This window comes from Solea solea, chromosome 4, assembly GCF_958295425.1.
Source record: "Solea solea chromosome 4, fSolSol10.1, whole genome shotgun sequence".
In the NCBI taxonomy this organism is placed as follows: Eukaryota; Metazoa; Chordata; class Actinopteri; order Pleuronectiformes; family Soleidae; genus Solea; species Solea solea.
Window position 1 is genome coordinate 24,997,203 of NC_081137.1, and position 144,179 is coordinate 25,141,381.

The window sequence follows — 144,179 nt, forward strand, 5'->3', positions numbered from 1 at the left end:
TGCTGACAGTAGGTCCCTAAGGAGAAAAACAACAGTTGAAATCATTTCATTTAACCATTGTTTTGCCAGAGAAAATGATTTATAGCAAGAATAAACAATCACTTCTAGCATAAAATAACATTTTAAATTGCTTTCTATGTAGAGTGAAGTACCAGATATAGCTTTCTTAGTTCTAAACAACGTTAAAATAAATCTACAGCCATGACAGAACTGGCACAAAAGATACAATAACATTTAAAATAACAGGAACACTATTTCATCAAATTTCAAGGTTGTTGGTTTTTCAATGAGCACAGAAGCTCGACCTCGTCAACGTACACTCTTTGCATTACTATCACTGACTGAGCTACAATGACATGCTGAGATTACAGCTCCTCTTTGACAAAGGTAAACAACAAACAACAAAACAGCTGCTGACCTCTGAACTCTAGACCCCTAAGCTGAAAGGTGACCAGTCCGTTGCCAATCTCAATGATATGCACCAGAGCATTGAGGTAGTCTGAGGCGAGAATGAAGCAGTCCCCTGTGCTATAGTTGCCCCAGCGACCGAGCAGCAGGTCTCCACACAAGCTGTGCTGCAACGAGCGCGTCAGGTGCTCATAGAAAATCGAATTGAGATTGTTGTCATCTGCACCTGTAGGAACAGCAAAGACAATCACCATGGCTACTGAACCACAACACATTCAAGTCAACGGGAAACTATGACATGGTGTGAGAATATTGTGGCATTACCTGGGTTGCGGTCCAACTGAGTGGCAAGTCTGGTATTGGAATGATCGACCCGCTTGGTGCTGTAAACATGACAAACTAGTGTTAAACCTGAAGAGAGACAAACATCTGAAAGAGTTGTGAAAGGAAAAGCTCCTGAATGCATGACAAATATCACCCAAACAATTGATCGTCTACTTAATAATACAATATATTAAAAGGCAACTATGCTGCACTGATGCAAATATGCATGTATAAAAACAGGTGACATTTTGAAGCAATATTTAAGGGTGAAGTCACCAAACCTCTTAGATTTGACTGCTGATATGCTGCATTAAGTTTAACTCTTCTGTGACCAGTAAAAATGGCTGCAGTTGAGGCTCACTCCTTATTAGACAGGGTCCTAGACTTATCAAAATGCTGCTTGGGGCGCTATCAAAATGTGGTTCAAGCTCTGGAGACCCAACTGCACAGATAATTTGATCAAAAAACCTACTTGTAGTCACGCTCCCAAAACTTTACAGGTCTTGTGTACGAGGTGACAAATACAGCACTGCCTAGGACAGGATTGAGAGGGGTGGAAAACAGGGCAGAGAAGACGGCCTGGACAAAAAGCACAGCAGAGTCTGAATTCAAGTGAGTTAAGGACATATCATCAGTCAAGTGGCAAGTCTAGTCCAGGTAACTTGTTGAGTAAACACAGTATAGTGTTCATACAGTAAGAGAACAACAGCATAACAGAAATATCATGTGCAATAAGGCAATTTAACTCATGTCCATGCAACAAAAATAGGACATAATATTAAATGTTATTGTTGCATTCAAACATATTATATTTAACAGTGGAAACTTGGGTGTTATTATGGTCAACAGGAAACAAATGTAAGGATACGAGGCACAGCGAAGGGTTGAGCGAATGCATGGAAGGCTGATCCCCAGGTGATCTGCCATGGGGCGATGTAAGTCAACACAAAGCGAAGTTTGTACAGCAGGTCCCACATCTGAGAGTTAATAAAGAGAGTAAATAAAATGATATGAAGAGAACGCATCAAACTAAAAAAATTATATTTGTGACAAAATCAATCTGACATGTATCAAAGCTGATATAAAGAGTGCCCTGACCTTGCTGAAGAGAATGGACATGAAGTAGTAGTCGATGAGGAAGGTCTCTGAGAAGTGTGGATAGTCAAAGTGAAAGAAGAGTGTTGTGAAGCACAGAGTGACATACTGCTGTGATGGCACACAGAAGGAGGACCGCAGCAGCTTCATGCCTGCTACTGAGATGAAGAAAGCTCGGCTGCTGGAGGCAACAAGAGAGATGGACAGAGAAAGATGGTCAGTGTCATCAATCCACAATAACAAGTAAGTCAACCTTCATGTAAAGGTTTGATTTAAAGTAAGGTTAGATTAACTAAAGAGACACAAATCAATTTATAGTGCAAATGGTCACTTAAACATTCACACTGTAGGGTGAAAAATGTCCAGTCAATTAAACCAGATTGAAAGTTTGGATTACAGCTAGTTTGATTTATAAGCACTCAAATATATCACAAGAACATTCACGAAGAATTACATTAAAACTGCAGCTGCCACTGGGCTACATTTTAAATGAAAATGTATTCACCAATAGATAAAGTTGTAAAGACTGTAAAGACCTGGTTACCAGAGTATAACAAAACAAAAACCACTGTGAGTGCACCCCGTTTCAGCACGTCTATTAATTTTATGTTCTACAGTTCCAACCCACAAAGCCAACACAACATATCCCCAGGGAGCAGAGATGGAGAACAATATAAAATATGGATGTGAAGTAGTTTGGAGACAGAATAAGGAAAGGCTTACTAGATGTCCAGCTCTTTGTGGTTCTGGCCTACAGTGCGAGCTTCTGTCGTCAGGGAGTTAAGCACCACTGCTGGGTAAATGAAATACTTCTCCACACACTGAAGCCATGCGTACAGCTTCTCAAACCACATCAACTGAGCAGCATCTGGGAGAAAGGAAAAGAAAAACAAATAAACTTACACACTTGTTGTTGAGGACATCCACAACCGGTTTTCCCAGCTGTGAAACAAATCGGACAGAAAATGATCTAAATTGAAAGACATTTTGAAATATGAATGACATTTATATGAGCAGATCTGCTGAGAATGATTATCGCTCTTAAAATGTGATTTCTGCTATTAAGTAATAAAGTTAATTGAATGACTCTTTTTCTATCAGTGATTTCCAGAATATTAGGGTGCTTATTGCTTAAAAATAAGTACATATTTGAATCCATTCTGCACTGTGTACAGCTCCACAAGAGATGATTGAGGTTAAGCGTTTTCCTCAAGAGCACTTCAACTAGAGACCCAACTGTTTTTCATTTACTCCATGCAGCTTTTCCAGCAGGAATTCTCACATTGTACATGTACACATGCATGTTTTCTGTGTATGCGAGAAAAAGGGCAATGAGACACTCACCTCGAACCTCAAACTGACTGTACTCTCTGGAGCGGAGCACAGGGTGAGCCAGGCAGAACCATGGCAGCTGTTTGCGGAACTGGGGCAGGAGATAGTGAGTAACGAAGCCAATAACCCCGGCAAGGATGTACAAGACGAAGCTGAGAGCAGGCTGTGGATCAAGAGCAAGAAGAGGAAAATTACCATGAAAAGTCTAAATGGCCATTTGCCACTGAAATGTGGTGAGAAATAAGATCATAGACTTTGCTCCAACTAACCTGTAAAGCGATGAAAACTGTGCTGGCACTGATGGCAAAGGTAATCACAGCCATGAGGGGACACATGACGAGGTCTGAATGAAGAATCTCCTTCTACCAAGAGAAAATGAGTGGGCACAATTATACGACTTCAGAATTAATGACACTATGAAATCAAAAGGTAAAACCTTCGGCCTGTGAAGGGTTATATTTACCACAGAGTTACGGAGCTTCTCAGGAAGAGGGTCCTTGATCTCCACAGGGGGTTCATCTGCTATGCGGTTCTCTAGCTCAGGGAATAATTTAGACCGGACCAGTGACCTGATGTAAGACGTAGAAGTAATAAAGTATTACATCAAAGTCTTCATTGACTGTGTTGTGAAAGCAGTATGTTGGTAGCACAGCAGCAGTTTCTATCCTCAGTGTCTACACAAGATGAATTCAGGAGCACTTTTGAGAGTGGGCAAGTTTGATGGTACAAAGAAACAAAAAGTCAATCACCATCTAACTTCACTGTGGTTTATATATTGAATTGATGTTTAAGATTTTCTGTGCCTGATAGCATGGAAGGACATGCTTACCACAAGATGGTGGGATCACTGCTTTGGCGGCTGAGGTGGTAGGATAAGGCCAGGAGTAGGCCGCAGAACACAGAAAACAGGACTGGCACATGAGCGTCCCCCCATGGTGCCTAGTTAAAAAAATATGATATGGCATTAAATAGTGTCCATGTCCTACACAGACTCAAAGCTCTGAAACAGAAACCCTACATCCATGCACAGCAGGTCGGTTCCACTTACGTTGATAGCACCGAGGCAAAATCCATACAGCAGAGCAGCCACCAACACGCTGCGTATGAGGCTAAAGAGAGATGAAAGGGGGCTGGTGGTGGCTGAGAACAGAGACGCACAGGGACACTCAACAAGAAGATCATCACAAGTAATCATGTTTCTAAACTGACACATTTCAGATGCTTATTTCCTGACAAGGTATTTTAATCACTGCAATCCTATTGCTGTGGGAATGATCTTACCAGTTCCACCAAAAACGTGCATGTCAATCTGTTCCAGCAGACACATCATAAAAGTATTGACCTGAGGTAGCAACCCAAACAGGAAAATCACCGGGAAACACAAGGCAAAGACTGTTGGGCAAAAGAAAGACGTATTTCAATAAATGAGTGGCTGGTGGAAAGACAAAGATTAAGACAATGACTGATTTCCATTTAGCTTATTCAGTTTTATGGTCCTTATGTTGTTCACGCTAGCTCATTGTCACATGGTCATGAGGTATTGTTCATGTTACCAGAAAACAACTAAGCGTCTCTCCTATGACATGACAAAATATCTGCCATGAAAAAAACGTACATACTAACAGAATCTTAGTATGAGTGCCAACCTGGACATCTCTCACAATGCTGATGTGTAAAAACTAACCGATGAGCATGTCCCTGACACAGAGCAAGAAGTTGGCAGAGAAGAAGGTGACACCATAGAGGGAGAAGGGCTGCAGGCTTCCAGAGCGCCCAGACAGGTCAAAGATCCAGATCATCACGCAGCACAAGCAGAAGTAGACTGGTCGACTATACACAATGATCCAGTTATGGCCCTTTTCAAAAGAAGACGACAAGAAAACATAACTTCCTATGTCTTTTACACCTAAGATTTGTGTGTAGACACTCTTTAATTCCTGTTGTTCAGTTTACACAACGTTTATATTCTAACACAGGGATTGCAAAAGACCTTTTTTAGCTAAGATTCATGTGTAATATTTAAAAACCAAAATGAAGAGTACTCACGTGCATGGGAGAAGCGGCATCTGGTTGAACACTCTGAAATCAAAAAGCAAAGTAATTCATGTTTCACAGATTCCACATACTGTATAATGTCCACATGAATTTCTATTTTCCATTACAAGTATAAAAGTACCATCGACACTCCTCTCTGCAAATCTTGTCTTCTCTGCCCAGTGCAACACATTTGTAATATACAGGAGATCAGTAAATGAAACCAAGAGGTTATGTACCTTCAATAAGGAATACTGGCAGCTAGCAATGACCAGGCAGAACTGGAACACCCAGATGTCCCTGAAGAAGCCCTGTAGAAGTAGTAGGAACCCCAGGAAGGCCACGAGACTGGCCAGCACCACTGCAAATACATTCTCACCAACACGACGATTCCTGGCAACAGAATGCAGAAATCAATATTATATATATATTATAAAAATATTTAATAGAAATTAACTTGTCTATTGACAATCAAGTACAGACAAGTTATTAGTCAAGATTGACTCAATTCTCTGTTTAGGACACTATTCCTTCATTATACTATAGCTCCACATAGGAAAAACTAAATGAGAAAAATAACCACTGTAGCACAGACACAGAAACTGCAGTCAAAACCATTTTACAAATATACAGACCATGTGACCGCCTTAGGTTTACAAATGTCTTTGTGCTCCTGGTTCAAAGAAAATGACTCACTTTGCTCACAAATTGAATAATTCATTGAAATATCATAAACAATTTAATCCAGATATAACGAATTGTATGCCGTTTTTTTTCATAGATGAGACAAAGACACAAAAAGGAAAGGATATTAAACAATGCCTTATTTTGATGACAAATTTCTATTATTCTTTATATATCAGTCATTGAATAGAGTGTAAACTATAAACAATAGAGTGTAGAAAATGCTTTGTTTCTTTGTTGTAAACGTGGTGGAACAATCACCTTCCTTATCCTTATCTGATCCCACCAGGGTCTGTCTTACCTGTCCAACAAGGCCAGAAGAGCCAATCGATCATATCGAACCCGCAGCCACTTCCCAGGGAGTACCCAAAAGCGATAGTACTGTTTGGGTTTAGCTTTCTCTTCAATCATCAGCGTGTTTTCCTGGGACTCTTGTAAAGACTCATGATCTGGATCAAACTAGAAATAAGGTGGGAAATCAGTGAGGAAACTTTGTGGTACTTCAGTTTCTTGTTAAAGAGTAAGGATTAATGTGATAATAATATAATCTGCCAAAATAGTAAATCATACACTGCTAACCTCAGGCATTTCCAGAGGTACCCTGCGCACCTGCATGCCCTGTAAAACAGGTCTGGGCTGTAGCATGGACAGGACCGGTGCCCCTTCCTGGACCTCAGTGGAGGTGAAACTTGAGGACTGGGATTGCCTTTCCCTTTCACTGCAAATGTAACATATTTATGTTATGATTTTTTTTTTTTGCATTTTGGTCTTGCTTTATTACAACAAATGTAAACTTACAGTATAGTCTTAAAAGAACAAATAACTTACTGAACTGGGTCTTCATAACCGCCTCCAGCAGGACCGAATGTGTAGGACCTCTTCACGCCTGTTACACCATAGAAACAAGACTGGAATTTAACTTCAACAGGGATCCATAACATTTTACGTGAATAAAATCATCAGATCATCAGATCATCAGAACCCCCTCCCCCCAAAAAAACAGCACATGAGGAAAACACTTTGATGGAGGACAGAGAGCAAGCACATGTTCCAAAATACAGAAACTGAATCTTTCAAGCCACACTCACCACTTTCATCATAGAAGTAGTGCACTGCTCCTTCAGATGTGTCATCAAAGGTGGAGGCCTCATGGATGCCACTGCGAGGCAATAGGAGTGAGGAGGCAAACTGTAAGGCTGAGGGGAGTGTGCGTGTCCGTGAATGAGAAGAGGTGCGAGCTCGCTGGAGGTCTTGCAGGCTTCATTAACAAAACATAAAAATGTGTTAATGATATTTCTATATTACCTTTAAAATGTCAATTTGTTTGTATAAAGTCTTAAATCACTTGGTCCTGTGGAAGCTGGCATGTGCTTTAAGGGGTACTTTTAATTAACTACAGTGTTATCATTCATTTCTCTTAAAATTGCTGAGAATATTAATTTGTGGCAAATCCCTAAAATATTTTCCCTCAAACTAGGCAGCAATATTAATTAAGATGACTAATTCTATCAATAATTGCTCTGCAAATTTGCTGACTGCTTTGACTTCTGCAGACGTAAAGTTTGGATAGATTACAAGGCAAGGTTGAGGCAAAGTGTCAGCTACAGTACAGCTGGTTCTCAGGTTTGCCTCGTTTACCGACCTGGGAGGGGATCCCATAGTGGACGGGGGCGGTGTAGGGTTGCTTCCAGCATTGTGCCTCCTGCGAATGGCCTGGGTCCTCTTTACACTGCTGACTGAGTCATGTTTGCTTCCATCCTCTGGAGCCATAGCTGTACAAGGGTTATTAGTTACATTAGTACAATGGTTTACATTACAGTGTCAGTGTACACCATATACACAAACAGGAACCAATATCACTGCAACATCTGCCTTTTGACATAGTGTATGTATGTATTCTATGACAAAATGAAAATGTATATGCATAACACAAACACAAATCAAACTCCAATATCACTGCATACATTCAGGCATTGGAAATCCCACAGGGTCCATATGAACAAAGTTAAAGCTTAATGGTGCAAAACATTGATGGTCAAATGTAGTGTAAAAAGAATACACTCTTAGTTTTTGCTTCAATTAATTAGAGGTTATAGAGATTTTAATCAATACATTCACATATGCATGTCCTAATTTCATCAATTTAAGAAATGTTTGACTGTATATACATAAAAATAAAAAAAAGCAAGGCAGATTATTTCCTTTTCCTGAAATCTGCTTTCCATTATGGTCATTATCAATAAATGAGGGTTACTTTTGCATTATTGACAAAGATTAACCCTCAGAATGATAGTAATTATAAATCACACTCTTTCAAACTATTTAACTTGTTCAGTGTCAAGATCTGTGTCTGGCAGCAATTTTCATTCAATAATCATGCGACACTTTCCCTATCGTTATGAGACATAGCTGCAGTGCATAAGCATTTTTGTGCAGCGCCTTAACCAAATAACTGGGAAAAAATCTTGCTGACTCCTGCTATTCTACTGAAGGTTGAAGATTGGCCCTTATATGAGAAAGTATTCTTTTTTTTTCACTAGAGCTATGTCAAAAAAATAAAATGAGGGTCACAATTACACGTAGATTCAGCAGAATGGAGCATGTTCCACTAATAATTATCTTTTCTAGAGTGCAGTTTAATTATGAGTAAAATTAAGTGAGTCTTTCAGAGTTAATCAGCCATAAAACTAGTTAGTTTCCCCAGCCCAACATGGCCTAAGCCCCCCCAAGTTGGACTTAGCAATAACTCACAATATAAATTCCATCAATCTCAATATAGCAAAAGTTCAATGTATATGGATATAATGTTTATGCATTTCTTTGAGGAATAGCACGTGTAATCACTTTGAATGTTTCGCCTTACATGTGTGAAATCAGCCTTTTGATCGTGTGACATTTATTATCTCTCCAAAACGCACGGATAATTAAGCCACCTCACCTCCTCCCACAGCTCCTTCTTCAACCAGCTCCCCTGCCCTCCAGCCCATCTGGTTGCCCGTCCAAGAGCCGCCAAGAGAATCCAGCCGATGATGAAGAGCTCCAGGGAAGCCGTCATTATGAAAAGTGCGGGCTTCCAGATCAGACTTTGACATGGTGAGAGTTCGAGGTGCAGGAGTGGAGGTGGAGGGCATTGAAAGCAGGGTAGAGGGCTGAGCAGCAGTGTTGCTCTGGCCTCCACCTGCCCCATCCATACTTAGCACTCTTGCATGAGTCTTAGCACTAGCTGTGCTAGAAGAGCGCTGAGCAGCACGAGAATGAGAGGGGCCAGCAGTTTCAGGTAAATCCCCTTCCCCTGGAATGGGCAGCTGAGCAGCAGGGGGGAGTGGGGATGTAATGCCAGTGTTAGCAAGGTCTGGGGAGTAGCTGGAGGTAGAGGAACTTGAGTCATCATCATCTTCATCATCATCATCATCATCATCATCTGAGCTGTATCGGTGCTGGGAGCCCAGACTGGAACCAGCGCTCATGTCACTCCCATCATCCTCGTCACTAGAATCTTCAAACAGACTTTCACTGTACGCCTTGGCACCCAGTCGGTTGCGCACTGGGATGTAATCTCTGTGTTGTCTATGATTGTGGTGACGCCTGTACGAGCCACAGTCAAAACTACTGCTTCCTGCTCCGCCTCGTCTTCTTGGAGCTTTTCTCCGCCCTGGTCTGTGCCCCACACTACTGCCACTGGCCCGCAGCAGCTTCAAGTCTTTAGGGCGCACAACCTGCTGGGCTTGCAATGCAGGCTGGTCAGACAGTAAGAAAGGGGTAGAGGATATGGGCAAAGCAGGCTCAGAACACACTAAACCCAGGGCCAGCCCTGAGGGCACCGAATTGGCCTGACGCGAAGGGGGTACAGGGGGAAGTGGGATATTTCTGTCTAAATCACAAACTTCGGATTGGCCACTACTTGAAGGGGATGAGTTCTGGAGAGGAGAGGGCTGTGCAATATCAGAGGGCACAGGGGTCAAATCCTCTTCTTCGACAAGTGTCCTGTCTAGCCCCTGGCTGAGAGAAAAGTCTTTGGAAGGTGAACGCAGCAACACACTGTCTGACAGGTTGTCTGTATCACTTCCACCCTGTCCTACTGGGTCTTCTCTAGGCTCCACCATGTTTGAGCCTATTGCTTTAGCGGAGGCAGAAGACTGTCCATCTGCAGGCTGTGACTGGCTGAACGAAGGGCTTTCCAGTTGAGTGGAATCAGTTTTTTCACTGCGGTAACTGCTAACAGTGCTCAGCGTCTCACGGTCCGTGGTGGTTCCACCTGTACTAAAACAGCTGTCTGTGGATCCGGCTGCTAGTGCCACCCCACTGCGGCTGCCTGGATGCTTAGTCCCAGGTGCAAATGCCACAGGGTCAAGGCCCAAACCCAAAAGATTTTCACTCAGCTCTTCACTTAAGCTGCTCTTTATAAGAGGGCTGAGCGGGGTATCCCCCAGACTCTCAGATTCAGCAGAGGGGCCAAGGGGAGAATAAGACCCCAACCCATTGTCCTCAGGACTCCGCAGAGACAGTTGTTCTGGTAACTCCTCCACTTCCTGCAAGTGGTCTTTCTCACCTCCATCTTCTTGACTGGAGGGTGAAGGGGGGATAGACAGACATTCTCCAGGCTCGCCAAAGCCAGTAGATACTCCCACAAGACCAGAGAAATCACCTCCCAGACCAGCAGCAATGCAGGACTGGATGACACTGGGCGCTCCTGTAAGACACACCAAAAATCATCTTAAAATAACTTTATACACTGTAACATAAAAATGAAACTATACAATACAATAAACTACTTTCCTTTATCTAGAGAGTTAAGACATTTAATGTGTACTGAATTTGAATGCTTATAATCTGGACTTCTGATAGAGGCAGAGTCAGACAATAAATCAGCTCGCAGGATTTCGTTCAGCGATAAATAGCAGACTTACGAATGGTGTCCAGAGAGGTTTGTCGTAAGATTTCGCGGTGAGCTGATGTAACAATCATGTTATTGCTTCCTTGTTCCCGCATTAGCTCTTTGATATCTGGGGTAAAACAAAACAAGTCACTCACATTATTTAGAGTGCTCTGACAGACAATTAATTTAATTGTGTAAGGACATTTTACAAAAAAGACATCAGGTTGAGTTACCTACCCTTATTGCCTCCTGTATCCTCCAGCTGAGGCAAAAACTCCTAAAAGAATTAAAAGAATAAACAAACAAACTCAAAATGCAGAGTCACTTCATTAAAATGACCAAGCTCCATCAACATCATTTTGTACAGTACCACAGACCAACAATAACATCTCAAAAATTCTAACAAAGAAGTGATGGAAGGAGTAGAACTGCATGCTACTGAAAAATACAAGAAGCCTCACCGACACCTGGTTCAACCCAAACAGTGAGTGCTGGGAGCTACAGCGCACCGGAGGTGTTGAGTTGACCTTTCGAAACACAGTCATCTCTACACCAATATGACTGTCCCTATGAAAAAGTTACACAAACATTCCTCATCATTGCCCTATATTTTTACAATTATATTCACAAAAACTATGAAGAACAGGCAAAATAATTACACTGCAAAACAGGAATTTCAAAACTTTCTCCACAATTACTTAGAAAAGAGTAATTACCTGTGGTGGTTTCCATCATGGACACCTGAACCTTCATCTCCCTCTTCTGTTCTTGGGGCGTCAGCTGTGAGTGAGGCCTGCTTCTTCTCTATAATCTCCCCAAGGTCAAACATTGCATGAAGCCGGAAGTTCACTACCTTAATGGCTGTGAAAAACACTGCCACCACAGCAGAATAGACTCCTGCTATGACCAAGCTAGGAGGAAGAGCCTGATAAGGAGTGAAGAAACAATAACTGAAATCATTTACAAAAATTAGGCAATACAATTCAACTCTGGGGAATGAGGGCAGGAATTATTTTCATCATTCAGTTTGTTCAGATGAAAACACAAAGTAATTATTGGTTTCTCCTTTAGTGAATGTGCCAAAATTATGTAAAACTCCTGTTCAGCTTTCATGTCCAGTAAATTACAGCGATGATTAGAGCTGAAACGATTAATCGATTACTAAATTAAGCGACAACTATTTTGATAATCGATGAATCGGTTTGAAGCTTTATTCATGATTAAAACAAGATTTTCCATTGTTTAAACTTCTTGAATATGAATATTTTCTTCATTTCTTTGCTCTGGATAACAAAGAAATCATTAAAAGTCAATCATTTTGGTTTGTGGACAAAACAAGACATTTGAGAACATCATCATTTCCAGGTTTGACACCGAACACCGATCAACATTTTTTAAGGTTTTCTGATATTTAAGGACCAAACGATTAATCAAGAAAATAATCGACAGATTAATCGATTATGAAAATAATCGTTAGCTGCAGCTCTAGCGATGATACATCACATCAATAATTATTTATAGGGTTGTATGCCTGAAATTAGTGGTCCCATCATTCGTCATGAACTGCTGAAAAAGTGTACTTACCATATAGAGCAGAAAGGGGAAGGCCAGAAGAAATATCCAAAGGTAGAGGTGGAAGCAGTTTGAGAATGTGCTCTGATGGGGGTCCACATACCAGCCCCCTGTGAGTGAGGCCCACACACCCTGCCTCAATATCTGAAGAGCTTGGGAACCCATCTCCACCTTCAGGTTCACCCAAAAGCTGAAATACTTCCTCCAAGTCTGTAGCTCAAAAAACTGTGCAGCAGTTCGAGCCACAGTATCTTGTGTCTACGATGGCACTTCCATTGGGGACGGCAGATTAACCAAGACTGTTTCATCAAGGACAAAAGTTCTGAGTCTTGGATATGTATGCATCAGTTGAGGTCAAGAATCCTTGCATACTCTTGTCCCCTCTCTGCACCGGCGTTGCCACACTGTAGATGAATCCGTGTTGGGTTATCAGGAGAAAGACTTTTAGGCACATTGGCAACCCACTCAATGTATTTAAAAACATTCATCTGGAAGAAAGATTAAAACTGGTTAATTTCCAAAATGACTATGGCTCTATAAATGATGGTGAATATGACCAAAAAAAAAAGTTTATGTCCACGTAACAATTGTGAAAATTAGCACAGTGATTTGAAATCTGTTTCATTTAACTTCCTAAATTGAGCACTATGAAGCTAAAACACAATTTCCTGTTAGTCTTGAATACCTACAGCAAAATAATATTAAATTCTGGATGAGTGAGACATTAAAGCCGATGATAATTTCACTTTAAATGTCTACATTTGAGCAGACCAGCTACGATAGTTGGGCTTGTACAATCAAAAGGAAAGGTGAGGCTGACATGGGCTGACACTGGCACATAATACAGCGAATACGATGTATTCTGACCAAAATAGTGCAACACAGAAGCTCCACAGCACGGTTTATAAAACCCTTTAGGTGTCACAAAGGATGACATGTGTCAAAGTGTTTGAATGTCAAAGGCACACTGAATACTGTGCGAGACAGATGAAGTTTTCTGCCTGACATTAGCATGTTAACATGCATTTAGCTTAGCTCACGACCATATTGTGTGCGCTTGTGCTCGGTAGAATGTGCCGTGTTTCACCTCAGTGAATATGAAGCACACATCCAGCAGCACCAGCAGTACCAACAGCAGCACTGGCCAATTTTAAATGAGCTGACAAACGTTCAACGTCGCTAGATTGCTTCAAACTAGTCACCGGCTAGTGCTAGGCCGCATATATCAGCACTGGAGCCAGGCTAATGTTAGCTGAGTGAGTGACTAACTATCTAACTAACTAACTAACTAACTCACCAACATCCAGCCTGCAACAGCGATTTAGCTTCACCGATTGTCGCTAGGTGAGCGTTGGTTTGGTTTGTCACTGGCTAACGCTGGCTAACGCTGGCTTTGGTTAGCGTGTGAGAATTGTGCTGATAAGTTTCCATGTTCGCTTACATTTAGCATTAGCTGTGCAGCTCATAGTCTCATAGTCTCATAGTCTCATATCGTCCTTCCGCGTCCACTCGGGGCTTAAAAAAGAGAAAGAAATCTCGGAGCTTTCCTCTGCAGGATGCTAGCGGCCACGGCAGCCGCCTGTCCAAAAAAGTCTAGCTTCACTCGGCGTTGGCGTTGGCTAAATTATCACTGTTTTCAGACAAGCCCCTCATCCTCTGTGGCCCCGGAGGCTCCCGGAGGCTCCTGGACACGCAGTGGGGGCAGGTGTCCTTCTCTCATGGTGACAGAACCACTCAGGTGTCCGCGCACAAACGCTTCAGCAAGATAGCTACCATGGGAAGCTAGCGCTAGCTGACAACTAGTTGACACGCGCACGCGCACACGCACGGGCCCCGATTACGAGAGAGCGACCCATGGCACTGATTGGTCGTATGTAATGACGTCATTGTCCAAATATTACAATCAAACTCTTTGTGAAGGGTTACAGCTCATTGTTTGTTATTTTCTGTTCACTTTTCCTTTCTGTTTGGTTTTTCCCCTCAATGTTTTGTACGGTTCTATCTTTTTTAATTTTGTAATATTTTCCAGGCAAGTACAGATCTGCTGTTCTGTATATTTGTTATCAATAAAGTTTGTTTAAAAAAAAGTGGAAAAAATAGTTCTGGCACCAAAATCAAGTGAGTGACAGAAGAGTTTTTTTTTATGTAATCATAGAATATCTTCAGCAAGACAAAATAACTTTAGACCTGGGGTCTCACACTGAGCGTGTGGTCTGGTCAGGACGAGGCCAAAAACAAACATCTGTTCAGTGAAGGCGAGTGATATTATGTCAAGATCATAAAAACAATATTTCACAGAATTTCAAAATAAAAGTGCTTGTGTTGACATGGATCAATATCTTTCCAAATTGTATTTATGATGTAAAATTGATCTTTTCCACATGTGGCCAAGCGGTTGCGACTTTGAAGACCTCTGCATTGAAAGTTAGAGGTTCAGTCAGTAACATTTAGGAGAAGAACCTGATTTATATGCTGAAATGATTCTACAGCAGCCCAAGCACACGTTTCACATTTCACAGTGAAGACTGCAAAGAGAGAAGTCCAGCACTAAGTATGTATGCGTCTGATGCATAAACCACTGAAACAAGAATGAGGAAACAGCAGAGAGAGAGTGGAAAGTGGAATAATGGATTATTGTGACTGAATGTTTACATCATATCTGATGTGTACCCTGATGTGGCTGGGAAAGGTTGGGCTGAGTGTGGAAGTCTCCGTATGCCAGATTCTGCATTCTCACCATTAGATGTCACTAATTCTGACACAGCAGACCTAAAAATAGACATTAATTGGAGAACAGGCTACCCATAAAAGAACATAACTTATTTATGGATGACGTTCAGGCGTAGGTGCATAGAAACAGCTGTTTGCCACTTGTATCTTCTCCACTTCAGTGCAACAGCGTAGTTCTACAGTCACACATACAGTGTCTTGTTCAATAACTCTGGATGAGATAGATTTCTATAGATTCACGATGGTTAAAGCGAGGGTTAAACTGATTGGTCAATGTTCTCTTATGACCTTGTTTAATCTCATATGAAGTGCAGTTAACAAAAACACTTCTCATACGTGATGATGATGATGATGATGATCGCAGGCTGCTGCTGAATAAAGTTTAACTTACCTGATGTCAGTCATGTCATTATATCTTTACTTTGAATAGAAAATGTAACAAACTGTATATAACCACCAGTGTCTATAAACTCATTTCCTATAATAGGCAAATAAATAAACACACAAATATGTGCTGTTCATGGCTGGTTTTTGATGATATGCAAACCTGATGTATGAGGTATCATTCAGCAATAAACAGACCATAATCCTTTCTGTTAGTACATCAAAGCAGCTCCAGTTATGAATGATTGAAGACAACACAGAGGTGACCATGTGTCTGTTGTGGTCTGTGCTCTTTATTGTTGTGTTGTTTTCGTCACCTTGATCTTAATCTACTCCGTGGACGGTCAAATGTGACGCCAGGACGTAAGAATACCTCGACCATTTTACGCTTTCATTTGTATTATTCTTACAACAATAATAGTTTGTGGGTTTCTGCTTCATGCAAATTAAAAAAAACAAACATCTAGAGGCATATTTGCAAATCTGAGTCCAGGTTTGTCAGAGCTTTTGCAGGAATTTACATTTTTGTTCAACCTCCATAACACATGAGCTAATGTCATAGCAGAGGAAAGATCACAGGTCCAGACCTGAGGAAAAGCAATGACACAAACACCTGTGTGTAATTCTATAACTTATGTGGACTTTTGGTGAATGTTCAGAAGACACCTGTTTGCAGTGTATAACAATACACTTATAAATCTATACTCAAGTCTACACTGTGAAAGGAAACCTAGGCTTGTGTGACCAGAGGAAGGTCAGATAGATACGGCACAGTGGTTTTTATTGAATTAGACTTGTGACATCTCAGTAGTGGCATATCGTGTCCTGCAGCCACCCTCCTTGATGCCTGATGTCAACTCAGATCAGACCTCACCTACACAAGACCTGCAGTGACACCACATCTCGGTGATCCGCATGAACACCCCCCCTCCCCACCACACAGACTGAAATATAACCTCTCCAAATTCTTGTCTTTTGTGATCAACGTCACCCAGTGTCATGGAAAAAACAATAAAAATAATGATGGCTGTTTCTGTGAGGGCCTTTATTGTGACCTGTTTTATTTGAAACATGCTGGTCTGTAGTGATGTGGACTATTTCTCTATCATACAGTTCCTTATCTTCTCAGCAGGGGGTAGTCAAACGACATATCAACACTACACTGTTCTTATTTAAAGGATGGTTTCAGTCTTAAACCGTGATGCTCAGGATCCATCCCACATGTGATTAAAACAGATGATCTCCATTCACAGTGGCAGATTTTAGTGATGACAGGTAATATTACTGACATACAGTATTTCCTTTCCTGTGATTGTTTCAAAATAAAGGTCAGATTGTGCGTCCTCCTCTAATGCTTTTAATGTGAAGGTGCAAACCTGCACACATTTTATAACATGTTCCTGAGCCTGGTCTCATCATGTCAGACATATCTTGTGACATATCATAGAACATATTTAGATCACCCTAGCTCCGATGATGTCATCACAGCGCTGAGCAAGTGCTCGTCAGTCACTAACACACTACTGGAACGAGAGAGAGACAGAGAGAGAAGGGGTGGGTGGGGTGGGTGGGGTTGGCAGTGATGACGAAACTCAAGTGTAAGACACATTTTTAAAACATACTATAACCTGCAATTTATACCAAATGCTGTTTCCTCATGTAACACATGAGGATTTATCCACTTAGCAATAATGTAATTATGAATACATTGAGTAAATGGATCCAAATAGATGCTTAATTACCAGGGGACCGATCAATAGAAGCATAAGGTTTTGTGGCTGTGGAACAGTCACCTGTGTTCACATTGTATTTCTTAATTTACACAACAACATTGAGTCATGTTGGCTGAAGTTCACTGTGACACAGGTCAGTCTGCAGCAAAAGAGGAATTTACAAAAAGCAACACACAAGAAAATTGCGTACAAAGTATATAATCAAGTGTATTTCATCTCCACGATCTGTACACATATTAAGATCCATGTCACATGAACACTATACAATAGCAATGAGTGAGGAATGGTATATTTTCTGAGCACTGAGCAGCTCACGTTGAATGGCACTTTCATAAAAACAAAACAAAAAGAAAAAACAGGAAATCACAGCATGAATAAGTAACTCAACATAGAAAATGGCTTTATATTATTGGATCCATTGAATAGCAGATTCAGCACATATAAAATGCACATGGCAACAGAATAAAACAGCTTGTTCCGTCCTCGTGTTGTCAATGCAGAATCTGAACTGTAAATAATGCAAAACCAAAATAGAAGTGCAGCCATCAGAGGAAAGTGTGCTTTCTCTCTGGATTGAAGTAAAATGGAACATTTGAAGAAGAGTGGTAACAAGATACATCGAAATATCAGAGAAATATCAATACAATTCACAAACCTTCAATTAGTCATCTCATAGAATAGTCTTTTAGTAACTAATAAAAAAACAATACATGTTTGGCTGTTTTACAAGGAATATCTATGTCTCAAAGATATGTTTACATTTCACGTGTGCTTTTTGAGGTTTTGAAGGAGGGAACGATCAATAGTGAGTCAGACTGTTGACGTGGGAACATCCTCCATTCCCAAACAGCAATCCCAAACAAATCTTCCTCCAGTGTGATTCTGTGTTCCCAGGAACATCCTGTGAAGTTTGAGCTTATGTGATCTTCATGTCGTGAGCATTTTCTGAGCTTTTTTCAATCCGCTCGCCTTCATATGTACATACAAGCACTGTTTACAGGGAAACACCTGTGGAGACTGACGAGTTCACAATGACACTGATGTCTGACATGAACAACGCTTGTGATCCATGATACTATATCGTTGAATGATTGAAATTGCTGTATTTTTCAGCATGCTTCATTTATGTGAGTGGGCAGTTTTTAAAAGCACACAGCATCACACGCGTGCTGCAGAGATAAAGGCTTTCCCTTTGACTGTCGTTTGAATTGCTCATCGACCATAAAAATTCCATAATTGGTCTGCTCTGCCTCATATACCATAGTGGGGACATTGAGATCTGTTGAGACAGAGCATTACAAACAAGTACAAAGAAAACATTTAGGCAAATTTGTCTGCTGTTGTCAGCTTTTTCTCCACAGTACCATATCCATGCTATATACAAAGCCAAGATGGAAATGCTTCTTCCAGCTTGTTAGAAACATAAAAAAAAGGTATACACTGATAAAGAATCTCTGACTGATCCTCAACAGTTCATCACTGTGAAATGTCACTGATGGTTAACCTGACAGAACAGGGGAGTAAAAGCAAAGCATTCTCTCTCTCTCTCTGTCTCTCTCTCTCTCTCTCTCTCTCTGTCTCTCTGTCTCTCTCTCTCTGTCTGTGGTCGTCGTCGTCATGGTGTCAGTGCAGACCACTGACCTCTGCGTTCTCACACGTAGTATTCTTTGTCTTTGTTCTTTTTCCCCTTTGTGACGGCCTTGGCCACAGACGCTGTTGCTGTGCCTTTGTCTTTGACTACTGCACCGTTGCCCTCCACAGTGGAATCGTTGGTAAAACCATGGCTCTGGTCCGTCTGGTAGGAGCCCTCATCCCGATTGCGGTACTTGTACATGGCATAGAGGAGGATAAGAATGCAGAGAGCAGCAGCAGCTACAATACCAACCACCATCCCTGTGGTGCTACTGGACTCCCTGATCACCTCCACGGCACCGGGCTGGCTCATTTCATCTGAGACTGTGGGGTTGGCTGTGGGCACATGGGGAAAATTGGGAGGGTAAGTTAGTCCTGGTGTGTTTCGGGAGGAAGGAGGAGCAGGGGGAAGAAGCACCTGGTCACGGGTGTTCATTTTGCCTGCGGGGATATGCAGCTGGTCAGGATTGGTGGTGGGGACATAAGGTGGTAGGGGACGGGGTTTCTGGCCTCCACCCTCACCAGCGGCAGGAGGTGGAGGAAGGACTGTCCTGTCAGTGACCATGGGGGAGTTATTATTGTAAAAGTCCTCATCATCTGATTCTGTCATTTCCCCAGAGCCAAAGGCCGAGACCTCCACAGGGTCACCACAGTCCTCCTGGTCAGGGGGGCAGGAAGGATGAGGAGGGAGTATCAGGGACTCTTTGGTGGTTTCAAGTGGGGACAGGAGGGTAGGGGGAGGAGGGATGACTGGGTAACGGGTGGCGATGGATGGGGGCTCAAGGGAATCCACTGTTATAATAGGCAACACTAATTCACCTCCTAGAAAGGAAACAGAAAAGGTAGGGGATCCTAAATTAGAACAACACAGCACTAAAATGTTGGCTGAACAGTGAAGTAGAGCCACAATCTGCTCATGACATGGAATATTAATCTAACATTAGCTGGATTATCAGGGATTGAATTCATTATCATCAAACGTCATGTGTTGGTTTCTTTAAGACAAAGTTCACTGCAGTGTGTGTGTGTGTGTGTGTGTGTGTGTAATATCATAATGCAGAACCATTCAAGTGCTCACAAACACAGACACAAACATACAGGTTGAGCCATGAAAGGCAGCAGCTGAATGATGGTGAATATGGTTGTAATCATTAAATACTCAATGTGACATTTATACGTGTATTTCAGTGTGTTTGGCTCATTTCTCCTCCATCAACAATTCTGATAAGTTCATATCAATAATTGATGCACCCTTAATAAGGGCAGAGTCCACCATAAGTCACATGTGTCGCGTCCTCTTAACGACTGCAGGGCTCCAGACATGACTCAGCAAATATACAGGCTGATTTCACTGTGTTCTAATTGACATGAATGAGTGTCGCGTACAACAGCTGTGCACACGTGAAACTGTAAAAACATCAACAACAATACCGACTCTGGTGTAAAAGGAATAAAAGGTGTGGCCTAACGCGGCTGACCCACCTGTCCCCGGTTCACACTCCTCCAGGTCTTCGTCGTCACTCGGACACTCGGCCGACGCCACTAAAATATCATCAGAGTTCTGCGGCTGAAAGGAAAATAGAGAAAATGTGATTCTTCTTGTTATGTGCTGCTGACGGACTGAGGGACACTAGTAAATGTAAAACTTCTTCATTCTTCTCTCATGTGTTCATAAACAAAGTCATAGCACCACGGAAAGGATGGAAATTCTGTTATTTAAATTTAATCTATTTAAATAACATGTAACAGCAGGGCTTCAATAAGTCTAGATTGGATTTTAGATGCACAGTGACTCTGAATACGTGAGCAGAGCAGGGAATAGATGGTCCACTAATGGATTACGTGGTTAAATTGGAAATACAGACAAGGCAATTTCAAGGAAAGTGGACAAGAGCAATGTAATGAAAATGCACTCTATATTTCTCTTTGAGTGCTGATGACATCCATCTAATTGTGCAGCTCTGCTGCATTTGGCTTGAAATGAATGAGTCCAAATATGAAGGAGATTTTTGACTCAACACCGAACAACATCAATATCATAACAGTGCTCTTACTACTTATTATTATTTAAGGGATTTAACAGATTTCAGATCCAGCAATCATTTGCATTGTAGTTAGAAAATGTTTAACTCATCGACAGAATCTCTGAACATTCAACTCAACTTTGGCTTTTTATTCATCATTTGAGGACAAAAGTCCTGAGATCAACCCAAATGAAAATGTCTTGTAATAATAAGTAATAAAGCGTTCGGACTCTTCTTTATTCTATATTCTATATTCTGTACAGACCTTTGAGATGCTCTCCCTCAGGCTGGGTGAGCGCTGCCTGCGGGTGGTGGTGGTGGCCATGGTGGTGGTGGTCTCCATGATGGTGGTGGACATGTCGGACACTGCCAGCGGGGTGGCGGCCGTGGTGTCGGTGGGCAGCACAGAGAGCGAGTCCCCCACCAGACGCAGGTTCCCCTCCACCTGTATGCTGGGATCATTTTCTGCTGCCAGTTTGAGAACCTGGAGACCATTGTAATACAGCCCTGAGATCTGACCCTGGAAGGGCCGACCCCGGTCGTGACCGCCAATTTTAATGGCTGCCTGGCTGTTAAAGATGGTCAACTGTCTCCCTACAGTTAGAGACAGAGAGGAAGACAAAGGTAGAAGTGGTGCAGCAGACACACGGACGTTTGCAGGGCCTCCAACCAGGTGGCCTTTAGTAATTAGATTAGCATATTAGCAGTCATCAATGAACTTCAAACTGCATTTAGATATTAACTCTAGCGGGGCAATGTTCATTAGTGACAACTTTAGAATTTAGACTTTAAAACATGCAGGTTAAAATCACAGGAGGAGGTTTAAAGTATATTTAGACGCCTATTTAAAAGCTGGGATTGGACAGATCGTTTGGAATTAAGTCAGCAAACCGTGTTTTTTTCACAGGATATTTTTAAATCTCTTCACTCCAGAAGACATTTTTACATACACTCTGATGACTTCTTTTTATAGACACGGGCTCATTATTAAAATGGATGTCTTCTGTACTCTGATACAGAGGCTGTGCAAATTTAAACCACTATAAAAGCCAAAAACTCCTCCCCCACTGACTTCATCAGCCATTACAATAATGTCTCTCTCTCTCTCTGTGTACACATATATATATATATATATATATGTACACAGAGAGTTTTATATATATATATATGTACATATATATATATATATATATATATATATATATGTATATGCTCTGCTTTGGGTTCCCCTGGACTATTGTTTCACCTGCTTACAGGAACAACAATATCTGACAACACTATTGTCAGCACCTTCCTGATAAATAGTGCTACATGAGAGGAGGAGGAGGAGGAGGAGGAGGAGGCACTTAATTGTGATTGTGACGGTCGCTGTCGTACAAAGTGAAGACAACACAAGGTGACAAAGTTACAGGGAACAAGAACAGGGAGAATCCTTTGATTTAAGAGGGACTCACATGGTTGGTGTTAATGGTGTTAATGTAAACATCATTTTAGGATAGGAGAGTTATGACTAACATTAATCATAGAATAATTACACACAGCATCTACTTACACACAGAGGTTAAGATGGACGATAGAGGGTTAGACAAAGGTTATGTGCTTTTAGTTATTAGTTTAAAGTTAAGGTGCAGCGTTTCCACAAGGATGACAAAGAGTAAATGGTGAGATTGTTAAACCCCTTTGCTTTGACTCTTAATTCCACTCAAAAATGTGTTTTGCTCGTCAAAATTTGGAAGTGCCAATTAAAATGGAGGCCTGGAGGCCTGGAGGCGTGGTTCAGTTCATCCTTAATTGTCACCCTTGTCCTCTGGCACTGCACCTCTCATGGGGGAAAGGTTATTTGCTAGTTATTTCAAGGGTTAATTCATTAATCAGTTAATTTTACCTTTATCGAGTAGCCACTCGTCAACTACCCGACCAAGTCTGTATGGGATTCTTTGTCTAGCAATAGCCAGTCGTTCATTATCATAGTGTCCTTCAAAGAATTTGGAGAGACAAGTTAAAGGTTAAAGTCGGCAAGCTGAAAGATCACATGGTTAGAAACAGAGTTATGAAACTAACAGGTTTATTAACAAGTTATCCATTTTAACCCAGCTAGGAGTTAAAAGAAACTTGTGCTTTATCTATAATTATTAATAACTCTAATTAGAGTAATGTTTAGGCTATTTATAATGTGCTACACTAGTTAGAGCTATTTAGCTATTTTAACAAAGCAGAATATTCACTAAATACCAATGACAGTAGATTTTATGAAGTGTATAAAAACTATTAATTCAGGTAAACATACAAATTCATTCAAAAGCACAGCATTGCAATGAAAAGGATGAAGAGCATCAACTGTTGCATTTAGACCATCGTCATAAACATCCTGCACTTTAGCATTAACACATCACAACACTTTTTCTCCACAGTGTAGTTTTATAATATATAACTTTAACTGTAGTGACAGCAAACCAACCAATAATCAACAGAGCAGATGTTTTAACACAATAACTCGTTTTTTAGATACATGGAACTACGTTGTGGAATCAACAGAGTGGAACAACACAGAAGCAAGCAGAGTGCAAACAGCATGGATTATCAGTGTGTGTGGACCATCCGTGACATACTCAGAATGTCTTCTATCAAACGGCTCATACACTGGTTATAAAACGCTCATCTATAAACACGTATGTCATATGAATGATGACAAGGATGTGACAGGACATGACAGAGTGACTGGCTTTAATATAGTTTAGGATCAAAGCTGAACGTTCACTTGTATTCTTAACTGATGCAAACATCAAACGTTACGGCTCATTTCATTTAATGCAAAGAAAGAAACCGTGATTGTTTACTCGTGTGTTTCAACACTGTGGGATGTTCTCGTGTGCTCTGAGCAGCAGCTGGAGGCTCATCCTGCTTTACCAGCTGCTGCTGCTGATGCTGCTGCTGCTGCTGCTGCTGCTGCTGATTGGTTGAGAAAAGGTTTAAGCACAGACACTTGGAGTAAACTCTGTGCTTAAATATGTAGATGTTTTCATGTATCTGATTGGTTCTAATATAATATAATATGATATGTCTGTTTGCCCTTGTGTTTATGCAGAACTAATCAACATTCAGTATGGCATCCATCATCCATCCATCCCAAAATGATGATACAGTGTCTATCTGCAGTGTTTTACATAACTATATTATTACATAGTTAACTGATAATATATGACATTAAAATGAAATGAAAAAACAGTTTATTTACTCTGGTTATTCAACAAATGAAATATTAGGCTGATACTTGAATCACATCAGGGCTTCCTCAGGCGACATATGCATATACTTATACATATACACGAGAGGGCAGCCCGTGGCCAAGTGGAAAGGGAACTTGGCTTGTAACCGGAGGGTCGCTGGTAGCACTTACCATGTAGCACTAGATTTGTTTTATTCAAATGTAAAATGCGACATAAATAAAATGCATTATCATTATTATTATTATTATTATTATTGTTAATAATGATAATAAAAAGACATCATGGCTGATAACATGGATGCTCTTCACAGCTTCACAGTCAGTTTTTTTACAGCACTCAAAGATGCTTTTACAGCACAGTTCTGTCGTTCACACGTTCACACTAATTCACTCACATTTTCATACAGTGCATATATGTGCAGCACGTCTTTCATTCCCAATCATCAGAGCCGGGAATCAAACTCGCAACCTTCCAGTAGAACGACAACTCACTCTACCACTGATCCACCGTCGCCCCAACAAACATAATCACGAGATTATTATGGTGTGTGTGTGTGTGATGATTTCATGAGGATGGCCGATGATCACTGAGCAGCTGCTCCACGCTGTAAGATGCAATGATAGTGTCGTCAGTCTTACCTGGTGGATATCGCTCAATGACTGGATGGTTATCCACCTGGAGAGTGGCGTTGCCCCCGCTGCGCGTGAAGCGTACGACGTGGTACTTGCCGTCATTCACTATGACAGCAGGCTCGTCGATGGTGATGTCATCTGTCCCCACATTGAAGATGACAATGATTTTTCCTTGATCCTGGTGGAGCAAAACAAACACAGCTGTATAAGTTCTAGAATAAAGACGTTGTACTAATGTCAGCTCCAGGTTTCCTGATGTGGATCAGTCTTGACAGAGGTGTGGTCCGTGTCAGTGTGGTTAGAGCAGAGAATGAGAGCATGAGTAATTGTAACTGTAATGAACACATGAACAAAGTTAGTACAAATACACTCATGTTGTGATTATTACACATGTATTGGCCATTTGTAACATGAATGTATAGAAGCTTATATTTTCAGGGTAAATCTGGTTCATGTCTGGTTACATTGAGACATTGGTGTGAATGTGACTAATTAACATGTTTGGAAAATGAAAGCTGCACTTTTGCACTTTTGCACTTTGTCTTCATCTATTCGCGGCGCTTGTGCATTCCAACACATTTCGTCAGTGTGAAATCTTATTTAAAGGGAAGTCAAATGATTATTCAGAGGTTATTGTAACGTAACATCACATTTTAAAAAGCCCATTGTCTAAATGGTGAGAACTTCATTACCATCACAGAATGATAATGAAAAAAGATCATCATGCTGTGAAGTTTCACCATCAAGGACCAAGAGTTTGCATATTGTTATTCAGACACAGCTGGATGAATTACATCACACCTTCACACCAGAGAGGACAGAGGGAGAACATGGAATTAAATCCTGCAAACAGTTGGTGCTGCTGACTCAAAATTAATGATATTAATTAACACAATTATTATGTTATATGTCTAGCTTTTTTTTTTATTCTTTAGAAATGTCATTTAGAGAATATGACTTTTCTTTCTCATGTTGCAATGAGTCAAAGTCAAGAAATTCAAATACGTAGGAAGAAAATATGATTTGTGATCTCAGAGCTTTGTAAAAATCATTCTAGAAACCTTTTGAATTTAGAAAATGTTCTGACAAAGTTTTAAGACCTTAAATGTCCCATTGAATAAATCATTTTCAGGTCTACTGTACACAGTATGATAGAGCTGTGACTAAGCGCAGGGTCAGCAGGAAGTCACTTCAGAAGAAGTCATGAACACTTACAAACACCTGGGAGGAGTTCTCTGGGAGTAAAGGGTGCACAGCTCATGGATCTGCGAGCTCTCAGATTACCAACAGTAAGTGAGTGAGAGTTGGACTGAGCCAAGGACTAACCCTGCCCTTTGTCCTGTTTCTAAGTCTTATTGACAGGTTTTCTGGAGGGTGTCAGGTTTCTGTGAATCACCTCTGGCTTCACTGAACAGCGACCTGCTCTGGGGCGATTTGCGTGAGTGAAGTGTTTGGGATGAGGATCCGTACTCTGAGGCCATGGCCAGAAAAAGATGGATTGCCCACTTCAGGTTGATGGGTAGTCACTTCCCCGAGTGGAGGATTTAAGTATCTGGGGGTCTTGTTCACAAGTGAAGGGAGAGCAGAGCGAGAGATTGACGGGCAGATCACTGGTTCACTGTCGCTGAGGCAAAAGACAAAGCTCTCAGTCTACGTCACAAACTGTGGGAAGTGACGGAAAGTCTTGGACAGACTCAGAGTTGAGCAGCCTGGACGTCTCCGTGCTGAGGTGTTTGGCTGGAACATGGAAGCTCATCACGCAAGTGAAGAACCACAGAAGAATTCTGATATGTGAAGGTTGTTCAATGTAAGACAGAGAATGGAACGTGCAAGCGTTTGCTGCAGTCTGCAGTTTCACCACTAGATGTCACTAATCCTTGTTCAGTGGACGTTTGAACGTCTCCTTGTTCCTCTCCGTTCAGACCTGTGATCCCATCACACCCTGGATGAGTCTGCTGTGACCACACATGATAAAATACACACTGACGTCATCACAAAGAAACAGATGTTTGCTGCTGTCAGCGCGTGTGTGTGTGTGTGTGTGTGTGACAGTAAATAATATGGTGATGATAAGATTAGTGAAACAATCCTGAGGTCTGGTTTCAGTGATCAGATGTTTGATGTGTGATCAGAGTGTTTTCAGGACTCATGGAGCCGTTCACACTGGTGTTTCACATGCTGTGGGCTCTGATGGTAAAACCAGGTCTGAACAGCAGCTTATCCTGCACAAGCAATTCTACACACTTATCCATATTTTAATTACACTTCCCCAGCAGCAAGATTATGAGTATTAATTAAAAAACTACAAGCTAGTGTGGCCTCAGGTCAAATGAAGTCGATGTCCTTTGGACAAAGAATAACATCTCTGGTGCCAGGCGTTTTCTTTTCTGCTAACTCAGTGTTTGAGCTTCGAAACAGCCCAGAGCAACTTTTGACAGCTGGCAAAGCATCACTAGTGTAATAAGTTTTAGTAAACTAATCATCGGTCCTTCAAGTTCACTTTGGTTACTTAAGGCTCACATGTTTGTGTACGATGCTCACGAGGACCAGTCTCTGCTTTTAGAGCACCATCTCAGCAGCAGCAGCAGCTTAAATCATTTAAGAGAGGACGGATTGTTTTTAAAAGCACAGATTACTGCTGATGAGGGACAAAGGACCATGGAAGTGATGTTGGCACCACTGCCAAACAGAGAAGACGTGGACCAAGAGCATAACAATCTCCAAACACAAGAAGAAGAAGAAGAAGAAGAAGAAGAATGATACAAATGCAGAGGTGAGGCTGTGACATCATCCTGAGGGCTCCCAGAACGCCAGCTCCTGGATGAAAAGCAAACGTATCTCCTGAATTCATTCTTGTGTGTTTGAGCTCTCAGACTCAGCAGAGGCAGCTGGAAGCTTCATCTTCTACTATTGCATCACCTATTATTCCTAATCCCACTGGGATTGACAGTCTCCCGCATTCTCATCACATTCATCTCATATTCTCTAAATATCCAGTTAAAATTAATTTAATCTTATGTTCATCATAATCACATTTGTCATAAATTGAAAAGAGAGAGAAGCAAAGTATGAACCGTGTGAGTTCAGTGTGAATATTTATGAAGACCTTATGAAGATCATTTTATGTCAGTCAAAACTTCTCCTCTGCAGCTTTGTTTCTTCAGCCTTTCTAACCATTCTGCTCAATCTGTTGTTTTTAGTCAGTCATTAAAATCCGGAGCATTGGTTTGTTTCTTTAGTTACAGGATAATTGCTCTTTAAACCTTGTGTATGCTCTCGTGTCTTCAGATAAGTCACCACGTTTATTAGCTGCTGCTGCTTTAATGAAGCATTTTCACAGTGAAAACTAAATCTTTTAAATAAACTAAATGATCAGTCGTTGGCTAATGTCTTACTTTAAATGCTTTAATAGAAGAACATTTAATTAAGAGTGCCGTGAAAGACTTCTGACCCTGTGTGGTAGTTTTTAAGGAATATTACAAGACGTTTCTTCTGTTCTAAGACACTGAAGACAAGCACATACTGTATATAGCACATTAAGTTCATATGTCACTGTCCCTTGTGGCTGGTGTTGATCACTGCACGGCATCTCTCTGTCTTCACCTGGTTTTTTTAAATCTTTCTCATCAAAAAACCCAATGCAGTAAAATGTGAAAATGAATTTAGAGATAAATAAATGATCTTTCATTGATATAATGTGGCAGCTATTGTGTCATTCTGTCTAAAACAAGAAGCAGATGAACTAGTGATTCCTCTGTGCAGCGTCAGAGTGAGCACAGTGGACAAGGTCACTTTAACACTTTAACACTTTTACAGTTTGAATCAGATGCTTCTGGAAAACATGTTTTGTATTTGAGTCCAAACACAAACACAATGAGCTCAAGTGTCTGGAGGAAATATCATCACAACAGGCTCCATGGAAACTAAACAACTTTTCAGTTAAAGCAGAAATATTTGATTGGAATTGTGAAAAGAAAATGAATAAAAGTTCACATGAATGTTAAATGTTTATGTGGTTATATGTAGTAAGTGTATGATAATAAGCTGCTGTTTCTCTGTCTTGTAGCTGCACACTGAAAAGCCTGATTTCCCTCCTGTTGAAGAACAACAGAGGCATTCACTTCATTTAGTCCTCTCACTCTACTGTAGCTCCTTCTTAAGGTCATCATTTTAAAACTGTCACACAATCAGATTAGAAACACAAATCAAAATGAGAGCAATGCTAGTTTTTGGTTTTTATTCTCTTTCCACTTTTCTGCTGCAGACTCTTCACATCAGGAGGTGTGAGATTATTGAGTTCTACTTCTTCTTTTTTGGTTTTAATTTCTTGTTGCTTCTCACGCTGAGTGGAAACCTTTGTCCTCACCTTCACATCATCTAAGATTTAGTTTAGGTACTTAAAGTTCTTCACATTCACAGACTCATTTGAACTCATTAAATATGATTATTTTATCCTCTTGAGAAGAAGCATCTCATTTTCAAGGTAATCCCAGTTATCCATGAAATAGTTCAGTGTGAAAGAATGCAGGTGTGTGTGTGTGTGTGTGTGTGTCTGCTGTCGATGACGGGAAACATATTATAATAAACATTGTCACATTTATTGACTATATATGGTCAAATGTTTGGAAACTAATGTAAATATTCTCCTACAAGAAACCAATGATTTTTCCTTCTTCAGGTGTTTATGGATGACATTGCTCCCTCACAATAAGTTCTATATTTAAAATAAGTCCCAAACTCTTACTATGTGCAGCTGAAGATAATCTCCAAGTCCATGGGTGCTTTCCACTCGCACCAAAATGGCGTCCTTCTGCTGAGTGCTGAAGCCCACGGCGAGGCGGTCGGCTCGGGTGCTCGGCCGCTCGTTAGGGGCCCAGGTGAACGTGATGAGAGCGCCCCCTTTGCCAAAGATATACGTCGTCCCAGCTGCAGACAGACAAAGAAAAACAGTCCATGACTCTTCTAATGCCATTTGTCACCTTTAGTTTCTGAGATCTTTGAGGGCTCTGTTCACTCACAGTCAATCAAGTTCATGTTCTCACACATCAGGACAACAGGATGAGGGGGGTGGGGCATGGGTTCATAATGTGATGACGTCACAAGATTTAGTGAAATAACAAAGGAAACCATTAACATAGATTAACACTCTGTGTCAAACATCTACAGTCATATAAATATCTAGCTTTATTTTATCATTATTATGGTTCCCAGACTTCATGAAGACATAATTGTGTTCTGTGTGTTTCGTACAGCATCTCTCACAAACTCTGACTCTGGAACTTTCTTCATTTGCACTCAACAATCTTCCGTCTCCTTGAGATGAACGAGGCTTATTGGTGTTGATTTATAATTTACAAGCCGAGTTACCAAAGAAAATCTGCGCAGATTGGTGCTAAAAAAACGATGATGAGCTGTTTAATCAGACACCTCTTCATGATTCACAGCTCACACTCACATTTACATTCAATAATAATGAAAGTAAAGTCAGTTTAAACCCAGCATTTCTCATGTTGGTCACGTTGACTGCACTTTAGAAGAGAAATACTGACAATTATGTTTGAAAGTACAGCACACACATGATATTCTGGGACGTTTTAACACCTGAGAGCAGACACTTGTTGTTCCCACTGATACTTTCATTGCTCAAACCTCTTAAGAGAAGCACTTGAAACTAAATTGTAGCCTCAATTTCAAGACTGGAGTACTTGTGTGCTTGGTAAAATGGGTACTCACACAATATTGACAGGAAGCAAATGCTGCTTGGATGTTTTCTTATCAGCGAACACTTTGTGCAGAAAGCTGAAAACACTTTGCACTGACTTTGAGTTTAATTAAAAAGGCATTTTCTTACTGAGATAATCTTAATGTCTTTGATGACATTAAGATTCTCAGCATCTGGTCTGGTCACACTTTTGTTTTCTACTCCATTCTTTTAGTGAAAGACAAAGAAGAAACATTTCATGAGAACATCAGCTTTCAAATTTCAAATGATTACAGGACAAACAGCATCTGGTTTTGAGTCTGTTGATGTTGAACCTGCAGATTTTACTCAACTCATTAAAAGCAAAATATTTTCGATTTAAATGCTTTAATTGGATGTAAAGGTGAAGTTTATCAGCTAATACTAAGATTCTTAGTGCTTCTAGCCTTAGAATAAGCTTTTTACACAGTTTATATTTGAGGCATTAGAGGCTGCCATCTTGTGTCTCTTTTGTAAAAAGCTCCAAAATCTAATCCCATTACATGTTACACGTTGGTTCTGTTGAGGGCCTAAAACACTGCATTAGATTGCACTACAAACCCTTCAGGATGTATAGTGTATGTACAGTATATATGTCTCTTCCATGTGAGCGTACACGGAGGTAAATCAACATATTCTGACACACAGTTTCACACGAACACGGAATTCAAATTCACTGCAGTAAATCTGTGAATGCTCATTTAAAAACCATCTTCACATTGTTGTACACATGGACACAGTAACAGATTTAACAGTATAGGATATTTCACAGAAACAGGAACAGGAAATGTTTTTCAGCTCATGCAGCAGCGTAAAAACGGACATCCCTGCAGAACTCCATCCACCCACGTCTGCTGAGCAGGTTTACGTCATGCCAACCTCAGAGGGTCTTTGCATACTCAGGAAAAAGGAACGCGTAATACTGACTTAATGTGCTCCACTGTAATATTCATTATGAAATATGAAATAGTAACGCACTTTCAGGGAAACATGGAAAGTGTCTGGAGACAGCTGTCCCTCCTGTAACTTTAAAGCATGTCGTTGCACTTGTTCTGTGAGTGGTTGATAAACAGGTTTGTTAAGATTGTTACTGTAAACTGTGACGATGGTCTCCTCTCTCGTGGCTGATCAGTGCATCTGTGCTTGAATAACAGACCTCCCATGGAGATTCTCAACTAAAGAAAATGTGTATGTAGCACATGGCTATTATGTCAGTAAGTCTACTGTGCACAGGCATCTCAACACAATAATTAATGAATACTATAGAGATGCAGTGAAAGGATATTCACTCCAAATATTTACTACTTTCTGTTGCTATCATTGAGTGAAATTATACATTCATCAGCTTTTTACAGGCAACACAATACGTGTCAGTGAAGCTCCCAGAGTGATTGATTGGTTGTCAAGTCTTAATGGAAAAAACCCACAGTATGGCTTGTCTGTGCCAAGATGCATGCTTCCCACTCAAACACCCTGTCCTTCATTTGTGCTTTCAGCCAGCTGCTCATAGGACTTGCAAATATGCAGAGACTCATGGTGAAAATGAGCATCACTCAGTTTAGATGAGAAAAGTTTCTAACACATCGTCCTGAGCTGGCTGCAGAGAGTCCGGAGAATTATCCTTCATGATATTACTTATTATGACTTTTAAGAGGCTGCAAAATAATCATGAATCACACAAATGACAACTGGTGTCAGCTATGACCTTATAAATACACAGTGAAATGGGGAATTACTCACCATTTAAACCACAGTTTACAGTGTGTGTGTGGATGAAGATTTTCACAATAAACTTTTCTAAATGAGCTGCAAACTTGTCCTGGGACAACATGACAAAAGTCTTCAAGTGTTAATATGTCAATCCTGATGTTTTCACTTCAAAGTTATAATAAACTCAACACTTTGGAATAGTGTTGGGAAGTTCCATTCTTTTTACTGACTCGCATCTTTTACTCTCACAGTGAATTGAACAAATCTTTCTTTGAGTCATTTCGTTCATTTTTACAGTGGGTGGCGCTGTAGCCCTCTTGTGGGCGTTGTAAAAAAGACCGCGGTTCTCAAACACTTAACACTGAAGGCAACATGGTTTGCTTCAGCTGACAAATGCCACAAGCAATTCAAACCATATGAAAACATAGGAAAGCAAATACACTCCACAATAAAGTGACTTATGTCCTGTATCCTCCCTGCCATTGTTGTTTAACAGCACAATGGTGACGAGGTAGCTGTCACGTGACAAATGACCGAGAGAAAGATCCGTATGAACAAACTGTTGTGCTAACTGCTCGTCACACAGCCTGGCTGTCACGTGACAAATGAACGAGCACCTGAGGACGGACGCACGGTTGAGTGAGTCGTGAACTAATCATTTGTGTTTCCTGTCCTGCTGACTGAGCTGATGCAGCTGCCTGCCATGTGGCGAAGGAAGGTACTGCATGAAAATGAACGAATCACTCACTGACTGAGACGACTCATTACTCCCGAGTCATAAAAAAGATTAGTTCATTTTGAACGAATCGTTCACAAACAACACATCACTACTTTGGAACCAAATCAGTCACATCAATTCAATTTGAGGTACAATTTTAAATACTGCAGATGCTTCTGTCACTAACGCGTGCAGTAGTTTGTGTTCCTGTCACTAACGTGTGCAGTAGTTTGTGTTCCTGTCACTAACGCGTGCAGTAGTTTGTGTTCCTGTCACTAACGTGTGCAGTAGTTTGTGTTCCTGTCACTAACGCGTGCAGTAGTTTGTGTTCCTGTCACTAACGTGTGCAGTAGTTTGTGTTCCTGTCACTAACGCGTGCAGTAGTTTGTGTTCCTGTCACTAACGCGTGCAGTAGTTTGTGTTCCTGTCACTAACGTGTGCAGTAGTTTGTGTTCCTGTCACTAACGCGTGCAGTAGTTTGTGTTCCTGTCACTAACGCGTGCAGTAGTTTGTGTTCCTGTCACTAATGTGTGCAGTAGTTTGTGTTCCTGTCACTAACGCGTGCAGTAGTTTGTGTTCCTGTCACTAACGCGTGCAGTAGTTTGTGTTCCTGTCACTAACGCGTGCAGTAGTTTGTGTTCCTGTCACTAACGTGTGCAGTAGTTTGTGTTCCTGTCACTAACGCGTGCAGTAGTTTGTGTTCCTGTCACTAACGTGTGCAGTAGTTTGTGTTCCTGTCACTAACGCGTGCAGTAGTTTGTGTTCCTGTCACTAACGTGTGCAGTAGTTTGTGTTCCTGTCACTAACGCGTGCAGTAGTTTGTGTTCCTGTCACTAACGTGTGCAGTAGTTTGTGTTCCTGTCACTAACGCGTGCAGTAGTTTGTGTTCCTGTCACTAATGCGTGCAGTAGTTTGTGTTCCTGTCACTAACGCGTGCAGTAGTTTGTGTTCCTGTCACTAACGTGTGCAGTAGTTTGTGTTCCTGTCACTAACGTGTGCAGTAGTTTGTGTTCCTGTCACTAATGCGTGCAGTAGTTTGTGTTCCTGTCACTAACGCGTGCAGTAGTTTGTGTTCCTGTCACTAACGTGTGCAGTAGTTTGTGTTCCTGTCACTAACGTGTGCAGTAGTTTGTGTTCCTGTCACTAACGTGTGCAGTAGTTTGTGTTCCTGTCACTAACGCGTGCAGTAGTTTGTGTTCCTGTCACTAACGTGTGCAGTAGTTTGTGTTCCTGTCACTAACGCGTGCAGTAGTTTGTGTTCCTGTCACTAACGTGTGCAGTAGTTTGTGTTCCTGTCACTAACGTGTGCAGTAGTTTGTGTTCCTGTCACTAATGCGTGCAGTAGTTTGTGTTCCTGTCACTAACGTGTGCAGTAGTTTGTGTTCCTGTCGCTAACGTGTGCAGTAGTTTGTGTTCCTGTCACTAACGTGTGCAGTAGTTTGTGTTCCTGTCACTAATGCGTGCAGTAGTTTGTGTTCCTGTCACTAACGTGTGCAGTAGTTTGTGTTCCTGTCACTAACGTGTGCAGTAGTTTGTGTTCCTGTCACTAACGCGTGCAGTAGTTTGTGTTCCTGTCACTAACGTGTGCAGTAGTTTGTGTTCCTGTCACTAATGTGTGCAGTAGTTTGTGTTCCTGTCACTAACGCGTGCAGTAGTTTGTGTTCCTGTCACTAATGTGTGCAGCAGTTTGTGTTCCTGTCACTAACGTGTGCAGTAGTTTGTGTTACTGTCACTAACGTGTGCAGTAGTTTGTGTTCCTGTCACTAACGTGTGCAGTAGTTTGTGTTCCTGTCACTAACGCGTGCAGTAGTTTGTGTTCCTGTCACTAACGTGTGCAGTAGTTTGTGTTCCTGTCACTAACGCGTGCAGTAGTTTGTGTTCCTGTCACTAACGCGTGCAGTAGTTTGTGTTCCTGTCACTAACGTGTGCAGTAGTTTGTGTTCCTGTCACTAACGTGTGCAGTAGTTTGTGTTCCTGTCACTTCCTGTGGTGTTGATGATGGTGACACAGTAGAAGAGTTTCACTTATAGAATAAGGAGAACACATGAATGCAGTGAGAGAGGATTGTGGTGGTGTGTTGTGTCTGTGAGACGTTCTACAGTAAGTGATTGTGTGTCGGCTTCACAATCATCCTGAGGGTAATGTAATATGTGATAGCTCTCTCTGATTGACCTTCTGATGCCCCTGTCTCTTTGCTTTCCCCTTCTGCTTCTCCTGTTGCAGAAAACCAAACCTGATGTGACGACAGTGTCACACAAAACCAGCACTGATTTTTGTTTATATTTGTTAAATTGAGTCTTTAATACCTAATGCTTGAAGTTTATATGACTGAAGGAAACTCACTGAAGCCTTTTCTCCACTCATCTCTGTGAAAGCATTAGCTGCTCTTTGAGCACCAACATGGAGACCCTGGAGGACCAAGTGCAGCAGATTTCACTGAGTGCATCGGGAGGATGATGAGGGGTCAGCGTCAGTGCAGTCTTACATTTTACTTGAGAGGAGACGAGGTCTTTGGTACTGATGAGAGCACACTCACTCACAGTAGTCATAAAAAACTGGTTACACAAAAAAATACTGAGACAAAACCAAACTTTGTGACTCTGCAGGGTCAGAATATGAAATGTCTTCATATATACATAATTATATGATGTGACTCCACTTGGAATTTAGATATCAAAATGTCACCATTTGACCATTTTATAGAACAATATTAACTAAACACCTTCATTGGCTCCAGTTGAAGCAGATTAAACAGAGTGTAGGAAAATAAATAACGTTAATGCATCAATGTAGAATGTTGAAGTAATTATGTTGATGTATGTTTTGCTGTAGCTATGTTTCCATCAAAGTGTCAAATAAATGAGCACCGATGTCTAAACATGATGAAATACAGAGTTCTTTTGTTGCATGTTGTGAAAATAGACTTCAATCAGAATTTGAAAAAGCACCGTGTCAACTAATCATGATGGTGAATATAATAAAGATGTATTATTCTTTCTAAAGCACCAACCCATGGCTGTACTCAGGTCTTAATCAGTGCCGTATATTCCCTGGGCCACTCTTCATGGACGTATTTCAATCATTTTGTTCAAGTCAAACATCAGAAGTCTGTGTGAGGACTCGCTGCCCACTGGAACCACCACACTCACACAAAACATGCAATAGAACCTGTGTTTAAGATGAGGAGTGAGGCACTGCAGCAGGGTAGGTGGCCTATAAATAGCCTTAGCCCAGGGACCTCTACAAGTCTTTGACTGGAGCCTTGACACAAACACACAATGCTAGATTAATGCATGTCATACAGTAAATACCATAATACTATAGTTGACATGAAGCCAATCAGTCTTGACCAGTATCTGACAGAATAACAATAATAATAATATTGATAATAATGACAATAATAATATTGGTGATAATAATTATAACAATGATATTTATGATAATAATAATAGCAATAATAATAAAGAATAAGATGCGTCGCTCTGAAGCAAGCAAGCAGAACTGCCTAAAGAACTAAATAGACAATGGAGGTTATTGGAAAAGTATCAGTGTCTGCTGGGATGTGTTTTTTATGGCGTGTTTGATCACAGGCTCTGGCGTGCCTGTAAAAGCCTGGTTTGGAATGATTTGGCTTTAATAGCACGGCTGTAATTCATCACTTTGCAACAGAAAAACTGCTGTCATGAAAAAGACACTAGAAATCCATTGGGCCTCTTTTTAATAGGACATAAAAGTGAGTCTTAGGAAAGAAATTTCAAATTGCAATATATGAGGTGATGACTCTCATGTCAGTGCTTTGAAGGAGCCAATTTAAGCAGCACAGCCAATTTGGAGGAGATTGTTGAGGATAGGTCAATACTTTATCTTCCTCCACTGAACACCACGCACATTCTCAGGACATCGCTCTGCTCCATAGATCGTACTCAAGATGTACTTTCACTAAATCCTGCAGCCATGAAATGAAGCTCATCTATTTCACTCATACTATAATATAATCACCTAATGCCTGTTGTTATGTGCCACTAATCGCAGTATACAGGAGAAATCACCTTTGAATCAAATCTGGCTCCCATACAAAGAGCTATTATGGGATATAACGCAGCTTTAACACAAAGAAAACTCTCTGAGAATTGATTCATTTGCAGTGTAATGAACAGTCTTCTGAGGCCGAGAAAATAAGGCCAGCACCCGTGATAGTGATGGACTGATGAAGAGGACAAATGATGCCCAGATGCTGCAGCACATCCATGGGTGGTAAATGATCCATTATAGCACCATATGTCACAAAAGGGCCGGAACAAAACAAAAATCCTCACATGCTCAAATCTAAATCGAATCATCCTCAACCCTCGACACAAAGTGATGCATTAGTGAAGCAGCAAACAGCGAGTGGAGCCTGTTGGAGGGAAACGTCTTACCATGGCCCCCCCTGGTAAGAAAAGGCATCCTGTTGATGGCGATAGGAGCCGTGCCATGCTTATTATGGAAATGGTGGACATGGTGTGTGGTGCTGAGACTAGAAGAAACACGTGCTGTTCCAGTCTGGATGGGGAGGAGAGTAAGCAAAGTAAACCAGAAGACGAGTCTTGAACAGTAACTTAGGCCCATGCCAAGGCTAAAGTGTGACCATGTCCTCCGCTGTGCGAGCATCGGGGCAGCTGCAACCAGTCTACTCATGTGTATTAGATCTGTGTGGGACCAGGACAGACCACCTGGCCAAGCTGTAGCCTCTGGTAGTCTAACTTTCAGATGACAGGGCATCTCAGTGGTAATCTGGGCCCATGTCCCTCATAATCCCTCAGGTTTGGTTAGGGAGTCAGAAGGCGGAGCAGAAATATCCTTTCAATTTGTGCCAAAAATCGCTCGAAAAAATGTATTTCAGCAAAGTTAAAATCCAGTCATGAAATTCAAGAGCATCCAACTGAAGTATTTGTAGCTAACATTGTGTCAAGACAAAATGTCTCCTGCACTGAATCAAAACCACGAGCATTGTTCACAAAGTGAGCCGAGTGTATCCAGAGAGAAGAGATGCCTGGGATTCTGCTTGATCATGACAGTTAGACATGAAGACAAGAGTCTCCATCGCCCACAGGTAGAGCTGGAGGACAGCGGAGTGTGTCCACTAAGAAGAAGAAGAGTGTCCGTCCACCACAGCAGAAGACACCGCACAGCATTTCATCAGGATATCAACATACACGCGCAGCACTGAACGGCTGAGGCAGGAAGCTGTGCTTTTGTTCCTCTGTGCCAGAGAGAAAGAGACGAGAGGAAGAGAGAGGAGAGGAGAGGAGAGGAGAGGGAGCAAGAGAGAGGGAGAGAGAGGAGGGGAGAGGGAGCGAGAGAGAGGGAGCAAGAGAGAGGGAGCGAGAGGGAGAGAGAGGGAGAGAGAGAGGGAGCAGTATCTGCAACAGCGCAGTAAAGGAGAAAATCCACAAAATAAATAAATAAATTCTCAGCAGCTCCACATTCACTCTGTCACCACAGATCCTGTGGCAGAGATCTTTCTCTTTGTAATGAACGTATGATCGTCCTCCTGCGCTCCACCTGCTCAGTGTCATGCAGTAGAGACGACTGCTGCATCGCCCTCACTGCTGCTCCTTTCCCCCCCCCCCATCCTCTCCTGTATCCTCTTGTCCAGATCTGCTGTTCTGCCTCAGACTGACGACGGTTACCGTGACAGCTGCATCTGTCTGCCTCTGGAGGAGGAGGACAGCGGACTCTCAGGCTCAGCTCGGACGTTGCCTTGAGCTGCTGCAGCAAAGACTACGCCAGTCAAAAGGACCGTTGTCTCATTATGAATCCAGGACGGCTGGAATTCCAGGACAGCCAGGATCCGAGGAAAAATAACCTTGGCATGGAGGTGTGGTCAAATAACGCAAGATAAAGAGCTCCTCTAAAAAGACTGTGATCCAGCGAGGCACAGCGTGAGCCTCCGTGTGCGTCTGTGTGCGTCTGTGTGCATGTGAATGCGTGTGTGCGCACGTCTGATAAAAAGAATCTGAGCAAATGAGGGAGGGAGGGAGGGAGGGAGGGAGGGTGTTTGAGCGATAGCAGGAGGGAGGGAGAGACAGGAAGAGACAGCGAAAGAGAAAACAGGCGAGAACAGCGCGAGCACACAGGGAAACAGCGAGGCAAGAAAATGTGTTGTGTGAATAAACACATGACGGCTCGCAGGAAACATACTGCAGAGGGGGAGGAGCCTGATTTAGGTAAGCTGTCTCCCAACATCAGCTGCAGGAGCTACAATGGACATGAATGACACTAACACAAACAGCTGTCACAATAATATAATGCAGCTTAATGCATTAGTGTGTGTGTGTGGGCGGGAGAATACAGGCTATGGTAGGAAATCCATTTTGAAAATATAAAGACTGGAGCTTTTTCCAAGCTCACTTTTAATATTCCATAATCTCTCAGCCTGACATGCTCTCTCTCACACACACACACACACACAGATATATGTTATGTATATGCATATGTATATGTACATATATATATATATAATGTATATATATATATTAAGATGAATTTGAATATATTGACACCTGAGATGATGAGTGTGTTTTCAGAAAGAGAGACAAAGAGGGGAGGGACTGGAGGCTGAAGACACGGACCTAAATACCACAATCAGAGAGAGAGGGAGGGAGGGAGATTACAGGGGAGCGATGTGCAGAGGGAGGCAGGGAGACTGCATTTATATCAGCTAAATCACGGTCGATAGAGATATCAGCTGGGATTGCCGAGTCGGTTGAGAGGACACGCATGGAAACAGGAGGACGGGGCGACCCGTGCAGCACCACCTCTCATGGTACAACAAGTCGACGCAGGCCATTACTCAAGCAGCAGAGGGGGGTGGGGCGGGGGAAGCAGAGCTGACTGAACAAGGAGAACACAGGAGGGTTGAGTGCATAACACTCAACAACACACACACACACACACACACATTCATCTGCTGCTACTGTCAACATAAAGAAATTGAATCAAGCTGTTTCATTTTGTTCAATCTGAGTCACTGTAGAAGAACGACTTCATCATCTTCATCTTCAACAAGCTAACAGTCAGTGAGGAGATCTGCTGTATTTCTTCTGTCAAAGCTCCATCTTCACTTCAACACAGCTGATCACAGCAACCCTTCACACACAGTTATGTGCAAATAAAGCCATACGGCTGCTCGAGGCCCCACTAACCGTGCAGTCTGGGGTAAAAGCAGTTGGATTTTGGATGATTTACAACAGTGACTTGGTCTGTCAGGCTCTCTGGCATCGGCACATCTTTCAGCAGCATATCTTGATATCGTGGCGAGAGCTGTCGACAATGAAAGTCCTGCATTAATCAGTGTATGTGCTCGAGGGTTGTTTAACATGATGAAAGCCGTGCTATCTGGTCCACATGAGGAGGAGGAGGCTGCAACCTTGTGTCGTCCTTGGTTACCTAATAAGTTTGGCATCATAGCTGTTCCTGCTCACACAGACACACCTCGTGGAATAAACATCTAATATGAATTTGATGAGACTTTTTCTTCCTCTCTTGGATTTTGAAAATGGGGAAAATCTTTATCTATTATTTGTTTTAAATTTTCAGTCCAATTGATTTGTGTTTTAACATTTCTTTTAAAACCTTTTCCATAGTCTGAGAACAGTTTGGCAGATTTCTATGCATTTACATAATCCCGTTACTGCTGCATGTATGGAATAATGTATAATATACAAACAACACAAGAACATTGTGTAAACTTGCCAATGACATGATGTGAGATGATGTGAACAACAATGTGAACAACAATGTGAACAAAGACTTAAATCCACTTCAATGTGCACTGTTTGTTCTGAGAGAAGATTTTTCACAGACATGCACAGACTCGCCCCAGGAGGCAAAGTAGCAAGATTAATCATAGCACTTTCACATTAATTACTCATAATGCGAACATGGTCTAACAGGCATGGCCTGCAGTTGTGATGTTTGCTTGATTTCATTAGGCTCAAAGTGCAAACACCTAAAATAAACCTGCTTTACATGGTGCAAAGTAAAGGAGCGGATAAGAATAAGAAATATCAAAGCAGCCGCAGAACAGGGTTTTCAATTCTTTATAAAACACAAGCTTTTCTGATTTGTTTGAACAGCTGATAACAACTGTAAACTCATGACAGCTACAGGAGGTCACGTTGATTAGGACTCCATAAAAAGGTCAGTGGTTTTACAGCGGACAGATTTACTCACACACTCCGATTTAACAAGATTTATCACTTTTTTTTAACAAGTTTGGTGTCGTCATCGTACAGTTTGGGCTTTAAAATGAAAATAACTCTTAGAATGCAGTCGACTGTTAGATTGTTAGAGACCATTACACTTGGCTGAGGTTGTTCCTCTTCCCTCTAATCACTCTATTTTTAATAATGAGCCTGAAAAACATCAGCAGAACACTTTGTGACAGTTATATTAACATTAAATGTGTAAATGATTTGCTGTTGCCATGACTTCAAACTGGGATGGAGGCTTGAACCTTTTCCAACTGCTTTAGATTGAGATGAGATTGATGGATGGATTCACTTCTCTCTTTTTTAATGATTCTATACAAATGTACAGTTGGACTCAGTGTTTGTTATATTTCTGTGCAAAGGAAACAAGATACAATCATTTTCATTAGCAGTTTAAATCCTTCAATTTCATGTAAAATAAGGATTTTTCATTATATCATTTGTTATTAAATTCTGGGGTTAAGTTGACTTTTGACCCAGTGGAGAAATAATTACTGCAATATTCTAGTAAATAATGAGTTAATATACTTGTTCTATTATTGATGTCATGTATGGTATTGTGGATGAGAAATGTCAGAAATCTGCAGGTCAAACACTGATCAAGTGTCAAAGCTTTGCCACAGCTGCTTCACGCCTCCTCTCTGTAATAAGGCAACAATCTCATTATTCTACATTATTCTACCATTAAATGAAAGAGGAGAAAGCACTCAGAGAGCACAAACCTCTGACAGCATCACTGCACTCTCCCATCTTCATCAGCATCCACGTGTGGATCAACACCAACATCTCATTCTTACTTCCTCGTTAATAAAAGTCCAACTTTGAGTTCCGCTGCTCACACACACACAATCGTGACAGTTGTGTCTAACACCTGCTTCTTATTGGTCGGGTTATGGAATGATCTTTGCATGAGGTCATACTTGTGATGTAATAACACTTATTTAGCGTGTTAACAAATGTAATGTTGTGAATAACAGGTTTAAACACAATTGAAGCAGCGTTACATTATGACTCTAACTCACTGTACGATGATGTCGTTTTATTTCTTCTAATTCTTTTACAGAAACATGCAGCGGTGAATCCTCTGTGTCTGTATGAAGTCTGTGTTTAGTCTATTATGGTCTGGACACTTTGATCCACATCAACATGTTTATCAAGACAAACGTGATTATAGAGATGAGAAGTTAAAGGTTGTGTTGTTGTTGTGTTGCTCATGTTTTACCGCTGTTTCTTTGCCATTTTCATGCTTTTTTATTGGCTCCAGATTAACTTTATGAGTGAAAAGCATTAAAGTGTTTTTCTCTCACTACAACACAGTGCAGTCTATGTCAGCTTTAAGAATACGAAGCCAGTCCTGGTCCTGGTCCTGGTCCTGGTCCAGCAACACTGTGTGTGTGTGTGTGTCTTTACATATTCATGTTTGTTTTCAAGTGCACAATAGAGAAGCCCAGAATGTGTGACTGCTCTTGACAATAATTTAGTTTTTGGAGTGTCAGCAAACACTGTATTGAATTCATAATGTTGTCGCCCACAGGAAAGTAAAGAAGACCAACACACGCTTGTCCTCCTGACAGCGGTAACAATGTGAGACGTCCTGATGTGAAGTGACTCTCATGGTTTCATTTCTGTCAGTGTGAAGACGTATGATCCTCCTTCAGGCGTCAAACATAAATCAACTCAAACCTCTCTCATCCAAACAGCCTCCATCGGCCGTCATGTCACCATCACATATGTTTAGTCAATAGATCCACAATCATGGGCTTCATAATGCAAATGATGTAACTTTACATCTTACTGTAAATCATTTATGGGATGTGACGGAAGACACAAGCAGATAAAAGGTGAATCTAAACTGCGCACTGAAGACAGAAGGACCAGAGAATGACATGAAAGGATCTGCATCCACTTGAATGTTGGCGTGTAAGGGACAGGATCAGCTGACACCATCTGTTTATTATTCAGTCACACAACAATCTATCAAAATGAATTGGGAGCACAAAAGAAAATGTAAAGGTTTCCTTTTTGCTGAGCACGCAGAGACTCGTCTGCTTTGTTGTGCAATGACCAGAGAGTGAGGATAGAATAGAGAGAAAATAGAGACTCACAAACAGCCAGGAAATGGAGAGTTTGTGTGTGTGTGTGTGTGTGTGTGTGTGTGTGTGGGGGGGGGGGGGGGTAAGTAAAAGTTAACAGAGAGTGTGTTTGCATCAAATAAAAAGACCTGACATCATCATCCATCTCACACACACAATAATGACATTAGTGGTGCTGGGTGGACTGAACTGTGTAATTGTGTGTTTTTGTGTGTGTCTTTGTATTTCTGTAGTAAAGTGTTCAATCAAACATGAGCGCTAATATGAGGCCAAATGACCTCATCATTTATATAACACTTCTAATCAGGACCACGGACAGAGCTTCACACTTCCGCCATTAAACCAATGCGTGGACAGTTCGGACAGGTCACCAGGTCACTGCAGGGTCACTGCAGGGTCACTGCAGGGTCACCAGGTCACTGCAGGGACACTGCAGGGTCACTGCAGGGTGCAGAACAGTAAACTCCACACAGAGAGGGCCTGGATCAAAGCCAGATTTGAACCGGTGACCTTGTTGCTGTGAGGCAACAGTGATAACCATTAAAACACCATAATTAAGATCAAACAAACTTTAAATAGGGGTTTTGAGTCCTACAATTACACGACTTTTACTGTCATATCTGTGGAGAACGCTGCAGCTGTAAGACGCTGCCTGCTCTGCAGCTGTTTCCATAAACTAATCCGCTAATGGTCATTTTCTATGGCGCGTGAGTTTTAATAGGTTACAGAAGTGGACGGGGGAAGTGAAGGATTAGTCCAGTTTATTAGAGCACAGACAGTTTCAGCTGCTCAGACTTCAGTGACCTCAAGCATAGAAATCCAGCCTAAGTTGAATTGTATCATCAGTGATGCCACAGTGTCTTTATAATGCTCTATATCATTAAAGTATTAATCCAAGGTTTCATTTATTTGTAATAAAAAACACTTTATGGTATTAAATACTATCATGTTTCATTATGAATTCTCAATTATAGTAAATGAGCCTGGTGCTTTGCTACAACAGAGAATTACAACTGTAGTGCAGAACTTTTTAATATAAACTAAAGTCTGTTACATTGAAACTAATGAGTTCACCCACTGATGATGTCTATCACCTCTGGTATAGATTATTATTATTATTATTATTATAGAGGCAACAGTAACATTGCACAGCGTGAAGTACGACTGAAAAGTGACGAGACAAACACTTTACACAGAGGCAGAATAACACTGAGAACTGCACCTTTAAACGCAGCTAAAGGTGGAACTGAATCTCCACTATTGCTCTTATTTGATGTGTTAGATTTAACCTTATTCCTGTAGGAAGTAAATGTGCACTATTGTTGCATGTGTAAACAGAAATGATGTATTTTAAAGAAAGCTCTCACAGAGCTCAGCGACAGACCAGAAACTGTCTTTCTATAAATCCAATCTTAACTGGTTATAATGTTGATGCATGTGCATGTGACGCCTGTAAAAGTTCAAACTGAACATCAGAATAAATAAATAATAAAGTTTCAGTGACACTGAGCGTGGCACGGTTCAGAAACTGCATATGAAAAAGCAGCAGCTCAGAGGTCAGAGGTCAGAGGAGATGAGACAACAGTGTCTCAGATAACCTCTCATTTTAATCAAGGTTTCCAGAAGCTTCTGTGTGTGTGTGTGTGTGTGAGAGAGCGAGAGAGAGAGACAAAGACAAAAATGAAGCCAAAGTGAGCCTCACTCTGAATGTGAAGACCTCTGTGTGTGTGTGTGTGTGTGTGTGTGCGTGCGTATGTGTGCATGCGTGTGTGTGCGTGCGTGTGTGTGTCGCCTTTATGATGTAAACTGAATGTAACCTTTCTTCTCCCTCACAGCCCCTGCAGTGAGGACAGGGAACCCCCACACCAGCAGCCAGCATAGGCTGCACCATTCATATGGACTGAGCTGCTGCGTGGTCTGGGTTTGAAGTGAACTCCACCTCACAGAGACACAGATACACAGAGAGGACACAGACAGGACAGAGACACAGATACACAGAGAGGACACAGAGACACAGATACACAGACAGGACACAGAGAGGACAGAGACACAGATACACAGAGAGGACACAGAGACACAGAGAGGACACAGACAGGACAGAGACACAGATAGGACACAGAGAGGACAGAGAGGACACAGAGACACAGACACAGAGAGGACATAGAGACACAGTGAGACACAGAGAGACTTGTCTGTGTAGATACGAGCTAATAACTGTCATTAACGTGAACATTATTCACTCGCGCGTGTAGATACGAGCTAATAACTGTCATTAACGTGAACATTATTCACTCGCGCGTGTAGATACGAGCTAATAACTGTCATTAACGTGAACATTATTCACTCGCACGTGTAGATACGAGCTAATAACTGTCATTAACGTGAACATTATTCACTCGCGCGTGTAGATACGAGCTAATAACTGTCATTAACGTGAACATTATTCACTCGCATGTGTAGATACGAGCTAATAACTGTCATTAACGTGAACATTATTCACTCGCGCGTGTAGATACAAGCTAATAACTGTCATCAACGTGAACATTATTCACTCGCGCGTGTAGATACGAGCTAATAACTGTCATTAACGTGAACATTATTCACTCGCGCGTGTAGATACAAGCTAATAACTGTCATCAACGTGAACATTATTCACTCGCGCGTGTAGATACGAGCTAATAACTGTCATTAACGTGAACATTATTCACTCGCGCGTGTAGATACGAGCTAATAACTGTCATCAACGTGAACATTATTCACTCGCGTGTGTAGATACGAGCTAATAACTGTCATTAACGTGAACATTATTCACTCGCGCGTGTAGATACGAGCTAATAACTGTCATTAACGTGAACATTATTCACTCGCGCGTGTAGATACGAGCTAATAACTGTCATTAACGTGAACATTATTCACTTGCATGTGTAGATAATCCACAGCACTCTCGGCCAAACCTCAGACCTCACTTAAACCATTTACTGCTGTAATTACACGTGCTCCTGTTCCTTCACCTGCTGGCATATTATGATTGCTGCTACTTCAACTGCTAGTAAAGAATCAATTGTAAAAGCGCATTATTAAAATAAATAGCTTTTACATGATTATTATTTCTAAACATTCTCTTTAAGAAATTGCCTGTAATTATACAAACAGGTCCACTGTGTTCATGCTGCAGACGCAGCTTCTGGATCAGCTCTTATCTTTGTCTCGAGCTGCCGATGGTGTTTAAAATCAGTCATCGTGCCAAAGCTCGTCCCAGCTGATTTACAGCCGTCCTCGCAGGTTTTTAAAGGGAATATTTCAGTTTTATTTCCTTGTGATGGTGGAAAAGAGGCTTTCCTTTCAGTCAACATCTGACACACACAGGGATGAAGCTGGATTTATGACTCTTCTTTTTTACACAACTTTTGTTTGAGAACAAAACTGAAGTTGCATGATATATTTGTTCCCTCTTTTCATACAAGGTTCTTTTGTATCATCTACAAATGCCTTTGCTTATGATGCATGGATGGATTCACTGCTAAATGGATGGAGATGGAGAGATATTTGTCGACAGATGATCAGGAAATACAAGGACTTACAAACAACAACAAAAACCTAACCCTGGTAAAACTGCGTCATAAACCAGTTACTGAGTTCTCAAATGTTCATTCATATAATCTCTGCAAGGAAAGTGTGAGTATTGTTCTCAAACTTTTCTAGGACATCTCTGAGCCAGTAGCCTCAAATGCAGAATCTTATTATGAAAATGCTTTTGCTTGCACTTTTTTTTGCACAACACAGGAGCCTCTCAAGGTTTTTGTGAGTTTCAGCTCTGTTGTTTCACGTTAGCTTCAGCATTCGCTGCTCTGCATTAAACACACAGACAATTACTGAAGAAACAGCCCCACAAGGTATTTCATCATAATATATGTCAGCATTATTGTTCACATCAAACTGAGCAGAGAATGAGCAGGTGAATCTGTTCCACCACAGAAGAGAATGACCTGAACTGTGCAGCTGTTTAAATATAATAAATCTATCTATCTATCTATCTATCTATCTATGACAGTCACATGACAGTAGACATTCATATAAAGAATGCAGATGTGTGTTGTGGTTATTATGGTTAATGTTGGGGATAAAGTTGTGTTTAAGCTGAAGTTGATGCAGTGTGAACACTTGCACGCACGCATGCACACACACACACACACACACACACACACACACACACACACACAGGTCATCTCTTGACACTGTATTCTTAATTCTTAGAGAAGTTCTATCACACAAACAAGAACAGAGAGCGTGAACTTATGAATAAAACCATCCAAACTGATGAAAGGCATGAAAGTTCCACTCACACACACACACACACGATGTCAGATAGCTTCCTGTAGCATGCAGCCTCACACACTAACTGTGTTTTAAATCCCTGGTGGACACAGTGAGTGAAGTGTGCATTATAGGGTTCTGGATATTTCTCCTAACTGTGTTAGTCGCTGTGACATTGGCAGCAGATTGAACTCCCTCTCCAGCAGTCAGTGTTTGCTGGGTGAGTCATGAGAGACCATGACTAATCATGAAATAACCTGTCGCATATCTGAGTGAAACTGGCAGAGTGGCTTCTACTTCCCATTCTGTTAAACGTAGCTTAGCACGAACCGTGTCTGTTTGCATGCTAATGAGCTATCAGCCTGCTACGTGACCAGAGGTCAAAGAAGCACGGTGTGGTAGCTGCGAGAACATGAACCACGCATGAGAACATGAACCACGCATGAGAACATGAACCAGGCATGAGAACATGAACCACGCATGAGAACATGAACCACGCATGAGAACATGAACCACGCATGAGAACATGAACCAGGCATGAGAACATGAACCACGCATGAGAACATGAACCAGGCATGAGAACATGAACCAGGCATGAGAACATGAACCACGCATGAGAACATGAACCAGGCATTAGAACATGAACCACGCATGAGAACATGAACCACGCATGAGAACATGAACCAGGCATGAGAACATGAACCACGCATGAGAACATGAACCAGGCATGAGAACATGAACCAGAACATGAACCACGCATGAGAACATGAACCAGGCATGAGAACATGAACCAGGCATGAGAACATGAACCACGCATGAGAACAACCAGACATGAGAACATGAACCAGGCATGAGAACATGAACCAGGCATGAGAACATGAACCAGAATTATTAAAGAGAATATAATGTGATGTGTGTTTCATGAACATTGACATCATGTGTGTGAATAGTGAAGCAAAGGAATCACTAACATACTGAGGTGTTTTTACTCTCTCATTGAATGAGATCAGTAACAGAACATTGCTGTCAAAACTGTTTCACTGTCACTGTGTTAGTAATAGGTGTTGTAAAAAGCCTCTAATTGCATCTTTGTAGAGGTCTCATCAAAATCATGTATTCATCTACCCTCAGGTGTTGTAACAGTATGTTACATTAAAGAGATAAAAATAGAACCTGAAAAAAGATGAAATCCCTTTGAGCCTGTTGGTGTTTAGGTTTGAAAATCACCACCGTCACTACAACTGCTGAGAAAAGTGTGCTGGTAGAGATGTTAGAGACACAAAGTCCAGAATGTAAGAATTAGTCACATCTAAAGGTAACAATGCAACTCCTCTGCTCAATCCTCCAATTTCCACATGCATCAAGAAACTACGGTGGCGTAGTCACCGTAGTTTCACAAAGAATGACACTCTTTTTGTATTTGTGAATTAATGCTCAGAGAGAAAAACAACTCATCTCACTCTGATATCACCAACAATTAATAATCACATATTATTATGGTGTCATTTAATATGAGAGAAACACAGACTGAACAAATACACATTCAAAGAATAGCGAAAGCACTGAGAAAGTTCCATCATTGTGTAACAAACAAACTCTGATGTGGAGGTAACAAGTGTGACCGAAGAGTTGGTAAATAAAAATGTGTCTTCAGACTAGATTGAAAAACCGTCTGATATCAAACTCTAACAGGTTTCACAGTCATGGACGAGCGGGTGAAAAGCGGCGTAACCCCGGGTTTCAGTCGTGACCACGAGATAGAAAAGAGATTTGTTGTCAGATCAAAGAGGAGCTGAGTTCCAGTAAATAAGCTCTGGGATTTTAACTCAGACCACAATGATGTGCTCACTCTGTTTAATTCCACTCATTATATGAATAAATGCAAATATAAAATAGTAATATCAAATAGGATGAATCAGCGGTTGAGTGATATCACGTAAAACAATTTTCTAAAGGGTTATGAAAAATAATTGAGTGTGATGGAGTCGTCTGCTGGATCTGATGTGAACAAAGCTTCAGCGCTCCAGTGATTTTTCAGCGTCAGTTGCTCATTGTTTTCTTCTTTGTGCTTGAAACACGATAAGAGGATCAGCTGATGTGTATCTGCTGCTGGACACTGAGACATGTTTTAATTGCTCTCAAAGGTGTTCAGAAATCCTGATACAGCTGTATGATCACAACTAGAACCAGCCTGAGACCGCGACACAGTCACATGATCAAAACCAGATTCCAATAATCCTGCACAGCAAAGTCAGCTGTGAGAGTGCGACAGTTCCTCACTTTCAGACCTTTTCATAATAACAGCAGCTCTCTGTCTGACTAAATGACCATGGCACGTGTTGTTCAATTCTCTATGCAGCAGATAATGTAAGATATTGTGAAGGAGGCGGAGCCTATCTGTCCACGTGACTGTGGAGGAACAGTCGGGGTCAGACTCACCGGTCAAAGATCGTTGTAATAAACTCTAACAATTGACATGACTGTTTCTAAAGACTCGTTTTCCCAAAGCTTTAATTAATAGAACAATAAGTACGAGCTGCACTGGATTTGAGTTTTTCGTGGGTGGAAATGTGAAATGAAGAAGTCGCTGTGGGAAGAACACCTGCCTCCACCTCTGCAACATTTCCTGTTCAGTTAAAGTCTGCTGCATTTGCATTTAATGGATTTAAGACTGCGAGGAAATGAAGCCACAGTAGAAAAGAAAGAGCAATGTTTCAATATTTCTCTGTATATTCACGTCAGTCTCTACATATTGATAACACGTTAATAGTAATTTGTACGTCAGATTAAACCTCTGAACTCACGTCTGCCTGATCCCAGCTTCTCCAGATACAATCCACAGACTTTATAAAGTCCAGTGCTAAGAGGTTAAAGTGTGTTTGGGGTCAAGTCGCCATGTTATGAACTGTGATATGTTTTCTTAAGCCTCGGTCCCAGGGCACGAGATTAAGTCTGAACCCTTATCCTGGATTATCCTCGGGACCCTTTGGGACACGCTCCTAATCCTGGACGGCTTCACCTGACGTGAAGGTCAAGAGAAAAAAGTGCGTGTTTTACGTTTGGTTAAATATTAAAGTTTATTTTAGAACACTGTCGTTCATCCATTAATCAAATACTATCTTCAAACACTTTCTCATGTGGGTAATGGAATAGAGACATTTAAACTCAAGGTTGCATTTACAGTATATCACATCCATCCATTCATCTGCTTTATCCTCCAGGTCTCACTCCTGTTCTGCCTAATCTGCATTTACTATGCCCAAAGTTTATATAAAGCCTCTGCTTATGAAGCTTAGACATCACATGTTAAATATAACTTCTGCAAACCTTAGCCAGCTCCAAGAGAGTCTGAGAGACTGAGAGACTGAGAATCTGAGTCTGAGAGACTGAGAGTCAGAGAATCTAGTCTGAGAGACTGAGTCTGAGAGACTCAGAGTCTGAGTCTGAGAGTCTGAGTCAGAGAGACTGAGAGTCAGTGTCTGAGAGTCTGAGTCTGAGAGTCTGAGAGTCTGAATCTGAGAGTATGAGAGTCTGAGAGACTGAGTCTGAGAGACTGAGAGTCTGAGAATATAGTCTGAGAGTCTGAGTCTGTCCTCCTGCCTTTGTTATGTGGGAAAGAAACAATTCCTGGGATATGTTCAGTCATAAATGAATGGAAAGTATGTTCTACTCTGCACTGTGGCTACATAATGACATGTCAGGAGAACATCACTCTCTCACACACGCACGTGTAATGAATGTGCCAGAACAATCATGAGGTTAACTGATAATTAAACTGTCCATATGTTTACAGACAGAAGTGGTGAAAATTGAGCACAGAGCATCGTCATCATCATCATCATCATCATCATCATCATGTGTCGGTGACTTTGGTGATGAAAGGGTGACCTGGAGGTAAATTAGCACAGATGTCTGTAGCATACTTACTTACATAATTGCATGAATATAAATGTAGTGAGGCATTTCAGCAGTTTAACAAGCTTCTTCATTTGAATGAGCTGATCACGTGAACCATCAAACACCAGTAAAGCAGCACTTTTCATTTCTACACTCACTAACATGCTGCTTCTGCAGCGGCTCATTCACACAGACTGAAGAAGAAGAAGAAGAAGAAGGTGGATTAGGTGAACTATAAGCAGCAGCAGACCATTATCCTGTGTATACATGTGTTTGTATTTTCCCAGCATTCTCATCACATTTCCACTTTGATGATGACGCTAATGTGAAGCATGAGGCTTATTTTTGATATATTGGTTTGACCTGATGTCAGTCGTGATGTCAGTCGTGATGTCAGTCGTGTCGTTTTCCACCCACTGGATCAAGAGTTCTCCCTTCACAAAAACGAGTGTTTCAATTCTGAATTGTCTTGAAAATTCTTCAATAATCCCGAGCATATAGAGCTGCCTGTGTAATTACACTGCACACACACTGCACACACACTGCACACACACTGCACACAGTGTGCTGAAGCAGTGATTTTGCAGAACACTTGTCCATTTCAGGAGTGTTTATAGTAAAGGCAAGAAAATAGAAAATCGAATGATTGTGATACTGTACATGTGTGTTGGATTTCCTTCACACAGCTGCATGTGACGTTGCTGTAAATGCATTCATGTCTTTGTCACATGCGATAAAAAAACAAACCTTGTAAAAGAAAGCTTTGGCCTCAGGCAGCCATTTGAAATTCTGTGGAGTGCATCCGACGATTTGCCAAGATTTTTATTTTCTGTGTTCTGGGTTTTCTAGAGGCGGGTCTAATACAATGATGTCATATTAATACAATGATGTCATATTAATACGATGATGTCAGAGAAGCGACAGGAGGCTCCTGAAGTTCTCCAGAGGACAAACAACCATTTGGTGTGAAGAAGATTTGATCTGTTCTACTGGAACAATCATCAAAACCAACATACTGAGCTCTCATGTTATATTTCTGACACTAAAAATGTGCTGGAGTTCTTATTTTTAAACGATTTTCCTTTTCCTGACCATCATCTGTGAATAACTGGGCCAGATCAGCGCTCAGCAGCATCACTATCTTCTTCTTCTTCTTCTTCTTCTTCTTCTTTCTCTCAGTGTTGCAGTGTTATATATATGTATACACTCAGTCCTGGGAGTTGCAGGTTGAACAGTGCAGACTAAAGAATGAACTATTGATTTCCAGGTTAGATGTGTGTGTGTGTGTGTGTGTGTGTGTGTGTCAGCAGCAGCAGCAGCAGCAGCAGCAGCAGCAGCAGCAGCAGCAAAAAGGCGTCCACACACAACAAAGACGTTTGTTTACTTTTTCCCGACAAATTCACTATGAATAATTAGACTGCGACTGAAAGTGGAATGAAAATGTTAAGTAAATGCTTTGTGAGATTGATTCTCTCTAACATAACAACATTACTGTTATCAGCAGATGAACCTAAAATCAACCCCCTGCAGAGTTCCATTTCAATAATGATTACCACTAAGGCACAATTGTTGCAGTTATTCTAAATGACTCTGAAGCAAAGACGCTTAGTAACTCGCCACGACCACTGGAGCAACAAGCTTCATGTTAATCTCTGGCTATTATCAGTATGAAAAGAGTTTTCTTTCTTATCTGTGTGTCCATTTATCAAAGTCTTTAAAAATGTGTCATAAAAACGTTATAAATAACTATTTCAACACTGACGTTGCGACGCCGTGACTCTCAGAAGATTGGATCCGTGTCTCCAACCTTTGGTTTTTATAATTAAATGCATAAGAAAGTCTCCAGATTATTTAAATGTTTTCCTCGACTCTTCTACAACACAAAGCAGATATTTTAGGTTTCAGGAGTAATAATAGTTGTGACTATGTCACTGGCAGAACATCCAGTAAATAATGAGTCTGACTTCCTGTTCCTCAGTGAATTCATGTTAATGTACATTTCTAAATGGCCAGTATATGTATTATCATAGACTTGGACTCACGGTCATTGCAGAACGGTCCTCCGTACGTGGTCATGGTGCAGTCACAGGAGAAGCCCTCCCACAGCTGCAGACACACTCCCTGGTGATGGCAGGATTCCTCTGTGCAGGTGGTGCTGGGACCTGCAGGAAACCACAGGACAGTCACAGACATCAATCTTTAGTGAGACTGACGTCACTCATCCATCTGAATTATGTGTGATAGACAAAGAAAGAGCTGCTGTGTGAACGAGTGAACGGACAATCTGCAGTGGAAACTTACACACCATAATAAAACATTACACTTTCAACTGTCGAGCTTCATTTTTGTGAATGTGATTGAGCTGAAACATCCGTTTGTTTAAGTGTGTCATCGCTTGAAAATAAAAATGGGCGCTTTGTTTTTCTACAGCAGCCCAGAGAGGACAAAGCAGACTGACCTCACAAATGAAGAACTGAAAACCATTCAAACTTTAACTCAGTTTGAAGATGCTTTTACTTTCAGTGACAAATGACACATCAACTCGTTCATATTACAGGAGGAGACTAAATTTACACTTTATTTAGCCCGAGCAGAACCTTCTGTTCTACAACTCAACACAAACAGCTGGATTTAGTTTTGACCGCACAATGAAATGATGACATATTAGCATGGATCAGAGTGTAAGCACAACATTTAGTAAACATTTGTTTCCTTCTCACCTCCACAGCCACGTTCCACCTCTCCCACCTTGTAGAGGGCATCTGCCAGCAGGTCAGGGAGTCTTCCATTCAAGTCTACAGAGGCCAGACAGCCTCTGTATCCTTCCCGGGAGGCGATTAACCTCGGCAGGCTGCTGTACATGCTCTTCCCAAGACCACCGACGTACAGCTCCCCTGTGACAGACAGCAGCTTTCAATGGCAGTGACCATTCTAACAGTGTTGTTTTACATGCATTCATTCATTCATTCATTCAGACAGACACTCAGCAGTGTTACTGTGTCAGGTTTCCCTCTGTGGTTACTAAGTTTCCTCTTATGCACCAGTTTTCTCTTCACAGTGAAATGACTATAATCACAACATCTGCATAAAGGTCATAGTTCACAGTGATGATGTTCTTCTATGCGTTACCTTTTAAATCCAGGTTGCGGGCTCCGTTGGTGTGTTGGGTGACAGTGCGGGAGTCGATCTTCAGGATGTGCATGTTGTTGCTGTCCCTCGAGATCACCACGCTGTGCCACTGGTTGTCATTCAGTGGTTTGTCAGAGTTTCCCTTCATGAGGGACGGCCCATTGCCCAGGTCAAAGACATAGTGAATGTACCTGAGGGGAGGAGAGGGGAGGAGAGGGGAGGAGAATGATGGTAACATATTTCTTATCTCAGGTTATTGATTCATACTATCCATGAATCCCATGATGAATAATTCAAACTCATCATCTGTTATTGTGATTATAGATAAACAGAGATTTGGAAGAATGGTTCAAATACACAGCAAATATAAATATTTGTAAAATAAACTAGAGCACACTTTACAAAGAGCAACATGTGTTTGTTTTTAAGCTTAAATATCCTCCAAGAATGTAATATTAGATTTGAGAGTGTCAAAGTCAAAGACGGACAGAAACAGCTGCTACATTTCACAGATTGACTGGAAACAATGACACAAGTGTTGGAAGTCGTGTGTGTGTGTGTGTGTTGTGTGTTGGAGCGTCTGCTAATGTGTGAGACCATGTTCCTGCTTTGTCTGCACAGTTCAGTTGTGTTGTGTTGTGTTGGTGGTTGGACAGCATTTGACTACATGCTGCACTGTGTGACAAAAACTATTCTATTCCACTTCCTCCGCCCACCCTTTGACAAGCTCCACCACGATGAAGTCACTGCCGTCCCCGGTGTTGTAAAGCATCAGGCCGTCAGGACTGCTGGTCTTGAACTGGAAGAAAAGGTGCATGGAGGCGTAGGCCTGCAAGGTCGAGAAGGCCAAGTAGCTGGTCTGGGTTACAAAAGTAACAGGATTGGCCACGATGTGCCTCATGCCGAAGCGAGCGTTCAACTCGCAGTAGGAGATGTCTCCATTCTTGCACTGGTCCAGATACAGCATCCCATTGAACGACAGAGATTGCAAATGGCCGATGAAGTTGGACGGCACCACGGAGATGAAGCGCCGCTCCGTCATGATTCCTGTCTCAATGTTGTTGAACTCCAGGCGGGTGTGGGCACCGGTCATGTGACCTATGGAGCATAAACATGCAGCTTCAATTGCAAATATCTTTGACCATCTGTCTATAATGTGTCGGTGCCACAGCTCCACCATCATCAGCACCTTCCACGGTCACATTGTCCACAGAGAGCTGCAGGTTCTTCCCACGTCGCACCACCTTCACAGAGTGCCACTCATTGTCATTCAGCTTCTCGCCGATCACGAGAATCTCTGGTCCTTTGCCTACGAGGTGAAAAAGCACCGAGTGACAATCGTACCAAATCAGCTCATTACACACACACACACACACACACACACACAGAAGAAATGAGACCACTAAATTACAATAACAGCTCCTCAAATGATTTTGTCTGTATATTTGTCTTTACAGTGGCATGTTCATGGCTGTGTGTTAGTGTCTCAAACACACAGCTTCAGTTCTCAGCATTTCTGCACGATCCTTGGCATTTTTCGCTCGTTTGAAAATAGGTCACAGTGCAGAGCGTTGCCACGGCTGCACCGTCATCCCGAATCAGTGCCCATGCAACAGGGGCGACGCGGCAGTTCAAAGGAGTTCTGACATCGCTTGGGAAACTAATTGGCCATGCCTAAGATGACTTTGCCTTTAGGGGTTTGTCTGTCTAATTGAGCTCAGGGTGCAGGAGAATTACAGGGGACGTACAGAGGGCAATAAATGGAAAACATTCCCAACACTTCACTGTTTCATCCTGAGGGAAATAAGAGTGTGTCTGGAGGCTTTGTTTCTTTACAGAGCGCCGCATGACACCACCATCCACCTGCTGAATATCGACTGTGCAAACCAGACAGATCAATCACATCAAATCCTGCTCCCTCTGCATCTGATGGATTTACTTTGATGATGAAAAGCAAAGCACTCGCTGGAATCATGTCCAACATTACAACACAAACGTTAACCTTGTAAACCTCCATCATGAAAACAGAGACAGGATTTACAGGGACGCTGCCTCTGCTGGGGACTCTCTGCTCTCTCTGCTCCTTAGACAAGAGCTCCTCTCTCTAAAGGAGGAGGAGGAGGAGGAGGAGGATGGGCTGAGCAAAGTGAAGGATTTTCTTGTCTTTTATTCCCAGTATATTTACACATATTGCTCACATTTAAATCTATTTCCAGGTGTTGTGGGGCAGTGAAAGTCATAAAAGGCTTCATGTGTCTCCTGAGAACAGTCTGATAAATCACAGTTTATGATGTCACTCGAGTCAACGTGGGATTAACGGTGAAAACTATCACTGTGGAAAAGATAAGCACATTCTGTAGAGGTGGACGTATTAATAAAGCAGCTACACTTGGTAATTTAGTTTTTAATGAATTGTTATATACTGTATATGTTTGTTGTTTTCTGTGCGTTTTTTACTGGAAACCTTCTGGTTCTCATCACGTTATGAAAAACAGAAAACTGAGACTTCCATAGACTTGAGGCTCAAGGCTAAATGCACCACCTGCACCATCAGCAGTGGAGATCATGTAGATATTTACAGGCCTTAATGTTAAGTCTTTGATTTAAAATGGTCATAATTCAGTCTCTCAAGAGTAAATACAGAAGTCCACGTGGTAAAGCTGACTGTGTGCTGTGTTCCTATATGTAATATGTAAGTGTAGTGGAGTATCTCCATTCTTACAATAACAAGTATTCACTCTGAATATAAACCCTGTGAAACTCCTTCTCATCACCAGTTCAACAGATTCTGACTTAATCATGAAGTTTTCCAGAACAAATGTTTGCAGTATACCATTATTTCCCAGAATCCAAAGAAAGACTGAAGATCACTGCAGCAGCATGCATGCATTCATCCATCCATTCATTCATTCATCCATTCATTCCTCCCACGGAGGATTGAGCAGCTGCCACAGATCAGCTCTGATTCCCACACAAATCACAGGGAAATCTCACCTGACGATTCAGAATCCTTCATCCTGTTGATGATTGTCATTGTTTTTTAATGATAAGGCGCTAAATTCAGCAGGAATTGAAATGTTCTGTCCTTCATTTGATCTGTAATATCAACTTCAGAGAAACTGTGTTACATGAATGATGAGGATTGGTTGTGACACAGTTAACATTCTGTGTGGACAGAGCATGACGGTATTATGACGCCATCTGCTGGTGAAAAGGCGAAAGGTTGGTCAGGTTTCCAAACAGCTAAAGACATAAGAAAATAGATTTATTTAAAGTATCTGCATATTCTAATATTCTATTGCTATTTTTAGACTGATTTAAACATGGCTATAAAACAGCAGGTGGGTCTCTCTCACACACACACACACACACACACACACTTACCTTGATTAAAGAAAAACAATGTTGTCCATTCAATATAAAAACAGTTGTTTAGACTCCAGTTGTAAATGTGATTTCAGGTTTGATTTTAAATCCGATTTCAGGTTTGATTTTAAATCTGATTTCAGGTTTGATTTTAAATCCGATTTCAGGTTTGATCTTAAATCTGATTTCAGGTTTGATTTCTTTTGAATTAAATCTGAACCTGGTCAATAAATAAACATGAGACAACATTGCTGTGCAGGTGCAGACTGTGGGTTATTATAACAGCAGAGATAATAAATACAATCTAATAAGAAATATTCTTCTTCTGGTTTTACTTAAGAGAGTCTCAGGATGTATTTATTCAGCAGCTGTGAGGCAGCACTTGATGATAGTTCATGATTGTGATCTCAGGCTCTTCTGTATCGGTGGCTCACACTCTGGTCACAAGGCAAACTCAAATAGACAATCTGCATCATCGCTCTAGACCCTGAAGAACCAGGGGATCAGACCATCTCTTGTGTTAATGCAGAGAAGGATCTGCCTGTGGCTTTCATCTACCTTTTCATCAATCCAATTATGTTCCCTCATTTGAATTCATCAAAGTGGATTTGATGGATGCTCTGGGCTCTGCTGTCGTGAGTGTTGACATTTTATACATGAACGCAGCTCAGTTTGCATCTGATCATTTACTGAAGAGAATCTACTGTTCTCTCGGTGGTTTGGTAGCTGACAGCATGGTCTCACCCTTATCTATTGATCAGTTATCAGGTTAACCTGTAAACTAATCTCATCGCTGCCACTGCAGTGTGATTAACCACTCATGAAATCCATTTTCTTTCTCTAGACTGAGACCAATCACAGCTGCTGAAGATTATCTTCACTGACGGAGCAACATTTCATTCCATCATCACATACTGTACGTATTTATATTCCTGGTTTATCTTTGTAACGAGGCTTAAGAGCAGCGACAGGAAACAAGGAATCAGTGAATCACACAAGGGAGAAGGGATTAAAGCACAGAGCATGTTCTCTACATCATGTTACAGTAAATAATTATAGGAGACACTTACTGAGATTACAGTCTATCCTGATACAATCTGGTGAGAGAGAGAGTGAGATGGTGAGATTAAAAGAAAAAAAGAATATTTCACATCCTTCAAAGGTACATTCTGCAGACAGTTCAGTGCTTTTCAGAGCCCACTATCCGGGGACAGCCTCGAGAGTCCAAACTGCCACTTTCCCTCCCTGTGGTGAACATGTGTGTGTGTGTGTGCTGCGAGGACAACACACCACATCAAAGTTACAATCAATGAGAGCTTTGACCGGTAATGTCGAGGTATCGACGCGGCACCGGCTGATGGGTTGGACTGTTTTCTGACGGTTCTAGATCAGAACATCTAGTGTGGTGGCAATAATGAATAATTATTGAAATAAAATAAACATTTAAAATGGAATAAAAATGAGTGACCGATATGAGTGGCTACTGAGCAACACAGCTGCTTATGCCAGTTACTCTGGAATTAAGTCCAATTTACAACAAATTTTGACTTTTGGGGACAGATTATAATATTCTAGTGTGATTTGTCTGCTTGCATCGAGACATGCTGCAAACGTTACAGTGGTTTCATTTCACTGAGCTCTGAGGTCATAAGTGTTTGATATGTTTAAAGAATTCCATCCATCTCTGCTTAAAAGCCCAAACTTTGATCTTCCCTCTACAACTCAAATCTGCTGTTGGAGGAAACAATGCAGTCTCTTTACTGTGCAGACCAGACAGTCATCAATTCTCCAAGTTAAATCAGGAGGAAAAGGGCAATTTGCACAACCTGCAGCCACAATCAACCTTACACCATGAAAGGAACCACAACCTAACATTTCCTCCTAATGGCTTCTGTCAGAAATATTTAAAAAGGATTCATACACTCATCATTTCCATTTTCTGAATACTAAAACCAATTTATCAAACTCTACATATACGTATATTTATATATACATATACTTACATATACGTATATATATATATATATATATATATATATATATATATATATATATATATATATATATATATATATATATATATATATGTACATGTATACACTCTGGTGTAAGTCATGTGGCCGAGGGGTGCTCTCAAGCTGTCAACCATCACAGAGCAGTGGATACAGACAGCCAGAGACCAGTGTGTGTGTGGGTGTGTGTGTGTGTGTGTGTGTGTGTGTGTGAGGGGAGAACACTACCATGGTGTCTACCATGGTGCTAATATCTCAGCATAATGATGGCTGTGGTCTCTGACTGCCTTCTCCTTGAACTGCAGACAAGCCATTGAAGGGCTGAAAGAGCCGAGACGGTCAGATGGGACCTGACCACGGAATGAACTGAGAGAGAGAGAGAGAGAGAGACTGAATATACACACACACCTACAGTTACTCAAAAAAATAACACTGGTCTTTATAGATTATTCTGTATTTGTGGTTCAAGCTGAGGTCGCGTCCTCGTCGTCTTTGTAAAACATTTGTTTCTGGAAAACTAAAAAGTATTCAGGGGCTATATTGACTTTTACTTTAAATCTTACAGTAACACTTTTCATTGTCCTAAATGATCCTTTATTCTAAAGACACACTAACATTGTATATATATATATATATGTATGTATGTATATATACACACACACATATATATATATATATGTATATCAATAAGATAATGATGTAAAGGAGGGTTGACTCCTCCCTCCCTCATCTTACAGTTAAAAACCTGAGTGCATTGGTTTTTCTTCACAGGAGAGTTTAATGTTATGGATCTAACCATTTTTTGGGGGTTTGGGCAGTTGCCAAGCAACCAGTGCACACTGAGTCGTTTACTACATAATGGACAAGAAATAGTCAGACATTGTGTGCAGCTTTAGATTTGATGCAAGTCTGGTATTGATTTTATTTTTTAACTCACAGACAGAATAAGTCTCTCATCCACAAATGAGTTTCCACATCCAAATCACTTCTCTCTAAAGTCTTATTGATATGTCATAAAGTTTCATTTGTATTTTTCTACATTAAATAAAAGCATCAACTAAATGACACAAACACTGGACACGTTTTTAAAACTGTAAAGATTTTCCATTTCCTGACAGAACGTGAAGCTGGTAAAATTAACATTAAGAAAATAAATCTATATTATAAAGGTATTTTATAACTGAACTTCATTTTGAATCTAAAATAAAATGACAAAAAACAAGAAAACCTTTTTTTAAGCAACTGCAGATGTTGTATATGAAGATGAGAAGGAATGAGAGAGTCAGAGACAAAAGCTAATATCATGAGAAGTAGGATAATCTGCTGCAGCAGCAGCAGCAGCAGCATTACCAAGGTTCACCGTGAGCTTCACTCGACCTCCGTCCAGCTCCAAACGCAGCGTGTCTGCTGACTGCTGCGAGGTGGTGGCCATCAGCAGCCCAAAGGCCCTCTGGGACATGAAGCGCAGGGACACGTCCTCGGCCTCAGTGTGCAGCGTCCGTGGCAGCAGCACCTTCAGATACATGCTGCCGTCATAGCTCACGGTCGTGGCCTCTGTGGGTTTCAATAACACGGCGCAGAGAAAAGCAGGATGATTGTTTGAGCTAATCGCAGCTACACCATCATCTCATTTTAGATTGCAGTTTTCATCAGTCGCAGCAGATGGCAGAAACAGCCTGAAGCAAATGAAGACAGTGGAAAGATTGCAGCAGCAATCAAATTTCCCCAGGATTTATACTCATCATAGTGCAACACAAGAGGGATTTTCATATATCCCTCATGCTATTAGCTGCCAATAGAGCTGCATAATTTGGCCTGTGTGTGTGTGTGTGTGTGTGTGTGTGAGAGAGAAAACCATCTGCATAGTAAATGCTGTGCGAGGCGTCACAGTAACGACACGACGTGCGTCTTCAATGTCAAACTATTACATGACGTCGTCTGTAAACATCCACGTCTGTCACGCTCTTATTTCATCATATCAATGATACAGCGTTTGTATCGCACTGCAGTTGTTTGTCAGTTTGTGTCGATGACTTTAATGACATTTACATTTTTCACTTAAACATCCACCATGTTTATCAATAATAACCGACCAGTGTCTTAAAAACTCTATTTAAGCGTTGCGTTTTATGATGGAATCATATTTAAATTGATAAGTTGGAAACAGAACATTAATCATCTTTGCAGAAGCTAAGACAACTGTCCCCGCATCCTCATTTCTTATTTATCCATTATATTATTTGTTTATTATTATTACTACTGTTGTTTGTCCTTATTTAAGCTCTATGGACATGTTTGTTTGCTGTAATCTAAGTATCATCCTCAACAGGAACTCTCACCCTTGTCACAGCTGAGACCCAGGTAGCCGGTACCATTGCAGTAGCAAATGTGGCGGTTCCATCCTTCTCTGCAATGTCCACCATTGGCACACGTGTCCTTGGCACATCGAGTGTGAGTCTCTCTTGTGCAGAAGCTGCTGACACCTGTGGCGCTCTGAACCTCCGCCAGCCTCCACAGGTTACGGCTCTGCCCGTCAATGAAGAGGTCCCTCACACAGCCCACGTAGCCAAGGCCGAGGGAGGCTGTCCAGACCTCAGGGGGGAGCATGAGGGCCTGGCGATCCTCAGGTAAACCTCCCAGATACATGTCTCCATCGAGATCAAGGATCTCACTGCCTTCATTAGCAGTGAAGGGGATGCTCTGGCTGTTCACGGAGAGAAAGCCTGCAGGAGAAAGCATTAGCAGTGACTCAACTTGGACAGACAGAAAATAAAGACAGGTGTGTGTGGGCTGTCGGAAGTGGAAAGTGAGAACAAACTGTGAAATTCAGGAAGTGGGCACTGGCCTCGGCTCCGTCCAGAAAAAGAACGAGTGCTGCCAGTGTTTAAGAAATCTACAATCTACAGAAGCTACGACTGAACGCTGCTCTGGTAGAAATGAGGGATTGAAAGAGAAATAGTGAGTGTCATATTACACAGCTTGAGAGAAATGTATTTATAGAAACGTGAAGGAGGCATTAGGAAGGATTGGGAGTTTTTTTTCTTTTCATTCGAGGTGTGTCGCTGTATAATTGGCCACTTGTGAAATAGGTTAGCACAGATTTCAAAATGTCATACATATATTATTGCAAAGAAAATACTGTTGTAATTCAAACCTAATATGAATGTTTCCTTCCTGAATAACTATGTGCTGATGTGACTGTATCCACACTGGCATATGGACAAGCTCACCCTCCATCACTTAGACGGGAGACACAGGAACAGACGAGCACAGACGAGCACAGACGAGAACAAACGAGCACAGACAAGCACAGACGAGCACAGACAGGAACAGACGAGCACAGACAGGAACAGACGAGCACAGACAATAATCTCACCATTGCGTCCGTTCCTGTGAAAGTCCACGTGGCACCACTCGCCGTCACTGAGCCTGGTGTTAGTAGCTTTCATCTTGATGCTGCCAGATCCCATATCCATGACCAGGTACAGAAATCCATCGAGCAGCTCCATGGAGAAGAAGTCGGCCCTGAGCTTCTTGTCGGGCGGCGTTCCCTGCAGACGGCCGTGGCTGAACAGCAGCAGGCCGCTGGGCTCCGTGGTGCGGAAGTCAAAAGATATGGCGCCCGTCTTCTTGGTGTTCCACCGAGGTAACGTCAAGTAGGCAGACGGCGTGTCGAAGGTGACCGGCTCCAGGGCCTCCACGCTCTCACACCTGAATATCAGGTCACCATGGATACTGACCCTCAGGTCTTGATGTTCAGCCAGTCGGGACAGCTCCAGTCTAAACTCATTGTTCTTGTATACCACCTAATAATTGAGAGAGGAGTCACAGTGGAACAAGAAATACTTATTAGTAAATATAACATTTGACTCATTTATATGTCATGCATGTGTGTGTGTGTGTGTATATATATATTAAAATGAGTGCATACTGTGATCAATATAAGACGAGAAGGTGAAGAACGAAGAATCCTTCATTGTTATTCAAGGTTTCAAATGTCTTCTTTACACTCAGCATCTGCCTGGTTTTCATCTTCATATCACAAGATACATATGAAATAAACAGATTCAACACTAAGCATAAAACTAGAAGGAAGAAGACGAGCTGAAAAGCTGATTTCAGCTCCTGCTTCTCTGTGTTTTGCTGCAAACATCAGTAGTAGAAGAGATTCAGATCACCCACACAACAGCAAACAGTTACCTGTGTTTATGCTAAATAAATGGAAAAAGATCAAGTCCAGGCAGAGAAAGTGGGTGGCAGAGAAGCAGATTTGATCATTATTGACTAATTACAAGTTTCGTAAATACATGAGTGTTTATTTCCATGTATTCATTCCATGAAATGCTCATGACGCAGAAGCAGCTACTGATTTAATATTTAACATCCATCTCAGCAAACACTGAAATACAATATGTACGGACCTGCTCTCGTCCTGAGAGCGTCACACACGCCACGCTGTCACGTCTCTGCACTGACACACACACACACACACAGGCTGCACTGTCATGTGAGGACTCAGAGCAGAGTGTGAGCTTAGAGATAAGACTGATAAATATCCAGGTTCACACTCTTCATCAGCGTTTCCATAACCAATAATAAATCTTTAATGAGTCAAAATATTTATACTTCCTTGTCAGTGATAATGAACTTGGTGTTCACAGCGACGTTAAAGGGTTGTGTGTGTGTGTGTGTGTGTGGCTGGTCGCCCGCTGCATCTGTCAGACAGAAGCAGACACAAGAGGAACCTGTGCAGCAGTATCTCAGGCTCCCAGAATGAAAACTGCCTTCACATAAAGTCACGCTGAAAGGAGACGTGGATATAGTGGATTATTTCCTGCACCCTGGGTTCATCATCATCCTTGTCTCAATTGTATCAGTCACCGCGAGCCCACTCTTATCTGCCACATCACTCTGTGACCAGTCTGAGCCCGAGGTGACACACCGCACTGCACACAGGACTCACACCGGAGCAATATCACACTTCACGCTGCCTCACTGTGACTAATTAAGCAGTGAAATCAGATGGTGAAACTTACCATTGAGAAATGAGTTTAACATGCAATTTTTAAATGGGAAGAGAGCCACTTACAGCAGGAACAGAGCATTAGCAGCTGCACACGGGCTCAGCCTCAGCTGTGACCTCAGTGTGGCTCTTATACCCGCCCAAGGACAACACCGGGAGTGGAATCGTGCTTCAGCAATTCAGTTTCCTGCTTTAAGTGACAAGTTTCCCAAAACATGAGGATGAAACGTTTGTGATACACTGAACAAGGACTTTCTTTGGTGCAGCCACACTGAGAACAATCTGTGAAACATTGAAGTAGAGGAACATAAGGATATTTGTGCAGAATCTCCTGTGGGCACACAAACAGCAGACCAATACCATTTCAAAGCTCAATTCATCTCTCCCTTCTAGGCGTTGTGTGGCTGTGGCATTCGTCTGAAAGTGGCTATTATTTTTTATGTACCTGATGAACCTGATGGCCTTTACCCAGCAGCACTCACATCTGTTAGCACACAATGTCTACAGCGATTAGTCAGAGCCCAAGCTTTCCACATTCAATAAAACAAGACGGCTGCTGCCCCCAACACAACCACCGCTTATACAACTCCAATAAACTCTTGTGTACATATATATATACATACATATATATATATATATACACATATATATATATATATATATATATATATGACGGTTTTTGTTTTTTTATATATTATACATAAACACAATAACATTGGCGTCCACCCACATGTGCCATGCTGTCTCTATAGAAGCAGACGTGAGTGTGCAGCCTTGTTTAAAGTGGTTAAATCAAACCCTGTGTTCAGGTCAGTGTGAACGTAATGTGAGACCTCTGATGAGGACCAAACACCCAAACTCTGATTGACTCGCTTGAAAGAGATCTCTGTGGTGGTTCATCACTGGTGTGAACTCCATCCGCTCCTTTCATTGGAAGCTCCAGCCTCAGTTCAAGTGAGGAGCAGAGAGAAGCGGGAGGAGCAACAGACAGGAATGACTCCTCCATGAGACTCATGTATAAATAGTATAGTGTTCTATTAACAGATGATATCACTGTACAAACTGCAATGCAACTTAAATGACTTAAAACTGCTTTATCTTTGTACAGTAGTCTCCACTATTGTCAAATATGTCATGAGCAGTGTTGTGCTAGTTATTGAAAAATAGTAACTAGTTACTTTGTAAAAAAGTAACTAGTTACTTAAACCAAAAAGTTGTGTGTGTGCTCGATGCTGTGACTCTCGTTAGCTGCTACCTTAGCGGCTACCTTAGCTGCTACCTTAGCTGCTACCTTAGCTGCTAACTTTGTGGAAGCCTGCCGCTCCTCCAGGTGCTTCAGCAGGTTGCTGTTGCTGTTGTTCGCCGTAGAAAGTGTTATTGAGCCGGGACACAGTCTACGAGTTACCGACATGCTGTTTTTTGCTCTCAAGTGAAAATAACGTGAATATTTAATGAGAAACTTCTCTTCCCTCTCGCTCGCCGTCATGTCGTCACGACCTGTCCAGTCTTCACGGCGCGTGTTTGATCACGTGTGGGCCGCTAGAGGGCGACAAGTGCTTTGTTTTTCAATTCAATGAAACTTTATTGACGCTAAAATGTTACGGGAACTGTGTTCCGCTGTTAAACCTCAGCAAAAGGAACGGAGTAACGCAGCGTTTGGTAACTGAAACGGAGTTACTGAGTTTAGAAAAACAACGCGTTACATTATTAGTTTCTGAATAAAGTAACGGCGTTACTACGCAACACTGGTCGTGAATGGTGTTTAAAGAAAACAATGACAATCTTCAAACTACTGTTTGTTATGTTGAGCTCCAACATTGAGACGCTTTGTCAGGTTGTTTCGTATCTTTGTTTCGTTCTCGGTGCTTTTGCTCACAGCTGAAGCTCCTGCAGCTGTTACTGACCATCGAGTATTCAAGTATATGAATAAATGCTCATGTATCTATACACACACTATATACTGTATGTATATATGGTTTGTGCGCACACACACACACACACACACACACACACAGGTGCCACCATGACGTCACTGTGACGTCTTTCCACCACATTAAACAACAAATGACTGACTGAAGTGTCCGTTTTAGTGAAGTCTCTTCCAAATCCTCCTTCTTAATGCACGTAGCACATCATTTGATTTTTATGAGACTGCTCACTTCATTACAAATGTGTGAGGCTGAAATTGTGCATTAACCTATAATTCACAGCTTTGCTTATACTCGTTTATTTCTAAGTACATGATCTTAACTTGCTTACTGAAGATAATCAATGTGGCAGATGCAGCCCAGAGTTTAAAGGCCTCCGAACTGTAGAAGCATTGAAGGAAACCACAGATCACACACACAGCTCTTACATACAGTATATTAGGTGCAGCGCTCTCTAAAGGATTCCAGAAGCTCTAAATGCAAATATTTCTCCTTCAAACACGACAACAGAAGAATCGACACACATTGTCAATGCACACACAATGTTTAGTATAGAGTAAGATTTAGTGCCATAAGCATTGTGTTTCTAGCTCTTTGCTGTGCCTGAAGTCGCTCTGTACTCACATTTTTCAGACAGCCCATGAAGTTGTTGCTGACGGTGGAGCCCGGTAGGTCAGCTGTGTTCAGGCTGCCCCCAATGTAGAAGAGATCATCAGAGCCAAGCATGGTGTAGTCCTCCTGAGTGTAGCCTGTGGTGGTGAGAATCCCATCCACTAAAATCGTCACCTAGGATCCACGGAAGGAGACGGAGGGGAAATAAATCAGTTCAATCATCTCTGCTGGTTTATAACCACTACTCCCAATGATATGTTGGCTCCAAGCTTCAAACATTATCCACATCACAGCAACAAAAACAGTCATTTCTGTCTAATCGGTGCAGAAAGAGAAAAATGACAGCTCCAACACAGCAGAGGGACATGCTTGTGCTAAGTCGTTACTAATTGGTGTCAAAGCTTTCACAACAACTTCAGTAAAACAGAGCTCGAGTGGAGAGTTGTCATTCATAGAATCCTTTATAAAAAAAAACACTGAGATAATCTGAACAATCCTTACATCTGTCATTTATAATCTAATCTAGAGTGGGAAAAATAAAAATAAGAACCAGCTGATAGAGAATGATGACGAGACCATGAGCTACATTTTTACAGGGTTAGTAATAAATAGAAGAGAAAAAACAAATGTCAGAGTGCATACTTGACCACACACACACACACACACACACAGTACAACACTTTGACCATCGTGCAGTCGTTTACATTGAAAACAGCAGCGTTACTGAGGATTTGATATTCAGGGATTTAATTTTTATTCTGCACCATCTGCCTGATGGGAGGAGCTAATAGTGCTGATATATTGTGATGTCGTCATGTTTTAGTAAATGCAAATAATTTAAAGTGGGAAAACTCATTTTGAAATGTATTTGGTTTGTTAAAAGCCAGACGATTAAGGACTAAAACAGTATCACTAACATAATCTCCAGGTGTCAGGTGTGCACATTAAAGTCCTGCCTAATATTGATTTATGTCAATCTGCGCTGAAGGACCTGGACAAAGGCTCTGATGTGGGTTTGAGGATCGTGCACATCAGTTTTCACATTTAAACAACAAATCATTTCCTGGAATCAGAGAATCACAAAATCTTTCTTCATAATCAGTAAATAAAAGCACACATTAGGACGATAGCTGACCTTTGAGTGCAGCTTCTCTACAGTCAGTGATCATCCTTCCAGTGAGAACAACAGATGGTGTGTTTTCTATACTGTACACTCCCATAAATACATGAATGCATCGTTAATAAAGGTCAGAAAAGGAGAAAGGAAGAGCACCAATCATGACCATGACAGCAAAAAAAAGAAAGGGAGGGAGATAGAAATAGGAGGAGTTTGAAAAGCACCGGATCTAATAAAACGTTTCCACCAGCGCTCCCTCGAGAGTTACACCTCCTCCCATCCTCGTGTCAGTGAGGAAACTTATCTGAGGACGAGGAGGCAATTTACAGAGCTGACAGCAAACTGGGGATAAAGCATTGGATTTCTGCTCTTCTGGAATCAGGGAGACGAAGTAGATGTAGAGGGAAAGTTTATATGCAGGTTAATGTTCACAATGTATGTGTGTGTGTGTGTGTGTGAGAGAGAGAGAAAATGAGCCTCGCGTTAGCAAAGAAACCAATCATTTAGATGCACATTGCATTGAAACGGGTAAATCAACTTCAGTGTGAACTGATCGTATTCTGTTTCTGAAGACTGAAGCACAAAAAGCATTTCTAAAAACATGTTAATGCTCCAGGAATGTTTATTCAGCAGCGCTTAACACTGGAGTCATCAGGTGTGTCTGATGAATATGTTCAAAGTAGATATGAGAATATTATTGTCTGTGCTTGAGCGCTTTGAGCCACACAAGAAAACCAAAGCGCAGCATTAGTATTCAGCGTGGTCAGTGGTCAGTCAGCTGATGAATGATCTATGAACGTATCGCTGCCTGTCTGTCACAGTCACTCTTACTGGAGACAGATGAACCATACAGGGAAAGTACTCGCAGAAACACACACCTGCACAAAAGGTAATTATCCTTAATTCAGGCATTGATAAGTGGAGCTTTAAGATACATCATGGTAACTGCACCTTTACTGTGAATGAGTTCAGGAACTCAGCAGCGTGTCCTTAAGTCTTGTGGCTGAGAACAGAGCGTACGGCAGTACAACAGCAGACAAATGGGACGAGTATCATCGTTATATACGGTTCAGGTGAGTCTCTGGCATCGTTTCAGATGCTTAGCACAAATGTGATGGGAGAAATGTTTCACATACACACTCAGTCAGGTCTGATAGTTTTGCTAGACCGAGAAAAAATAATGTTCTGGTGACAAAAAACAACAATCACCCACTTCAGCTTTAAGTCTAAAAATAAGAATGTGCAGCAGACGTAAGATGAATGTTGGAGAATTTCTTCCAATAAGGTAAAAATGACCTTTACTGCAGTCTTCTGGGTGCAAATGGAAAAAAAGCAAGTGGCTGATTATAAAATGATTCATTTCCAACAAAGCAATTTATTTCATGAGAAAGAGGGCAATGACCTAATATGGGTTTGTAATATCCAGCAGAGCAGAAACAGTATATATCTCCTCTGCATCATGTCTTATTCTGAGCAGGATGTGACATCACAGGCAGAGGACGCATACACACCTGACGTAGGTTGCGCGTCACTCGAACATCATGCCAGACGTTGTCATTAAACTTCCCGCTGGCCGGTTCCACCAGAGCCTCAAAAGCACCAGAGCCCAGATTGATGACGAGCCACAGAGCTCCGTTCCTCAGCGACAGGTTGACGTAGTCGGCCGACTTCCCCGTGTGAAGCAGCAGGCCGTTCCTCTGCAGCGTACGGAAGGACAGCGTGATCTCATCCAAACTGCTCTGAATGGGCGTCTGGGACAGGTTGTAGCTGAAGAATTCATTGCCTTTAAATGTGGCCACTGACTCCTCCTGCCCTGAGAGGGGAGCACAGTCATCATGTTAGAGGCATTCAGCAGGATCAACAGCAGAACTACAGCAGAACTACAGCAGAACTACAGCAGAACACTAATCAACACTGAACATCTTCTGTATCACTAATACCACATCTTTCACACTGTGTGTTTTACATTCTAATGGACATTGTAATGGTCTCCAAAGCCAGGGAGACGACCTGCAGCAGCACACAGACAGGCAGGAGGACAGACAGACAGACAGAGACAGACAGAGACAGACAGAGACAGACAGACGACCTTGCACACACTACAGTAGCTCATATACGTATTATCACATCCACACAATCTTAATGTTATTAAAATACAGTGCAACAACAACAAATATAAAGGTGTGTTAGCACCTGTCTCTCTGCCTGTCTCTCTGCCTGTTTAAATATGATTCACCCTGTGTTTCAAACACGAGTGTTCAGTAAATGTTGACTTGTGAACAGCAGCAGCAGCAGCAGCAGCAGCATCACTCGTCCTCAGGGCGTCCTGAGCAGAGATCAGCTCGTTAAGACGTTTGACTGATGCTGTGGGAGAACACTGAAGGTAACAGAGTCATACTGAGAGCTTACATGTCATGTTGATAACCCGAGGGCACAATGATCATTTAACCTAGTTTCCAAGAAAGGATAACAAAGATTATTCCACACAAGATGATTTGCATCATATCCTGTCCACACGTGTCTGACCCTGACGAGCTCGGGTCACCAACAGAAGCCCCTGTCGTCTGCAGCAAACATATTTACCAGCTTTTGAAAAAGGTAATATTGCTTTCTCTAACGTCAGACACCCAAAGTCTTGAGTAATGGCATTAGAGATCGTGACTGCAGCAGATTGTTAGCAGACTGTGTGTGTGTGTGTGGGGGGGGGGGGTTAGAACCATCAACCTTCTCCACTGACTGTGGTTATACAATCATACAATTATTACGCCAAACCTTCTGTGTTAATGGACGTCTGTCTGAACTGAAACAGCACGATCAGCAGAATACACAGCACGGTTCACCTCATGTCCTCACACTCCTCTCTAAAGTCCGGTTCAAACACAGGTGAGTCCTTGAGTAACTGCTTATGGCCAATTCTATAAAATGCACAGCTACAAAATACAGGGAGCGATAAAGCATTGTGTGAGATAGTTAGTAGCAGCAGCAGGTGTGGCCCATGTGCCTGCATCTAAAACAGATGATGTGTAAAGGTGCTGCCCAGAGCTGGGCATTAGCTGCTAGCTGCCACATCAGGGGGAAGGACATCCTCTGCAACTACGTGCTATTATCTCACTGGCCGCACCACATACAGAAGAGGGCAACATGTGTCACTCATTAATATTAACTTTTACAGCTGATTCATTTCAAAGTGGTTGAAAAGCCCGGGGCACAGATGGCAGCTGTTGACTTTGTCTCCTGCTCAGGGACAGAGAGTCAGTTATCGGCTGGTGCAGCCAAACGTAGGTCAGATGACGGTGCAGCAGTTCTTGAATTTCCTTCGGGATCAATAAAGTATCTATCTATCTATGGATCTATCTGCTCTGGAGGTGCGAGTTCTCCAGTTGGTCTATAGGAAAGTCCCGTGCCACCATGTTCAGTCCATGTGCATGTCCCAGGAGACACGAGCAGAGACTCTGTGACTGACGAACACCAACAACTGTGGTGAATATTTGAACATGTAAAGCTGCACTTGTTATTTGTGTAAATCTTTATTCCACAGTCACTAACTCATTTCTCCTCATTATTGATGCATGAACAGCAGCAGTTAGTATATTCATTTAAAGCACAGGCTTGGTCTTTAGGACTCACTAAACCTTTGCTGTGACAATAGACTTTGAATGCAGCAGTTGAGGCTGTAGTAGATGCATTGTTCTGTTCTGTTCGCCAATCACAGTAAGAGCTAAACCACAACTTTATCTTCTGGCCTTTGAAAGACTGATTAGACTTTTTGTGCAAAAACGAGTTTGTGGTAAAAATCCAGACCATAATCTATAAAGTCACAGTCACTTTTACAGTGGGTAAAACACTGATGTTATCACAGTGTAAAGTCGTCATACTGTAATAGACCTGAATACTAGCATTAATCAGTCCTCCACCGGAAAATGTACAGAACACCCAGGATCCTGACACGCTCTTTATCATCTTTATCATCGTTATCATCTTTATCATTGTTATCACCTTTATCATAGTGATCATCATGATCATCGTTATCACCTTTATCATCGTTATCACCTTTATCATCGTGATCATCGCGATCATCGTTATCATCTTTATCATCGTTATCACCTTTATCATCATGATCATCGTTATCATCTTTATCATCGTTATCATTTTTATCATCGTTAACATCATGATCATTGTTATCATCTTTATCATAGTTATCATCTTTATCATCGTTATCATCATTATTATCTTTATCATCGTGATCATCGTGGTAATAGTGGTAATCGTGATTATTGTTATCATCGTTATAATTATCGTTATCATCGTGATCATCGTTATCATCTTTATCATTGTTATCGTTATCTTTATCATCGTTATCATCTTTATCATCGTTATCTTTATCATCTTTATCATCGTTATCATCCTTATCATCTTTATCATCTTTATCATCGTTAATCATCGTTATCTTTATCATCGTTTTCATCTTTATCATCGTTATCATCCTTATCATCTTTATCATCTTTATCATCGTTAATCATCGTTATCTTTATCATCGTTATCATCTTTATCATCGTTATCATCTTTATCATCGTTATCATCGTTATCATCGTTAATCATGGCTCTGGTAGTTCAGATAAAACTGAAGAATCAGAGAGAGCTAGTATTTACAGCCTATTTTAACATTTAGTTGGGAAACAGATTCTGCTAATGAATGTAGATTCTGTAGATTCTTTTAAGAAAACAAGACTAAAAATACTGCGCGGCGACAACAACACGCAAACAAATATGCACTAACAGATTTTTGTCAAAATATACCCAAGAAAATACTTTGAGAGAACAGATGAAGGAGCATTTTAGTGTTCAATGTGGAGAATGAGGACTTGAGCAGTGTGTTGCTGCCAGCAGGTCATCAAAGCCAATTCTCTGTTTAGAGGAAAAACTGATTACCATGGAGACAGGTTGGATATGTTTATCTGAATCTCACAATATGGGGTAGAAAAGCAAAAGCATATATGTATTATATATACACACAGACTGTCGCCCTTTTATGCAGCCAGAACATCCATTTCCTGTAATGTAAAGCTCTTTACCTACATAACCTGAATCCATGAATGTTTTTCTTCTGTGCCTCTAAATTGCAGGACTGTAGCTTTGCTATGATTTGGATGTTATTAATGATCACTCTGGAGTGTGTGCTCCAGCAAAACCCTGCTAGGGACAAATATCTGCAGGTTATTTGAAGTATGGTTGTATAGGTGTTGACACATTATGAACTCTGACTTCAGCAAACACACGCTGTGAATCAGTGCTGGACAGCTGATGAAGCCTGTGATCAGAAGGTGTTTTGTGACTCTTGTCGAGGTTCAGCCTCTGTGTCTCAATCCAAATGTTCTGTGTGGACTTTGGTGCGGGGGAGTTCTTTATTAAACATGTTTATCTTCTGTCGTAATGTGTCAATACCTAAAATGACATCACTGTAAAAGCTGTGCTTATGTGGACATTTAACTACCAATGCATATCATTTAAAGAGATCTACACACACGCCAATAATTACATTTTTAAGATTTCTCTTATTGGTATTACTTTGTGTGCTGACATAGGAGACACCTTCAGAGCTCAGTTCCTTTATTCTTCATTACTGACACCTTTTTACCTCCTTTGAAAACAAACTGAAGAGACGCTATGAGCATATTAAATGAATTACCTTGGCGAAAAACTGCAGAGGTCAAAGGTGATGTTCCAGTAGTTCAGTCAGTGGTCAGGACAAGGGTTTGACGGACAAAAATTGAATGAGTAGTGAGCATAACATGACAGGAAGCAAAAAACAAAGAAAAGAGGCAAGTATATGAGAAAAGAGGAGAGGAAAGATTAGTGCAGCACATTTAACTGGAATGATTTCAGGGGAGGGGGAATGTTGTGATCAGGTGGCTGGCAAGAATAAAGCAAACCAATAGACCCCATACCTTGGCGGTTTAACATCAGGTGCGCCAGACCTTGAGGGAAAGAACAGAAAAAGGATACGAAAACAGGAAGTTCATAAAGAGGTTTGGGAGAACAAAAGCATTGTCACAATGTTGGACTGCAGTTTGTGACAGACATCCTGGGGAAGGGTCGGATGTCAAAGTTCAAACTCAAATATAAAGGGGAAATCAAACTAAAAACAGACAGACATCTCAAGGGAGAAGGAGGAAGGCAAGGAGAGAAAAAAACATCTTGATTGGTGCAACCCTTTAAGGTCGTTGCTCACACAGATGCTTTTTTCTAAATGGAACACATACTGTATGTTTTCTTGATGCAGACAATGTTTGAGATGTATTTAGATATTCTTGAAGCTGAAGTGATCTCTCTCGCTCTCTCTCGCTCTCGACAGGCTTAATCTCACATCTTCACTTATTGATACACGGTTATTTTGTATGTAAAGGCTCAATGAGCCTATTTCAGTGTGTGTTTTATGGAAGGACACAAGTGCCTTTAAGACGTTTTGAGAGTACAACGGTAGGACACGCAAACATCCTGCAGCAGGTCAGTCACACCTGACATTTGAATGCAGCTGAAACAGAAAGCTGCACTCTATTCAAAATAAACCACATCCCACCTCCAAGGTGACGAGATGAGTCCAATGCAGAGGTGGCAACAGTACAACATGCATAATATAGTCAAACTGAAGGTAACATGGCACATTATACAGCTGCCTGTCAACAGAGGTTATAGAATTCACATGATCAGTTAAGTGTATAAAAGTATATAAACTGGTCTGCCTGTGCACAGTGAGCAGAGTCTGAGGCGTGACCGGCCATGATCAGCCATCATGAGCCATGATCAGCCATGATCAGCCATGATCAGCCGTGATCAGCCGTGATGAGCCATGATCAGCTGACCAGCCATGATCAGCCATGATCAGCTGACCAGCAGCCATGATGAGCCATGATCAGAGACACAGAAACACTCCCCGATAAACCTGCTGAGAACGACGTGGTATTCCGCGCCTCACACCTGATGCCAGACAGGAGAGGATGACACGACGCCTCTGCTGAGAACATGCACCACACACACAGTCATTGACTGCTGCTGTCATCAGGGCTTCAGCATGAAAGATTCTCACACAGTGAGTCCCAGTGCAGTCATTAGGTAAAGCCTTATGAGGAGGAAATCTCCTCAAGTCAAAGGTGGTTCCGGCTGCGACTCTTGATGTGGAAAGGACATGAGAACTCCTGGGATGGTCTTTGCCTGCCCATCACCTGGGTTAATGTGATAGTGTGTCATCACAAACTTAGACGAGTTCACCTGTAATCGTGTCCACACACCAGACAGACAGCTCCTGTATTACCAACTTATATCCATGCTGCCTCTCAGGTGATCTCATGCTCACTCCATGTACTAATGTGGAGGTTAGAAGCACATTATAGGGACGTCAGCTAGGCCAGGTTTTGGGTTCCGGCTTCATAGACTGAATATAAAAATAGATCTGTCGTCTTCTCGTATGAAAAGTCAGGGAAGAAGGATGGAAGTCGCACTGCTGTCAAAACTCTGATCCTACTTCTGACCTGACTGAGCCAATCTCTGCTGACATCGGACAAAAAGAGTCCATCACAAGACGCCTGACCGTCACAGGACGCCTGTCCATCACAGGACGCCTGTCCATCACAGGACGTCTGTCCATCACAGGACGCCTGACCGTCACAGGACGCCTGTCCATCACAGGACGCCTGTCCATCACAGGACATCTGTCCATCACAGGACGCCTGACCGTCACAGGACGCCTGTCCATCACAGGACATCTGTCATGTATTCTCACATTCACACCCATGGTTAATCTACTGTGTCCATTGAACGTAATCTGCATGTTTTTGGACACACAGGGAGAACATGCAGACTCCAAACAGAAACAGGATTCAAACCAGTCACCTTCTTGCCGTGAGGCAACAATTCTAGTCAGTGCCACCACGTGGCTCTGGACAGGTGTGTGGAACGTTTCCCATTATAACTAAAAACCAGAACCAGACCCAAAGCCAGAATGGCTCGGTCTAATCTTTCACTCTGCTGCTTTGACCTGAAGAATTTGAAGCTGTAATGACCTCACACAGGAGGAACTGACCTGTGACCTGTGACCTGTGACCCTGACTGAGGGAAACAATTAGAAGTTCATGTTGAGCATGTGGTTGAAAATAAGTGATGATGTGTTCGTACTGGACCTTCCATCCAAACACACGCTGAGTGTCATCACAGACACAAGCCTGGATCTAATACACATGCATGTCCTCGTTCTGCTTTTAAGACAACAATGTTCCCACTGCTGTGATAGAAAATCATTCTATTACAAATGTATTCTTAATCACCAAACTGTGTTTTTATTGACATTACATTACCTTGAGTAATTGAGTACAACCTGCCGGGGGTGGAGCTGAACTTGAGACCATGAAGTCTTTGGCACGCAGGGTACCGGTCTTAACCACTGAGCCACTCCACCCCGAGAGGATTTTAACCTTTTTCTTTTAACCTTTTTAAATCAGTCAAAGTGCTTTTAAAAAGGAACTGTATTAGGATGTTACTAAATAATAAGTGGCACAAATGATCATGTGACAATAATCGTGTTTATACCAAGTGAACATTAGGAAAAGCTGAGTTTATTATTATTATTAGGTTAATGAATTGTGAGAGAAACACAGAGCGCTCAGTCACTGACTGTCATTAACAGAGATTTAGTGAGAAAACACCGTTGCATGAAGATTAAGCCGTATTTGCCGTATTAGTTTTTCCAGGAAAAGTCCAGTATCATGGAGGCTGCTGTAATGAGGGATTAGACCGAGGTCAACACTGAAACCCTTTGTCAGTCATCTCTCTGTGTCTTATCTTCCATGTGAGCTGTTATCTCTTGTCCACAGACACCAGAGGATGCTGCACTCTTGTGGCACTGGAGCGTGGCCTACCGTGGCCTCTGTCCGCACAGACGTCCAGTGGATGAACACGACTCACCCGCCTTAAAGCACTGTGTCAAACCCACAGCTGAGAACAAATATAGCATACGGGTTAACATCTTAGCCAACTGTGAAGGGAGTGGGCGATTTTTCTAATGCATACATTTGTCTATTTACGTCAAAGCAGGAACAAAGACATGAAACATGTGGTGAGCTCTGGGAACTGTCTCCATGTCGAGCTTTAATCCAATCAAATGTATGATATGCTCATATTTCATAATGATGATGTCTTTTTGCTGTGAGCAGATCCACAGCGTCTTTGCTCACATTAAAGAAAGATTAAAGCTCGTTTTTGGAAAATGTGCAAAAATGACATCTATTAACATTTCACAGTCACCTCGTCCTACTTTGTTTTATAGCTGAGAGAATACAGCATGTACTGTATGTGTGAGCCATCATTACATGATCTCTTCACTAGGGCTGAACAAGGAATTTAGGACTTTAGACATTACTGTTGAGTATCTTGAAGTAAAGTCGTCATCCTTGCATTATAATATAAAGAGGTTAATATATCAAGAATTTCAACCCAATTAGAATTAAATACCATGACCTAAGAGTTCCTGAAAGTTGTTTCATTTTTATTTATGTATTTATTTTACAAGCAAATGTTTGAAACGTCTGAAAGAACAACTATTTAAAAGAAAATTGGAATCAACGACATTAAGAATTGATGAGCAGAATGAGAATCGGAACAGGAAGTAGCTCAATTACACAGTAATTACAAACTTTAAGATGAACTTAAAACATTTTGCAGATCAAAACATGATTGTTTCTTCATATTCAGCCCGACTCCACACACAGTTACTTATATTCTCCATGACAATGAAGATGCTCCATGAGGAAACACGAAGTGTAATAAGATCTTATCTTACACATTGTGAGATAATAATAATAATAATAATAATAATAATAACGTGTGAGCGTGTGTTTTGCAGGACTTGTGTGAGCAGGTGTGCACAGCTCTGTAAGAGTGATTTCTAATGTGCAGCCTGTGCTCATGTGGTGAGCCTGTTGGCCGCCCTTCCACACTAACAGCCGTCCTTAGAGGGGAGACGGACGCCTCACCCTGGTGCCAACTAAACAAACGCTCATGTTCAGTGTGTGCACCTTGTTAGAAACCAATCCTGTGTCTTTGTGCTCAGTGAAAATGTTACCCGTCATTTTCTGCTTGAGATTTGTTCCACCGGTGAAAAAACAAGATCATACGTTATTACAAATATATGTATAATGCAGATGTTATTACAATTTCATGAACGCCACTGTCTCAGTATTCTGTTGTTAGACCAGAAGATTTACATCAATACGCCACACACTGACCGATCAAAAATGGAGCAAATCTTCACAATAAGCAGAAGATTTTAGGAGAAAATGTTCACTGAAGAAAAGGGAAAATATAGATGTTATCAATATTTAAAGGACATGTCCCTGTACAGTCACTGTACACAGTACTGTGTGTTTTCTGGATCACCCTGCACTGCAGACCTCTCTCCAGTCACCTTGAGCAAACTGATTATACAAACAATGAGCATTCAGCACATTAAGCACTTGCTGCGTGACCTTGTGACCACTGGAAGAATATCTCTCTTTAGCTTAATTTGTTGGATGTCAGAACTGCAGTCCAAACTGACAATAGCAACCTGATAATAACCAACACAATCTCTCACACTGAGGCTGTGCTAACGAGAGCATCACAGAAAACAAATGATGCTTCTCATTATCCTCACTGTATAATGCATGGTCTTACCTTCTACCTCTCTCTGGACAGCTGCAGGAGAAAAAGGGAAAGATCACTCACTAGATTTACTTTTAAAAACACAACAGATGATTTTCTAACATCTGCTTTAGTTCTGTTAGTCTGTACAGAAGGAACAAAGGCTGTTTTCATGACTTTAGCATGTAAGAATATTTAAAAACAACAGCTGTTATACTCTGTGAAACCATGTTCATGCTCATGTTTGAAAACTCTGGATCTCTTTTTCTTCTTCTTACTATTTTCCTTTAACTGGAAACTTAAAACCACGTCAAGCAAAAACAATATTACTACAATATTTTAAGTTCAGTATAGAAGACTGTTACAGTATAGAACACTGTTACAGTATAGAACACTGTTACAGTATAGAACACTGTAACAGTATAGAACACTGTTACAGTATAGAACACTGTAACAGTATAGAACACTGTTACAGTATATCACACTGTAACAGTATAGAACACTGTTACAGTATAGAACACTGTAACAGTATAGAACACTGTTACATTATAGAACACTGTTACAGTATAGAACACTGTTACATTATAGAACACTGTAACAGTATAGAACACTGTTACAGTATATCACACTGTAACAGTATAGAACACTGTTACAGTATAGAACACTGTAACAGTATAGAACACTGTTACATTATAGAACACTGTTACAGTATAGAACACTGTTACAGTATAGAACACTGTTACAGTATATCACACTGTAACAGTATAGAACACTGTTACAGTATAGAACACTGTAACAGTATAGAACACTGTTACAGTATAGAACACTGTTACAGTATATCACACTGTAACAGTATATAAAACTGTAACAGTATAGAACACTGTAACAGTATAGAACACTGTAACAGTATAGAACACTGTTACAGTATAGAACACTGTTACAGTATATCACACTGTAACAGTATATAAAACTGTAACAGTATAGAACACTGTAAAATAAAAAATGTCCCAAAACAAACACAAATTGATAGCAATGCTAAAAATACATGGCGTGAGAAACAGAGGGGATGGTTGTCTCACCTTCATGGCAGTACCTTCCCTTGAAGCTGGTACTGATGCAGTCACACAGGATCTCTCCTTGGCTGACGGAGCACAGGCCGTTGTTGTTGCAGGGAGAGTGGGTTTCACATATGTACTCCAGGTCACTGTGAACAGCCTGACCGTCCAGCAGAAGAGGCAGAGCCTCCCCCAGTTTCAAATTGGCTATCAGGCCGTGGAATGGCGGCTCATATTTGACAGTGCTTGACGTCAGGGCAGAGAGACGCACATCAGGTGGGATCCCGCCTACGTAGAGGTCACTGACAACAACCATCTCTTTTCTCTTAGACTTCACCTCGGCCACCTTCTCCTCGTTGTCCACCATCAGCTTGGTCTCTCTGAAATTACGAGAAAGGAGGATTCTGTGCCAGCGCTGGTCGTCGATGCGTGTCTCTGTGTGCAGGGAGGCTGGTTCAGCACAGTGGATGGTGAAGCGCATCTGGACCCTGCCTTCGGAAATGAGCAGCTCCAGAAAGTCGCAGTTCCCTCCGTCGTCCAGATAGAGCACCAGGGCTTTGCTGGTGTTGGTTTTCAGAATAAAGCTGAGCTCACCTGTCGTCGTAGCATCCCACTGGCCATAACGTGTCCACTGACCAGGAACCCCCTCATATTCCAACGCTATTCCTGTTAGCACCAACTTGGCTAACAACAGTAACCAGGAAGCCTTGTTTTTACAGCTGCCCATGATGATTAGCATCTGTAACCACTCACTCACTCACTGTGCTCTCTAATTCAAAGCTACAAGTTCAGCTGTGACAAAATCTAGTGTCTGCACTTATTTTTAAGATGAGCTGAAATGTCCCACATGCAGTTAAAGAGATTCTTTAGCCTTGAACATGGATCCTGTTTATCCTGATTCTTTTTGTCATCTCTCCATGCTCGACACGTGACGGACTGTACACGAAAAACAAGGTACATTGCAAAACACTTTGCATCTACTTTGGATCAGCGAAGAAAGAGAACAAACAACACTGTGAGCTTCCTCGTCTTCGCCATCCACTGTCTTGGCCTCCCTCCATCCAGTGCTGTTTCTGTCAGTACTCCATGGGTTTGCTAGGCCTGCCGCCGAGGTGCAGCTGCCATTCTCCTCAGCCTGTCATCACCCTAAGACATAAAAGAAGAGCAGTCAATGAAAACAATCAACAGCACAGATGGAAACATGGAGTTCCCTCAGTCCCACAACGTCAACAAACATCATGGTAAAGGTAAAGATTTAACCTTTATTAATCCCCTTAGGGAAATTGTTTCTCTGCATTTGACCCATCCTAGAATTAGGAGCAGTAAAGATAAAGCTAAAGGTAAAGATAAAGATAAAGGTAAAGATAAAGGTAAAGATAAAGATAAAGATAAAGATAAAGGTAAAGATAAAGATAAAGGTAAAGGTAAAGATAAAGATAAAGGTAAAGGTAAAGATAAAGATAAAGCTAAAGGTAAAGCTAAAGATAAAGCTAAAGCTAAAGGTAAAGCTAAAGGTAAGATAAAGGTAAAGGTAAAGATAAAGATAAAGGTAAAGATAAAGATAAAGCTAAAGGTAAAGGTAAAGGTAAAGCTAAAGATAAAGCTAAAGCTAAAGGTAAGATAAAGGTAAAGATAAAGGTAAAGATAAAGGTAAGATAAAGGTAAAGGTAAAGATAAAGATAAAGGTAAAGGTAAAGATAAAGATAAAGGTAAAGATAAAGATAAAGGTAAAGATAAAGATAAAGATAAAGGTAAAGATAAAGATAAAGGTAAAGGTAAAGATAAAGATAAAGGTAAAGATAAAGATAAAGGTAAAGATCATGGCTACAGTGGAGAAAATCAGGCCCTCGATGCTGAAGCATGTGAACACGAGCGTCTCACTTCACGTCTCAACATTCACACAGAGAGGAAAACACCAGAAACACCAGCGCTGCTTTCCAAGGCACTGTTGGTAAAAGTGTGTTTCATAAGCACTGATGTTTTGCTGCAATGCATGGCCTCACTAACTTCAGTGATGCTGAGCCCCTTAAGCCCTCTGCACTCTCTGGGCTCAAGCTAAGACGTTACAGGCAAACAACACAAACACAGGCAGCAACAAACCCATGAACACAGCAAACCCATGAACACAACAAACCCACGAACACAACAAACCCACGAACACAGCAAACCCACGAACACAACAAACCCACGAACACAACAAACCCATGAACACAGCAAACCCACGAACACAACAAACCCACGAACACAACAAACCCACGAACACAACAAACCCATGAACACAACAAACCCACGAACACAACAAACCCATGAACACAACAAACCCACGAACACAACAAACCCACGAACACCACAAACACAACAAACCCACGAACACAACAAACCCATGAACACAGCAAACCCACGAACACAACAAACCCACGAACACAACAAACCCACGAACACAGCAAACCCACGAACACAACAAACCCACGAACACAACAAACCCACGAACACAACAAACCCACGAACACAACAAACCCACGAACACAACAAACCCACGAACACAACAAACCCACGAACACAACAAACCCACGAACACAACAAACCCACGAACACAGCAAATCAATACTTTGTGATAACAAAAGAGGCGTTGCCTCCGAGGCCTAAGGACACAAATAATGTAACTTGTCTTTGAGTGAACTGAGGACAGAGATGCTTTTATCAGGTGTGGTGGCGCTGACACTGACACTGACACTGAGAATGAGCCTGAAACAGACGTTTGCTGTCACTGAAAACAGCACTGACACTGTGGACAATTAACAAAAGGCTCAACTAAGAAAACCACACATGTTTAAGACTATTCTGCATCAAAGTGCACACAGACAATGATCCACTGATCCCGTCATTAATAACTCCATACATGTTATTTAGGGATTTGTGTGTTTGAAATGCTTTGTTCTGGCATCAGTTTACCATAATACTCCCATAATACTCCCATAATATTCCCATAATACTCCCATAATACTCCCATAATACTCCCATATACCCTCAAACACACACTGCTGGTTTTCTCTGTGGAAAGTGAAAACAAAGCTATTTACAAACTTCCAGACCACAAATGTGAAATAAAGCACAGATTGTATCAGGTAAGTCCGATGTTAAGCTCCTATATTCTGCTGTTCCTGGGGCAGGAAGAAGAAGAAGAAGAAGAAGAAGAAGACAGCTCACACAGCATCACTGTGAACTACATGTTAGTTCCTCAGATAACCAAACTCTCCCTTTGACTCACTGATATTAAGCTTGGAGCAGCAGCTGCTGTCCCGTCATCTGGTGCAATTAAGTCTGGAGAAACTGCAAATATTCAAAGAGACACAATCTGTATTTAAAGGATGAAAATGTATTTATCTTTTCATTATTATCAGCAATTTCCCCACAGAGAACCAACAGGCATTAATGAATGTATCCTCCACAGTGGCAGCCTGGTGTTTTTCCTGCCTCTGTGCCAAAGAAGTCACTGCAGTCCAAACCCCTATTAAAAGCACATAAAAGGCTAACACCGTTGTGTGATCCAATTAAGTGATCAAAAGCACAATCAGCAGCTACGATCCATTACAACCAATTTACATAACACTGTAGATTTCAAGGATACCTACTGTACATGCTGCACACCAAACACCACTGTTTTAACATTCACAAAATGCACCAAAGTCACCCGAGAAATGACTGCAGATACTGAAGAAGCTAACACTGATTACACCACAATAAATATTAGTATGAACAAACTTGTCAAGTAAAAGCTCTGAATGACAGAAAGAGCGGATTCAGCATAATCTGAATGTTCTTAATGTTCTTAATGTTCTTAATGTTCTCGCTCATTCTCAGACTTTTCATCATCCAAGAGACTTATTATATGAAGGTGAGTCTCCAGAGTCACGGCTGCTCTCCTGCTGATGATGGGCTGCTACAGTTGGGTTTATTTGCTAAAGGTAGACATCGCAAGAAAGAGTGCATTACATCAAATTCACAGTTCTCATCAGCGTCTCCCTGAAGTATCAAAAAGCTCCAGGCTGGGAGAAAACCCTTCAAGTGATATCCTGGAAGGTCATCAAATCTGACACTCTCCTCACTGGATGATTTGCAATTTACTGGGGCCACGCTTGGTTTGTGAAATGCTTCCAACAGCTTCCTGCAGTAGGAAGCTATATACAGTATATATATATATACAGTATATATATACACTGTATATATATATATATATACATACACACCTTATGAGTTATCACCAGCACTTATGACTATAATAAACTTTCAGACTCACCATTAACGACCATCACTTCTTCTTTATTAACTCTTGATGATACCTTGATCATGATGTACATAATCCACCCACCATGGATTATTTTGAGTTGTGGAGGTAAAGTACAGCAGAAGTCTTTTATCACATCGCCTTTCCATACACAAGGAACCAGCATGATGGGAGCCCCGAGCCCCGAGCCCCGAGTCCCGAGCCCCGAGCCCCGAGTCCTGAGCGGGACAAACAACTAAAACACTATGTCTTGTGATGCATCGTGATATACGTAGAATCCCATCAAATCTTTGACCCGACAATCAAATCAAATCCGATTATGAGGCCAGTGAAGCAGCTGAAGCAGCTGAAGCAGCTGAAGCCATGGCGATGTGTCCCTTTGGAAAATGACTCCTTTCTCGTGCCTGTGCTGGAAAATGTTCAGATCCACATGTTGAAGAAGAAAGTGAAACATTTGTTAACTTCTGCCCACATGCAGCTCCACTGCAGTTTAGCTCTGTGTGACATCGCCGACAGTCCCACTGGAAGAATGAGCAGCATTTCATTTAACACCTGTGCGTCGCAGCTGTGTGTTGAAAGGAACGCCAGACACGCACATACAGCATTGGTCAATGGCTCAGGAGGTGGAGGTGGAGGTGGAGGTGGAGGTGGAGGTGGAGCGCTCTCCACATACCATACACAATCAATAGATCTCTTCTGAGGAACATCTCCACCATCTGTAATTACTGCAGCACTGTGGGGCTGAGAGACCATGACACAGACTTAACAATGCTGGAATTGTGACAGTGAACAGTGGAGGATAGTTGGGCGACACTCTCCCGTGGAATTAACAGGTAAATGTCACCTGTCAAAAACAAGGATCTGACGATTGCACGTGTACGAACGTTCAAAATGTCACGTATGATTTCATGAAGAAAAAGAATGCTCGTAAATGATGTTTGAATCTGAATCCAACTTCTTCTCTTCCTTCATTTCTACATTTGACCAAAGTAAGCTCTAGAATTATACATGATATGAATCCAGCATCTGTTTAGTTCTGTTCTTTTCTCTCTTCACTTTTCCTATTCGAGAACTGGTGAAGGTAAAACTATGAAAGCCATTTCAATAGACCGAGAGGCACAAACGAAAATATGCTGCACTCGATATGCATTCCCAGTCTAGTAGAGGTATGTATGGTATGGGACTGCTGACATGTCACCACATCTCTGTAGTGTGAGTGATGCTAGAAGCAGCAGGGTATCACTCGTTGAAGGAAGAAACATCGAAAGAATTATCTGTGCCAAAGTAATCCCAGCAAATAACATTGATTCTCTGACGCTGTGAAGGATCTCATTGACATATTTGTCCACTAACACTGATCTCAATGAATGAACATTTATCACCTCAGGCTTCTTCATAAGGACGTTGGTTTGGTGCTCAGGCATCAGCTGAAGCAGCTGTAGACAACAGAGAGAAGAGGAACTGTGAGAGACACGGTTTCTTTTCTTTATGACGTGCTGTAAACACGGGTACATGACTCTGACTCTACCGTCATCCATGTTCTTACATGACTGTGCTCAGCAGCACTAGAATCTCACTGCGTCTGCATGTGAGCCTCATATTCTCAAGTTAATCCTATTATCATGGTTCAAAAGTCAAGGTTATCATATTGTAATTTACTATAAAACATGTGAAGAAAGATTTAAAATTCAATTAAAACAGCAAAATGAGACGAGATGATGAAAGGTGTAATTATACTTCAAAGTAAAATTAAGTCCACTGCATGTGAGCAAGAACGGTTTTACTGTACTTTTTATCTTATAACAATTTACAATATACTTGAAAAATAAATAAATGAATGAAATAATAATATTAAACTGAGAATAATCATTATTATTTTTATCATTATTATTCTGTGTCAGGTGTTTAAAACCTTTAAAAACGACTCAAATTAAGAACCAGGAGTACATTCTGAATTAAACATCACACACACACACACACACACGCGCGCATGCGCACGCACACACCCGCACGCACACACGCACGCGATCATCTGCTGAATCAGTTTCAACCACTGCACGTCAAGAGAGAAAAGAACAGTGATGATGATGATGATGATGATGATGATGAGACACAGAATCATCGAGTAACCAGTTTAAAGATGGAACCTAATTTGGCCTGAAATGGAACAAAGACTTGACCCAAATACAAATACGTTTGTTTTCTTTCATGAGATGAAAGTTTCCTCTGCTTCCTCAGAACAAGTCAGATTCATTCAGACTGTGAAACATGAATGAATGTGTTTATTGTAGATTTGATTTCTTAAAATAACTTGGAGACAAAGTCAATAATCTTCAGAGCACAAAGAAGTGGATCATGAACAGTTCAGAGTAAACGGTCAGCACCAAGTCTACAGTCTTCACTCTTCATCAACGTTTTCACAAACTGCAGGAACCCTGGGAAAATGGTTGGTTTGGCATCACATGACCAGAGGAAATGTGTCCAACTATTCACTAATATTAAGGTGAAGGGGAACTGTCTCTCTCTGGCAGTTGTTTGTTTTAATGAATGCAGAGTCAACTCTAGAATGCTTGTTTTTTTCTCACGCCTGTCTCCTCACCAACGCATTTCTTTTTTATAAAGAACTGAAGCATTTATTGCAGCAGCTCGAGGATGTTTCCATACACAAGGAAAACACTGTCACTGGTCATCGTCCTGTAGACAGTGAGTGATGCGTTGTCACCTTTCAGCACCTGTGTGGTGAACAGCGGCATGTGCGTCTTCTCTTCTGACAACCAGGCTCATATTTGTAATGTTTTAATGACAAAGAATGCAACATTAGTATTTTAATCAATTAATCAATAATTCAATCATTATTTGTACATTGAGACGAGCGTGCGCACAGGCGTCCGCTGCGTCCGCTTGATCGTTTGATTTCCACAAACACTACACAGTGTGTGTGTGTGTGTGTGCGCTCATTAACAGTCACGCGTGGTCTTCGTGTCACGTATTTGAGGCGTAGTTCACGCAGGTGTGTGTGCAGCGGCGTCTGCATGACGCCCGTCTGTCCATTGAAAGTGAATGGAAATGCGCGCACGTTAGAGGTTTGATGTCAACACATAGGCGCTGTACACGTGTGCCCCTGATACACACACACACACACACACACACACACACAGGCCAAGAATCATTTTAAATAGAAAAGAAAAAGCTTGTCGTGTATAATCATAAATAAAGTTGAAAACAAGTTGAAACATGGATTGTGCAGCACATGAATAGAACATGCATGTCTAAGATGAGAAGGTAACTCTGGAGCTGCAGCACTGTTACAAGGACAGCGCCCGCCCTCCACCCTGCAGACACAGGCTGCTCAGCTGTGTGGGATCGCTCCAACAAGCTGCTCCCTCAGTCTGGCCCAGCTATAGGGTCTTACACCGTTTGCTGGGTGTCTGTAGAAGCTGCTTCACTGAGCTGTTGTTGGCAGCTTTTGTGCTGGAATAAATTCTGCCTAGTGTTGGCCATGCAAGCGACTCCTCTGTGGATCTGTAGCAGCCTGGAAAGAAGCTTCTCCTTTCATCAACTTAATACTGGAAGCTTCTTATTTACCCAAAAGAAAACTATGCAACAGCTGAAGTCATATTTCTAAAGTATAATATGGCAAAATGTTCTCTGTAATCTGTGTTACATGTGAAATGCTTAAGATCACATCAGCATACATTTTATTATTTAGAATCTATCTTCATCCACAAAGTAAAACATTCAATTCTTTGACTAATCCGTCCGTGCCAGACCTCCATCTGCTTTTTAGAGCTCAAACATCATAAAGATCCACCAGCTTGTCTCATTCTGACGTTTTCTGCCAACACAAACTTTTAACTCGACTTGGAGGACACGATATCCTCTGCACTTTAGTCTGTGGATCATTTTCTTTCTTGTGCAACTTTAAAAATCAAACACATTTGCATTGAAAGTAGGTCTAAAGATGGAAAAGTCATCAAACTGTGGGGAATTAAAAGTGTGTGGCATAAAGTGAGTCCACAGGTCACCGGTGTGTGCAGCTGATGGAGTGCTGCAGGGTTAACTGCTTTTTTAGGTTAGCATCTCACTGACTCTACACTGTAAAACCTTTGGAAAGACTTCTGAGGTTTTATAGACACAATTATTAGATCTTATCACTAATGGCTTCACTCAGTAAATTAAACATGGATATCTCACTAATTCTTTACACTTAGTCACAGTTTCACCTCATCAATGATTTAAGAAAAACATCTAACCATTACTTTCATTTCCTTGATTAATAGATTAGTTGTTATATTCATAAATCTATGAAACATCTGTTTAAATCTGCTCTGAGACGCTGATACCTGGATATTCTCTTGGTCTTAACTCTGACCTCAGTCCTTCTCTTGGTCTTAACTCTGACCTCAACTCTGACCTCAGTCCTTCTCTTGGTCTTAACTCTGACCTCAGTCCTTCTCTTGGTCTTAACTCTGACCTCAGTCCTTCTCTTGGTCTTAACTCTGACCTCAGTCCTTCTCTTGGTCTTAACTCTGACCTCAGTCTTTCTCTTGGTCTTAACTCTGACCTCAGTCCTTCTCTTGGTCTTAACTCTGACCTCAGTCCTTCTCTTGGTCTTAACTCTGACCTCAGTCCTTCTCTTGGTCTTAACTCTGACCTCAGTCCTTCTCTTGGTCTTAACTCTGACCTCAGTCCTTCTCTTGGTCTTAACTCTGACCTCAGTCCTTCTCTTGGTCTTAACTCTGACCTCAGTCTTTCTCTTGGTCTTAACTCTGACCTCAGTCCTTCTCTTGGTCTTAACTCTGACCTCAGTCCTTCTCTTGGTCTTAACTCTGACCTCAGTCCTTCTCTTGGTCTTAACTCTGACCTCAGTCTTTCTCTTGGTCTTAACTCTGACCTCAGTCCTTCTCTTGGTCTTAACTCTGACCTCAGTCCTTCTCTTGGTCTTAACTCTGACCTCAGTCCTTCTCTTGGTCTTAACTCTGACCTCAGTCCTTCTCTTGGTCTTAACTCTGACCTCCTCTCTTTCAAAGCATTTACACTAAAGGTTTATTATTTATGACAAAAGCTCCACAAAGCAGATGACTCCATTACAACAGTCCATTACCTTCAATAGAAATGTGTTCATGGAAGTAAATTACTTTCATATATTCATATATTTTAACATTGAATCTTTAAACGTCAAAACTCTGTTCACTGTATAAAGTTTGTTGATCATGTGATATCTGCTTTTTACATTTGTGTTTTTATTGATGATAGCTCTTTATACATACACAAATATTAATATATCCAAATACACAAATATAAAAAGAGAGTTTCCTGACGGATTCTCTGTCATTTATGTATATATATATATATATATATTTGCTATAATTACGTTCTTTAAATATTGCATTTGGGACAGCTACCACTTGGCAAACTGTAATTTTCTACAAAGACTTTGAGAGTTATTCATGTTTTCATTGTGTGTGTGTGTGTGTGTGTGTGTGTGTGTGTGTGTGTGTGTGTGTGTGTTATCTGCAGCTCATCTTCTCATGACAAAGACAGTGTGGCTACATAAAACTATGTTTGTCCCCTCCACTGCTTCCTGTCCCATTCAGGATTGATTTAAGATTTTATAGTTTGTTTTGTTTTAAATGGTCTCTGATCTGAGAGTGAATGGTGGTTTGTCTCTATCTGTGTGTGTGTGGCCCTGTGATGGACTGGCCAACTGTCCAGGGTGTACCCCGCCTATCACCCGATGTAGCTCAGATTGGCACAGCACCCCCCGCGACCCTCTGGTGGAGGATAAAGCGGTAGATGATGGATGGATTGATGGTCTCTGATCTGGTTAATCTCTCGACTCCTCCCAACATGTTTCCCTGGGATGTTCCCACATGAAGGTGACTGAGCGTTCTCTGTGGCTGCCTCCAGTTTAATGTCAGAGCAGCTCAGACCCTGAGAACTTTGAAATCTCTCTTAAACGCACAAAAAAGACAAACTGCTGCTTCTCTCTATTACTATATCATATATTCCAATATTTATTTGTAGTAAGCTGGTTGTTGATGTGCATGTACATCACTTTATTCAGTGGATTTTGTTTTAAAGGCAGTGAACCCTCATCCAGAAGATCAGATAAAGAAATAAAGAAATAAATCTAACACCCAGGCAGATGCAAATAAGAGATCACCCAGAGGCCAAGAGCAGCATCGGCAAGAGCAGAGAACATTAAAACAACTGAACACTCAGGATCATCAACGGCTTTTGCTATTGCAACATATGGATGTGAATTATGAGCGATGACCAAACAAGAGGAGGAGGAGGAGGTCGATGCATTCCAGATGTGTTCAGACACAAAGCACAGAAGAAACACCTGGATGCTCGAGAAAGTCAACTCCATGACGACCTTTGGCCGAGAGAAGAGACGTGATATCACTGTCCTCATCGAGGCCCACTGACTCACACAGATAAATGACAACATGATTGTCTTCTTAAATTCATATATCAATTAAAAAACAACATCACAGCAATAAGCATTTGCTGTATGTTGTGATTTTCTCTTCACAGATGTTTCGCATACATGGAAGAATTTACGCTCCAGCTGTGAGATTAAGAGATATAATCAGCATCAGCAGAACCATGAGCCCTGCCATCAGGCATATACATTACAGAGCCTTCGTCATCATCCTCACCCTCATCATCCACTTGATCCTCTCTCAACGTTTACTCACATTATTCTGCTGATTTATGGGCTGCATCACTTTAACGTCTGTGGTGAAGAAGATCTGGGTGCAGCAATGATTGTGTGTGTGTGAGACGCTCTCACTGCACCTGTACATGTAACGGTGACAGATATGAACGTATGAACTGTAACACTGACAGATATGAACGTATGCGGCCTCTGTAACAGTGACAGATGTGAACGTATGAACTGTAACAGTGACAGATATGAACGTATGCAGCCTCTGTAACAGTGACAGATATGAGCGTATGAACTGTAACAGTGACAGATATGAACGTATGAACTGTAACAGTGACAGATATGAACGTATGCAGCCTCTGTAACAGTGACAGATATGAGCGTATGAACTGTAACAGTGACAGATGTGAACGTATGAACTGTAACAGTGACAGATATGAACGTATGAACTGTAACAGTGACAGATATGAACGTATGCGACCTCTGTAACAGTGACAGATATGAACGTATGAACTGTAACAGTGAGTGCATGCATGACCAACACAAGTATCCACAGAACAGCTGACATTTTCATATATCTAAGTACACAGTCGTAGCTACAAGCATAAACACGCTATGCACAGCGCCCTCATTAAAGGAATGTAAATGTGCTGCAGACGCGAGAGTGAGTCTGTGTTTACCTGCAGTTCACTGTGTCATCGTTACACAACTCTGGGCTTCTTTTCTACAGTACGAGTCATACCACAAGACGACACAACAACAGGACAACACAACAACAAGACAATACAACAACAACAGGACAACAAGACAACACAACAACAGGACAACAAGACAACACGACAACAGGACAACACAACAACAAGACAATACAACAACAACAGGACAACAAGACAACACAACAACAACAGGACAACAAGACAACACAACAACAAAAGGACAACAAGACAACACAACAACAGGACAACAAGACAACACGACAACAGGACAACACAACAACAGGACAACAGGACAACAAGATAACAGGACAACAGGACAACAAGACAACAGGACAACAAATTCCATCAGTGATGTGAAAGCAGCATTGAGTGGTTACAGTGATGTAAAATGAACACATTACCTCTGTTAAGCAAAGACCTGGAGACTGAAGCTAAAACAAGAGCTGCACTGATTGCGACGCGATATTTAAGGTTGTGCTGATGAATGAAAGATGCCAATTAAGCAACTTGTGAGATGTTTAAAAGGTAAACAAGGTTCCACTCTGATGAGCTGGAGGATGGTGTTTAATTTCATTTTAATATTGGGAGTACGTCCTCCTTCACATGTTTGCTCTCTGCCTGCTCGTGACTTCCTCACCTGCAGTTTATCCTTTCCTGTCTAACGTCTATGACCACGTTCATTTCTCTGTGTCATGTGTAAGCATTCATTGGAAGTTGCCACGACGACACAGTGATCTTCTTTCATGTGATTTTCACTTTTACTGTCATTATTCTCACAAAGAGAAAGGTCTTAGTGTTGCAGTGACAACAAACATAAACTGTGCTAAACCTAAATATTGACAGATTTCTTTCTAGTCAGGGATTTAACATTAGCACATACATCAGAGTTGTTTCCTCATCAAGACTCTGAATATGCAAATGTCTGAGAACAAACCACTGAGATAACAATCCATGTGATTTTGACAACACTCACTTGAATTGCCTCTGAAGGTTTAGTCCTCTGGATGGATGAGTGTGAGCCATCGTTAACACAGGACACTGCTAATGATGGCTATGTTTGCCCTTGAAATGTCAGCTCATAAGCAGCTCTTCTCTTCCATGACTTCCATGACTTCCATGACGCCGTCAGATGTCATCCTGAGCAGGACGAGTGGGAGCAAGCCAGCGTTCTTTTCACACTCATTCAGACGCTGCACTGACTTCCATTCATCATTTCATTCAAAGTCGTAACCCTCACTCTAACATAAGTGGTTCAGGTCTAACCCCAAACCACGATGGACATCTTCCTCCTAATTTAAAGTTCAGTCACAGAAATGAGGTTCTGCCTAATTAAGACCAGGCTTTGGACCTAATGAGGACTAGAAGACATAAAAACGTCAGTGCTCACACACACACACACACACACACACACACACACACACACACGCTGCTCGGCAGCTGCTATGCAACACAAAAGCCTGGGTCAATGTTGGGTAACAGCTTCTTGGCCAGGATCACAGAGCTCTGCTAAGACCCTGAATGCTGACATTGACACAGCAGAGCGTCCTCGTACAGGTGAGACACGTGAGACACACGAGACACGCGAGACACCGTCATAGATGAAGCAGCCGCGGGCGAGACTGCCGATGCATACTCTAACAAATGAACATGAATCTGTTCCTCATGACAAAGAGGTGAGATAGATGCCCCAGTGTTTACCGCACCGTCCACGAGTGACAGGCCCAGACTCAGTGTGATGGACGGACAGTCAGGCAGATGTTGAAAATCTCTTGATTTAAGCCCCGACATGCCACTCACTGATCAACTGCATCCACGTAAATCTGCCTTCTGCTGTAAAGTGACATGATGAAAGCTGGACTCTGCTCTCGTAACCTCAACCCTTAAAATGCAATTTACACCAGCTGAGCAGGATTTCTCTTCCTGTTTGTCTCTTCACAGAGTTCTGTGGATATTACCTCAACAAAGACGAACGCCGCTGTGGACGACAACAAAGATTCTGGAAGACGTGAACGGCGACGATCTGTGTCTGTACACGTTCAACTTCTTATTAACAGTGAAGCACAGTAGATGTGTTCCGGTTCAGCTGAGGTTCAGGGTGTTTCCTCTTTTTCAGCCTCGACATGTTTCTGTAAAGATGAATGCACAGTTGACTGAATGGAACAGGATTCCTCCACTCTGACATTTATTCATTATGTAATATTTGCATTTAGGGACCGTTTAAAAAGAAAGAGATGAACATCACACATTGGGGACATTACATCAATATACAGTAAATGTGATGATATTTTAGGAACGACTGTTTCTTCCACAGTCAATTAAACTCTCCAATTAGAGCTACTCTGACGTGCATTTGCTTTAGGGAGGAAGAAATCACCCAACACTCTCTGTGACAAACACAATATGACCAGTCACATCTCCAGCATGTTCTGTATCAAAGCTTTTCCATAGCTGTGCTGAGTGTTGTAATCATGCATAACTGCATAGTGTATATCCTGACAGGGTGAGATTGTGTTATATACCTCTGAGGACATTGATTATGCTGCCTGGGCACATTTTGGTTAACAGAGCGGTTTCAACTTCCTCAACCTCCCTATGCTGCCACACAGTAACCAAGATAAATGAGTTGAAATGCTTACATTGGCAATGTAATGCTACAGGAACCTGCTTCCACTGCTACTGCGTCACACGTGTTTCATTGTCACTGCTGAGTCTTACGTTAGTTCTGGTTGTGACTGGTGTACAGCAGCCTTTAAACAAGCCCACGGGCAGATGAGAGGCTGTGGCTGTGTGCTTCTACACTGTGGGAAGAATACTTGTCCTGTCGTACTCTAAACGCTAGAAATCCTTAGTAAACTGCCAGCTGCTGCTCCCCAGGTTATGTGACTTCATAACTGAAATGATCAAAGCTTTGATTTCTTTCCTTATTTTCCCTGCACAGAGAAACATCTGGATATTGTCACTTAATAATGCAGAGAGGCTCCCAGCCTTTTATCCATGAATGAAATACTAAAGAAACCTCATGTGGGTCTTCAACATGGCTCAGCTTAAGCTAAAATTGGTGCCTTTATTTTTGTCATGCACATATTTAATGAATCCCAGCTGTCACCGCCTCAGCCTGGTCGACAGCCTCCAATGTAACAACCTTTGCCAAATCCTGAGTAGCATTCTGCTAACAGAAAATTATAGACCACCTTCCGCTCCATTCTACCGACTCTGCCACCTGCAGTGAGAACTATTATTTCACCGATGTATTACAATATCAATCAAGCTGCACAAATCACTTTCCATTGTGGGACTTTGCTTTTCTGGATTTCTGGATCCATTTGCCTCGAGTGCTACGCACATTTTCACTTAGGACTATTTTATCTGCCACAGCCACAGCAGAGTTCTTCAGAAATAAAACACAAATATAGAGAAATAAATGACCCAACTTTGCCGAAGGTCTAGTGAAACAAACAATTCAACAATGACCTTTTTTTGTCTTCACCATCCACAGACATAATCCCTGTTTGGCTGTGCAGCTGGCATGAAACTGAGTCACGCGTCAGCCCTGATTAGAAGCAACAGTGGTCCGCGGGCCCCGTTCCTCTGCCAGAGCCAGGAGAGGAAAAGACCGGGGCCACCACTTTCAGTCTGTGGACGTGACCTTGATGTGGTACGATAGAGAAGAAGTGACACGATTCACAATATCTGTAACCTTCCCCTTCTCCACTTTGCACACTGAAGCTATTGAGCTGTGACACAGGCCTGCACACGTCATGTCAGCGCTGCAGTCTCCTCCTCTGTGACATCCCATCATCCATCTCTTTCTGCATATTGGTCAGAGCTTTGTGCGAGATCTCTTCATTTAACACATTAGCTCCAGTTTTATGCTGAGCAGCTGCAAACGTTAAAGTCACATAAGTGCATTACTTTAAGTTCAAATATTAAGCTGATGGTGAAGTAACACGATGTAACATGCTGCTTCATTCCATTAGGGGCCACAATACTAATACAGGACTAGGAAGCCTAATGTTGGGTTAGATGAAGCAGCAGCAGCAGCAGCAGCAGCAGAATCAGCAGCAGCAGAATCATCATCATCAGCAGCAGCAGCAGCAGCAGTGACACCATTTTCTTTCTTTAAAATGCAAACGTTGCCCAAAGCCCTAAATCTCATTGGCTGCAGAGACAGACGTCTTGTGAGTGGAGCGCGGTGGAGACGACAGTGAAGGTGGTGAGTAAAACCTTGGAAGCTGTGTATCGTGTGTCAAAATAGAGATGATAAGAAACCAAAATAAACACGAGGACTGAACTGAGCTGCAAACATAAATGAAGCATGACTGAGGGAAATAAAAAGCAGTATATAATAAATAAAAATGCCAACACTGACACACCCAGCTGATACACTGCTGTCTAAAGATGTAACAATTCAAAACGCTGTAGCCTTTGCACTAACAGTCGCCATCATCATCATCATCATCATCATTGTCTGGAACAAGTGACGACTTCCTGGTTGTCAACGCGATCCTCGTTTAGTAAACCTAATGGCTCAATAAAGAATGCAATAGCATTTAAATGAGTCTGTCAGCTGAAGCAGCTGCGATTTAAGAGAGCAGCACAACAGCAAGTGCTCATGAGAGGAAGACACAACTGAAGCAAACACACACACACACACACACACTGTCACCTGATCCAGGTGAGCTGCTCAGTGACTCCCACACCTGCACTGTGTTCACAGAGCTCAGGAAACAGCAGCAGCAGAGAGTAGCATTTACATAGCAAATGGGTTCAAAGCAGCTAATGAGAAACCACACCTCTTTATATGACATCACTGGCAGATCTGACCATTCGCGACATGAAGCAATAACACAAGAGTCACATTTGAAAACAAGAGACAAGCTTATTTTACATTCATCCACTCACAGCTCTGACCAACATTCATTCATTCATTCATTCACTCACTCACTCACTCACTCACAGCAGCTCCTCAGTGGTCCCCCTCACCTGAGCTGTGACAAATACAGCAACATGCTGCAGTTGTTAGGAAACACTTGATCACACAACTTTGCCCTGATAACAGCTGACGTGTGAGTCTGAGGCAGCAGCTGTTTCATTAAAGTGGCCAATCCTTCAGCACAGAACAAGAAATCCCTCTCAATAATACATATGGTCCCTCCAGCACCTCAGAGACCTTGATGCTGCATGACTCAAACATCACCTCAACTTTACTTTAGCCTCTCACATAAACATGTACTTCAACATGTGATGATATGCTTTCATTACAGCCTTTTCTCAGAGGGGGGGAGGGAGGGAGGACCGGTGCTGCAGCCCAACCACAGGACTTGTCTTCCGGCACACAATTACGCGACCTCATCCGCAACCGTGTTGATTTGGAACGCAGGTTACCTCTCCTCCACCCACCTGCACCCTCCTCCACCCTCCTCCACCCTCCTCCACAGAGAAACACTGAAACAAAGGAGCGCTGTTTACATGGAGACACCTCAGGAGAAGAGTCAGGAGCATCTCAGCATCACAATATCACACAAATGTGGTCCACTGACATTGAACACACACACACACACACACACACGAGAGAGCAGGGATATCTCGTGTCTTTGTGCTGCAGCGCGCGCTGTAAAGCTCATTACCGCCGTCCTTAAGGTCGCGCGCGTGTGTGTGTGTGTGTGTGGTGTCATTTACCTGAGCATCATCCAGCGATCCGACACATGGATGAATGTACACACAGCTTCCACCGCGACGGTTATTCCAGTCAGGAGCACGAACATTCAGAGGAGGAAGAGGAGGAGGAGGAGGAGAGGAAGAGTGGAGGAGGAAAAATCCTTCAAATGCAGCAGAGATGGATGCGGTGGATGAATGTGCGACCTCTGCCTTCACAGAGAATCACAGTCTTGTTCTCTTCAGATGTGGCTGTGTCAATGGAGGCAGGCAGGCAGGGAAACCCAGAGCTGCTCCGCAAAGACAAAGATGCTCTCTCTCCTGCGCCGCACCGAGCAGCGGCAGCATCAGCATCAGCAGCACATCAGCAGCAGCAGCAGCAGCAGCAGCACAGCAGCAGCAGCAGCAGCAGCAGCAGCAGCAGCAGAGGCTGAGCCGTCATCCCCCAGACACTTGATGGTAATAGTTTGGTAGGTAGCTCATATGGGTTGAGGCGCGGTCAGCTGCTGTAGACCAATCCTGGTCCCCATCGAACTAAGAGCTGCGTTGCCATGGAGGAATTAAGAGCGTGGTCTGTGGCGGACAACAAGGAACACTGTCAGGTTCATTATTTGAACAATGTTTGTCTTTAACACAGAAGATTTCTATAAAATAACCCTTAAAGTCAAGTAAGAGATTAATAATCTTGCAGCTTTATTACAGGTCAGTGTTCATCATTAACTCCACCCTGACCTGAGGCAGCCTCAGAGACTCAAAGACAACATAGTCATCATCATATTTGAATGATTTCAACGTATAATCTGAGAGTGTTCAGGTCACAGCGACGCCCACGATGTGTCACTGCATCCACATCCACGTACAGTATATTCTTTAAGTCCAGTAACAACATCAGTCACATGTGCCCTCCACAGTAAACATGCAAAGAAATGAGTGGCTTTCACTGAAGAGGAAGAGACAACGCTGAGATTAACGGGATTAAGCAGTTTCTCTGACAGAGTGTCAACGTGTGGTATTATTGTATACTGTATTCCCACTGGTCACTTTGCCTTTAAGACAGTTTAAGGACTTCTTTAGGTAAGTGGTTATATTAAGAATAAGAAGTGACACACACGTTCCTGTGGAGGGCAGCATTACACCTGTCAGTGTACAGCCTGCCAGAAGAGATTATTATTAGAAGAAGAAATGACACACGCCCAGGTTGACTTCACACCTCCACATGAACAATGATGACTAATCTCCTGACGCTGGCCTGGATCGCTTCATTCTTCTCAGTAGGTGTTGTACGACCCACACACACACGCACAGAGACACACACACACACACACACACACACACACACACACACACACACAGACACAGACACACACACGCACACAGACACACACACACACACACTACTCTGCTTTTGTCTCTGAAAAAATCACCGTGATATCGACTGTGAATCAGAACTTGACCAAAATGACATGATGATCTCGAGCTAGAACTCAAAGGGCAGCTGGTAATCTAGCCCCGCCCCCAGAGTCACATGTGTTGAAGGAGGACACAACACAACATGTGACCTACAGCAATGCTGCAAACATGGTGGCGCTATAACGAGGAGAACAACACTTTGTTTCCTGAAATATTATGGAAGGATAAACTTAACTAAACATGATCTACACACAGCATCAGAACCTAGAAACAAAATGGCTGAAACGTCATCACATCAGATCCAAGGACGAGGAGAAGTATGTTTTAAACCGGGCTCGAGTGACTTGTCTTTCTACTTGAAGATGTGGGTTCAATTCCCGGCGTCTCAGTCGACGTGCTGATGTGTCCCCGGGCAACAGACCTAACCCCACAGTGCTGCTGCGGCGCAGTTGTGATGTTGTGCTGTAATCACCAACAACTCATTAGTTCTGAGGATACAAAGAATTCATCACAGATGCAAATGAACCTTATAATCAGACGTATTTAACGTCTTTTATAAAGACGGTTTTATTCTTTTCATCCTGTGTCCTCCTGACATTTCAAACTCCACTGGTCCATTTCTTAATCGTCTCATTTCTCTTTTCCACATTTCAACGTTTAAATCACTCACAATAATCAGCTTTTAGCATGTTATCAGGCTCAAATGTGGTCTGAGGACTGGTGAGGCATTTTTAACAACTTCATCACGACGTGGTCCACTTTCCATTCATGTTCCCTTTGTTATTTCATACTCCAGAACTTTCCATCATATTCAGCCTGACACTGTAGCGCAGCAGTGCATTAAAACACAAACGTCATTTGCTGATTTGACTCAAAGTTCTGGCTGTTTTCTTCACTCGTAGATGAATTTGCAGATTTCCTGTCTTCACTGAAGAGTGACGTGTTGAGAGAGGAAGTTTATGACTGACTGATAAAAAGCACTTGAAGAGATTCTTTAAACATGTATTGGCTTTTATTTCTAAACAATATTCTGCTGACGGTCCACTTCAAGCACAATAACCTAAACCTGTTGATCTGATGCAAATGAAGAACTCTGAGCTGGATTTCTCGCCTCATCATGTAAAGACGAGGGCGTGATCTTTGTTATTATGTCTCCATATTTAACCTTCACATGACGCTCACAGAACACTCTCCAAAGACACAAATGTTGCTTTTAAATGACTTCAATCATTACTGTAAAGAAACAACTGTATCATTGTCAAATAATGACATCATCAGTCACAACAGCAAACTATTTTCAGTTTCTGGAGATTTAATTTGACCAAAACATTGTGTTTTAAATGTCAAATGTGTTGTCTTTTGAGCTGAGATTTGACGTCTTTCTTATCATTGACCGTTGACTCTGAAGCCTGAGCCTTTCCTGCGAGATCAAATCAGAGTCATGTTGAATGTGGGGATGACGTATGAATAATGAATGTTCCAAAAACGCCTTTGCCTGCAAAACTATACGAGTGTGAGCAATTGAGCAATTATAGGATATGATAGAAAATGCACTTAAATGTGGATTCTCTTCTTACGCAATAGAGGAATTTTGATCATTTTGTTTCAATTCAAAAAAATATTTACTGTAATAAATAAATGAGTTTTCTTCTATTGTAGAGATGAAATGCCCATGGATTGTTTACTGCTGCTACTTGTGGTTAGAACGTTTCTGTTTCCATATCTGTGATATTATTCATCTGGGATTCAATCTGAAGACAGTCAAATATACTATAGGTCCCAGATGCAGTAAACTTAAGTTAGTCCCAGATGCAGTAAATTTAAGTTAGTCCCAGATGCAGTAAACTTAAGTTAGTCCCAGATGCAGTAAACTTAAGTTAGTCCCAGATGCAGTAAACTTAAGTTAGTCCCAGATGCAGTAAACTTAAGTTAGTCCCAGATGCAGTAAATTTAAGTTAGCCCCAGATGCAGTAAACTTAAGTTAGTCCCAGATGCAGTAAATTTAAGTTAGTCCCAGATGCAGTAAACTTAAGTTAGTCCCAGGTGCAGTAAACTTAAGTTAGTCCCAGGTGCAGTAAACTTAAGTTAGCCCCAGATGCAGTAACTTAAGTTAGTCCCAGATGCAGTAAACCTAAGTTAGTCCCAGATGCAGTAAACTTAAGTTAGTCCCAGATGCAGTAAATTTAAGTTAGTCCCAGATGCAGTAAACTTAAGTTAGTCCCAGGTGCAGTAAACTTAAGTTAGTCCCAGGTGCAGTAAACTTAAGTTAGCCCCAGATGCAGTAACTTAAGTTAGTCCCAGATGCAGTAAACCTAAGTTAGTCCCAGATGCAGTAAACTTAAGTTAGTCCCAGATGCAGTAAACTTAAGTTAGTCCCAGATGCAGTAAATTTAAGTTAGTCCCAGATGCAGTAAACTTAAGTTAGTCCCAGATGCAGTAAACTTAAGTTAGTCCCAGATGCAGTAAATTTAAGTTAGTCCCAGATGCAGTAAACTTAAGTTAGCCCCAGATGCAGTAAATTTAAGTTAGTCCCAGATGCAGTAAACCTAAGTTAGCCCCAGATGCAGTAAACTTAAGTTAGTCCCAGATGCAGTAAACTTAAGTTAGCCCCAGATGCAGTAAATTTAAGTTAGTCCCAGATGCAGTAAACTTAAGTTAGTCCCAGATGGAGTAAACTTAAGTTAGTCCCAGATGCAGTAAACTTAAGTTAGCCCCAGATGCAGTAAATTTAAGTTAGTCCCAGATGCAGTAAACTTAAGTTAGTCCCAGATGCAGTAAACTTAAGTTAGTCCCAGATGGAGTAAACTTAAGTTAGTCCCAGATGCAGTAAACTTAAGTTAGCCCCAGATGCAGTAAATTTAAGTTAGTCCCAGATGCAGTAAACTTAAGTTAGTCCCAGATGCAGTAAACTTAAGTTAGCCCCAGATGCAGTAAACTTAAGTTAAACTAAATGAAATGAACAATAGTCAGTGACAGAACCCAAAAAACAACAAGAAAAACACTAAATACCTTGAACATGTGGAGGAGAGGAGAGAGTGAGGTGAACACAGGTGAATCACATCAGGACAATCAAGTTCAACTCACTAAGACGAAACAGGAAGGAAGTCAACAAAACACTCAATTACAAAATAAAACAACCATAAACAAAACTGGAGGGAATGAAATCTAAATAAACAAATAAACTAACCTGCGGGTGGAGGATGAAAGAAATACTTTAAATGTTTGAAAATCATCTCAAGTGTCTTTTTGCCATTTGCTGTGTCACGAGTACAATTGATCAAATATAATGAAGCACACACAACAATCACAGCAGTTTATGTTTTTCATTGACGGGAACGAGAGTCTTTCTGCATGGAGGTCACATGGGGGTTTTCCTTCCACACTCCAAAAACATGCATATGGGGATTAGGTCAATTGGTCCCTCAAAACTGACCATAGGTGTGAATGTGAGAGTGTATGGTTGTGTGTCCCTGTGACGGACCTTCCAACTGTCCAGACCCCGTGACCCCGCCTAACGCCTACATCAGCTGAGATTGGCACAGCGACCCCTGCGACCCTCCGGTGGAGGATAAAGTGGTAGATGATGGATGTTTTTCATTGATTTGTTTAATCTGTCTGTTGCTATTAAATCTCCCAACTCTGTATCTATGGTTCAAAGTTCTTCAAAATCTTCAAAATCTAAATTTAAAACGTGACTGAGATGATAGAAAAATCTTGTTAGGCAAGGTCAGTATGTTGTTATGGTATAGGCTAATTATTATACGATATCATTATTATTATTATTATTATTATTATTATCATAATAATAATAATAATAATATATTATTATTATTATTATTAATATTATTGTTGTTGTTGTTATTATTATCATTATTATAATTATAATAATATTATTAGAGTTTACCACAACAACATAATGGTCAGGGTCATAACAGACACATGCATTTCCAACAGTGCGACGTCACTGGCTGCAAACAGAATACAATTTGATTGGAAGTCAATGGGAAAATGAGACGAATATTCACTGAACATTTTCCTGAGGAGTTTCAGTTCTTCTTTTGATTTTGAGGAAATAGACAAGGATGTAAAAGTGCTCTGTCAACTTGTGTTTGAAAGAACCTCAACATGGCCGAGGCAAATCTTCAGCGCAAACACACACACACACACACACACAAAGCACTGTGGAATTCTTCAAATCCTGCTATCAGCTCATTTGTGACAACCACGTCTTAAAGAATCATTCCATATTCAACATGTCACAGGTTATAATGTGTTAAAACATGCTGAACACCAAGCAGACACCTTCTGGGAGACAATCCCAAGCACACGTCACTTTTCATGCACTCACAGTCGGCTCTATTTTTGTCAATTCGCTAAGGAATTACAAACAATCCACAGCAGCTGTGCGAGCAGAGAAATGTCTCCTGCAAGGACGTCTCTTCATCAGAGAGGGACGTCCTCAGAGGTCTTCATGTCTTCATTATGTTGACAATGCTGAAACAAAAGATGACAAAAAACATGTGGTCATATCCAGGTTCATGCTCATTTATTATGAATACATGAGCACAATGTGCACAGGAAGCTAAATCATAGGCTCCTCTGTCCTTCATTTCCTTTCATTTGGCAGCGACTTTCATCCATTCATGTCTGTCATGACGCCCTTAAACTAAATGTGTTATTATTATTATTATTATTGTGATATTATCATAATAATAATAATAACAATAATAACAATAATAATAACAAGATGTAAAAGCAACAGTTACAACATATCAACCTCACATAACAAGACTAAGACCTGGTTCTAACATGGCTGTAGACTCAGACCTGGTTGAAACATCAAAGGCCATAATCCTAATCCTACTCTGACCTGTGTGTGTGTGTGTGTGTGTGTGTGTGTGTGTGTGTGTGTGTGTGTGTGCAGCGCTGCTCTGTCTGAGGCAATGATTGATTTTAGATTTACTTCCTGGCTGAGGAATAAAAACACAGAGATACTGTTCACGGCCACAAATGCAATAAAAAATATTGAGCAACATCCGTATGATGTGAAAGCCACAGGAGTGAAGAGAGCATGTCTGTGTGGGAATCATGGGTAAATAGCTGCTTTTTCCTTTTCTCATTTGGCTGCTGCAGATATCTTTTTGAGTAAAATCCAGCAGTTAACATTCAAAACAACATTCACCAGAAACGAAGTGCAGATAAACACGACCTCATTGTAACCAGCCGAGCAACAGAAGCCTCAAACACTTCACATGCTGTGTATGTGCATACACTATATAATAATACTATGATAATAAGTATCATCAAAGTATCCTGCTCTTGTGGAGGCTGGAGATGACTCTGCAGGTTTGAGGTCATTTTACTGCAGCAGGTGGAGTTTGAAACTTATGGGATGTCTCTGTAATAGCACTGCATAATGTGAGTGTGGCTTCATCCTCAGGAAACAAGTTTACACGTGTAATTAGATTTAAGCTGAAGAACAAAACCAGAACAGGCAGCAGCATCCTGTTCTTCCCATAATGCAGTTCACTTGAGTCTCATTAGACATGTGTTTTCACAGAGATGTTCCTCGTGCTGCGTGACTCCTGTGTGTGTTAGTTAATGTGTCTCCTTGTGTTAATTAGTAAATGAGTGCAGCTGCCAGCGCCCGGTCAGTGTCAGCCGACTGTCCAGCAGGTGTCAGTGTTTCAGTATTCTTCCTGTGTGGACAGAGTTAAACTCATCAATGTCCTCTTTGACTAAACTCTCTCTGCAATGCAGATCAGATTATTCTGAAAACACGTCATTTTAACTTCACACCAGAGATAAACGTGTTCACACACACATATTTGAAATAAAGACAATTTTAATAATAATATAAAATATAATATAATATAATATAATATAATATAATATATATATATATATATAATATAATATAATATAATATAATATAATATAATATAATATAATATAAAATATAATATAATATATAATATAATATAATATAATATAATATAATATAATATAATATAATATATATATATATATAATATAATATAATATAATATAATATAATATATATATATATATATATATAATATAATATAATATAATATAATATAATATAATATAATATATATATATATATAATATAATATAATATAATATAATATAATATATATATAATATAATATAATATAATATAATATAATATTATATAATATTATATATATATATAATATAATATAATATAATATAAAATATAATATAATATAATATAATATAATATAATATAATATAATATAATATAATATAAATATATATATATATATAATATAATATAATATAATATAATATAATATAATATAATATAATATAATATAATATATATAATATAATATAATATAATATAATATAATATAATATAACAATATATAATATAATATAATATAATATAATATAATATAATATAATATAATATAATATAATATAATATAATATAATATAAATATATATATATATATATATAATATAATATAATATAATATAATATAATATAATATAATATAATATAATATAATATAATATAATATAACAATATATAATATATATATAATATATATATAATATAATATAATATAATATAATATAATATAATATAATATAATATAATATAGAATCATGGATGAGATGTAAACAAAGGCTTCCCTGCCAACACACGTGGTGTGAAGTGTGGAAGCTGTGCCAGCGCTCGTGGATGAATATCTCTTTGTCTTTTATCTGCTGAGAAATGAAGGTGAAAAGAGAAGAAAAGAAAGACAGATGATACAGAGCAACATGATATTTAGTGTTGTAGTACTCGACATCAGACTTTTTGAAGGTCTCGTCACGGAATCGACTGCATTTTTACACGGTCTTGTCTCGGTCTCGACCCCTCAAAGTCTTGGTCTTGTCTCGGTCTCGCCCCCTCAAAGTCTTGGTCTTGTCTCGGTCTCGATACACTGTGGTCTTGGTCTGGACTTGGTCATGGTTTAGGTGGTCTTGACTACAACACCCATGATATTTAGGCTGTGATACACATGATTCTCTGTGACAGCGTTCACATGCATTCAGGGCATCGTCGAGTGAAAATGTAAATGTGTAAGAATTGATTCTGGATGTTTTGATGTAGTTCTTGGCTCCAGGTGCTTTTCATCGGTATAGAAACAGAGCAGACTCCTGCATGTCATGAACTCTCTGATAAACTTTCCCTGTAAACTTCTCCTTAAGGCTCACACATCACTTTAGAAGCACACCAAATAAACAAGATAAGAACGTGTCAGACAACACAAGCATCAGAGCGTCCATTATCCTCAAAGTGGATTGACCTAATGTTCTCTTTGGAATGACATTAAAACTGACATGAATGAAAGTCTTCCAGATGAAATGATAGTGAAAACAGTCAGTGCTCAGTGTCACAGACATGTGTCATGTGTGTTGTGATGAGTGGAGGAGGAAACGCCCACAAACACTTCAGCACCCGCAGTTTGAATCAGTTGAAGCAGTTTTTTTTTAGATGGTTACAAAGACACGCGCTCATTTTTGCTCCCCACACTTTTCTTGTCAACAAAGATTCAAAGGACTGAACAATCCAGAGCATCTCGACACCAAGGCCACAATTACAATTTCAAGCAGCTTTAACCAATTTAAGTGTAAAAGAAGAAGAAGAAGAAGAAGAAGAAGAAGAAGAAGAAAACAAACACACTGTGCTGCATCCCACTGAGAACAAGTCAGCAAACACTGTGTGATTCCACTCACAGTGATGTACTCGTGTTGTCTGCCGGCTCCTGCTGACATTAACAAGATATGCCTTTCAAATATCATGGCCTTTGGGACTGGGTCACAGTTCCTATTTATAGAAGGTCAGATTCATGATAGTTTGGCTCACTATAGTCAACCCTGGAAATAGAGTGTGGTTAACCTGCTGCAGCTGATTCTGTGTGTGTGTGTGTGTGTGTGTGTGCGTGCGCCTCAGGCCGCTGAACAGATGTGATGTGATGACTTACTTACAGTAGCATCTACAGACACCAATGTTCAACATCACAATACGGAGATTTCACAGCTCATCACGTGTCCACACTGAGAGCGAGGTGATGAACCAACATTTGAGATGCTTGATGAACTGACGTGTGTTTGTCAGCGTCACCATACACACTGTGTGAAGCTCTGTTTGTTTGTGTGTGTGTGTGTGTGTGTGTGCTTATAGTGGAATAATTACATATTAAAAATAACAATTAGACAGAGTAACAATGATTCATGGCGTTCTAAGCTTTCAGATTGATGTTGTTTTTCGTCAACAAAAGAAGAAGACGGAGAAAACAAATGATGTTTCTATCTCTTAAATTTGACTGACAAATCAAGCAGATTGAAAATGAAGTAGAAACCAACAAAACATCACTATGCCGTTAATGTTTTTAAGAAAATACATTTCTGACTCTTTCCATATGTTTGATAGAGGAAATCACAGAAGTGAACCTTTAAAAGCCCCGCCCTCCTCCCTAATATACACACTCTACTCCACCCTCTGCTTCATATTCATCCCTGTGCCTATAAAGAGCTGCAGCAGTGTGTGTGGTGTGCCTGGTGCTGTCGTACACTGATCTTCTCCCACAGACTGAGCTGTGAGCCGTCAGCTGCTTCATCTCCACACAACATGTCCAAACCCTTGTCTGACCATGAGAGGAAGAAACAGATCTCAGTGCGAGGCCTCGCCGGCGTGGAGAACGTTACAGAGCTGAAGCAAAACTTCAACAGACATCTCCACTTCACGTTGGTCAAGGACAGAAATGTAGCCACAGTCAGGGATTACTACTTTGCTCTGGCCAACACTGTGAGGGAGCACCTGATCGGCAGGTGGATCAGGACCCAGCAGCACTACTATGAGAAAGACCCCAAAGTAAGTTCAACTCACCGCGGATTTATTTATCATGAATATCAAGGTACGACTCTAACACCTGTCCATAATTCATATATAAAGAAAGTGCTCATAAATACTGATGTTTTCATTATCATGTCGTGCTGTAACTTTAAATATGATGCAAAGTATTGAACTGAACGACCTCCAGACTTGTGCTTTCTTTTTTTATTTCAGTTTGACTCATGTGACATACAGAAGTAGATCCAGTAGATCTCAACGCACTTACAGTACACGTGTAGAATAACCTCTGATTATTTTCAGCATTATGACGACTTATAGTTCAGGCTCTGTATAAACACCTACTTTAGGTGCATTTATGTCATTAAGTTGACTTGTACAGTCATGTTGTGGCGTGTGGGATGTGAGAGTTATGAGTCCTGACATTTAAACTTCAGCCGGGCTCCTCTGCACGCTGCTGCGATGCTGCACTTCCATCAGTGTGTTGAAACATTAAACCTCTCCATGACTCTGTGGCCGTCCTTTCTGACCATAAGGCACATAGCCTTTACTGGTGTCATACGATCTCAGGCCTCCAAGGTCATCTGAGCTCATCTCAGCAACTGCAGCGGTATAAACAGCTACAGTCTGAACCTGGAAAGAACAATAGAAAGCTGGCATCAGTGGATTATTGCTCATAAATGTCATGCAACATTCTATCTAATCTCAATACATTCTGATCCAATCACATTTATTTATATGAACAATAATAAAATAAAAGCATTAATAACCAAAACAAGGAATCACATTTGTGTCCTTGTGCATTCATCCCTGTTGTTGACCAGCGTGTATCAGTGTGTCTGACTGAAAGGTCAAAGGTGAACTCCTCAAAGGTCTCAACAGAAACACGTCATTATTGATCAAAGCAAAGTTACTTTCATATGTAAGAGTGTAAAATAGTAATAATGATTAGCATGATGAGCTGCAGCGAGGATTCAGGATCTTTATTTTCACATCCATCACAACCACTTCTCCTCTTGTAGCATACTTGAACTGGGGCTCAGGCTGACCTTTACAGCGACCTCTACAGGAGCTATTTTTGCCTGGGCCAAAATGATGCTGTTATGCAATACCCCCCACACCCAACAACTCCGCCACCACCCCCACCACCCCCAGCCTTTCCTCAGCCCGTGTCGGCCCCTCAATGTCAGAGGCATAGAAGCACTAAATGGCAAAGGCTAAACAGAGGCTCAGGTGGCACCTTTCAATGAAGCCTGAAGCTTAACTGTGAAATGTAAAGGTTTCCTTGACAGTCAGAGGTCAGCGTTACCATGACATTTGACATATAACGTCACAGAGTTTGAGTTTCACTGCCACAAACTGTAAACATGTCGTAAAATAATAAATCATGTTCATATCATCGATCATTTCTCTCTTCTTCTTACAAACTGCAGCGCGTGTACTACATCTCCCTCGAGTTCTACATGGGCCGCACCCTCCAGAACACCATGGTGAACCTGGCACTGGAGAACGCCTGTGACGAGGCCACGTACCAGGTACAAGCATCATGTCGTCACAGAACCCTCAGACTGTGAGACCTGCAGCCATAGACTGAGTCTATGAAACAGTGACCGAGTCTATGAAACAGTGACTGAGTCTATGAAACAGTGACCGAGTCTATGAAACGGTGACAAGTCTATAAAACAGTGACCGAGTCTATGAAACAGTGACCGAGTCTATGAAACAGTTACTGAGTCTATGAAACAGTTACTGAGTCTATGAAACAGTTACTGAGTCTATGAAACTGTGACCGAGTCTATGAAACTGTGACCGAGTCTATGAAACAGTGACCGAGTCTATGAAACAGTTACTGAGTCTATGAAACTGTGACCGAGTCTATGAAACTGTGACCGAGTCTATGAAACAGTGACTGAGTCTATGAAACAGTGACCGAGTCTATGAAACAGTGACTGAGTCTATGAAACAGTGACCGAGTCTATGAAACAGTGACCGAGTCTATGAAACTGTGACCGAGTCTATGAAACAGTTACTGAGTCTATGAAACAGTTACTGAGTCTATGAAACAGTGACCGAGTCTATGAAACAGTTACTGAGTCTATGAAACAGTTACTGAGTCTATGAAACTGTGACCGAGTCTATGAAACTGTGACCGAGTCTATGAAACAGTGACCGAGTCTATGAAACAGTTACTGAGTCTATGAAACAGTTACTGAGTCTATGAAACAGTTACTGAGTCTATGAAACAGTTACTGAGTCTATGAAACAGTTACTGAGTCTATGAAACTGTGACCGAGTCTATGAAACTGTGACCGAGTCTATGAAACAGTGACTGAGTCTATGAAACAGTGACCGAGTCTATGAAACAGTGACTGAGTCTATGAAACAGTGACCGAGTCTATGAAACAGTGACCGAGTCTATGAAACAGTGACCGAGTCTATGAAACAGTTACTGAGTCTATGAAACAGTTACTGAGTCTATGAAACAGTTACTGAGTCTATGAAACAGTGACCGAGTCTATGAAACAGTTACTGAGTCTATGAAACAGTTACTGAGTCTATGAAACAGTTACTGAGTCTATGAAACTGTGACCGAGTCTATGAAACTGTGACCGAGTCTATGAAACAGTGACCGAGTCTATGAAACAGTGACCGAGTCTATGAAACAGTTACTGAGTCTATGAAACAGTTACTGAGTCTATGAAACTGTGACCGAGTCTATGAAACTGTGACCGAGTCTATGAAACAGTTACTGAGTCTATGAAACAGTGACCGAGTCTATGAAACAGTTACTGAGTCTATGAAACAGTGACCGAGTCTATGAAACAGTTACTGAGTCTATGAAACAAGCTCATTTCCTCATAGACCGTTCAAAGAGCGCAGCTGTCCCCGGTGGACGACACACACTCATATCTACACTCTGTGTTCTTACACTTGCTATGAAAAGCATGTCAGAATCATGTTTTGTGTGTGGTGTGTGTGGTGTGTGTGTGTGTGTGTGTGTGTGGTGTGTGTGTGTGTTGGGTGTGTGTGTGTTGTGTGTGGGTGGTGGTGTGTGTGGTGTGTGTTGTGTGTGGGTGTGTTGTGTGTGGGTGGTGTGTGTGTGTGTTGTGTGTGTGTGTGTGTGCGTGCGTGGTGTGTGTGTGGTGTGTGTGTTGTGTGTGTGTGTGTGCGTGCGTGGTGTGTGTGTGGTGTGTGTGTTGTGTGTTTGTTGTGTGTGTGTTGTGTGCGTACGTGTGTTGTGTGTGTACGTGTGTTGTTTGTGTGTTGTGTGTGTGTTGTGTGGTGTGTGTTGTGTAGTTGGGTCTGGACATGGAGGAGCTGGAGGACATGGAGGAAGATGCCGGCTTGGGTAATGGTGGCCTCGGTCGTCTTGCTGGTGAGTAAATGCATCACATTCATAAATAATAAAGTCAAATTCATCTTCTTACCGATTGAAGTTTGTGTATCACCTGGTAAGAGGTTGCTCTTTATTTCCTGTGCTTATCTGTGGTTTTCAGCCTGTTTCCTGGACTCCATGGCTTCACTGGGCCTCGCTGCCTATGGCTACGGCATTCGCTATGAATTCGGTATCTTCAATCAGAAAATTGTCAACGGCTGGCAGGTTAGAAAGCTTCAGGCATCATTCTGTCTTTCCTTTATCACATAAGGACGTGAGAAAGCCACTGAACGGCGTGTTTTCCCTCACTTTACATTAATGTTGCGATCCAGGTGGAGGAGGCTGATGATTGGCTGCGTTACGGTAACCCGTGGGAGAAAGCTCGTCCCGAGTACATGCGCCCTGTGCACTTCTATGGCAGGACTGAGCATCACTCTGATGGCGCGAAATGGGTTGACACACAGGTGAACATGCACACACAGTGTTTGTATGATGATCTGCAGAGCTGAGACATTTCAGCGTTACAGAGAATGCTGTGATTGTGTCGTCAGGTAGTGCTGGCTCTGCCGTACGACACGCCCATCCCCGGATACAGAAACAACGTGGTCAACACCATGAGGCTGTGGTCAGCGAAGGCACCGTGTGAATTTAACCTCAAAGACTGTATGTGCCTGGTAAACAGTTCCACTTAAGCAACAGCTGTCACATGAGAATGAAGTGAAGTGATTAGTGTGCGTTTCCCCCCACAGTCAACGTCGGCGGCTACATTCAGGCGGTTCTGGACAGAAACTTGGCCGAGAACATCTCCCGTGTGCTCTATCCCAATGACAATGTAAGAAACTGCGTCTCAATCAGCTTTTAATCTACCTTTTAATCATCCTCATTTTAACCTGGATTAGATGAGACGGGTAAATGTTGATACTGGTTTATCTTAACTCCACTGAGAGATGGATCTCCATCATTTGGACCACACCTAGAGTGTTGCTGGGTGATCCTCCAGCTTCCCTTCAGGCTGTCCTTTATATCTGCACTCAGACCTGACACCAGGTTCCAGCTCCCTGTTTCAGTTGCAGATCTTAGTTCTAGAGCGACTGCAGCTGAGCCCACATGTTTAACAGGAAATATTGAGATTTGAATGAGTCAACATTCGTTACTAATATGCAAGATAAGATTTTGTTTAATGTGGAACTGAATCAGACAAATGTGTGTTTTTATTGTCAGTTCTTTGAAGGGAAAGAGCTCCGTCTGAAGCAGGAATACTTTGTGGTGTCTGCCACCCTGCAAGACATCATCCGCCGTTTCAAGGTCTCCAAGTTTGGCTCCAGGGAAGTTGTTCGCACAGACTTCAACAAACTGCCTGACAAGGTAAAGAAAAAACTCTGTCAGTGTGTAAAACAGCATGTGTTCATATTTAAAATGACATTATTGTATTAAATGAATGTTCTGCACGTTCAGGTCGCCATTCAACTGAACGACACTCACCCAGCCATGGCTATTCCTGAGCTGATGAGGGTTCTGGTGGATGAAGAGAAGCTGGCGTGGGACAACGTGAGCTTTCATCAGTCAAACACAAACGATAAATGCATCAATCATTGAAAGTCTTATATCTGTGCATGATGTTTGCTGGTGTGCAGGCCTGGGACGTGTGTGTGCGCACATGTGCCTACACCAACCACACCGTCCTTCCTGAGGCTCTGGAGAGATGGCCTGTCGACCTGTTTGCACATCTACTTCCACGCCACCTGGAAATTGTCTATGAGATCAACAGGCGCCACCTGGAGGTCAGTACAGCTCACTGCAACATGTTATTTTGCCCTGTTGTTGACTGAAGACTGAGGAATTTGTTAATCTGAGGTCCAGATCACATTCAGAACTGGTCTGGACCTGGTACAGAACACATTCAGAACTGGTCTGGACCTGGTACAGAACACATTCAGAACTGGTCTGGACCTGGTACAGAACACATTCAGAACTGGTCTGGACCTGGTACAGATCACATTCAGAACTGGTCTGGACCTGGTACAGATCACATTCAGAAGTGGTCTGGACCTTCTTGGATTAACTTTTACTATACAATGAATATTAAAATATATAAGCATCTTTTCTCTAAATGGATATTTTGAGCTTTCACTGTGGAAAAGTAAATGAGTTTATGTTACATTTGTCCAAAAAGAAATAAACAACATGAGATTTCTATTCCCTGCCCACGTTCTGATGTTATTTCATAAAAGCTATAATATGATGATCTATTTTAATGTAGGCGTGTCCTGAGTGTGATGAGCCTAAAAGCTCACGTTTGTCTGCAGAGAGTTGCTGCTAAATATCCAGGTGACAGTGGTCGTCTTTGCCGTATGTCTCTGATTGAGGAGGGAGGACAGAAGAGGATCAACATGGCTCATCTGTGCATCGTGGGTTCTCATGCTGTTAACGGCGTGGCCCAGATTCACTCTGACATCCTCAAAGCTACGATGTAAGTCCTCAAAATAACACCAAGAAAACAAGGAGGCCTTTGCTTTCGTGTGCAGCTGCTTGTGTGTTCTAAAGTATTCCATGCTTCACTCTTCAGTTTCAAGGACTTTTATGAAATGGAACCTCATAAGTTCCAAAACAAGACCAACGGCATCACCCCGCGCCGCTGGCTGGTTATGTGCAACCCCGGGCTGGCAGAGGTCATCGCTGAGGTTGGCTGTGTTTTTTTTGTTTTTTTTTTAAACAGTTACTAAAATCTAAAATGTTAGTTTAATTCATCGTTCTTTATGTTTTAAATTCAGAGAATTGGCGAGGAGTTCATTCGTGACCTCGATCAGCTGCAGGGTCTCCGCAAGTACGTCAACGATGAGGCTTTTATCCGTGATGTTGCCAAAGTGAAGCAGGTGACAAAAACCGGGATAGTATTTGATTTCAAATGAGGATCATACTGCACTTTCATACAGCTCAACACACATGAACACGATCAAACACATGTTAACCTTTGTTCATGAAGCCAAACTGCAGAACTTTTTTCTTTGTCTTCTCTAAGTGGTTTCCATCTAATAACAGAAATGAAACCTCTCAGTATTTGTCTGAAGCAGAACATCTTTCATGTCATGCAGGAAAACAAGTTGAAGTTTGCTGTGCACTTAGAGGAACATTACAAAGTGAAGATCAACCCCAACTCCATGTTTGACGTTCAAGTGAAGAGAATTCACGAATACAAGCGGCAGCTGCTGAACTGTCTGCACATCATCACCTATTACAACCGTAAGTTTGTTTCCTCACTTATTGACAGGATTTCAGGGCATCCAACACCTTTAATATCTTTATATCTATGTCAGGCATCAAGAAGGAACCCAACAAGCAGTGGACTCCAAGAACTGTGATGATTGGAGGAAAGGTTTGTAGTTTACAGGAAAGTGGACTATAAAAAAAATCTGCCAACCTTCACTTGACACTCAGTCTCTCACTGACTGCAGGCTGCCCCTGGATACCACACTGCAAAGATGATTATCCGTCTGATCACAGCTATTGGTGAGGTGATCAACTACGACCCCGTGGTCGGGGATCGCCTGAAAGTCATCTTTTTGGAGAACTACAGGGTCACACTGGCAGAGAGAGGTACGGCTCTGTCCAAATCGGAGGCTTTTGATTTTCAGAAACAATCAAACGATCCGTCAACCTGCTGCTTTTGTCGTTGTGCAGCGATCCCTGCGTCTGACCTGTCAGAGCAGATCTCCACCGCCGGCACTGAGGCCTCTGGCACTGGCAACATGAAGTTCATGCTGAACGGAGCTCTAACCATCGGTACCATGGACGGAGCCAACGTGGAGATGGCCGAGGAGGCCGGCGAAGGCAACCTGTTCATCTTTGGCATGAGAGTGGATGACGTGGATGCTCTCGACCGAAGAGGGTGAGGAAGGAATGAACCGCATTTATCACTGATGGTGTCACCACACCTTCACACATGCTGTGCTTTCCCGCACTTTTCAGTGTGGTTCTGGGGAATGTGCTGGTACCTCCGTGCAGACCCTGACTACTCTTTCATGAATGGGCTGGTTACTATAGCAACAAGCTTGTGCTTCTGTTTCTCTAAATGTGTTGATTATTTATTTCTGCTCCTGCTTAGTTACCACGCAGTGGACTACTACAACCGCCTGCCGGAGCTCAAACAGGCTATTGACCAGATTGCTGGAGGCTATTTCAGCCCAAAGCAGCCTGACCTGTTTAAAGAGATCGTCAACATGCTGATGCATCACGACAGGTAAAGACATGTGAAATCACAGTGTGTATTAACATGCATGGAGCTACGAAAGACAACATTAAAAATCAAGAACATGTCACGTGATAAAACAGAGTTTTCTTCATGTATTTTTCTCCCCCCAGATTTAAGGTTTTCGCTGACTATGAAGATTACATCAAATGTCAAGAGAAAGTCAATGAACTTTACAGGGTATGCTGGTTCACATAATTATAATGGATGATTGTAATTTGTATTTTGTGCTCACTCACTCATCTTGGTAACCATGATCTCATCGTCTCATCAGAACCCCAAGGAATGGACCAAGAAGGTGATCCACAACATTGCCGGATGTGGCAAGTTCTCCAGCGACCGCACTATTGCTCAGTACGCTCGTGAGATCTGGGGCATGGAGCCCACGCTTGAGAAACTCCCTGCCCCTGATGACAAGCATTAAACTGTCAGCACGACAACATGACATGAACGCCACAAACCTGTTTGATATGTTTCATGTCAGCATATGAACAACATCCATCATCACTGGGGTTGTTTTCAGGGATGCAGATGGTGCTACGTAAAGCTGTGGATAAAGGAACCTTGTGATAATGTTTTTATTAAAAAATAAACTAACTCAAAAAACTTCCGCTCAGATTCATTCTGAATAAAAAACTTGTCTTTAACATCATCATGTTCGACTGTTGAACGCATTATCAAGCACAGATTAAAGATCCACACAAACAAGTTCGTCAAGAATCAAGTTTCACCTCAACTAAATCAGCGAGACACAGAAACGTATGAACCCGAGGATGAGACGACAAAACAAGTGGAATAGATATTTGCATTTAAGTAACGCACACACAAAATGAACTCTCAACATCGCTGCACAGGACGTTTATCAGCAGAAGATTAGCCTCATTAAATCTGCCATTTCTTTGTGACCCTGCTGCACCATTATATACATATATATATATATATGTGTATATACATACACACTGTATATATATATATATATATATATATACATACATACATACAGTCAATGTCAGGAAAATCTAATTAAAGTGACAGTAACAGTGACATCACTGAATAACCATCAAAATAAAGTGATACCAGATATTATTTGTGATGTTTTTGGATAAAATGCAGCGTCACATAATATTCACAATAAGATTATGAAACAATATAAATATCATTCACATGTTACTCCAGCACAGACCCCGGCACACATGTGGAACTACCATGTCTGCAGCATGTACACACACACACACACACACACACACACACACACACACACACACACACACACTGAAGCTTTAAATGATGAAAATGAATGAAAATAGAACCCAGACATGAAAAAAAGAAGAAGATAATCTTACCTAATAACCTGGGATTGGCAAAGACTCTGGTGAGTGAACACACACACACACACACACACACACGCACAGAGACACACACACACACACGAGGGAGGCAGAGAGATTTATACACAGGTGGAACTCATAAGGTGCAGGTGAATGACATCAAGGCAGGAAAAACACAGGAAGTAAAACTAAACAAGGGAGGAAAACTACAAAATAAGATAACAAAACTGAATACATGTAATTCCATGTAAACAGAGAGTACAACAATAAAACTAAACAACAAATAAATGTAAACGTGTCTGGAGAAGCCAGGGATCAAAGTGCAGAGATCATGACACCAAGCAGCATTGAAGCTCTGCCTCCAATAAACACGTATTATTATTATTATTATTATTATTATTATTATTATTATCATGAAAATCAATTGTCTCATACTAATGTGAACGCAACACTTTATTCTTCGGTGAGCTGCACGGATCGTTCACTGAGACAAAAGTGTCCTTGAATTATCATTTTGTAAAGATTAACAGAAAATAAGACACAAAGAATGAGTACATATGTCACTGTGTGTGGGTGTGAGTGGGTTTAAAAGTCTAAAGTCTAAACTTACATGAAACATTGAACAGCTTGAGTCTAATCACTAAAGCTGAGATGGACAGCGCTGCTCTCTGCTGTGTTCAAGAGGAAAACTCACAGCTCAGTCCTTTCTCTGTTTAAAATGCTTTCTGCATTAGGCTCCGCCCACAGCTGCAAACACATCCGAATGTAATTTTACTCAGTTTTGAACTCTTGATAAAATGAAATGAAAACTATTCCCTGAGATGATCCTGGACCAGAGTTTCACAGCTGAAAAAACAAAGCGTTTGTTGTTTTGCTTTGTTGCATCTGCAGTTTCATCTCATGCTGATTATTACACAAGATAATAAAAAATAACAGGCGCGCACACAAAGCTGGAGCTACACGTTCTCAGTGAAGTGCTTTTTATTCTTGGTGTGTGTGTGTGTCACCTTACCTCCGACTGTTATTGATTAAATGGTCAGCACATGGTCACTCATTGTTTCAACACAGGGTTAAGAAGAGAAAAGGTCATGGTGTTGAAATAGTTGAATATTTTCAGCATCTTTTGTCATGAATGCCAAACATTTGTAATTCCTCTTTTTCAAAATGGATACATCTCATTGAATACTTCTATTGGATTCATGTTATGCAGTAAACAACCATGAGAGACGAGAATAAAGCAGACGTGCTGTGGTGTTCTGTGTGTCTGCACAGATCAGGACACACTGACTTGTTATTAAGTAACAATGAAAGGTCAGGGAGTGCATCTCAGAGCAAAGAACGGGGGAGAGTTATAATCCTGCTGCTGATGCTGAAGTTCACTCGCTCACTTCAACACTTCAACCAGACATTGTTCATGCACAGCAAGAACTCAACACTCAATGTATGAGCTGCTCATACTTTAAGAGGTTCTGATAATCCAAAGTTGAGAAAATCTGTTGGAATTTAAGAGCTGATTACACGTCTAGGACTCTCTCTGCAGCACTTTTCCTGGATTTTACGCATTCTGACATCAGTGAAGTCTACTGACAGAAGACTTATTCAGTAGGTAACTTATGATTGTTATGATAATGTTCTCTTTTTAAAGAAGCTGATCTTTTCTTATTTTCACAGGTGCAAGAAAAACACATTTCAGTTTTGGAGCGTACCAACGACGGGATCGAGGGTTAGGATCCATCAACACTGAGGAAAAGACAAAACGATGGCATTTAGTGACGTCTTAGAGCAGGTGGGCAGCACAGGGCGCTTCCAGGTCCTGCATGTGGTCCTTCTCTGCGTTCCTGTTCTGATGATGGCCAGTCATAATCTGCTGCAGAACTTTGTGGCTGCAGTGCCGTTTCACCACTGCAGAGCGCACTCAAACGTGTCTCAGTCCCAGCTGAGCCCAGAGGAAATGCTGCTGATTACAGGGCCACTGGACCAGGCAGCCAGGCCGCACAAGTGCCAGCGGTATGTTGCTCCACAGTGGCACCTCCTGGCAAACAATGGGACCTTCAGTTCAGGGGATCTGAGAGAGACTGAGGATGATCTGGATGTGGGTCTGCAGGGATGCGAGGATGGATGGTCCTATAACATGACTGCGATGACCTCCACGATCATATCTGAGGTTTTTCCTCTTCAGTCCTCTTCAGTCCTCTTCAGTCCTTCACAGTACAAACAGAAATGTGCTGTTTTGTCACGTGTTTTAACTTGTGTTGCTTTGTCATCAGTGGGATTTAGTGTGTGATCAGCGCTCTTTGAAACAAATGGGACAGACAGTCTACATGGGAGGTGTGCTTGTGGGAGCTCTGCTCTTTGGTAGTCTTTCAGACAGGTAACATTTCCTGCATGCAGTCCATAACCCTGTCATATATGGCAGCTCAGATACAGTATGAACTCAATTCTTTGCTCATTGTTCTGCCTCTCAGATATGGTCGACGTATTCTCCTTCTTATTTCTTACCTGCTGATGGCAGTGTCAGGAACATGTGTGGCGTTCTCCAGCTCCTTCTCCCTCTACTGCCTGTTCCGCTTTGGTTGTGGGATGGCTCTGTCTGGCAATGGACTCAACACCTTCTCTCTCAGTAAGACACTTAAAGTAAAGACTAAATGATGAAGTATTACTCAAAGGCATTTTGTTTATTTGGAATCTGAAGAATTAAGTGAACAGCAGAGAAGCTCAGTGTTGCTTTGCTTAAAAAGACTAACACACAAGTGAAATTGTATAAAATAAATGAGTTCTTTTGGGATTATTCAACTTCAAGTTGTAGAGTGGATCCCGACCCGTGTGCGGACTGTGATTGGGACGATAACTGGTTACTGTTACACGATAGGACAGTTGATCCTGGTACTGATAGCCTACTTCATTCGCGACTGGAGGTGGTTAACGCTGGCTGTGTCTTTGCCCTTCTACGTCTTCTTCCTCATTGCATGGTGAGTTGGCTGCTACTAAAGAGCAAAGAAAAATTCGGATTGCCACTGCAGTTACTGAGTAACCAATACAAATCTCCTTTAGGTGGTTTCATGAATCTGCAAGATGGTTAGTCCTGAATAATAAGCCAGAACAAGCCCTGAAGAACCTGAAAAGTGTGGCTAAATTTAATGGCCGCCATGAAGAAGGAGAAAAAATTGACATTAATGTAAGTGATCTTGACGTGTTTGTGCATGATTGTATACAAATACAAATACATTTGAATTGCGAGAACTCTTTCTTTCATGGATAGATCCTGCAGGAGTCCATGAAGAAGGAGTTGTCCTCGGCTCAGGGCTCCTACTCTTACCTAGATCTGTTCCGGACGAGAAGAATGAGGACAATGACGCTCGCCGTTAGCATTGTCTGGTACATGTCCTGCTCATGTTGTTGAGATTGTTGTTTATGAGCATTGTTGAGCATCATGTGTGCAACTGACACCACACTATGCACCTTTCTAGGTTATCAACCAGCTTTGCTTACTATGGTCTTGCTATGGATCTGCAAAAGTTTGGGGTGGACATCTTTTTAATCCAAGTGATCTTCGGTGCTGTTGACATCCCCGCTAAAGTTGTCATAACAGTGTGCATGAGTTTCATTGGAAGGCGTCCATCTCAAAGTGGTGTACTCATTGTTGCTGGGACGAGTATTCTGCTCAACCTGCTGGTGCCTCATGGTATGTTCAAACATCCATCTTCTACCTTCGATCCTCCACCTTTCCTGTGGTGTACCCCAGGGATCTCTCTTAGATCCGTTACTAGTTATTCTTCCTCCCTTATGTCGTATTACTGGTACATTATATGTCATCTCTTATCACCGTGGATATTTAGCCACATTCTTTAAACTTAACTGTGACATTTTACAGCTACGTAAAGATAAGGCTGAGCTCCTTATCAACGCCCGAGGGAGAAAATATAGATTCACAGGCTGTGCCATCTATTCAGTGTCCTGCATATTCATTGTGTAACGTCTTCTACTTTTACAGTGTACTAACTTAATCAACTTTACTCGTCATATATATGTTTGTATGCAACTCTCCTCTCTGTGCAGAGAAACAGCTGATACGCACGTGTCTGGCTGTTGTGGGTAAAGGTTGCCTTGCTGCATCATTCAACTGCTGCTACCTTTACACTGGAGAACTGTATCCAACCATCATCCGGTAAGTCTCATTTCATTCATTCATATTTATTTATTAATGTATTCATTTTGAACGTGGGTGCAAAGAAAATCTCATTTTATTCTGTGTTTATTGACGTGTATTTATGAATGAGACTCATGCCACAGTTTCATCTGTGCAACACCCAAGTATATAACTTCACTTCAACAGTTGTCGACTTATCGACTAATACAAAGTTTCTTTGGCAGTTGAAGGACTGCGGCGTGTGCTGCTGTTAATCTACAGCAGACAGATTTAGATTAACAATAAAATCATCATCAGCAGCAGCAGCAGCAGTAACAGCAACAGCACATGTTCTAGCTCATGTTCAGCACTAACATTAGGAGTTGACGTGTTCCCTCAGACAGTCGGGCTTAGGCTGGGCGTCCATGATGGCTCGTGTGGGATCCATGGTGGCACCGATGGTGCTTCTCGCTGGAGACTTGGTACCCTGGCTCCCAGGTCTGATCTATGGAGGAGCTCCAGTCCTCAGCGGAGTGGCTGCGATCTTTCTTCCAGAAACACTGGGCTCACCTCTTCCTGACACAATACAGGATGTGGAGGACAGGTATGACATGATGTGCTTATATCATGGACCACAATGTTAATGGCACACAGGAGGATATTATGTAGACTTATATTTGCATTTGAAATGTTCAACACAGGGGATCTGGGAGACGTCCCAAAAAGTTGTCAAAGGAAACCATAACCCTGCAGAACATGGAGACAGACTTACTGAAGCTACCTGCTTAAGGACATCTGCTGAACACATGGAGCTGCAGTGTTATTCTTGGACAGCTGCAAAACAATCAGACCAAACTTCATTTGTTGTACAGTAGCTTTGAAAAGACCAATGATACTTTTGATTTGAAATCTAAATGTATTAGAAATAGTCCACCAGCAGCCAGGTTACACATTTATAATGTTTGTGTCAACCTGCAATAAAAGATCACACTTAGATTCTACAAACTCAGCGGTTCACGAGTCGACCGACACTTTGAGGATATTTCTTTTCCTTTAGTCTCAGTCCCGCTCTCTTCATTCTGCCTCTGCGGACGCTTCACTTGTTTCGTCGCTGTCTACAAAGTTTCTTTCAGATTTGACCCTGAAAAGAAGTGAAAAGTCATATTTGTTGCAGGATTGATTCACCATCTCACCATGTAGAAAAACTGAAGTCTAAATGCTTCCAGCGTTCATTCATTCATTCATTCATTCATGCTTTGTAGAGATGTAGCTAAACATTTAGAGCAAGAGGCCAGAAAAGTAGTCCATGTGTTTTTGACTCTAATCTTTTGTAAAAATTCAAAGTTCTCTGTAAAAATTGTGTTTTACTTGTTAGTAAATCTGATTGTTTAGAGGACAAAACGAGTCTTTTTCACCACGTTGTGATAACCAGTGGATGCTAGGACCAGGACTCAGGACTCAGAGCTGAGCAACAAACAGGTTTATTAGGTGGGAACAGGTTAGCAGGAGGGGGTGAAGATGGCAAAGCTGTAGGTGCCCAGAGACTTCCAAGGAACTGAGATGTGGGGGGAATGATGCTGGCAGGTGAGGAAGCCGGGAGAGGAGCGAGTCCAGGGAGGAGGAGTTTCTGAGTGGAAACACAAAGGTGAGTTCACAGAATCACGGCCAACAATCCATCCAAAAACTTCAGAGATCAGCCTGACGTCGTTTACCACAACTGAACTGGAACAGTCTGACAGCAAGCGGCTCCAACCTTGAGTATTTAAGCCGGGCCTCGATGAGGTGATTGGCACCAGGTGTGTGAGCCTGGAACCTGGTCCTAGGGAGAGAGTGACACAACAGGAAGGGAGGGGTAATGCAGGAAAAAAGAGACTGCCAGCATGGATATGACACGTTCTTATTTTCAGACCAAACCTTCTTCACACACTTTGTCATTTTTTTTATTTTGGTGTTTGAAATGAGCAAAAAAGAAATTTAAATGTTGGATTTCAGTCAGCACCTAACCATCACTGTCTGCTGTGTCTTTCTTATTTAGCTGAAGAATCAATAGTTTTTATAGAGAGAGCACCATCTAATGGTCGTCAGAGGAACTGCAGAGAATAAGATTTTGCATTATCATTCATTGCTTTGGCAACATTTTGTTTCTCACAGAAATAAATGAGTAAACATTCCTGATGTTCGTCATATTTTCCTCACTTGTTTCTAAACTTTAACAGAGTTACACAGTAACAGAGAGTTAAACTGACTCATTCACTCTTTCTTCATTTAACGCATACTCGCTACTGTAATCTACAGTAAACTACAAATATAAACTGTCAAAAATGTCCCAGTAATCCCAGTAATCCCAGTAATCCCAGTAATCCTAGGACACAACAAGGAAAAATATCATTATTGTCACCACATTTATTGTTGATCATTTTGAGATAAGGAGCTAAAACGGGATCATTTAGGCAGCTTTTATAAGAGGAGGGGGAAAAGAGCTCGCCAGACCAGAAGGTCAAAAACATGCACTATGGCCCCGCCCAGAGGACAGAAACGCCCATCCCACTAATTGAGAAGTACTGCACTATGGGGATGAGGTCAGTTGGTCCATAGGTGTGAATGTGAGTGTGAACATTATGTTTAAATCTGATTAATAATCCTATGCTTCTGTAAAGGTTCATACATGTTTCACTTTTATATGAAACTAATTCCATGCTGCAAAAGACCAACATACCTGGGGGGTGAGTCTTGCTGTTGTGTCACCATCTAGTGGTGAACCAATGCTACTGCTTTCAAGTGGCACTAATGCAGAGTTAGAAAAGGTCAAAACACTTGCATTTTAACAGTTCTTTCACTTTAAATCTCAGCTCACACTCATTGTTTCAATCTGCATCAGGCAGGATTAAAAAGTCTGTTTGGTTTAAAAACATGGTGGTTTGTGTGCAGCTCTGTGTGTGCAGCTCTGTGTGTGCAGCTCTGTGTGCAGCTCTGATGTGTGCAGCTCTGTGTGTGCAGCTCTGTGTGTGCAGCTCTGTGTGTGCAGCTCTGTGTGCAGCTCTGTGTGTGCAGCTCTCTGTGTGCAGCTCTGTGTGTGCAGCTCTGTGTGTGCAGCTCTGTGTGCAGCTCTGTGTGTGCAGCTCTGTGTGTGCAGCTCTGTGTGTGCAGCTCTGTGTGTGCAGCTCTGTGTGCAGCTCTGTGTGCAGCTCTGTGTGCAGCTCTGTGTGTGCAGCTCTGTGTGCAGCTCTGTGTGTGCAGCTCTGTGTGTGCAGCTCTGTGTGCAGCTCTGTGTGTGAAGCTCTGTGTGCAGCTCTGTGTGCAGCTCTGTGTGCAGCTCTGTGTGTGCAGCTCTGTGTGCAGCTCTGTGTGCAGCTCTGTGTGTGCAGCTCTGTGTGTAGCTCTGTGTGCAGCTCTGTGTGTGCAGCTCTGTGTGTGCAGCTCTGTGTGTGCAGCTCTGTGTGTGCAGCTCTGTGTGTGCAGCTCTGTGTGTGCATCTCTGTGTGCAGCTCTGTGTGCAGCTCTGTGTGTGCAGCTCTGTGTGTGCAGCTCTGTGTGTGCAGCTCTGTGTGCAGCTCTGTGTGTGCAGCTCTGTGTGCAGCTCTGTGTGTGCAGCTCTGTGTGTGCAGCTCTGTGTGTGCAGCTCTGTGTGCAGCGTGTGTGTGCATGAAGCCAGAGGAGCAGAAATAACTTCATAATAAAATGATATGAATAAAGATTTATTTTCTCATATGAACAGGTGGATTCATTTTATTTTACAATCTATGACAATCTGGCGTTGTTTTCTTTTTTCTAGCATATTTCAGGAATGACATGGGGAAAGGTTCTCTTTTATTGCTGAATGTTAAATAAAATACACTTTCACTGACTGAAGAAAACAAAAAAAAGTCAAATTTGTCTGCTGATTTTTTACCATGCACCCATCTAACCTTGACCACAAGGACATGCAGAGGAGAGGTGTTCAAACATTTTCAAGCGAGGGAGGGGTCGTGTCGGGGTCAGGTGGGGGTCGTGAAAGTAAACAGGAGACGTGGGAGCGAGGACCGGCAAAGTCGACCACATTAAACTAGAGGAGCATTGTCTTCTTTTGCATTTTTCAGACGTACAAAACTGAAACATGTGGAAGTGAAGTGTGACGAAGACCATTCTCGAGAACAACGCGCTGTGCATTTACCATGGAGCAGATCAATCGTTTGAAAGTTTCCTTCTGTTTGTGATAATTCAGCATTCAGTTGTTGGTCAACTGTCCTCTGCTGAGTTTTCACCTTTACTGGAGGACAGAGAGAAAACCATTGTGTTTACTTTCAAAATGACACATTTAAAATGACTAATGTGTGGACAAGACAAAGCAGTACAAAGAGACACGACTCAAATGCTATTTGACATTACTGGAAGTGTGCATGTAAAGTGGAGCGCTCTAAACGTAGTGATAAAAAGAATTCATGGACACAGTCATTCAATGAACACCAGTATATGAACAAGAAAGGCTGACAACTGTAAAGATGATTTCAAAAATCTCTGCTCTACAGGCATCACAACAGCACGTTACAGTCACCTGTTAGAAAACGATGTCATCAAACAGCAAAATAGAAAGTTTGCATATTTTTGTTTTGTATGATCCTCCAACGTTACATTGTCTAATGTGTTCTGCACTTTTCTCCACTGTATGTTCACATGTAGGTGCTTGACATGTGAGAACCTCAGTCTTAGGTAGACTTTAAGTAGACAAAGAGGGTGAACTGTGTGTGTGTGTGTGTGTGTGTAGGATGGGGGGGAATCCTGAGACACTGTGTGGCTTTTTAACATGAGCCACAAAAGCAGAATGGACACAGAAGGATGATGAAGCATGGGATGAAGTTTGGAGTGAAGTGAAATCAGATGCAATGACAGGACAACGTGACAAATAATAGGAAAGGAAGTGGGAGCAGAAGAGCTGAAAACCTGCGTAACATCACCACCGTGCACGGGAGTCACGAGACGCCAGCACAGACACACTGCTTCATGGTACACAACAAGGGAATTCATCAACAACCAGAAATACATGCAAGCAAACTGACACACACGCACACACACACACGCACGCACGCACGCACACACCCCACACACACACACACTCTCTCTCTATTTCACTCACTCATTCTCTTGTAGACATGAGTCAGAGGTCAAATCGGGATTGACATCGCATTTATCAGACGTTCTATTAAATCCCAAATCATAAAACATATTAATGTAAACATACACTTTATGTTGAAGTGGTTTATATTGCGTGATATGGGAGGGGTTATGTTCCAATGGGGCTAGACTCCTCAAAGAATGCAACTTGGAAAAAAAGTTAAACAGAGAAAAACCATAAATGTGTATAAAAATGAGGCGTCCATATAAGAAAGGCTACAAAAACCTCCACTGGCCCTCTGGCATCGGCATACAGCAAAAGGCACCACAATATTACTCTATTTTGTTACGTTGTGAAAAAACTGGCACATCTTTTATGCTGTAAATCAAAATGTACATATAAATAGAGTTTTCCCTATAAAAAAGTCTTTGCTGTTAACTAGTAGACAACTTTTGCTAAAATGAAAATAAATATTTCATTTGTTTAGAATATCTGTCAGTTATATAAAATAAAAATATTTCTTATAGATGCAGGTCTATACTATATTTATTTGTGTTGGTTGATTTTCACTCTTTAATGCGGTGTATTGTCCGCTTTGGAGCGCGAGTGTGTCAGTCTCGTGTGCATGTTCCCATGCCCACTGTGCCGCCCCGACGACTGAGAAGTCCGACTGTCCACCGGCCTGTAGACAGTGGCGGGCTCGGCGTTCATATTCTGCATACTGAGGAAGGGCGTGCTCTCACCGTCTTCCTCTGACTCGCTATCTGTTAAGCAGCTTCGAGACCCATAGTCCCGCGACGCTTCGTATCCACGCGGGGCCACGTGGCCGTTCAGTCTGGATCTCCGCCAGCGACGGCTACCGGCTCCACTGGACCCACTTCTCTTTGGTTGCTCCCGAGAGGAGAGATACTCCTGGGTGGTCTCATAGTCTTCGTCCTCAGCCAGCCGGTAGGGGCTGGAGGGCAGGCTTCCCCTGCTGTCCTTAAGATAGGTGCGACGCTGCTGCCGGTAGGGTTCCTGGCACTGGGCGTCGTGCAGGGGCACCTGGTAGCGGCGCAGCAGAGGCTGGTCGTCCTCCAGTGGGTAGGGGTTGTGGGCAGCAGGAGGGAGAGACATGGCGTGGCTGGCATTGGGAGACGTGATCTGGAAGGTAGGCACCTGTGGGGGCAATGAGTAATGGAAATCCACTGGTGACAGGTGGGCTGGTGTTGTCAGGGCCGACACGTATCTGTGGTAATTACAGAGGGGAGAAAACAGTGAGGTAGAGAACAACAAGAACACAAGAGAAGGAAAAGACGACACGTTTTTCACACACTGATTTAGTTTCCATGAGTTTGTAGTCGCCTTGTGTCACGAATGAAGAACCCACTGTTTAACAATGACACGCAAATATCTCTCAACTGAACACTTATGTCAACCGTAGCAAAGCTTCCAGTGGCGTCCCACAGGGATCTCTCCTCAGTCTGCTTGTTTTTATATTATTATTATTATAATAACAACAATAATAATAATAATGATAATAATAACAATAATAACAATAATAATAATAATAATGGTGATAATAATAATAATAATAGTAATAGTAATAATATTTATAATAATAATAATAATAATAACAATAATAATAATAATAACAATAATAATGATAATTACAATAATAATACTAATAATGATAATAATAACAACAACAATAATAATAATGATAATAATAATAATAATAATAACAATAATAATGATAATGATAATGATAATGATAATGATAATAATAATAATAATAATAATAATAATATCCTTGAATCATATATCATCTGACTGTGCTTTTATCTTCACTTTGACTCAGTAAAGCACTTTATAATCGTATTTATAACACATTGTTAGTCTAGCATTGCCTCTTGATCACTGCTGTTTGATGTATGTTTTTAAATAATCTTCATCATCTAAAGTTTTACAGACAGATGCAGTTTGTGTTTGTTGTAATCTTAACTTCACACTGGGTTTGCTTTATTGCGAAAACACCCAGAACAAATCCAGGATTAATCAAGACACTCAGTCGACTAGCACACTGGCATTTTTGATAAACTAGCAGACAGTTAAGGTTAAGTTAAGTTAAGTTAAGTTAAGGTCACACCTTAAGTGGAATTGAACCACTGTCCTCTGACCTCGTGCTGATAAAAAAAGAGCACATTCACACAAAGACTGTGCTTAAACTTTGTTAAAAACCTGAAACTTGGTACTAACACACGTGAAACACATATGTTCTTACAGCCATAATCATATAATCATATAATCATATAATCACAAAGCAACAAAACATTATTGCACTGTCACAGATGGTGAAGCATTTTGTTTAATGCTTTCAAGAAACTTCCACAGATGATTCGAGAGTTGGCTGTAACGTGGGAGACACTGTGAGGACATCTTTGAAACTCCAGCACATCACAGACAAACAGTGGGAAATAAAAGTCTCAGAGCTTTTTCACCATGGACCACATGTTATATTGTCTTGGTTTTGGTCATTTATTAGATACTGTTCATTTCTTTGCATGCTGTCTATTCAGAGAACTATTTCATGACTTCAAGACACAAATGCAGAGCCGGCCCAAGGCATACGCAAACTAAGAGGCGGCTTGGGGCCACGTGATCACCAGGGGCCCCAATTTTTTGATTTTTTATAATGAAATCTAGATTTCAGATTTCTAAATATTGTTCAGCTGAAGTTATTTGGTTTTATTTTGAAGTTGAAGATTTGCACATCTGTCATTAAACTGCTTTACTTTACTTTCATTCAAGCTCAGTATGACCACACCTAATGCTTCACTTTGAATATGGAAAGTGCAAATGAATATTAATAATACTACTACTACTACTAATAATAGTAATACTCATAATAATCATAGTTCATTCTCCTTTTGTGATTTCACTGCCGTCGAAGTGTGACTAACACAAATATAAAGAGTTCCATTGGGATCAATAATAGTCGGAGCTGGTGGGAGGGGTGACCCCATAAAGGCTTGGGCCGGCCCTGCACAGGTCCTTGTGAAAGCTATGATATTGAAGTTAGTTGTTGAAAACTAAGGCTTTGGCTTCTTCTCTGGCTCTAACTCTGTCAAACAAACATTGTGTTTAAATGTCAAGAACGTCCTCCCTGACAGAGAGAGCGTTGAAGGGGGGAACACGTGTGTGTTACAGCAGTCGTACACAGTTCCCACTGACATCAGCACTGTTTCTCACTCTTGCCTACCTTAGCGTATTTCATCATCATGCCTGCTGTGTGTCACTTTCCACTGAGTCTCTCAGAGTGGCCTGACTGGCCTCTCGAGGCTGAGAGAGAACCAGCAGAGAGAAGAAACTTCTCAAAATGTTCATGACAAACCCAGAGCCACATCAGCCACATCAGCCACATCAGCCGCGCGGGCACGTTTCCCACCTGTCACTGTGCGGAGAGTCTCCCAGTGAGTCCAAGGATTCCCCGTACTGAAGGCCCGGCCCATGGGGGTCAGAGTAACCACAGTGTGCAGCACGCCGCGCCCGCGCCTCCATGCACGCAGGACTGCTGCATTTACTGGTCCCCACGGATGACGACATCATTCCCGGCGAGTCCGACAGGACGCTGTCGGAGTGTTCCAGGCTCCACGTCCGCTCCTCGTGTCTGACAAATACAAAAGAGGCATCTCTTTAGTGTCACCACTTCATTTTAGTCAGAATATTCACAACTTCACTTTTCATTTGCATGAACTCCATCTGTTTTACTGCCAACCGTCAATAATGCAGCTCACTCCCAAACACAGGTGGCCACTAGAGGCAGCAGAGCTAAATGTTACGCAACCTACTCCACGTGCAGAAGTCGAGTACTTTTCCACAGCAGAGGTTTCCTAAGACTCATTTTTCCCATCATGCACTGCACCATATGTCTGCACTGCTGACATATGATCAAACAATTATGACAAAAAGTTCCATGTTTGTGTGTGTGTGTGTGTGTGTGTGTGTGTGCGTGTGCGTGTGCGTGTGCGTGTGCTCACCTGTGAGTGGATGAATGGGCTCGTGTGGAAGAGTTGTGAGATCTGGAGGAGGCGTGGCTGACGGGGAACGAGCCCTCTGTCACAGGACGAATGACTCGTTCAGTTGCAGGAACATTCTTTGATATGTACTGTTTCAGAGACAGATGGAGAAATGTTTGATTATATAACCGAGCAAACCGTGAGTCTATGGTTTCATTCCTTTAATTCTGTGTGAAACTCACATCCACCATGGGGATTTCCTCTGGTCCTGGTCCTGGGTGATTGGGTCCGTTAGCTAAGCTACGATTGGGATGTTCTGGACACATGTTTTGTCGCAGATGATTGTGCATCTTCTTTCTTTGTTTCCTGTCAATCAAAGATGTTTATTTGTGGTTAACTGTGGTCACATTAACTGTGTCCTTGTAACATACAGTACATAAGAAAGCAGATTATGGCCGACATGTGCTGTTAGCAGCATAACGTGCAGATTACAATGGAAATCTGACAGGAAAGATACACGTGGGTTAAACTTACTTGGTTTTACAGTAGGCAACAACACACACAATGCCCACAACCAGCAGAGCCACACAAATACCCGTGATTGTCAGCACTCTCTTCTGGTAGAGTTCCTCTGCCTCTGTTGTACACACACACACACACACACACACACACACACACACACACACAGACAGACAGACAGAGAGGAATAACAGAAATGAATTGTTTTAAATGGCACATTGTGACTTTTTCATTGTGCGTCTACATTAGCGCTGAGTAACATGAAGCTTGATCTTTGATCTTTGATTCAAACACAGATGCTGTTGCTGTGGGGGGCGGGGCCTCAGCAGAGCTTCTTCAAATGATTGTGATGATCATCACAATCATTTGAAGAATGAGGTTTACAGGTCAATGACCGTGTTCTATCATGGACTCAGGCTTTAGTGAGCACAATGATCAGTGTTATGCATGAATGCATGAATGCATGAAATAACAACAATGTGAAATGAATTGATCATATACTATAAATGTGTTTTGCTTTTCCAGAGAAGAGTTCAATGAGGTTGAGGTGGAACTAATAATAGAAATAGAAATAATAGAACTAAGACGGTCCCTGATAAATAATGTAATAAAAAGGGAATTGAATTAGTACGAGACCGTCCATCTGCTTTCATTCACGAGCAGCCATTTTACATCATGCCAATTTATGTCTTTTACTTTTACTATGACCATGAGCTCTTATAAAAACTCCTCTCTTTTGTTTTCACCCTCAAACACTAAAGCACTTTTCTGGAAAAGAAAACCAGAGGATGGATGACAGAGAGAAGCAAACAAAAACATGGCTGTAACTTCACTAACTATAGATCATAGTATCTACTTCTTTAAAGTAAAACAACAACAACTTATATTCCACATGAATGAGAGTGATGCAAAGAAACATGGGCAGGATCACACATAAATACACAGAAAGAGTGATGGCATGTCAGAAGAAGAGGACAAACACATGATTGGATAGAGAGAGTTGAAGAGGGAGGACAGAAACATCTCGACACAAACATGATATAACATGCTTGTTACAGATGGAATGAGGAATAGAAAAGAAATCAGTGCAATAAAGAAAATGTGTTGAGTTAAACTCAGTTTTGAAATGAAAGACACATGAGAGATGCAGGGATTACGTCCATGTTAATAATGATCAGCTGCAGACACTGAGAGTTTGTCATTCTTGTCATTGATCAGTTAATTGAGGGACGATATGATTCACAGTTCACACCACAGACGGGACGGGAGAGGCAAAATGCATTGTTCCATACCCATAAATTCAATCCCAAGATGCTCTGCCATTGCAGAGGGTTGACAGTTGGAAGGAAAGAGGGAGAGAGAGAGAGACAGAGAGACAGACAGACAGAGAGAGAGAGAGAGAGAGAGACAGACAGACAGAGAGAGAGAGAAACAACAATAAAAAAACAAAAGAGCAGTTTAGAGAGCGGCACCTTCTCACATGTATGAAGTGGAGCAAACAAAAATAGCTTTTACAGCAACTGAGACAGAAATACTTGTCAGTAATTGTCAGTAATGTGACACACTGAGAGCATGCAACACAACACAACACAACACAACACAACACAACACAACACAACACACACACGTAAAAGATCAACACAGTCCAGTGTTATTGTTGCTTTTGGATGAAGCGCAGACATTTTAGTAAGACTTTCATTACATAAGCAACTCAATTGTCTAATGGGAATGTGTGTGATATTAGATGCAGAGCCACTCTTATTCCTCCTGTATGAGGAAACTATGTGTCATCCTCAGAGATTACCTTTGCTTTCAGTTTTCTGCTTTGCTACACTGTCTGCTCTGGAACACACCCATCACATGAACAGGCATGTTGAAAAGATATGTGTGTGTGTGTGTGTGTGTGTACAGTATCCCACTAATCACTGTGAATAAGAACATTGAGACTTGGACTTCATATTGGCCGCTCACTTGCTTTACTTTGTGTTGAAGAAAGTTCCAGCTGTTCTTATGACAACATGCTCTTGTTAAGCCAAGCTCCTATGGCCGAGGAGCACAAGCCATCCTCCTCTTTGGACTCTCCTGGGGATGGGAGGCGCCCCTCCAGGAGGCGGGTCTTTAAATATGGAATGGATGTGTGCGCACACACATGTGCCTGCTCTTTGAAATGCCTCGTTAATTGAGAATATGAAATGTGAAATATGTGAATGCTGATAAAGAGTTTGGTGTAAATACAGCAGCTGCTGTGAGACTCACGTCCACCATGATTACGACAGGTTGAAAGTTCAAGTTTTGAAGTTTTCTGCGTAAAACAACAGCTTTGAGAGTTAAATCCCATGGTTTTCACTCTGTCCTGATGGAGGCGTATAAGCATGTGCACCTCAAATCAAAGCTTGCTCTGTTTCGACAGTGAGGAAATAAATAGTCAAAGTAGCTTGATACAGTCCCACAGCTGCTCTGAACTTAAACACTATCAACATGTGTGCCAAAGACGCACAGTGCATTCCTTTACTTCACACACGTGGCTCTCTGGACGAGTCAGACGACAGGTGACGCTCCGACTGCAATGTTGTGTTGCATTCTAAGGACACGACACTGACAGACGTGCAGCGAGAGAACGAGTATCATTAACCTCATGACAAGGTTCCTCTGACAACCAAGTCCAAGCCACTTGAAACATCAGATGTTTATGTTCCACTAATGTCAGGTAACCCACTCTCTGCCACTGAACTTGACATGATTTACAGGGAAATCAGCCAACATGTAACACTGACGTGGAAACAGTAAAGACCGGAGGGACAGGTTCATTATCCAAACAAGCAATGCAATGATTCCAGACCCTGATTCCAGACCCTGATTCCAGACCCTGATTCCAGACCCTGGAGGCGCTCGTCACAGTGTCGTCCTTAGACCTTCATGTAATCTTGGTGGAAATCAGTTGACTTCAGAGCTCATGTTCACTCTCCTCTGCTGTGGGAGCAGCGTTTAAACTCTGCACACGCCTCATAACGAGCGCTTCATCTGAATCAGGTGTGCTGGGGCAGGGCCCTGTGTGTTTGTGTGTGTTTGTGTGTGTTCATGTGTGTTTGTGTGTGTGTGTGTGTGTTCCAGACACAGCAGCTGTCCCTAATATAATCACTTTAGTGGAATTTTCATCAGGAATATTCAACAATAATAATAATAATAATAATAATAATAATAATAATACGAGCTATAATAGAAACACGAGAGACTGAGATGTGAGTGTCAGTTCCTCAGAAACACGTCTATCAGTGATTATCGTCATTATTATTATTATTATTATTACTATTATTGTTGTTCAGGTCTGTCATTCCACCCATGAGTCAACTCCAAAAGAATCATTCATGCTTCTTTATACTAACAGTGTGTGTTCATCATGTCTCTAACCTGACTGTAAGAGTCAAGAAGGAATAAATAAGGAATAAAAATGGCTTCAAAGGAGAATGAATGTGACAGAAGCTTTAGCTTAGTTTGAAGCAAAGGTTTGTTGGTGATGAGGAACTGTTTTGTGTCGTTACATGCGGTGAACATCCCACGGACTGTTGCTCCCAAACATGCATGCAACACACACACACACACACACACACAGTGTTACAGGACGCACAACATCACATGCAGAGCAAACATAACAACAGCAGAGTCTGTGAATGAGTCCCAGCTTCATGCACACATGCTGCACACATGCTGCACACATGCTGCACACATGACACGAGGACAGACTGACAGTGTGACAGAGGAGGAAATTGACATACGGTAGAAACTGGCCATAACGTAGGTTTGACAGCGATCACCAGTAAAGTCATTTGGACACCTAATGGAAAGAAACAAAGCCACAGAAAGAGAGGGAGAGGGAGGAGACGGGTGGTGGAGGAGTGACAACCAGGAGGATAATAGGCAGAGAGAGGGGGGAAAGGGTGGAGTGAAAACAAGAGTATGCGTAAAGAAAAGTGAGGAGGGAGGGTGGGGGGTAGGGAGGGAGGGAGACAGAGAGAGAGAGAGGCAGAGAGACACAGATTAGAACAACAGCACAACTACGGACAGCGGAAGCAAAGTGTTCCCATGGATGACACCACTGTGTACATGGTGTCGTGCACAGCTTATTGCGTGTTGACCTGAGAAGGAGAGAGAGGGGGAGAAAGAGGGGGAGAACTGGGGGTGGGGCAGCAGGAGTCCACAGAGGTAATCCAGTGACAACTGTCTGTTCTCAGCTGCTCATATCAAGTGAACATACTTGGATTGGGCATGGACAACCGCTGCGGGTCAATCTTTAAGCATCGTGCGCCAGAGTATCCAGCCGGACATCTGGGAAGGAGCGGAAAAGTGTTATGAAAAGAAAAACACAGGAAGTGGATTTACACCTTCCCACACGTCACAGGTCACAGGTCACAGGTCACAGGTCACAGGTCACACTGGAGCCACATGATGAAGAAAAAACAACATTTCTAATAATAAAATGTAAGTCAATCAAATACATTCAATCCAATGTTAGCCTTTATATCACAATACAGTAACAACAGGAAATAAGATGCTATCACTGTTACTAATGCCGTGTTGCTACTGGACTGTGCAGCAACCATGTACATCTATCATAAATGTATATAGAAGAGGGTTTAATATAAGCTTGAGAGGCTCCACCTCTGTGCTTTGACAGGGAAGACATGGACAAACATGGGAATGTAGTTGGGGATTAACCATGCACTGCTTGGTACATGATCAATAAATCAATTCCAGGAGCTTTGGTAGCAAAGTTCAACACGGGGATAATGTCGTTTCCTTTCTTGGTGCCTGTTGGGAGCCTGGCAGCTGTCACGGGCAGAGGAGGCGGGTAAATAACTCACGCCAACAGACAGAGACATAATCCAAGTGGTTATTTCATGTTCCAAAAGAAAAGTCAGGGAATTTCCAGTGCTGTGCAAACGTCTCTGATTCTTTCATCTTTGATAGAATAGGATTGATATGGAATGGTGTGATCATTAAAACATTAGCCAGATCCATCAGTGGACGGTCACTCTTAACACTTGAGTCTGTTATTTTAATAGTCAAAGAATTATACACAGTTATGACAGCATTGATTAAACAACTAATCTAATGTTGGACAGGATTATAGATTCAGTGTCTTTCTTCAATGTTTGATGTTGTGGATTATCACCATCAAACTATACTTGCTCCATAAGTCATTATAAGTCCATTAGGATGATAGCTGGACATTCCACTCACACTCACACAAGAGTCATTGGTTTCCCAGGAGCATCATAACACTCACACACTAAATGACTCATCCTGAGTGACAGCACCACCTAGACCAAGAAATCAGCAACTCTATTATCACTCTTTAATCTTTAACTTTACATGAGTTATCATCGTCATTCACGATTCTTTAACTACACAAACTCAGAGAGACCATTTGTTAAGTTTCAACACTGTTCTTTCTGCTAATGTCAACATTTAAAGTTAGTTTTAATATTAGTTTATACTTTGCATGAAAAAAAACCCACTGGATATAAACAATTATCGACAGATTAATGTCTGCTAAATTCCCATTCTCAATAAATGGATGTGTGGGAACTCACCGACTGTTTGCTTTAGTGAGTTATTTACTTTGGATCATTTAATAACCTTACATTTCCCCCAAAACAAAGTTTATACCTCAAAGTGAAGTAGCTGGGCATAAAAGTAGGGCTCGCTGTGTGCAGGACTTGTTTAGTCAGTGAGTAATACCCACTGAAGCGTGGCCTATATTGAATAAGATGGCTGTGGGGCAACAAATCCCTGCAGACCTTCACTGCATTAGCCAACGTTTCTGGACCCATGCCTCGGCTGCCAGTGAATTAGCTGCAGCAATTGAGTTATTGCTGCCTCCAGTTTGTACACAGTGTATTGAACGGCTGTTGCAGCCACGTCCTCGTCGCTTGCCCTGCATTCTTCTTTGGGCCAACTGAGCACAGACATCGGGCCAATGTTTCAGCTCAATAACCAAAGTCCACACATGCTCCAGGAGAACATGCGACAACCATGACAAGAGGCAAGTGGCTCATTTAGAATAATGATTTTCTTATTAGGTTACGACATCTGTGACATTTGAGAAGAAAGGCCCTCTCAGTTAAGTTAAGCAATCCTTGATAAAATATTGTCTCTTGTGGGCTGACGTATGTATCAGGCACAATAAAAGACAGAAGGTTGAACTGGAGGACATGAAAATGTCAAAGATAAAAGAAGGTTGTTTCTGTGATAATGTCAAGCCGCTGTGTTGCTGAAGAGCAGAGAGACACATAGGTCTTGATCTCCTCTGCCAAGGACCTCAAATGTAAGCAATGATTCTATTGACCTCACTGGGGGCCTCCAACAGGCATAAATATTTGCTCACTACTAAACCAGTGACTCATGACATTTTGAAAGGGCTTTTAATGTGCAGCCCTCCTGTACACTAAACATGAGTTAAAAGGATGAGCACACCACTGCCTCACTCCATTATTAGTGTTCAAATACACAGCAGGTGGGCAGTTAGGCAGACTGACAGCATTCTGCTGCTGCTGCAATCAGGCCGGTGATATCAGGGACATGAACAGCAGGAGTGCATGTTAGACATGATTCATATACAGTATGTGTATGATGTGTATGATGTGAAATGAGTTCATATGTTAAACACCACATATGAGGACATTTAACACAAATAAGGAACTTTCTCAAATGTAAACTTTGTGTATGAAGTTAAACAGGAGCAGAGCATGCTAACACTGACATTTAAAAGACTGAGACTGAGAAACAGAAAGATTGATAGTTTTCAACAAATGAGTTGCCATTGATTTAGTGTAACAGTAGGAAACTGAGTGCACAAGAGACAAGAGCGTTTATATCATATATTTAACTTTTAAAGGTTTTAATCTGTATTTGTTTCTGTTTCTCAGTTCAACCGCCTGAAAGAACAAAGGCCGACACATTCACTGTGATTTGGTGAAAACAGACACGAGAACTCACTTGCAGGAGAGCCCATTTATACCATCTATGAAGTAACAGTGGCCGCCATTCACACAGTAGGTCTTCTCTGTTTCGTTGCATTGTCTGGTGTGGCCTGAGCCTGGAGATGGTGTTGTGGTTACTGAGAAAATAACAGACAGACAGACAGACAGACAGACAGATAGACAGACAGACAGACAGGCAGACAGAGAGTCAGGTTACTGGCAACGTCACTTATATTTATTTCAATTCATTTTTTATGGAAATTTGAACCGTTCTTTTCTCTTAGGTCACACCAGAGTGTGAAGACAATATACACAACTACACACAGCAGTTTGATTTCATTGGATTTTTATCTTCACATGATACACTTGTATTTCCACGAGGACTCTTTAGTTTTGCGTCCACAAATGTAATTGTGTCTCTAAGCAGTGTTGACACTGTCTTAAGGACTTCTATGAACAAAGGTAAACATTTCCCCAGCAGAGTGTAGGAGTTGTTTATGCACTGACTCAGGTTCTTGGAATGGTCCAAAATGTCATGTATCCGCACTTAATCCCCCCGACTGTGTCTTTTCTATCGGGACAAAAGAGGGGACATCAGAAGGACAGGGAGACGGGCGCTGTGGCAGGATTGGGCCTGAGGAGGTTGCTTTGCATGTGAGCGTTTACCTGCTGTCAGGTGTTAGGACATCAGCACAATGTGACACTTTGTTGGGAGGGTTACAGAAGGTTCCAGAGGGAAGAACCTTTTCAACAACCTGATTCACATGCCATGAACAATGTTGTGACAAGAAATGTCATTAGGATTTGATTGACATTGACATTTGATATTATAGTATGCTCTCAACTCTCTCTTGTCCCCGTCACTCTCTCATCTAACTCTTCTTCATTCTAAAGAACACATGAAATAACAGATGATTCTGCGAGGAACATGAGCAAGAAACAAAGAACACATATTCTGTATTACAGTCAGCTTCCATGGGAGGAGGAGGAGGAGGAGGAGGAGGAGGAGGAGGAGGAGGAGGAGGAGGGTGTGCTCGTGATCACATGAACATCTAAAACATCAAAGCAGACCATAAATCTCCTGCTGGTTTAGTCTGATGAAAAATACTGATATGAGCAATATTTATGACAGACATGTTATTCTGTTCTTTCACAGTGTTTCCAAAACAACGCTGTCACCTCAAAGATTTGAAGAATATTCCCAAGTTTACCTGTAATCACAACTCTGACCTCTGACCTCTGAGAGTGCTGCCATGTTTGACACTCTGCTCAAAATAGAAACCTTGTGTATACAAAACAAAGAGCGGCAAAACTGGCTGCATGAATGTGGAGCAGCAGTCTATCCCATCATGCACTGCTGTGCAGGGCGGGCGAACACACAAACACACACACACACACACACACACTCGGTCCACCTGGCGTACATGTGGGTGGAAAACAGATGACCCGCAGAAAAGCCACACAAGGAGGTGGAGAACATGTAAACTTCACACAGACCAGATCAAGGCTGATATTTGAACCCTGAACCTGTTCTTCTGTCAGGGTTTACAGGACGACTGCTGGTCACAGCTCATTCACTTCAGGGACAAGAGATTGTTGCTCATTAAATCATTACAGAGTACAGGACACAGGACACAGGACACAGGACACAGGACACATGACACATGCTGTCCTAGTTACAGCTGCAGCACTTTCCACTCACACATCCCAACACCTGCCTCTATTGAAAAACTTATATGACTTATATATAACAGAACTTTATTTCATCCTCGGTGAAGTTGAAAAACAAAGATTCTGATGGAAATGTTTTTATGTCTGAAAAACACCATATATTACATGTATTGGCTAATGATCTGCTCTGCCTCAAAAGAAGTCTCCATTAAAGCCAGAGCAACAAAGAGCCTCCAGGTTCAGTCTCTAAAGGATTTGGATAATCTCATTTGGTTTTAAAATACGAGGATACATTTTATATTCAACATCTTGAAAAATCATTAGTCATTAAAGATGTATGGTGTCACGGAGGAAAATAATACAATCTAAAAACAACATTGACTTGCTCTCAGTGGCTTCAAAGACGACATGAGTCCCAGCACGACCATAAAAACAGTCCATTTGGGAACATTTATGGTCCTGCAGTCTTTAACTGACCCTGTACACTTAAGTATTTCTCTAAAGGTAGCGTCAGTCCACGTTTCTAAGAGCTCCATGCACAACACAATCACACATCACAAGTGTGATCTGTGTATTACACATCTATATGAAATCTATCTGAAAACATTCACAGCTTTTAGTGCTGCCCTGTGTGTACGAGACAACCTTAAAAACAGAGAAGGAACAAAAGATAAAAGTCAGCAAACGATTCAATAAAAATCTAATGATTATGTCATGTTTAAGGTTTGAAGTCTGGCTCATTTGATCAAAACAGCTGGAGGCCAATGGCACTCAGCTTCACTAAATCTCACGTGTGGACCCACTGCACATTTGACAATTCACTTGTAATGGAATCATCTCCCAAGCAGCAGTTAAATATATATATATAATAAAAGACTTTGTTGTGTTGGTGCTTCTGGTTTTCATCTGCAGCCAGAGGACGTGATGTCATCAACATCCCATCATAAACAGTGGACTCATTCAATCTCATGTGATTTTGAATTAAAGTGCTGTGCACAGCCCATAATAACAACACAGAGACAGAATTAAGTCAGCAATAATTCATTTTTAAGGACATTTCCAGAGTCCAATAGAAATCCTGGTGTTTTCTTTGGGGTATGATCTACTGTATCTATGGAATAAGAGTAAATGTGTGCATCACCACAGCAACACAAACATGACACAATTAAAGGAAGGACAAAACTACTACACATATCAAAGAATGTACTCACTGACTGACAAAGCCATACAAGGAGAGGTACTGTACAGAAACCAGGCCAGGGTTTTCCTTCTGAGGTGATCTGGTTCAGCCGATACAGTGTTTACTCAGGCTGCACCGCGTGTTTACTCCAGATTAAAACTAATGACAAGCCCTAAAACTTTATTGACATGGTTAAAGATAAACATATAAATAAGAGCAAAGCATCTCATTTGGGGCAAACTGATATTACCATTGGTGCTCTGGTGTGTTTTAAGATCACTTTAAACAGCCTTTATTTTTGTGTTTCTTCAGTCAAAGACGTAAACAAAGATGTAAACAAATGTTACACTGACAACATCAAAACACCTCTGGTTTCATCACGTGTTGGAATCAACTAATACGACATCTTATCTTCAACAAGGGTCACTTATTAGAAATCCTTTCACATTTAGTGCACTTTCAAAGCTAATTCTGGGCCCATCAGGGTTCCAGACTTTTACACTACTGCAGTATACTGTGGTATACATGTAGAATATTGTAGTATACATGTAGTATATTGTAGTATACATGTAGAACATTGTAGTATACATGTAGTATATTATAGTATATATGTAGAACATTGTAGTATATATGTAGAATATTGTAGTATACATGTAGTATATTATAGTATATATGTAGAATATTGTAGTATATATGTAGAATATTGTAGTATACATGTAGTATATTATAGTATATATGTAGAATATTGTAGTATATATGTAGAATATTGTAGTATATATGTAGAATATTGTAGTATATATGTAGAATATTGTAGTATACATGTAGTATATTATAGTATATATGTAGAATATTGTAGTATATATGTAGAATATTGTAGTATACATGTAGTATATTATAGTATATATGTAGAATATTGTAGTATATATGTAGAATATTGTAGTATACATGTAGTATATTATAGTATATATGTAGAATATTGTAGTATATATGTAGAATATTGTAGTTTATATGTAGAATATTGTAGTATACATGTAGTATATTATAGTATACATGTAGAATATTGTAGTATACATGTAGTATATTATAGTATAGAATATTGTAGTATATGACAGGTGAGTATGCTGCTCTTTGATTGGAAGATAAGTTTGTTCAAATCTCTGGCAGTAAATCTGAGCTGTTGGCTGAAGGGAATCGTGTGAACTTAAACGTCAATAAGAGGAGGTTTACTGATACTACTAACTAGTTATATAATAATAATAATTATATTTATATGCCACTTTTTAAAAGGGAGTTTCATGAAAGAGATGAAACCAAATAAGACGACCGTTGATATGACAAGGATTTTATGTAACTCTTCCATTGTGTTATTGTATATATATATATATATATATATATAAAATATTGTTTAATCTGACCAAGTTATTGTATGGTATGTGTGTGTGTGTGTGTGTGTGTGTGTGTGTGTGTGAATACTGTGAACAAACCCCAGCGTTTTCTGCTAACAGTTGGTGTAATAACGTGTGTGTGTGTGTGTGTGTGTATGTGTGTGTGTGTGTGTGAGAATGAGAGAAGCCTTATTGATACTGATCAAAAAAAGTCAGCATTTACTCTATTACACAAGTGTTTATTAATCCATCAATGCATCATTTACAACAGTGCAATGCTATGAAGTGCATTCATCTTCCAGCCAGTTGTTTGCATTAATGTTTGTAGTGATCCATACTATTTTAAAACTAACCTAATCTATTTCATAAATCATATTATCTAAACAATGGTTTTATCAGTTCTATCATTTATGAAGGATTGTCACGTGAATGAAGTCAATTTCCTCCCATATAACACACATTGGAGCATTGGAAGAAGCTGTCGGAGCGTCCTCCTTTTGTCAGTCATTTCCTGTTTGGGGAGTGTTTACTGCATCCTATTATACTGAGGGCTGTATATGTTATTAAGGGAAGTTAATAAAGTATGAAAAGTGTTATGTTTGTGGTGTTTGAATCTTTGACAGCCCCAATCAGTCGTGTGTAATAGTTTAATAACATACATATAACAACTCAATCTATGTGGGGTTTTTTAAACCAATCAATCACATGTCTTGTAAATGCTCCAGTTAGAACTGTATTCTCGACAACATTCAGCAGTAGCTAATATACGTTTGTGTTCCAACTTTCTTCTTGAGTGTGAGTTGTCGTTATCGTGATGGAGACAGCTTTCTTATCTGCATCTATCCCCAAGAGGCAAGACGGTAATACTGAGGCCAAAACTGTTTGATAAGAGAAATCTAAGCCTGATGTGGACAAATGTGTTCACGCTGTGCTTCACAATGAGAATGCATTCAATCACTATGTCCAAAATAACATCAAACATAAATGAATTAGAAGCATTACATGTAATGGAGAACGCACAAGTGAGTCTCAATGACTCAACTTTCAGCAATTTGTTCTGGTGCATGTCTTGGCCTTACCATATGGTGCTGTCTGTCTACAGTCATACAAAGGAGACCAGAGTTCAGGTGTATTTGTCAAGGTTGCCTCTGCTGCTCTGCTAAACAGATCATTTATCTGCACTTGATGTGACCATGCTTTTGTTAACTTAAGTTTGCTTGGCTTGTTTAACCTCGGGTTTCAACTTTCCTTGGTCCTGTAGCCCAGGGGCTGAATCTGAGTTGGACTTGAGGAAAGGTTCCCTCTGGGTTAGTGAGAACCACAGTGTTTAGCCATCAGCCCTTGCCACTGACTTTGATTAATCCTTCATGGCCCAAGAACTGAAAAGAAAAGCTGGGGGTGCAAGCAGGACCATCTGGAAACCTTCATAAACATGTCTGTCTTTCCACGCTCTCCAAAGGATTCTAGGAAAATCGTAAAAATGAAAAGAGAGGGCCCTACTGCACAGTTTTCTTTCCTCTTGAGGCACCCGGTGCATATGCAGCGAAGAGAAAAGTGCTCGTACTGAATCCTAGCCCTCAAAGACCTGAGAAGCCAAACTTTGTAATAAAATACATTTTCAATTGGCCTGTCTGGGGTGCAGAGTCATACACGTCCCACTAATTTATGACAAATGTTGATCATTTACTTCAGCTTGCCTTAATCTTGTTCATTTCTGCACAACAATCAAACACAATGCCATTTCAAAACACGACCAAATCCGATTCTGTGCGGGGAGAAAGCCAAGGCAGTTATTCAACTAGTGGTGGATCCATCTGGACTTTGTTATGGTTTTGTGTGTTCACTCTTAAAAGCAATGTTATCAAGATACAACGTATAAATGATGCGGTCGATCTGTCAGTGAGCAGATCTCAGATAGTTCTACATTTCTGCAGGAGCACAGAACATCACCTACATCCAGAAATCTTCATGTAAATGTACAGTAATGTTGTAAATAAGGATATTTTCATATGTCATCAGGTGGCACAATACTGCAATATCACACAGGAGCGTGAACTCTTGGTTTTATCACATCATGAAAATCGTTGTCACAATTCACGCAAATTAAAGTCAGGCTATAAAGATCAGATGAGAATGTGAGAAGTGTCGTACGTACAGAGCCTTTAGCAGTCACATAAAAGGTCAGTATCTGGAATAGCTTTGCCACCCACAAATGCTTTTCCACAAGTCACTTTTATGGACCAGAAAAACCCTTCCCTTCCCTTCCCTTCCCTTCCCTTCCCTTCCCTTCCCTTCCCTCACCTCCTCAGCTCTTGGCAG

At 41.5% G+C, this 144,179-nt stretch overlaps 5 protein-coding genes across 20 annotated transcripts in view; 2 read left to right on the top strand and 3 right to left on the bottom strand.

The window, feature by feature from the left end:
* Positions 1-14,145, bottom strand: part of LOC131458169 (pecanex-like protein 3) — a 19,106-nt gene extending 4,961 nt beyond the window's left edge. For 2 of the 5 annotated variants that reach the window (XM_058626998.1, XM_058626996.1), the window contains exons 1-28: positions 13,767-14,145; positions 12,338-12,813; positions 11,470-11,678; positions 11,215-11,320; positions 10,991-11,030; positions 10,785-10,880; positions 8,816-10,567; positions 7,520-7,649; positions 6,966-7,135; positions 6,706-6,763; positions 6,457-6,595; positions 6,179-6,336; positions 5,433-5,586; positions 5,206-5,238; positions 4,844-5,015; positions 4,441-4,551; positions 4,208-4,299; positions 3,989-4,098; positions 3,623-3,728; positions 3,429-3,521; positions 3,172-3,322; positions 2,551-2,695; positions 1,831-2,008; positions 1,601-1,709; positions 1,205-1,334; positions 733-791; positions 419-634; positions 1-16 (exon numbers count right to left, since the gene is read on the bottom strand). The exon at positions 1-16 is cut by the window's left edge and continues 238 nt beyond it. In XM_058626998.1, the coding sequence (XP_058482981.1) occupies positions 1-16; positions 419-634; positions 733-791; positions 1,205-1,334; positions 1,601-1,709; positions 1,831-2,008; positions 2,551-2,695; positions 3,172-3,322; positions 3,429-3,521; positions 3,623-3,728; positions 3,989-4,098; positions 4,208-4,299; positions 4,441-4,551; positions 4,844-5,015; positions 5,206-5,238; positions 5,433-5,586; positions 6,179-6,336; positions 6,457-6,595; positions 6,706-6,763; positions 6,966-7,135; positions 7,520-7,649; positions 8,816-10,567; positions 10,785-10,880; positions 10,991-11,030; positions 11,215-11,320; positions 11,470-11,678; positions 12,338-12,490 (4,886 nt within the window). In that variant the 5' untranslated portion in view covers positions 12,491-12,813; positions 13,767-14,145. Of the gene's footprint in view, positions 17-418; positions 635-732; positions 792-1,204; positions 1,335-1,600; positions 1,710-1,830; positions 2,009-2,550; positions 2,696-3,171; positions 3,323-3,428; positions 3,522-3,622; positions 3,729-3,988; positions 4,099-4,207; positions 4,300-4,440; positions 4,552-4,843; positions 5,016-5,205; positions 5,239-5,432; positions 5,587-6,178; positions 6,337-6,456; positions 6,596-6,705; positions 6,764-6,965; positions 7,136-7,519; positions 7,650-8,815; positions 10,568-10,784; positions 10,881-10,990; positions 11,031-11,214; positions 11,321-11,469; positions 11,679-12,337; positions 12,814-13,622; positions 13,694-13,766 lie in introns of those variants that run through there. The other 3 variants (XM_058627000.1, XM_058626999.1, XM_058626997.1) reach the window with 3 other exon arrangements.
* Positions 14,146-17,359: 3,214 nt separating this feature from the next.
* On the bottom strand, positions 17,360-98,012 carry LOC131457901 (neurexin-2-like). 8 transcript variants are annotated; one of them, XM_058626416.1, is made up of 22 exons: positions 97,681-98,012; positions 80,349-81,470; positions 79,303-79,323; positions 74,547-74,576; positions 74,288-74,299; positions 70,113-70,414; positions 67,497-67,658; positions 63,298-63,727; positions 62,261-62,644; positions 61,272-61,475; positions 58,980-59,006; positions 55,733-55,852; positions 55,260-55,641; positions 54,544-54,734; positions 54,135-54,308; positions 53,457-53,576; positions 29,432-29,613; positions 24,694-24,865; positions 22,714-22,803; positions 21,094-21,422; positions 20,287-20,371; positions 17,360-19,626 (listed from the first exon to the last, which is right to left on the bottom strand). In XM_058626416.1, the coding sequence occupies exons 2-22, from the start codon at positions 81,061-81,063 to the stop codon at positions 18,824-18,826; spliced, it is 4,935 nt and encodes a 1,644-aa protein (XP_058482399.1). In that variant the 5' UTR covers positions 81,064-81,470; positions 97,681-98,012; the 3' UTR covers positions 17,360-18,823. The 8 variants fall into 8 exon arrangements, with proteins under 8 accessions (XP_058482399.1, XP_058482401.1, XP_058482402.1 ...); XM_058626418.1 differs by lacking the exon at positions 97,681-98,012 and adding an exon at positions 93,957-93,975; XM_058626419.1 differs by lacking the exon at positions 58,980-59,006.
* Positions 98,013-107,647: 9,635 nt separating this feature from the next.
* On the top strand, positions 107,648-116,236 carry LOC131458977 (glycogen phosphorylase, muscle form). The gene is made up of 20 exons (XM_058628377.1): positions 107,648-107,983; positions 109,396-109,497; positions 111,260-111,338; positions 111,460-111,563; positions 111,671-111,802; positions 111,890-112,001; positions 112,088-112,170; positions 112,560-112,703; positions 112,794-112,886; positions 112,973-113,119; positions 113,645-113,808; positions 113,905-114,019; positions 114,110-114,211; positions 114,431-114,578; positions 114,653-114,711; positions 114,791-114,932; positions 115,017-115,224; positions 115,441-115,575; positions 115,698-115,764; positions 115,859-116,236. Exons 1-20 carry the CDS (start codon positions 107,741-107,743, stop codon positions 116,006-116,008), a joined length of 2,529 nt encoding a protein of 842 aa, XP_058484360.1. The 5' UTR covers positions 107,648-107,740; the 3' UTR covers positions 116,009-116,236.
* Positions 116,237-118,294: 2,058 nt separating this feature from the next.
* On the top strand, positions 118,295-123,208 carry slc22a6l (solute carrier family 22 member 6, like). The gene is made up of 11 exons (XM_058627477.1): positions 118,295-118,514; positions 118,584-119,076; positions 119,180-119,283; positions 119,378-119,532; positions 119,713-119,881; positions 119,964-120,087; positions 120,172-120,287; positions 120,380-120,594; positions 120,969-121,077; positions 121,439-121,642; positions 121,740-123,208. Exons 2-11 carry the CDS (start codon positions 118,672-118,674, stop codon positions 121,825-121,827), a joined length of 1,689 nt encoding a protein of 562 aa, XP_058483460.1. The 5' UTR covers positions 118,295-118,514; positions 118,584-118,671; the 3' UTR covers positions 121,828-123,208.
* A 1,504-nt stretch (positions 123,209-124,712) lies between these two features.
* The window catches only part of nrg2a (neuregulin 2a), a 56,797-nt gene continuing 37,330 nt past the window's right edge, over positions 124,713-144,179 (bottom strand). For 2 of the 5 annotated variants that reach the window (XM_058627211.1, XM_058627209.1), the window contains exons 4-11: positions 137,641-137,761; positions 134,418-134,476; positions 131,937-131,960; positions 130,660-130,762; positions 130,368-130,491; positions 130,147-130,274; positions 129,555-129,776; positions 124,713-127,355 (exon numbers count right to left, since the gene is read on the bottom strand). In XM_058627211.1, the coding sequence (XP_058483194.1) occupies positions 126,701-127,355; positions 129,555-129,776; positions 130,147-130,274; positions 130,368-130,491; positions 130,660-130,762; positions 131,937-131,960; positions 134,418-134,476; positions 137,641-137,761 (1,436 nt within the window). In that variant the 3' untranslated portion in view covers positions 124,713-126,700. Of the gene's footprint in view, positions 127,356-129,554; positions 129,777-130,146; positions 130,275-130,367; positions 130,492-130,659; positions 130,763-131,936; positions 131,961-134,417; positions 134,477-134,896; positions 134,968-137,640; positions 137,762-144,179 lie in introns of all 5 variants that reach the window. The other 3 variants (XM_058627212.1, XM_058627210.1, XM_058627213.1) reach the window with 2 other exon arrangements.

Bases quoted from the DNA above. Each gene is read 5' to 3' on its own strand.
- LOC131458977 (XM_058628377.1), top strand. From the start codon at position 107,741: ATGTCCAAACCCTTGTCTGACCATGAGAGGAAGAAACAGATCTCAGTG. The intron at 114,712-114,790 runs GTTTGTAGTTTA...CACTGACTGCAG, and splicing joins CTGTGATGATTGGAGGAAAG to GCTGCCCCTGGATACCACAC. The intron at 115,225-115,440 runs GTGAGGAAGGAA...GCTCCTGCTTAG, and splicing joins GATGCTCTCGACCGAAGAGG to TTACCACGCAGTGGACTACT.
- slc22a6l (XM_058627477.1), top strand. From the start codon at position 118,672: ATGGCATTTAGTGACGTCTTAGAGCAGGTGGGCAGCACAGGGCGCTTC. The intron at 119,077-119,179 runs GTTTTTCCTCTT...CTTTGTCATCAG, and splicing joins CCTCCACGATCATATCTGAG to TGGGATTTAGTGTGTGATCA. The intron at 120,595-120,968 runs GTATGTTCAAAC...CTCTCTGTGCAG, and splicing joins CAACCTGCTGGTGCCTCATG to AGAAACAGCTGATACGCACG.
- LOC131457901 (XM_058626416.1), bottom strand. From the start codon at position 81,063: ATGCTAATCATCATGGGCAGCTGTAAAAACAAGGCTTCCTGGTTACTG. The intron at 24,866-29,431 runs GTAAGAGTTTGG...TTGCTCCACCAG, and splicing joins ATTATCTTCAGCTGCACATA to GATCAAGGAAAAATCATTGT. The intron at 19,627-20,286 runs GTGGGTCAGCCG...TTTCCTTTCTAG, and splicing joins GGAGTGTGAACCGGGGACAG to GAGGTGAATTAGTGTTGCCT.